Below are 128126 nucleotides of genomic sequence, written 5' to 3'. Positions count from 1 at the left end.
AGAAAAGGAAGCAGTGGAAATGAATCTACCAATGCAAAAATAATAATAAGAATAGAAAGTAATAATTTCCAGTTGCCTTCAGTTATCCAGAGGAAAAGCACGTAGTCGTAAAAAGTTTTTCTAACCTGGCAAGGAGTGCGTGTGGCCGGTGGGGGCAGAGGATGTGTGTGTTGAGAAATAGGAATTAGATGAAAGACAGACTTTTTTAACTATAGAATTATTTAACAAGGAGACTCTGGAGCATGTGGAATTTCCCACCTTAAAGATAACTTTAAGAGGTGGATAAACCATAATCTGCCCATATGGCTGAGATCTGTGTTTTGTTTTGTTTTTTTAAGTAAAGCTTGTAATAGATATGCGCATGAGAGGAAGGGGCAGTTCTAAAGAAAGCACAGGGCTGTGGAGCAACTTACCATTGGCAGATACTCCCCATACTTTTACCGACTTCAATCTATTTTCTCCCCTAGTCCTTGTCAGTAGAAGCCAATTATCATCTGTGAGCAGACAACCCTGTGGACAGACACTGAGCTGGTATCATCACCACTATCACCTTTATCTCCAGGCCCTCCCTGGCTGCGTCTAACTTTCCCTTATCTTCTTGGCCTGGCTAAACCAAGAAAAATGTCTGATTGTGATGCTGTAAACTAAAACCTGAAAAGCTCACTGTTGGGATCAAACTATCATATCTTTCGTGTCTATATTCATCACATTAACTGAAAAGATAAATAATCTATACTTTATTTCTTAGAACAGTGATAAAAGGCTATCATTTTACTAACTCCCTATGTTTATAAATTTCCACCGAAGGGAGAGGAAAGTAACTCTTCTCTAGCTTCCTGAGCAGGACTAAGCTAAGAGCTTTTCCTTCATTACCTCATTTTTTACCTCCTTAACACAATCTTTGAGGTATGCAGTATAATTGCCTTTAATAAAAGAGTAAACTGAGGCACAGATAGGTTAAATAAGTTACCTAAGATCTTACAACCTACAAGTGGTGGAATCAGGTTTCAAAACTCCGGCACGCCTGAGCACTAAGCCTTTGATCTTGACTTCCACACTACTTCACTCCCCATAAATAAACCTCACAAAATTTTGCTGTGAATCATATTTGATGTAAAATAGCTATTCGCAAAGCTCTTCTTCCTAAATAAGGCTTCACTTGAAGATGACATCATATGTGCTAGCACCAGGCTCAGAGCTTAGAAAGATAAATGTTTTAATTAGATGTCTAATTCATCCTTACCAACAATTTACGATTTTTGTATACTTCACTGATTACCCCATGTATATGTTTAAATCTCCACCCTTTTTTTCTGATCCTAATTTTTACTCATTTCTTCTAATTTCCAATGATGTCAAAACATAAGTAATGATTAAGTGCAGAAGCAACAAAAGATAAAATATTTCAGAATAGCCAAAGCCTGATTATTCTGATCTGTTTCAGAGAACATAACTAGTGAATATTTGAGGATTGCTTATTTAGACCTGGAAAAAAGTTGTTTTCTGTTTATTAACTAAATTAACTCTTTGTTGACAAAAAGTGATCAATTTAACTGTCTTCTTTCATTACCGCTCCTTTATTCGTTATAATTTTCTTTGTTTTCTATAATAATTAAATATCAATAACTTGTTTATCTTATCTTTTTTATAGAACACGAGCTGGCTTAGAAAGACCACCTCCTCTGGCAGATCTGCAGATTCTCTCCCAGCCCTTAGGGTAAGGTAATGTCAAAATAGAGAAATATTAACTTTTTATTGTAAAAAAACCTTTTTTTTACATTACACATATAATTCATGAATACATTTTATTTTTTACAAATTTAAAATGTGGAGATGAAATCAAGTCACCTTTGAAAGCCACCTTCAACTTTTGGTCCTGCCATCCCCATTGGTAGCTGTCTATCACAGATTTAACATATTTATTTCCCACCCTTTGTTCGTGCTTTTACATTCATGTCATGTGGATCCAGAGCTACTATATATATTGTTTTTTACATGTCCATGTGTTTTACATGCTATAGATATTCTGGAACTTTCATTTTTTATGTCTTATACAATGTCTTAGAATTCTGTTGCTATTACCAAACATGGGTATGACTCATTCTTTTTAACTCTTGCATAGTATTTCATAGAATAAAAATGTTAAGATTCATTTAACCACTAATACAGAAACATTTAGGTTTTTTCCAGAATTTTATTATTATAAATGTTGCTTGAATAAAACATTTGCTTTTATGAATGCTTATATGCATGTGTTATTCTAGCGTAGATACTGAGAAGTACCATTTCTGGGTTATGGCATACGTCTTACTCTAAGAGATATTGCTGTGCTAGGAAGTTATAGTAGGGTCATAAAGGCTCAGGCACTAAAGTAGGAACCTCCTCAATCCTGGAGTCAAGAGTTATAAAAAGCCTATCATTTTAGCAGCAGCTGTATTTTTCCAAGGGAAACATTGCATTTGGAATCAAAGAAAATGGACATTAACCCTCCTCTGCTGCTAATTAGAAGTTATACAGCCTGTCCAGACTTCCATTTCCTCATCGATAGTATTAGGCAACAGGACTAGATGATTCATTTCTCAGAAATGTTCCAGATCTACACGGCATGTTTCTGGTCTTTATTTATTCATTCATTCGACAAGCATAAACAAGGCATATATAAGAATCTACATTGTTTCCATAAGGACTTAGCAAGAAATAATACCAGGGTACAAAGCAGAGTACAAACAGGTGGATACCATTTAAACAAATTTATCTAGGTCACAAAATGTGTGCTTTCCAAAAAAAAGAAAGAGTATGAAAGATAAACACATCATTTATTTAGTTTGCTTTATTTATCAGAATAAAGCAGCTGCTTGGTACACCTTTATCTGCAAACAATGAAATCTGGAATAAAGTTATTGCCCGCTCCCAGAACACCACTCAGGTGGAGGCGGACAGAGATTTGTCCTAACAGGTGCTTCCGTGTTTCCTGTGGCCCCAAAGCAGTAATTGCCTGGAAGAGCTGTGGCCAATACTGAGACGTGGAGCTCTGGGGGCTGTTTCTTGTGTTCTCCAGATTCACAGCTCCTAAATTCTGTCTCAAGGCAAAATCTGCTGGATTGTTCTCCTAAATACAAGCCCTCTCATCTGCTACAGCATCAACTGTGCATAGTATGCACACACACTGAGTAAAGAAGGCGCCAAGACGGGGGAAGTATGGGGAAAGGACTTCCTCAAGAAAAGACTTTTTGAACTTAATACTTACCAAAGACCAAAAAGAAAAATATAACCAATTTTATCCAGGTTTTTAAGATTCCTCTCTTTTAGCACTGAGCCTGTACATCTCTTCATTTATTTAAGCTTTCTTTGAAGTGCTAGTAGCTACAAAGGCAAAAGGATTATGTGAGGACACAAAAAGATGAATCAAAACACAGACAATGTAAAATAATTCATAACACTGAATTATCAGTCTTCTGAGAGGACAGCCAGAAATAAAGTATATAAAGTATACTTACATTAAACTGAGGAAAACATATGACAGCATCAAGATGCGTTTAACAAACACAAAGCAGATAATGAAAAACCTAACCAGGGCAGAACCAGAAATCAGTTCGTCTTTGGCAATGCCATCCTTGGTTCAATAGATCAGCTCACTTTCAATTTAGACGGTGTCTACTGTAGGGGAGGAAGACATTTCCTCTTCCCAAATGTGGGTTCGTCTGGCTGGAGAACGAATTAAATTCACATGAGACAGAATAGCAAGAGAAAATTAAAAAAAGCTTTATGAGGAACCATGGCCCGGGGCCTTTCTTCCCGAAGGAAGAAAGGACACCGAAGAAGTGGGGTGCACAGAGTGGTTATATACCCCCAAACAGGGTGTTTCACATGTGATTGAAATGTCTCTCCCACAATAGTCACAAGGCTGCTCTGTCAGCACAGCTCTTGATGGAAAGGGCAGATAGGTCTGCTGTCTCGGTGGGCATAGCAGGAGGCAAGTCTATTGTCCAGAGCTGGGCGGTCACAGGTGAGTACAGCAATCAGTTCCTAGCCTAAGGAAAGATGCTTAATCCTTAAAGAAATGCCAACATTGGGAGGGGGAGGGAAGTTAGTTACAGGAGGTTACCAGACAAGCACAATAAAATGCAGATTTAAGTCCTTGTATTGATTAAGAGTTTCTAGAGAGAAGGTCATCGCCTTTCTTCTTCCTGGTACAGAGAGGGAGGCACCTTTTACAGATAGAGATTTACCTTACAAATGTAAATGTATCCTAACGAAGGGCAAGTTCCATTCCTCAGAGCCTCCTTCCCTGTCCCAGTTTATCAAAAGCAATCAGCCTCAAATAATCCTGATGCCAAAGAGATATATCTTGGGGTGGCCAATTTCAGGTCCCTACACTATCCACACAAAGTGGAAAACTGAAATGCTCTCTGAGCAGGTGATTTCGAAGCATGACTTCACTAAGCCTTTGCCAATTATGTCAATTTGGTTAAGCTTAATTCAGTTCAGAAATATTTATTATGCACCAGGCATTCTATGAATTGCTAAGGATGTAAACATGAAACAGCGGGATCTCTACCAAAAAGAGTTTACCTTCCCTTGGGACTATTTCAAAATTCTCAAATCTCAAAACCAAATTACTTTCAGAATGTGTCATCTTTAAACAAAGAAAATAAAAAACAAAGAGAGAGAGAGAAACAGGTTACATATCTCTTTTGCAAGGACTCAGCATGATTAACATTATAAAAAAGTCATAGCTCCAAAAACATTAAGAATCACTGTTTTGGGTAATTCAAAAAATATATATTTTTGCCCAATTTTAACGTTCTGTAACAAACTGCTTAGGGGAAGCAGAATAGTGGCACAGAAGGAACACTGGGCTAGAAGTTAAGAAACTGGGTTTTAGCTATTTCTCTTTCTTTAACACACAGTGTGTGCTTGCATAATTTAATTTCACTTCTGTAGACTTAATTCTCTTTAGATGTGAGAGAGGCAAGGAATTAAATAATCTATGGCCCCTTTCAGCTTTAACCCAACAACTGAGTTAGCTGTTAGGTTTCCAGTTATTTGTGTAGAAAAGTAGCAGATAAAGGTAGCCCAGATAGGTCAGTTCAACGAAAGCCAAGTGAAGTTGAAAGGTGTTCAATTAGTCAGTAGACCATCTGCTGCTCTTTGAATATTTCACTTCCTGGTATTGGGATAAATACTCTTCCATTGATCCTAGTACTTTGCCAATAAGGTATTTAATGAATTTAGTATTTTGGAACACCAGTAACGTTCATCAGACAGCTCATACTTAGTCTCAACCTTCTATTTTAAAGTCCTTAATAGACTGAGGCCACTTTTCTGACCATGAATAAATAATACAGTAAATAAAATTTAACATTTCTTTGGTTCTATTCACTTTCAAAACTATACTGTACGTAAAATCTCCATCATGTAAAAGTTAATAATATCTGAGATAGGAGATATTTTTACTTAATATTTCTGCATCTTTCTTCTAAATGTGGGATGTAGCAACAACAACAAAATCCACTAGATTGTTAATGAGTGTATCACAGGCCTCTAACTTGCTGCTATGCTATTTATTTATTGAATTCATTTATGCAAAGATAAAACACCTGTTTAGAATTCTATTCATGGTTGAGTTAATCTAGGATTTATTAAAATTTCCAAATGATATTTCACTTTTGTACTCATATACTTAACCTCTGGTTTGTAGATGTAAATTTTAATTTAACTTATGCATTTGATCTTCCCATGAGATAAGAAAAAATGAAATTTATTTGGGAAAATATGTAACAATAAAGTGGAGATAACCGCCCTAAAATCTTGTACACACGATCATTCTTTCCATTCCTGATATATTTCCCTTTTGATCGTACTATAAATGTTTTAATTAGATCTTCTTTTATACTTACTGTGAACCTATGCTTTAAATAGCCATTTGCCTCACTCACAATCATTAATGATCTATAATCTCCTATAGGTAAGATTAGGCACCTCCAACCTTAGTTCTGTATATATTTTGTATGGTCAGTGGTCCCTCATACACCAGACTTACAAAGAATTCCACTCAAATCACCCATCTCCATCTCTTCCAAGTCCAGTGGTGGGCCCACCATTGTGTTTTCAAGTGAGTGTTGCATTCATCATCCAAAAGCTCATCTCAGCTAGACAACTAAAGGTAGCACAGATAGTTCAGGGCATAAATTTAATCTCATGCCTGACAGGGGCAGGAGTGGTGTAGTGGTACTTTTAGATCTATTCCAGCAGGATCACCACCTCTGCTCTCATTTCTCAAACTTTCAAAGAATTCTCCAACAAAAGACTTTCCATTGGTTATGGAAAAGCTAAGAAAGGTGTAAACTAGCTGGCACTCTCCCTAGTATCAGATCTGACACATTCATACATTTCAAAAGAGGGGGGCAGGGTAACAAAGCACCAGAAAAATATTCCAGAATGGATTATTGTGATTATTAATATCATTATCATTATGATTAATGGTTTCCATTAGAGCTGGCATTATTGCCTAGAAGAAAACTAAAAAGACTCACCAGGATTATAACTGTAGAATGCATATGTGTGTGTGTATTTTTTTAAGTAAATGGTAGGAAGGAGTATGGTGCTAAGGTAGCATCCTAAAATAACAGCAGCAAAGATTTAATGGAATAATCTGGTAAGCAAAGAAAAATGCTAAAGAAGTACTTCAGAGAATTATTTTTGAATAATTGTATTCTGCAAGGTGAATTATGAGTCTCATCTTTAATATGTGTCATATTGGTTTATTATCCATGTCATTATTAGAATAAAAATTCTCAATTCTAGAAATAATTGAATGTTAGTATTAAGAATGTGTAAGTCCTTCCATGGAAGTGCTTTGGCATGCCTGTCTCACCATCTGCTGTCTCTATAACGTAGAAGATACTATTAGTATTTCTATTTTAAGAGGCTGGCCCAGTGGCATAGTACTTAAGTTTGCGCACTCAGCTTCAGTGGCCCGGGGTTCACTGGTTTGAATCCTGGGTTGAGACCTACACTATACTCATCAAGCCATGCTGAGGCAATTATTCCCGCACAGAAGAACTAGAATTACCTACAACTAGGATATACAACTCTGTGCTGGGGCTTTGGGGAGAAGACAAAGAGGAAGATTGACGACAGATGTTAGCTCAGGGCCAATCTTCCTCACATACAAAAAAATAAAGAAATTTCTGTTTTAAGGTTAATAATGAAATACGTTTCTGAAATATATCTTGAAATAAGATTGTTAAACACTCTATTAATTTGTCCCTAATCTTCACGAAGCTTAGTTTGTTTGATTTCTGTAGTATATTATGCAATGAAATCAAACAGCAACCCACGCAATCAACCTATTTGAGAGAAGTGGCAAAAAGAAAGAGAAATAAAACATTCGTGATGGAAGTGTTTTTCTATCTTGATTGCTAAGACTATTCTGTATTTTGTATCTTTTGATACTACTTGGTATTAATCAAGACTCAGTAGATGATTATGAAGTCAGGTAAACCAAACAACTTGCATAGGCAAAAACAACAAAATGTGAGAATAATGTGTTTATATTCCTAATCTTTCATTCGATAACTATTTCCTTCATGACTACTATGTGTTAAATACTGTCTTAAGTCTTAGAACAAGTAAGAGAACAAAACAGACAAAAAACCCTGACCTTATGGAGCCTATATTACCCCTTCTACTTAAAGATGTTTATATATAACAATGTGTTAATATGGTCATCAGTTTCTCTATCATAGGTAATACAGAGAAATTACACCTTCTACAAATTCCATCCATAGCCACAAAGAAAGCAGCTATCATCTCAAGAACATAGATTAGAGAGGACGACTGTTGGTCACATATGTCTTTCCAGCCCCTCCAGCAGGTAACACCATCCCTAGCTTCAACCTCTTTGAAAGACATACATACAAACATTAGTAAGAGTGGCTTTTGAAAAAAATAGGCTATATATTCAGAATCTGCTTGTTTAATAATAACATATTATGGTATAAAACCATCTTTTGTCCTTTGGAATCATTCCCAGTCATTCTCATCCGGATGAAAGCCACAAGCTCACAACTGGGTGAATTGTTAAACAGTAACCACATCTCCTTATTCCTCTCTTACGTTCTCTTATTCACTTCTCTTTTCCCCTGGCAAATAGGAGAATAAAGAGAAGCCCAGTGCAGTGACTAATAAGTTCTGCTTAGTGCAGAACATCTACTGGATTCTGGGGAGACACATTAAGGCTCAAGGATGACCTAGATGATTCCAGGACTTATAACTTTTTTTTTAATAGGATATTAACTGTTATTGTATCAGTTCCATGGAGATGACAGAAAATAAATAACTACAGAGTCATTTCATCTATCATCTTTTGAGCAACTACCATGTATAAACCATGAACCAAACATTGTATGGTTCACAGTGGTAAAAGACAGCCTCTACATTCAAAGAAAAATCTATACAGACAAGTATATATTTATTCTACCACTATGAACAATGTATGGTTCATGGTTCATACAATGTATGTATATGTACACATACACATGTATGTTCATATATATGTATGGTTTATATATATATGTGTGACTATACATATGTAAAATAAGGGCATAAACATTTAAAAAATGCACAATAATGTCATATTCCACACCTACACCCACTGCCCCCTCCACATTCAGACCACTCTTGCTCATGGAGATAGAAAGCTAGAACAAAAACTTAATTATTGTCATGTATAGAAAGATGGCAATCATGAAAACGTATCCTCATGGCTCAATCAACTAATATTTACTCAGTAGTCAGAGACATCTGGCACAATTAAAGATTTGCAGTGGCCCCTGCCCACAAAGGAGATTACGATATAATAAGGAAGAAAAACCGGAAAAAAATACGATAAATGCAAATACACACAGATAAATCGCAGAGTTGCGAGAAGAAAGCACATTAAAAGGAGGATTAAGTTTCTGTAAGAGAGAAAATGAATTTCTTTTAAACCTTTAATCCTGGTCCTTGCAATTTTAAAGATTTGGTAATTGTTTTTCAACATTTATATGGCAAGTTATTTAAATTTAATGTAGTCTTGCATCTTTCATTCCAAATCTATTTAAGTCCTTTGAGAGGTTTTCTGACCAAGTAATTTGCATTACTTCTTTTCTGTTCAGGTTCTCGTGTTCAACATTGCCTAGTTTTGATAACCACTAGCAATTATGTCAAGATGGAAAGGAAAATCTTACATTGTAAAACAAATGTTATAATAAAAACAACTCTGACATGACTGATAGAGGGGGAGGAAATTCTCTAAACAGAAATTCGCATTTCCCAGGAGATCTTAACTTTCAAAACCAAGAAACTACATCAGATCTGAAAAGTCTATCTTCTGTATAGGAAAATTGTGATAGGACAATAACAGTTCAGTTCTTCCAAATCACAGTGTGATACAGTAGTTAAATTTTTATTTCCACAAAATTACTAGGGTTATTTGAGGAATGAGCTGATATCCCGGCTGTGCAATCTCCAGAAGTCCTTCCCTCTAGTGTGACTAGAGGTGGATCTTGACCCAGTGATTGATGGAGCATCCCGAGCATTTGGCAGGCTAGCGTCTGTTAGAATCAGCGCCATCCACCCAGTGGTAGCCAAGACAACAAGAATTGATGATAATGATTGTTTCTCCATCAGCTGTGATTCACATGTTTTCCAGAGAGAGTAAAAAAAGCAGATTTATCACAGGTGGTGTCAGGCAAGATATTGAGCACAATTCAACAAAAATAAATAAACCTTACTATTCCATTTATCCATTAATTTTTCATTTTGGAGGCTCACTAAAAGAGATTCAATCTAAAAAAAAAAAAAAAAGAAAATGTTGGTGTGCGAACCAAGAAAATACCAGACCAAATAACATTCTCTGTTGCCTATAGCACATGGTGCAGGCCCATACGATACAGGAAAATTCCAGTGCCCATGTTGCAGCAGCGTGAAGAGCCTGCTGCTCAAGGAGGCCTAACATTATGAAGCTGGGCAAACCCTACCCGGGCAAACGATTCACTTCATTAACAGGCTAACGAAGAAGATAATTAATTTCTAAAGAAAGAGGAAAGGGGTGATGTAGGAGAAGTATATTTCTAATTCACTTAATAAATACCATACTAATGATAATAGGCTTAATAATTATCTTTATTTAATAGAAGACATGAAAACAAGCAACATCATTAAATGCCAAAGTCATTTTCCAGAGCTCCCAATTTCCTATCAAAATCCACCAAATTCTAATTTCTTATGCTTTGTTTTCTATAAATCGTAATTTAAGATATTAGGAGCACACGTCTCCATGCTGAGCCTCTACTTGAACCATTTCAGCCCATAGAAGAATCTTCAAGCAAATGATGGTAGTGCTTGGCTTTAACTACATTCACAGACCATCTTCTATTTTAAAAGAGGGAAAAACAATTTTTTTTTTTTGGAGGAAGATTAGCCCTGAGCTAACATCTGCTGCCAATCCTCCTCTTTTTGCTGAGGAAGACTGGCCCTGAGCTAACATCTGTGACCGTCTTCCTCCACTTTATATGTGGGACCCCTACCACAGCATAGCTTTTTCCAAGCAGGGCCATGTCTGGACCCGGGGTCTGAACCGGCGAACCCCTGGCCGCCGAAGCAGAATGTGAGAACTTAACCGCTGCACGACCGGGCCGGCCCCCAGAAAAACAAATTTTAAGATCTTTAATATATTGGACTAGTAAAACTGGTCATAATATATTGGACTAGTAAAACTGGTCAAATATAAAATAGCTATTACATAATTTCAGAATAAATTCTCTGAAAAATATTTTGTACTTTGAAAATTAAAATAAGAAATATGTTAATTTTACTGAATAGAAAGCACTTTAAAACCAATTTTTAATAATTTCAGAACAAGGCTGACTACATTATCTGTCTACTTACAATGTCTTTTCTTTGCACTTGAATCTCTCTAAATGAGAAACACCTGGTTGTGTTTACCATATGTCATTTAATATTTGATGTTGCTAAGTGCGTGAGCACAATGCAGATCTCCTCAAGCTGAACTATGTAGAAGTTGTCACTTTATTTTCAGTAGCAATGTTTATCATTTACAACCTGATCTTGATACATGGGGCTCAGAGAAGATACCAGAAGGTAACTTTTATTTTGTTGTATTGCACTTTTCATTAGGAAATGATACATCTTAAATTGAAAAATTTGAATGAATGAATTATCAAATACATCTACTTTTGTAAAGAGTACTTTGCTTTGTTACTAATTATTGATTAATGCTCATTTAATTCAACAAATATTTACTGAGTGCCTGATCTGATGTGAAGAGACGTGAAGATGAGTAATACACACATCCCTGCTCTGGAAAAGGCTACAAAGAGAAATAAAAATAATTCATATATTCTTGTAAGAGAAGATAAAAGAAGTGGCATAAAAATAATATGAAGAAAATTCAAACAAGAAAAGAGCTCCAAAGAATTTGATGTATGGAGAAGAGCTTCATGGGGGGTTTGAAGATGGATCTTGAAGACTAGGTCGGGGCATGTGGGCTAGGGGGGAAAGGGAGGGTATTCCATGCGGAGAGAACACACATGTGAAGACATGGAGGAGGAAAAGCATGAGCTGTGTCTGTGCATCAGTGAAAAGTCCAACTTGATTAGAATATAGGAAGACTATAAGAAAATAATTGGAAATAAACCTGAGAATGTAGGTAAATTATGGCAGCCTTGAACTCTTGACTTTACTCTGAAGTAATGAGGAGTCATAGAAAGGGTTTGAGCGGGTGGAATGATGTGATCAGATCTGGCCAACAGGAGATTACATCATCAACCACATACATGTGGAAAAGAGCTGGCAGGCTCTGAGAGCCCAGGCAAGAAGTAACAGACCAAGATTAGGGTAGTGACCTTGGAAATGGAAAGGAAGGGAAGATAGATTAGACAGAGGGAACCTGCACACCTAGGCAAATAATCGAATGTAGGAAATGGAAAAGACGAATCAAATGGCATCTAGATAACTAAAAAATTAGTGTTATAATTAATAGTAATAGATAAGTCCAGAGAAAAATGGGTTTTGTGTGGGAAATTGGTTGAGTTTCGTTTTGAACAAATAGAATTCAAGATTCTAGAAGGGTTATCGAGGAGATGTCAAAAAACTGTATCATCTTTTTTCATGTAAGTAGCAACCTTATCAGCTTGAAACATCATATGTGATGCTGACTCATTTGCCAAATCCTCTGAGAATACCTTGGTTGAACCCTGATTTTATTTTTGTCCATAGCTCCTCAGTTTCATTTCACTCACATTTGAAATAGAATCAATCTTCCTGGTTTTTATTGTTTCTATCCACATTTCCTTCTAACTCAAACAAAATTTGTTAATTTCTCATCAATCACATTTCTCCTCTCTTTTAACATCATCCTAAAATAGTTCCTGTCCACTAACTTTTACCCTTTATCCTAAATTTTACGAAGAAAGTATTTTTTTCCCAACTAGGCTCTTTTCTGTTTCTCTCCAGATAATGCATTTTAAATAAATGTATGTCTTCTCCATTAAAAATGAGAAGAAACCATTCCATTTTTCCCCAGTGGTGGTTTCTGTATTTTTTTCACTGATACTTGACAGCAAATGGGTGCTGTTTTTTCTGGGAAGATTTGGTGAACTCACAAACTTGTAAATCTTATCACCTTTGTCCCTCAAATCTGTTTGAAAACCAGTGTAACTATGAACTCCTAGGACAACGTATAAACAAAATAAGCCCAAATTCAAGGTCCATAGTTAGGATCTTGTCAATTTATTGCTGTTTCTTTGACATCTCTCTAACCCTGCCTCCTTCATCCCAGGAAAATTGATTCCACTATAGATTTCTTTACTTAAAGTATCATAGGTCAAATTATAATCTCATTTTACTGGAATTCCTAATTTGAAATATACTTAGGATACTGTTTGGCTAAATGCCCTAATCAAGCCATGAGTGGTCCCTGCCTTTATGCACCCACAGCACTTTTTCCATAACTCCCTATGTAATGTTATAGTGTGATCCTTGTTTGTTTTTCCATCGAATTGTGAGATCTTTGAAGACAGGGACCACCCCGTCTTAATTCTTATATGCCTCATGCCTGGCACAGTGCCTGACACATAATAAGTGGTCTAATGTTTAATGAATAAATACATGAAGAAATGAATGTGCAAATGCTGGAGGTAGACCTAGTGGCCATCCAGGGATCCCTTAGAAGCACTATGCTTAAAATCTTATATCTATTTCCTTGATTCTCTCTCCTTCTGGTAGTTTTCAATTTGTTTAATTACACATAAAGCCAAGCAAGTTAGAATTAATTTTAAAATGCATGAGATAATATATAATATGCTTAACAAAATCAATATATGTTAATATACCCTTTTAAACAAATTAACTTTGTCAGTAATGTTTCTTTACTTATAATCTACTTATATTTACATATAAATTAAATTATGCTCTTTTCCATCATATTATCTTTGTGACGTTTTGTTTTGTTTTGTTTTGTTTTGAGGAAGATTAGCCCTGAGCTAACATCTGCTGCCAATTCCCCTCTTTTCGCTGAGGAATACTGGCCCTGAGCTAACATCCGTGCCCATCTTCCTCTACCTTATATGTGGGATGCCTGCCACAGCACAGCCTGTCCAGCAGTGCCGTGTCTGCACCAGGGATCCGAACCGACAAACCCTGGGCCACAAAAGCAGAATGTGCTGCACCACCAGGCAGGCCCCACCTTTGTGACTTCTTAAGATTGTGAAATTAATGCTGTTCATGATAGAAGACTTGGTAAATACCAAAAAGTATAAAGAAGAAAAAAAGTCATTCATAATTCTACAGCCTAGAAATACCACTAATAATTTGGGGGGCACTTTCTGCATTTGTTCTGATAGATGGAATTTTAATTTGTGTACAGCTTTGTATCCTGGTCTATTTTTTTTTTTTTTCATTTAACATCATATTGTGAGTATATTCTTTGTAATTAAACATTTTTAGAAAACATCTTTAATGGCTATATACTGTTCCCTTTGAAAACAATACCATAATATTTTTGCCTATTCCCCTATTATTAGGCACTTGGATAATGTCTAAATTTTTAAGATTATATATATTACTACAAGAAATGTGGCTATAATAAAATGGCTATCAGGTAAATTACTCTGAATGTTCAACCCTGTACCAAGTCATTAATTACATTATTTAATTTAATCTACATGATTTAAGGTAGATATAACTACCCACATTTTGTAGTTGAAGCAAAAAGTTCAGTGAGAAGGAAAAAGTACTTACCTTAAGTCACATAACCGTAAGAAGTGGAGGAGACATTTGAACTAGATTTGTCTGATGCCCCACCTTGTCTCTGACCGGGTAAACCCCAGGTCTGATTAGATCTTTACAATGAAGTCCAAGATGGCAAATTGTTGAGGCAAAGAAACCAACTTTTTAAAATGCTGTGAGCACATTTGAAAATGTATGTGCCTCCTAATCAGCATTAGGAGTAATTAAGTTTTAAATCTTTGTCATTTTGGGGGATGAAAATTTTAACTCTTATTTATTATGCTTTTATCTGATTACTGGTGAAGTTAACTAAAAACTGGTTAACTAGTTTCTCATGTCTTGTAATCATTTCTATCTCCTATTGGAGAATTGTGTGTTCATATGATTTTGACATTTTTCTATTAGGACCTTTGTGTTTTTCTTATTGATTTGTGTGACCTCTATATACTAAGAATATCATATTTTTCATATTTGTGATAGTTTCCTAGTATAGACAATTTTTTTTCAATTTTTTTGACATAACAAAAATTCACTCTTTTTTTCTTGTACATCTTAGTAAACTTTTTAATTTTTAGAGCAGTTGTAAGTTCACAGCAAAATTGAGCAAATGGTACAGAGATTTCCCATATACCTCCTGCCCCCATGCATGCATAGCATCTCCCATTATCAACATCCTCCACCAGACTGGTACATTTGTTGCAACAAATGAGCCTACACTGATCCATCGTTATCAATCAAAGACCATAGTTCATATCAGAGATCACTCTTGGAGTTGTACATTCTAAGAGTTTGGACAAATGCATAATGACATGTATCCACCATTATAGTATCTTAAAATTTTAAATTTTTAAGAATCAATTCTATCAGACTTTTTAATTTCTGTCTTTTGTGCCTGTAAAGATTTTTTAATTTAAATATTAGGTGACTATATCTTTACAAATATTAGGTGAATTTTCTTTACAAATATCTTGTTTATTTTATATAGTTTAGGTAACCATTTTTATAATAACATGTTTCAGACATACGAAAAGCATCTGGAATGATATAACTACCAGAGCTACAATGCAGCTTAAAAAAGAAAAAGTTACTTACATCATTGAAGCCTCCTGAGTGACCTTTCAGATACCATCCTCCTTCCTTCTCTCTAGAGGTTAATGTAATTCTGATTTTGGCTCTATCATTCTCAAGCATGCTTTATCATGTATTTTGTTATATATTTTAAGTCATTTTGTATTTATGCATTTTTTTGCATATATGGCATTGCTTTGCATGTATAAAACGGTTTTGTGTATGTTATTGTTTCACAAATATTACCCTACTTATGAATTGTCTGAAGGTTGTTTCTTTCATTTAATAATATATTTTGAGATTTATCTATGTTGATGCAAATAATTCATAACTCATCACCTATTAAGTTAGCCAATTTAAAAATTAAGTGAAAATAATTAATCTCGGTATTTTATTTGGGGTTCCCCTAAAAGCGGACTCTGAGATGAGGCTTCAAGTGTAACTAGTTTATCTGTGTAGTACAAGGAACCTTGGCAGAGAAGTGGGGAAACAAGTCAGGGAAGGGAAGACAGCGGATCAAGAGTGTGTAATGTAAATTGGTGTAGCCACTATGGGAAACAGTATGGAGGTTCCTCAATAAATTAAAAATAGAACTACTGTATGATCCAGCAATTTCACTTTGGGATATATATTTGAAGGAAATGAAATCGCTATCTCAAAGAGACATCTGCACTCCCATGTTCATTGCTACATTATTTACAACAGCCATAACATGGATACAACCTAAGTGTCCATCAATGGATGAATGGATAAAGCAAATGTGGTATATATATATAATGGAATATTATTCAGCCACAAAAAAGAAGGAAATCCTGCCATTTGCAAGAATATGGATGAACCTTGAGGGCACTATGCTAAGTGAAGTACATCAGACAGAGAAAGACAAAAATACTCTATGATCTCACTTACGTGGAATCTAAAGACACCAAACTCATAGGAAAAGAGAGTAGACTGGTGGTTACTAGGTACTAGGGGTTGGGGGAAATCGGGAGATGTTGATCAAAGGGTGCACACTTTCAGGTATAAGATGAGTAAGTTCTGGGGATTTAACCTACAGCATGATGACTATAGTTAACAATACTGTATTGTATATTTGAAAATTGCTAAGAAAGTAGATCTTAAAAGTTCTCACCACACACACAAAAAAGAGGTGACGGATGTGTTAACTAATCTTATTGTGTTAATTATTTTGCAATATACACATATATCAAATCATCATGTTGTACACCTTAAACTTACACAATGTTATAGGCCAATTATATCTCAATAAAAATGGTGGGGAAAGACTGTGTTATGAAGCCAGCTACCACTGGTTGTTGGGTGGCTGGAACTTAATCCTGCAGATAATGGTGTAAAACACATGCTTCAAAGGGCATTTATTCATCAACTCCCATCAGCCATTATTTGAAGACTGCTCCTGGGGTATGTCATTCCCTAGCATTTCTGGCCTGCAACACACATTTGGACAGAAATGTCTTTTGCATCCCAGAAAAAGTCTAAGTGCAGAGATACAGATACTAGCTATTGGAAGTCACCTGAGTACACCAAAATGGTACAGTCCCAGGAAGCTTGGGAAGACAACTGGAGCATCTACTACAGCCAGTGAGGGCACAGTAGAACTTATACCTCCATATGTTGTTAGGAACAATGTAATTTGCCACAATTTATTTTAGAAAGATATTTGACTATCTATATATCAAGGGCCTTAGAAAAGTTGCTACTAAGGATAACCTCATAAAAATAATTATATGCATATTCATCACAGTGTTATTTCTAATGTTAAAAAAAATAAGAAATAATCTAAATGTCCAACAATATAAGAATTTTTAGGGGGGGCCAGCCCTGTGGCCGAGTGGTTAAGTTGATGCACTCCTCTTCTGTGGCCCAGGGTTTCACCAGTTCGGATCCTGGGTGTGGACATGGCATGGCTCATCAGGCCATGCTGAGGCAGCGTCCCACGCGGCACAACTAGAGGGACCTGCAACTAGAATATACAACTATGTACTGGGGAGATTTGGGGAGAAAAAGCAGAAAAAAAGAAGATTGGCAACAGTTGTTAGCTCAGGTGCCAATCTTTAAATTTAAAAAGAAAAAGGAATTTTTAGGAAAATTATATATGCCTGATGGATGAAATTTTGCTGTTAAAACTGAGAATTGGCCTGAGTTGTGAAGCAGTTTGTATGGCAGCCTGGGACTAATATAGAGCCTCTCTTCCTCTGGTCCTACTCAAAACTAGTAACCTTTGGAGATACTTGATAAATGGGTTGGAATAGCATGTCCAAAAGAGATATATGTTATCTGTAAAAATCCAAGAAGGCTTACAAGGTGTTTGCCTCTTTTTTAATGTTAAATGGGACCAGAGGCAGTAGCTTGTCCTTCATCTTCAAAGGGATACGTCAACATGCTTCCTACCACTAGACCTCTAGAAATTTCACCAAAGGGGCAAGCCCCTGAAATTTGTGTCGTATTTCTCTATTTACACATCCTTACATTTCCAAGGTAGTGAGTTTTTCTCCTGTATGTTACGATGAGGCTAGCCTCTTCAAAAGTATCATCACTAATAAGAAAGAGCTAAATGATAGTCACCAGGATCTTCAAAGCAGCCATAAGTAATGTTCTGAGAAAAAGCAGAACACTAAGATAAGAAACGGAACCAGAGGCTAAAGTCCTAATGGCAATTTAAAAGGAAAAGAGGGCCTGCAGGGTAGGAAACCATGAAATTAGGATATAAAATTACTCCCCCCCACCCTCATCAAAGAGAGAATGCCACATTTAGGACTAGTTCCGCAGGTCCTTTATCTTCTTTATATTTCTTCCTCACTTTTAGCACTTGGTATCTCTTCTGCTCTCAATTTAAATGCTGGGTTTCATTGATTACCCTTGCCTCAATCTATCAGGTTCCAATGCCTCCTTCCTCCTACAAGATATAAAGCAAACAACTCATATCTGAAAGGCTCCTTCAAATATGACCCCCAACTATCCTTCCAGCCTCAGCTCCAACACTTTACTCAGGCAAACTATTCTCAAGCCACGTTGAATTCCTCACTTTTCCTTGAATACCTTGTATGTTTTCTCAACCTCTAGGCTTTGCACATACTGGTCCCTCTCCTGGGAATGACCTCTCTCCTCTTCTCCTCCTGGATAGCTCAATTCAGCCTCAAAACTCAACTCAAACATAATTTCTTCTGTGATTTTCCTGATTCCCCCAAACAAGTGGATCAGTCTCTCTCATCTCTGGGATCCCCCCAGCACTTGGCACATAATTGTTAGAGTGTGCACCACAAGAGATTGTTATTTTTCCTCTATATATGCCTCTCCTGGTGAATGGAACAAAGGAGAAGCATAATAAACATTTGCTCAGTAAATGAATGGATGGATTTATTACCTTCTGGTCTGCTCATTTCCTCCACTGTAGTACCCCATCTATTCACCTGCAATTTGCTGTTGATTTTATTTAAAATCTTTAAGAGGGAATTTATTCTCCCAAAATAGCTAAGTAATTATCTAAAGTCACTAATAGAATGTTCCTTTGCATTGATTTGTTCCGAGGTCATTTGGAAAAACTCCGATATTTGGTGTTTAATTCACCGGTTTTTTTGGTGACCCAGTTTTGCATGAATCTCTATATAAGAAACAGAAAGAATTGACCAGTTAATTAAAATGTTGATCTTCTTTTTATAGTTTACTCAGTCAAAGTTAAGTACTTATCCCAGAATAGTAGACAGAACCTTTGATTAAAGTTCCTGTTTTCCAACATATGGACTATGTGACCTTTGATGGATAACCTCTCTACTGCCAGTTAGCTTTCCACTGTAAAATGAAGATAATCCTTGCTCATCTTATAGATTTCTTGAAAATGTCAGTTTTTTAAGTGAGGACAAACACTAGTCAGTGCAACTACTATGAGTGTTCTGTCTGCCTAACAAATATATCAGTACATTAAGTGAGGCATTCCAGGGACAACTTGTGTACTCGATGATTTATTTATTTAACATTATATCTCTACCAACTTGCACAATATCTGAACAAAATAGAAATTTAATTAACACATATTTAAATATCTGAATTTCAAAGAAGATCATTGAGACAGTATCTGGAAAATTCAGGAATCTTTGCTTCATAGTTGGAGTGAATAATTTTTTCTGTCATTATTGTAGGCTAATATCTCACTTTGATCTGAAAGAAACAAGTCGTTTGTGGTCATAGTAGTCTAATGCAGTCGTCCTTGTGTCTAGGTCAAATTCCAGCCCAAGTAAATCACAACTCAGTAGTATAGAGTTTTAAATTGGTAAATTTAAGGAATGCTAATTTAATGCTAATGCTAATTTCTGGGTTTCTTTTTTTGAGAACTACAGATCGTCAGTTATACCGATTGACCTATAAATGCAAATATCCGCCAGAATACTGGAATACACTGACAATATGTTTTACCTAAATTAGAAGTGTCACTTTGTGCCAACTAAATTAGGAGCACCTGTGTCACTTTGCTCCGATCTTGCAAGTTGTGAAGAGCTCCGAGTTCAAGCTAGTGTGACAGCTGCTTTGAAATAGCAGGGCAGTGCAGCTGTAATTGTGGTGACAGCTGTGCAGATAGAGCTACATATCAAGGGAGAATTATCCTCCCATTTAATATTTTTTCCTCCCTTGAAATCTCATCTCGATTTTGCTTTCTATTCATAGTTTAATTCTCTATGGAAGGAACTGTAAATTAGATTCCTTAAAAATTAAACACATTCATTCATTTCGCAAAGGTTATTGAGTTCTTATGTGACAAAAGGGCAAGGTGCCGGGGCTGGTAATAAAAAGAAAGATAAGAGTTCACTGTAAACTCAGGGAGACAGACCTGTGAATGGCTTGTGCCCTAAGGGAGCAAAAGGTAAAAGCATCTAATTTCAAGAAAGAGAAGGGGTCAGGGAAGGCTTTTTCAGAAAGGTGGGCTTGAGCAATGCTGGAGAGATGACTATGATGATGAGTTAAGGTATTTCTAAGAAGAGTGAGGGAACTGCATGCATTTAAGGCCCAGGAGTATCGATCTGCTTTGTGAATCCAGAAAACTACAAGTAATTCACACTCTTGAGAAAAAAAAAGAGTGTAGAGATGGGCAGCAGAGTACAGGACAGTCAGGATAACCAGGGGATAAAGGAGAGCCGGTCAAGAGTGGATCAAAAAGGGTGCTGCATAGCATGCTGTTATCCTGGGAGTGACAGACAGCCTCTTGTGGGCTTGAAGTGCAGGCTCCAAGTGACTGTAGCAGGCAGGACCAGATCACAGTAATTTGAAAAGGCGTAGTTTAATATAACAAGGGATTAGAGTAGCCAGGGATTAGAGAACCCAGGGATTAGCCACTAAGAAGTAAAAAGGACTCTAGAGAACATAGGGGTAGCACATACAAGGAGCAGCCACTACTTCTCAGGATGAGATAGAGCCCAGGGACAAACCTACCTCCGCCCCCCAAGGCTAAGACCTGGACCTTGTTGGAGCGGGCACAGAAGTGGCTCACTGGACGGAGAGAAGATGCTGTGATGTTACACTAGTGTCACTTGCTGGAAATAGAGCCTCTAGGATCCCAGCGAAAACTATTCACAGGGAGCTGACTCACTAGAGGCACCGTGTTATAAAACTGCCCGAGGGCAGAGGTGCTCAGGAAGCTGCTGGCTGCTGGGTTCTGCTGCCCGGCAGGGACTGCAAAGCCGGCACTGGAGAAGCTGCCTGCACTGGCAGAGCCCAGTGCTGCAGAAGTCACCCATGCTGCAGGAGTTGGACAAAAGGAACACACCGGAACCAGGAAAAGGCCCTTCCTTCTGCACTGTATCCCCGTCACCTTCCAGTGACAAAACTTAACATCAAGCTAGCTGCAAAGGAAAATATGTAATTGGCTCATGTCCACTTTCGCAGAGCAGGTAAAAAAGGTTAATTTAGAGCTGAGAGGAAGCAGAGAACCAACACGATTTGCATCAAGAATGAACAAAAGGCCAAGCAACTGGCGCCACCTCTAGAACTGACAAGGAAGGAAGAGTCTAGAAATGGAGGCTAGGTGGAACACTGCTTAAGTAGTCAGATATTTTTTTTTTTTCTGCTTTATCTTCCCCAAACCCCCCCTGTACATAGTTGTATATCTTAGTTGCAGGTCCTTCTAGTTGTGGGATGCGGGACGCCGCCTCAACGCAGCCTGACGAGCGGTGCCAGGTCCACGCCCAGGATCTGAACCCTGGGCCGCAGCAGCGGAGCACGCAAACTTAACCACTCAGCCACGGAGCAGCCCCATAAGTAGTCAGATCTTTAGATTCTTTCCATCACTCTCTGCAGCAGGGTGACTGCTCTCCTTCGACCTAGCAAAAAGACTGGAGTTTTATTCTTTCAGGACAACACAGGTCTTTGGACTGGGGCATGCCAGGCACGGTGTGAAAACCAGGCAAATAAGTGAACACAGACGTGCTGAGTGCTGAATACTGAGACCCCTGTGCTCCTCCTTCCTTGCTTCCAGAGGCTGGCTCCATGTTGACAATATTTTAGTTCTCTACTCTTAAAATAAGGAGAAGAAGGATAACGGGACATCTAAGGAAGCCTCTAACAAAAGGTAGAGACAAAAATAGTAATCGAAACAAACATCTTAGAAGGAAAAAAAAGTTCAAATATTCTCAAAGAAATGAGATATTGCAACCATGAAACAAAAACAATATATTAGATAAAAAGGAACATTCAGGAAACAAAAAAAGATGATAAAAAGCATGACGACAGAGACGAAAACGTCAATAGTCATGATGGAAGATAATTTCAAGGAAATCATCCAGAAACTAAAATACAAAGACAAAGAGATGGGAAATAAAAGAGAAGAAAATAAGAAGATGGTCCAAGAGATAGAATGTTTGAATCACAGAAGTTTCAAAAAGAGAAATCAGATAAAACGGTAGCCAGGGAATCATCAATAAAATAATTTAAGAAAATTTCTCAACACTGAGACATGAGTTTCCAGATTAAAAGAGCCATTAAGTGACAGCATAAAAAGATGAAAAACAGATCCAGCTAAGACCTATGAGTGAAATTTCAGGTTAACAGAGATAAGGTTCAAGAGAGAAAAAAAGAAGACAGTAAGTATGCCATGGAAATGAGGAAACAAAATGAGTTATCTCAACAGCAACACTGTTCTCTAGAAGAGAGGGGAGCAGCACTTTCAAAATTATAAAGAAAAACATCGCTCAATGTAGAAGTCGATGACTAGACTGTCAGTGTTACAGTAAAATAAAGATATTCTCAGATATATAAATTCTCAAATATTGTATTTCCCATGCACTCTTTCTCAGAAAATAATTAGAGGATGTGCTCTAAAAAAAAATGAGAGAGTAAACAAGAAAGAATGGGGATCAAGGAAAGAGGACACCCAAATTAGGAGAAAAACAAGGCAATTCTTAGCATGACAAGGAAGGGAAGTTCCTGGAGACGTGCTTTGCAGTATCTGTAAAGAGCAGTCAGTTCAGATAGAAAATGAATGGAGGTCTCCAGATGGATGACTCCATAAAAAAATAATTTGAACTGATAGATTGCCTAAGAAGAATAATCTTGGGGGAAATGCTGCTGAAAGGCTATTGTGAAAAATTAGCAAAAGGCTTAAATGAAATCAATCTAATGAAAAATCAAGGCTATTATTAATGTCAAGAAAAATAAAAGTATAAAAGGAAGTGTAGTTTTTGTAAATTCTTAAAATGCTCAGCTATAAGTATTATTTACACAGTCATAATAATATAAGCAATTAATTAAATCTAAACAAAACTTTTAAGGTAACTCTATTGTGGGAAATGGGGAGGGAAGCAGAGAAAATGAAAGTTTCATGGAGCTAAATCTTTAGGCACCATATTAGAAAGTCAATAGATAACACCTAAAATTGAATAATCAAAATATAGGAGTATATGCATATTATTTAGAAATATGGACATGTATGAAGAAATATCTCTAAAGGAGTCGAAATTGATGCCTTGGGGGAAAGAAATTGGAGAAGAGTTTGACAGAAAATCACTGTATTTTGTTACATATATTTGACTTATAAACCATGCATATATATTATTTTTAAAAAATAAGTTTTAAAAGGAAAAAAAAGAATATATTTATTGAAGGGGCTTAGAAGAGGCCTCCCCAAGGTGTGCCACTTTGGCATGTGGAATGTTGAGCTAAAGGCAATCGAGAGCCTGCGGGTTCAAGAGCAACTTTTACCTCAGCCTGGAAGAATTTAAATTGAGGGCCTTGCCCATAATAAGAGTTATTACCAGAAATAACTTTTTATGACCTATCTGTATGGTAGGGCAAACATCTAATTACTGAACATCTGCTCTTCTTATCATTCTGTGAATTGCCCTCCTCCCCTCTGAAGCCCTAGGCCCCTATCCCGTGGCTCAAGATGGCGTCTATATCTCATTTTACCTTTCTGTCTCTGAACCCCTTATGTATGTGAAGTCTCTGACTCTCTCATATATGTGGAGTTCCCATACATATGAAATTAAATTTGATTTTCTCCTGATAATTTGTCTTGTGTCAGTTTAATACTTAGATCAGCCAGAACCTAGAAGGGTAGAGGAAAATTTCTTCCTACCCCACAGTTGGTGTAGTTGGTAGGATAAGCTTCCCTGGCTAGACTCTGCTCCCTCTGAGGCCACTGCAGAGAGATCCTGGGACATCTGACAAGCGCCAGCAGAAGGTAAGAGTTCTTGCCTTGTCAGTCTCCCAGATCTCTGCCTGCCGCAGGGTCTGTTGGAAGCTAGAGTGGTAAGAGTCTTTTTTTTTTCTCTTTCTAAATTTAGATTAGCAGGAGAAGATATTTGTGAAATTAATTTCTTGGGCAAAAGCAACTCTGGTAAAGATTTGGGACCAGTATTCTGATTTTCTGTTGATCCCATTTCTCCCAGAAATGGTCATTGTTTTGTCTCTGCCAGCCGGAGGATGCATATGTATCCAGTGGGCAGCCAAGTAGGCTGTGGATCCAAACTTAGGGAATCAAAAAAAGGTGGGGTGATAAACTTTTGGCTTGGTAAGTCATGCTATTCTGTTCAAAAGGGGGGAAAACATGTGATTCTTTGTGATTTGGAATGGCTGCTTAAAAACAGGGACCCTCATAGTCACTGACTTTACTTTCTAAGACTGACTCTGGGAGTCAACTTTCTGGATCTTATGAGGACTGCATCCTTTGCAATCTCCTTTTGAGACACCTCTAGCATCTGTGTTTGTCCATGGTTAAGCCAGAAAAAGGTTTATTGGTTTGAGTTGCTATTAAGACTCATTAATGGCTAGATGATGGATATTTTGAATTGAAAAAACTTCTAAACTGGAAAAACAAGTTTTTAGAGAGCTCTTATATTGTTATAATGGCTAGCCATTAACACTCCCTCAATAAGATGGAAGGGTAGAAATTAGAACAAAAATCAAAATCCACTCAGACCCCTTCTTATTTGCAGATAGTATTAAAAAAAATGAGGACACTGGAAGTACAATTATCCAGCACTTAGGAATAAAAGGAAGAAATATATATATACATATATATGTGTATATATGTATATATATATATATATAAATGTATAACAGCTAGACTTAGGGATCCCCTAACAAGAAGAACAAAACAAAAACAAAAATCCCACATAAAACTGCCTTCTTAAATCCTTCTTAAAATCTAGCCCCATCTGCTGTTTCAGCTTCCCTTGTCCTACAAGATCCACAGAGAGCACTCCAGCCTAATCCCTAAGAGTATATGGGTCACTCACATAAATGCTGAAAGCCAGAAAATGAATGTAATAGAATCACCCAGGACAGGCAGTAAGGCTCACTTTGCTGGGCTCTATAATCAAGCTCTCCCAGCTTCAGGCCTTCCTGGGCAATATCCTTTGCAAATATATCCTAGAAGCCCCTCCCAGGCAATTGAAGCCCCCTGCAAAACAGCCCTGTTACCACCACTCAGTGGCCATTCTGTGATGCCCAATCAAGAGAGGAAAATAAAATTTCATGTTCCTTTCTTTCCAAATCCAGACCCATTGGTTATTGACCCTTTCTCTCCCAGGGATAGCTATTGCCTTCTTGCTTGTTTCGTTTTGTGTCCTAAGGGCTTGACTTGGCTTTCTAACTACCTGGGACATGCAGGATGTCATTTCTTCCTGTTAGCTATCTTTAGGAGTGATTCTAGATCTTGGGAAGGTAGTAATCTTTGAGGACATCTGTTGGGTCCATGGAGTTGTTTAATATTGCCAGAAATATTTACTGTTTGTCCCAGTTGCCTTTACTGGCAAGATATTTAAAAGGGTTTTTTTTTCGGTAGCTCCATGGTCAAAGGTTGGTCAGAAATTGGAAGCTGATATTCAGAACCTGATAGCAATTTTTTTAGGACTTCTCCCCTAAACTAAATAAAACTATGTACCCAGAGAAAAAGAAGCAAGTTAGGGATGATGTAGTTGGACTGGTAGATCAACCTATGATATCACTTAAGTTACAGCCCAGTTTTTGAGGAATTGAGAGCAATAGTTCTTGTCACCAACTAGTTGCCCCGAGGAACTCAGGGGTGATTTGGAAGCATTTAATTGTTTTTCCAAATTGTTTTTCTCCTTTTATTATGTTAAGGAGATGCAATCACCAACCAGCCTGAACAAGACCAAGCCTCACCACAAGAGCTACACCTATGATCTTCACCTTATTTTTAATGCTATGATCTCTCCACACCGTAACCTGCAGTGTATGTGGAAGCATGTTTTCCAACTGAGCCTGTGCAAGCGAATACTCACCTCTCCCTTTTGAATATTCATTCTCCATCTGAAATAAATGTCCCTGCTTCCCTTTGTTTGGGGACACATGACTTTGGAGATGATTCCTCTTGGTCCCCTACTTGCTGCAAATATACTTTACTTTGTGAGACAACTACCTCTGGTGGAGAGTCTGATTTAACTCACCAGGGGGGAACCCACTTTGGTTTTAGTAACATTCTTATATTACAAATCTTTGCAAAACTGGAAATGCAGCTTTAGAAGCAGTTCAGATTCCACCCATTCCTTTTCATCAATCCCCAAACCTTCCCTGTTTATCTCAAAAGGCTTGTAACCTCTCCAGGAACTATTATATAGACCATCCCCAATTCCTAAGACTGAAGAAAAAGGAGAAAAAAAAAAAAATTAAGATGATAGCTAACTGCTTTAATGTCTCATAAAATTTTTATGAGTATAATTGTTAAGAACAAATGAATTAAATAGATGTAAGGGAAATAAGAGTTTTTAGGTGAACTTCTTAGCAATGATTGCTTTATGATATGTCTCCTTAAATAGTTTCCCAAATCTTTTTGGTAATCAACACCTGAAACCTTAAAGTTTTGCTAAGTTAAGTTAAATGATGAGGTAAGTTAAATTCATTGAATATTAGGATCATTTCCAAAAAGGATAAAATACTGAAACATTAATCACTGAACATAGGTCTATCTACTTTTTGCTTCCTTTTATAAAGAAACTAAATGTATTTTGGTCCATTAGTAAACATGTCTTGTGCCACACTGAGAAAAAAAAGTATGAGCTATGGAGATGTGTTTTTGTTAAGGGAAATGAAAATAATTTTGCCCTGGTTGTTTCACAATGGGATGAGAGAGAGAGAATTTTACCTTGCATAATTAAGCTGCCTAAAGTTGAATTGTCATTATAAGAGTTTTAAAAATAAGCTTTAATGTCAATAATGTACTTATATAATACTAAAATTTAATATTCTTTCATCTGCTAAAAGGACAAAGATTTGCTTCATGATTGGTATGCTCCTAATAAGAGATTATAAAAGGAAAGCAAAGATTTTATGTTTTATCGCAATGATTTTCTGTGATGTTTTTATCAGGTCTTTGATTACTTAAACTGATTACAAGAGCTAAGTTTTACTTATAACTATTTAACTTTCTGTATTTGCCTTCAAAGTCTTTTCATTGTCACCATGGTCAAATGAATAGCTAAGTATTGTTTCATAGTGACCTACGATCCTATTTGACCAAGTGTTTTAAAACTTTTTGATATTTTTGACAAACTTCCCCAAATCAAATTCTAATGAAGTCTTTTTGACCTCTGGCTAACTTTGGGATTTTTCAGAGGATCCCTGAAACTTCTCAAAAGGAAGATTTGCTCTTTCTCTTTATAGAAAGAGGGACGTTGGGGCTGGCCTGGTGGCACAGCAGTTAAGTTTGCATGTTCCGCTCTGGCAGCCTGGGGTTCACCGTTTCAGATCCTGGGTGCGGACCTACACACCACTTATCAAGCCATGATGTGGCAGGCATCCCACATACAAAGTAGAGGAAGATGGGCATGGATGTTATCTCAGGACCAGTCTTCCTCAGCAAAAAAGAGGAGGATTGGTGGCAGATGTTAGTTCAGGGCTAATCTTCCCAAAATAAAAAAAGGCTGCTATTAAACTAATTAGACTTATTTGCTATGTTAAATTACATGGGAAGCATTGTCAAATAAGAAGCAACATTGAGCCTTTTTTATTTTGTATTTACATAGGTATATGGTATAAGTGTTCCAAAAATTGTGTAAAATTTTTGGAAATCTCATATGTCCTGGCATAAAATGTTGTCTGTCATCAAAATTGAGGCTCAGACTAAAAGGACTGAATCTGAGTATCAGGAAAATGCCCTAGCTGACTTTCATGCAAGGGTAACAACAACAGAATCTTATAAAGATTGTAACACATGTAGATGAAGTCCATTCTGCTTCTGCAAAAGTTGACCCCTCATTGCAAGATTTTTGCCATCCTGATGTCCGTGTAACATGGCAACAGTCTGTTCCATTGGGTAAACGATAGCTATAAGTTAAACAAACAGTTGGGGCTATAGGAAACCCAATATGGCTGCTTTGTTCTTCCTGGCTCCCTGGAAAACTCCATTGTTTGCCTTTTGCATTCCTTCACTCACCACAATACATTTAAGATGACTCAAATTATGAATAGACGTTGGTGGGGAGACGTCTATACATTTGCAAAAACAGTCTATCAGCAATGTCTGATCTGCCAGGTTCATAACCCTAGTAAAACTGGTTTTCCCTGCAGATTTCCTCCTTCTGGACCCTTTGAGCACCTGCAGCTGGACTTCATTCAACTGCCACTCAGTAAGGATTATCAATATGTTCTTGTTATAATATGTATGTTTTCCAGATGGGTTGAAACCTTCCCTTACTGCAAAGCTGATGCCCTCATTATGGCAAGGAACTGTTAGGAAATGTGTTTCCCACTTGGGGTATATCTTCCACAATCTCTAGTAATTGAGGCATCCACTTCATTGGGCAAATCATACTAGCCTTAACAACAACCTTACAAACTTCTTGGAATTATGGCTGTTCCTACCACCCTCAATCATCAGGCTAGATTGAAAGAACTAATGGAAAAGCTGGATTAAAGCAGAACAAGAATTAATTACATCCTGATGAGGATTATTATAATTTTTATAACTTTTTGTCTGAAATATTACTGCTTTTTAAAATATTTTGTTTTTCCAGATTTAAGGAAAATTTTCTTTCTTTTTTCTTAAGCTATCTGTAGTTTGCAGTAATTTGGTGAATTATACCTTTATAAGCAGATTTGAAACAATTACTTTTTCTCCCTACCTGATCCCTCCAGAATTCAGAAACTCTTAGTGCGTATTCTTATTTTCATGGCATTAGATTTATTTGCATAAGTCAATAAGAATTTGTTCTCCTTGTAACAGGATACAATTGGAAACTGCTTACATTGCCAAGGCTTTGATTGGAATGCCACATTTGAGAGAGACATACATAGACTCAGATATAACCAGACAGCTTTAAGGAACTAAGATTGACTTTATGGAGCCAATAAAGACCTTTGGAAAGAACAACCTGGTACCTTGCTTACATGGTCCCTGACAGCCTAACCAGGTGAGTAAGGAGAACACTTTCTGGCAAGCCCAGGAAACCCAGATAATTTAGGGACCTCAAGAAGAGAGGAATTCACCCTAATCTATAGGTACTGCAGGCAAAGTCTGATAACAAGTCCTTGGCTTGGCTTTCCTGGCCTCAAGAGGCCTTTAAAAATTCAATCTGAGATTCCTTATGAAAAATCGCAGTAAAGGAGATTTAAAAGAGCCTATATGGTTAATCACTATTCTTGATGAATTTATGTAAGTAACAATCTGAGTTTAGTGAAACTAGACTTATTTTGCAAACAAATTACTTTTACTGTAATTATCTTTGATAGAAATGGGAGAGATTGTAGAAAGAAAAATTATGTTTCAGTATTACATCTTTATGGATATCAAATTCTAGTGCTATTAATTGTCTTTGAGGTTTTGCTTCCTACCTATAAATTGGACTAGATCCTGAATTCTTCTAGCTCCCTCCAATATCTGGCTATGACTCTTCAAACTAACATTTCCAGCTTTTCTCCCATCCTTTTGACTTGGAATCATTGAAAACTAAAACTGCCCCTTTCTGAAGCGATGCAAGCTAAAGTTGGACAATTTGATAGAAACTTCAGAGAAATCAGCACAACAGCTCATGTATGGACAATCTTTGTGCCTGTTGCTATATGGGCCACTCAAAAAGATCACCGGAGATATTCAAAATGCAACCCAGGAAAATCTGTCAGATTGCCACTGACTGCCCTCACTCCATCTGAAGATGCGTTGAGTCTGACATCTAGAAATCTTCTCGACTAGCTACCTCAGAATTCAAAAACTGGAATTCTAGTCTACTCCAATCATTAACCATTATTTATTTTATTTCCATAGAAATGCCTCTTATTAAATTCCTGGTTGCTGGCACTATAGGCCTAACTTTGGGAGCCCACCTGTATCACCACCTCCTGAAAAGAGAGAAAACTGTTTAAATGAACTGACCTATTCTCAGAACTAAGAGACTGGCTCAACGAGATAGAGCATTCTACCAGCTTAACTTCTGAAATGTGAAACTTCTCAGGAAGTCTCAAAGGGAGCCTGAGGGATTCAGAACAGACAGAACAAGATCTGCCACTTTGGCATATGGAATATATTTTGAGCTACAGGCAATGAAGACCTTGTGGGCTCAAGAGAAAACTCTTACCTCAGCCTTAAAGAATTTAAATTGAGGGCCTTGCCCATAATAAAAATTATTACCAGAAATAACTTTTTATGACCTACATGCATGGTAGGGCAAACATCTAATTACTAAACATCTGCTTTTCTTATTGTCCTGTGAACTCACCTCCTCCCCTTTGAAGCCCCAGGGCTCTATCCCATTCCTCAACTCAGGATGGTATATGTGCTTCATTTGCCTTTCTATCTCTGAATCTCTCATGTATGTGGGGGTCTCTGACTCTCTCATGTATGTGGGGTTCCTGTACATAAAAAATTAAATTTGATTTTATCCTGTTAATCTGTTTCCTGTCAACAAAATTCTTAGACCAGCCAGAAGAACCCAGAAGGCTAGAGAAAAATTTCTTCCTCGCCCACATTAGTTAAAAATGTTTCCATATTCACACTCATTGAACAAATGTGTGTGAAGAATTTTCTGGGTGCCCAGCTCAATGCTCTGAACTTGGGATAAAACTGGAATAAGATAGGTTTCTAACCTCAAGGAGCTCACAAAGTTGGAAGACGACAGAAGGGTGGTGAGAGAAACATGAAACAAATAATGTCTTATAACATTGCTGTAAGTGCTAGATGAGAGTATAAATTGTAGTTTGGGGAATTAAATTGTCTTAAAAGAAATATAAGAGAAAAAGTTTCTTGAAAATAAATGTTTTTACAGTTTAAAAGAGGTTACTGTATCAGCTCATTAATAATAATAGTAGTAATAGCTGCTACTTTTTCTTTTTATTGTCTCATATGTATAAGACACTCTTTTACCTATGTCCTTTGATTTAATCCCAGCTCTGATGAGACAAATCTTAACAGCCTCATTTTACAGATGGACTGAATCATAGTGGCTTTAAGAATAGAAAAGCTTCACATCTGTGCCGATGGCTGACACATGATTCAGCCTCAAAGGGATGAAGTGAACTACATTATCTTCTTGACTTACTTCAAGTATTGTTATTTTACAGTGTATTTCCCTCTGTAGGTTGTAGTTACAAAAGTTGAAAAGTCACTGCCTTTAGGTTACCAGAACCTCGTAATACTATCGAAATGGAGCTATGTGCTAGAACATGGAGATGTCTTTGTCATGCAAAACATTCCGTTAAAAATTTGATATTAACTATTTATCTATACAGATATATATATAGTTACCAAAGAAAGCATTTCTTCTTTCTCTTTAAGTAAACTTCTTAAAATTTCCATATGAATGAATTCAAAGCACAATCAAAATATGCACAATCAAAAAGAGAAGTGTTCTCTTCTTTTGTAATTCCCAAAATGCTAATATTGTTAACTGTACTCAATATATTTTGAATAATGTAATGTAAACTCTAGCTACTTAACTCCATTTTCCTGCCAATTTAGTCATTGTGCACCTGCCATATTTGTCTCTCTTCATAACCTAAAATAAAGGATGAAGGCTGAATAATAAAACAAAATGCTTAACTCTATTTTGTATTCATTCTGCCATCCTTTTATTGAAACACTTTGAATAGTATCTACATATGACTTCAATAACTATCATAATACTGTATTCTCAATTGAAATGAAATGATAGAGACCATAAATATTTGATGTCCTTTCTCCCTATTACTCTCTATGTATGCTTTCCATCTTGATGTCAGGGGACCATTCTGAAGAGAGTAGGATGAGATTTCATATTTGCTAAGAGATTTCTTTTGCATAATGCTTTAGAAATGCTCAGGAAGTCAAGAGTTCAGCTGTTGAAAGTCTATAAACCATTGCATAAATTATAGCAGCTTTTAAAATCCTCACCATAAAAGTCTCATAAAAGGTTATTTTCATATTTAAAATTCACTGTGAATTTATTTTTTGACCAGAAAATGAGATAAGAGTTGTCTTTAAGCTACTGTAATTCCCAGGTGTGTTTCTAATTAATTAAAGTCATGTCAAAACAGGTCTGTTTTGTTGAAATTAAATTACCTTTGTTCTTCCTTTCCAACACATTTCCAAATCTGGGAGGAAAGACATTCAATAAAATACCAGCAACAAGGTTCCTATTCTTTGAAATATGAATGGTAAATAAAATGTTCTAAAGGTAGACACAGATCTATTTTATGGATTTACCTTTGTCATTCACTATCTAAAGCCAAGCTGTATGCATAAAAAGTAAATAAAAATATGACACAAGGCAGTAGTCATAATCCCTTCTTTTCCTTCATCTGTACAGCACTTATTCTGAGCCCTCCCATAACACTAGATACTTCTTACGAGGTATTGTGTTACGTGTGTTTCATTCTCTCTGCTACAATACAGCTCTTTAAGAAAGGCCCCTTCTCAAAGTCAAAAGATACAATCAGTTATAAAATAAATAAATCATGGGGATATAATGTACAGCACAGCAACTATAATAATACTGTATTGCATATTTGAAAGTTGCTAAGAAAGTAAATCTTAAAAGCTCTCATTACAAATGCAAATCAAAATTACAATGATATCGCCTTACACCCATTAGAATGGCTATAATTAAGACAAAAAGTAACTGTTGGAGAGCATGTAGAGGACAGGGAACCCTCATACACTGCTGGTGGGAATGCAAACTGGTGCAGCCACTATGGAAAACAGTATGGAGATTTCTCAAAAAAATAAAAATAGAAATTATCCCACTACTAGGTATCTATCCAAAGAACATGAAATCAACAATTCAAAGAGATTTATGCAGCTCTATGTTCAGTGCAGCATTATTCACAATAGCCAAGACATGGAAGGAACTCAAGTGCCCATCAACTGATGAATGGACAAAGAAGATGTGGTGTATATATACAATGGAATACTCCTCAGCCATAAAAAGGACAAAATCATGCCATTTTCAACAACATGGAGGGACCTTGATGGTGTTACGTTAAGCAAAACAAGCTAATCAGGGAAAGACAAACACTGTATGATTTCACTCATATGTGGAAGATAAACAAACACATGGATAAAGACAACAGATTAGTGGTTACCAGGTGAGACGGGGGTGGGGGAGAGGGCGAAAGGGGTAAAGGGGAAGATATGTATGGTGACAGATGAAAACTAGACTATCGGAGGTGAGCACAATGCAGTCTACACAGAAACTGATATATAGTAATGTACACCTGAACTTACACAGTGTTATAAACCAATATGACCTCAATAAAACAATTAAATTTAAAAAGTTCCTTTAGAGATTCAGGCTTTGGAGATAGTTGATGCTGATCTCCCCCCACAGCCTAAACTCCCTGCAACATGGGGATCTCTGAGGCTCAGCAAAGCTTCCTCACCTGAAACTAAAAAAAAAAAGAAAGAAAACGTTCTCATTACAGGAAAAAACTTTCTGCAACTATGCGTGCTGTCGGATGTTAACTACACTCATTGTGGTGATCGTTACACAATATATACAAAAATTGAATCATTATGTTGTACACTGGAAACTCATATAATCTCGTATGTCAATTATACCTCAATTTTAAAAAGGTCCCTTCTCTTATTTATCTTTTTATCCCTACTATACCTAGCTCTGATTTTGCACAAATATGTCATTCACAACATTATTTTTATTAGTGGTTTAAAAAAAATCTATTGAATATTTGAAGAACACAGTAAAGTAAAAAAAAAAAAGGAAAAAAATCAAATGATCCTCCAGTTTGCTCATCTAAATAAACCAGAGATAATGTTTTAAAATATTTACCCTCCTTTACTTTTTTCCTGTTTGTGGCCATTTTTACATAGATATAAGCTTGATGTGCACATAATTTATATATAAAGTTAGACATTATAACATGAACAGCCTCCCATGTTATTTTAAAATCATAATGGACACATAGCTACATAATATTTCATTTAGAGGATATTAAAATACAAAATTATTCACCATCCTTTTTTTGTGAGGCATAAAGGTTATTGCAAACTCAGCTGAGTCCCTAAACCCTCAGTGTTTCTGAATATTCTGTGTCTCATTGTGAGGTTAGAAGTGTGGCCAGTGATCTGCTGATAAGACCCTATTTCAAGGCGTAGGTTTTAGCATGCGTTGTATTCCAACTAAGAGATCCTTGTATTGTGCACAGCTCTGAAGTGTGAGATACTGGGGTGCATCAGATACTGGCAGTTTTGTCCCCCTACTTTTCTACCTTGATCATCCAAAAGACTGACCTTCTCAAGAAGAGGAAGCAATTGCAGCTTTCAGCAGCTGAAGAGCTACAGCGCCTCAGCCTATTCCTAGCAGACACTAAGTCACGCCATATACACACTGTTAACTAAGATGCTCCATTAAAGAGAAATGAGCCTTTAAAAGAAGACCCCTGTTCCTGGGGCTTCACCACCCATAGACGAGACCCCTTGATTCTACGCATGGGCTCTACCTCTTACCCACACACTTAACCCCAAGAACCACCTTGCTGTCCCAGATGCCAGTCTCTGCTCTGCACTATATATTCACCTCTGCTTGGTCTTTTTGAAGTTAATAGCCCCTTCAGATAATTTTTTATTTAGGGGGAGTGGGAATCTCCACCCAATTCTGCTACAGACTGCATTTTCCGGCGTGCTCCATTCCCTCATCCAGGCCCAAATCTCAAAACTCCCTTCCAGGTTAGCACCTTAGCCCACCTTCCTGTGCAGGGCAAAAGATCAGACAGTGATTATTCGGGAGATAATTTTCACATTTTCAAATGCTGTGGATTTTATTTAATATGTTGTGTTCATACAATCTGGCCTGAATATTTTTAAGGTTTTTAAACATTTATTGATAGTTTCTTTAGAGATAAGTACATGACTTTTCACTAATGTTTCCTTAGACATTTGAGAAGAACATGAGATACATATATTTAGAGCACAGAAGTTTGTATAAATTTATTAATTTTAATACTCTAATATATACTCTAAATTTCAATGCTTAATCTATTTGTGATTATTATTGTCCTGTTAAAAGTTACATTATGATTACATACTTTTAAGGTTTTCTTTGTTTTTTAAAATATTTGCTTTTGTGTCTTATATAGATATCAGTGTATTATTATACTGTCTCCAATATTGATTTGATTATAATATTTATAAAATATTTACCAGAGTTTTCTCATAGAGAAAGTTCTCAATAAATATTATTGCTGTGGTTACTTTAACAGAAATGAAATAGAGGTTTTGGAAAGGAGAAATGAGATGTCATGTGAAATGTATGTATTTTTTCTATATAAAATGATATTCTCTCTCAGTGTGGGATCACTTTTGGAGGCAAGTAACAGATATCCAACTACAGTGGATTAACCATATATGAGTTTATTTTTTTCCACATAAGTTGGAAATTCATCGTCCATGGTACCTTCTCTCTTTCTGCTCTGCCATCTTTAGTTGCAGCTGTCATCTCCATGGTTGCCTCAACCTCTTGCCTCTGAAATGTGATTTTGGCAAGAAGAAGAAAAAAGAAGCAACTAGGAGGAAAAGGCAGCGCCGAGAGAGAGAGAGAGAGAGAGAGAGAGAGAGAGAGAGAGAGAGAGAGAGAGAGAGAGATTCACCAGCATTCCACAGTTGGCTTCTGATTATGTGACACGGGATAGAACTGTCACATGGCTTCCTATATGCAAAAGAGGATGGTAATGTCAATCTTTTAGCAGGCCATTTGGCATCCCAAATAAAATCGATGTCTTGTTAGGAAGCAAGAAGTGCAGAAAGGATATTAGGTAGGAAACAAATGTCTGCTTTGTTTCTTTAGATACCTTTTATTTTCATTTGTTTGATCTTTATTATTTTATTTTATTTGTTTGACTACTTTATCATGACTTGTTGTTGCTGTTATCATTATTATTATTAGTTTTAGTCTTCATGTTTGGCATATAGTTCAAATTATGGAAAATCTCTATTCAAATCAAAACTTTTTCTCAAAAAGAAAATCCACACTGTCCAAAGTGTTTTCAAAGTAGACACAAACAAGAGATTCTTTAGGAACCAATGCATTAAACCAAAGAACCTTGCCTATAAGGTTCAGGAATCTTTAGATTGATCACACTCAATGACGGTCATAAATCCAAATAGGCAAATTTCTTTGAATCTTAGTTTCCTTAGCATTCTGCAACTCAAACTAGGCCAAACGCAGACAAAGATGTCCTTATAAAAAATGTTAGGATGCATTTCTTATAATTCCTATTAATGGTAATATTTTCTAGAACTCATAGTAGAGCTGATTACCAATTGTACCTAATAATTAAGTAGAAATATTTTACATATTTTTTCAAGTAAACCAAGGTCTTAATAACATCATTTTTCCATTGAATTTTATCTATAAAGAAAATTTTTAAGGCAATATAAAGGAAATTGCAGTTGAAGACATTAAGGTGTCATGTTCACAGACCCTCCGAAACCTGTCAACTGGCCAAAAGTGCCATGTTCAGTAGTTGTGCTTTATAGATATCAGTTCATTTCACCCTCAGATTAAAAACTTGACTGACAACATGATTCTTCTTTTGAAGATGAGGAAACTAAGACTTAGACCAGTTAAGAAATGTTCTCAAAGTGACACCACTGATCGGGGTAGAGTGAGGTCTTAACCCTAGCCATGCCTACTTCCCAAGCCTGTGTCCTTCCCTCTTGCCAGTTTGCCCCTCTTATGACCAGACAGTCCAGCTATCTTGAAAAGAACAGTCAGCAGGTACAAGTAGGACTAAGAGAAGGGTCAAAAAAGAGGAACAAGGCTTCATGTTGCAAGGTTTGTGGACTTTTTAACCACAGAAATTGTGGTTGGAATACAGACTCTGCCATTGTTACGTGTATGAACCAGAGAAAGCAGTGTAAGACAATGGGGTCAAAATTTGATATTTCCAATTTTAATAATTAACTCCATAATCAACCCAAACTTTACTATAAAGAATTAGTAAAAAACAAAAGCAAATATTGTTTGAATGAATAGTGATTATATAAAAGGAACTCATAACTGAAAATTTTTTAGAGAAAAAAGAAATAAAGAGTAGCCAATGATTTACAAAGAATATTTAAAAACCTAAATTTTAAGTTGAGTACTTGTAGTCAAAACTACTTGAAGAGTTAGTGCCTGATAAGTGAAACTTCCACCAAGATTATAAAGTCCCTGAAGATAAAAGTTAACTAATTAGCTAGAATTTCATCTTATAAAGAGCAAACTGGTTCTACAGACATAGATTAATTAAAAACAGACCTCCACACCAAGATTTTTTTTTAAAAAAATCTTCCAAACCATTTATTGAGAAAAAAAAGAGAGAAACAGGCCTGATTGAGCCTTTCAAATTTAGAGAGGAAAAGGGAACTTGTCGAGAGTATTCTATAAATTACCCTAAAGCCAAAGATGCATCTACTTTCACCAAGAGAAAAGCTGACCACTTTGAATGCACCACAGCAACTATGAAAGTTCTGAATGAGGGAATGCATGTGTGTTGAAGGGAGAGGATATCACTAATTACAGAGAAAATATGAATGAATGTTCACTGGAACTCTTCTTGGCCTTCCTTTCTCTTATTCCCACATATATAGAAATAATATTAGTATTTTTAATTGACAGTTACACTTTCTGACTCTTTTCCCTCCTTTAAAAATAGCTATAATTATATCCAGCAGGGTTGCTGTGGGTATTAGTTGTGAGGTGTATATATATATATATAACAGAACTTGGGCATAGATTAGAATATCAGTGAATATCATTATTATTGTTGTTATAATTAACAGAAAAGAATTAAATTATTTGAAAAGAAGAAATCAGATCACAGGTGAAACATACATATCGGCAGTTGAAGGAGAAAGGAAGTGAGTAGGCAGAAGGTTGCAAAACACAAAATATAACAAGTACAGAAGGAGGATAGAGAAGATGGTAGACAGAGGAGACAAGAATTGGGAAGCAGAAAAAAGAGGCAGAGAGGATAAGAGGTAAGAACTAGAAGCTCTGAGGGTCATACAATATGATTGAGATAGAATTGTAAGGTATAGTAATTGAACAACAGTAATAGGAAGAGGTGGTAGACATAAGAGAAAGGAAGCAGAGTCAGACATTATCTTAATATGATCGGGTAATGTTTTCCTGAGTTAGTTTCATGGTTGTAAATTGTTCTTGCTACCTGAGTAATCAAATTCAGAATAAACTCTCCTTAAAATATAGTTGTTGTTCTCCTAAGGATTTTAAAACACGGCATGAAAATTCTACAAATTAAAGAGTACATGAAGTCTCTTATGATCTGAAAATTAAAATACATTGTAATGTGAATGAACAGAGAAAACCATTTTTGTTCGTTTACTTATTTTATATATACTATTTAAATCAGAAATCAGTATTGATTGTGGACATTTAAAAATTAAATAAGAATTTCCACTTCTGACTATAAGAGAGAAATTGATACTGGACTTGCCCTCCCACAATAAACAAATAGAAACCTGGATAAACATACGAAACAATGGTCTTCAGATATTGGTCAATAGGCAGTGCAGGATGTGATCCCTTTAAGAAGGAAGACAATTGAGGTCAGCTTTACAATCACCTTGGTATCTCCCTGGAAGCCTTTTCTAGACCACAGGTTGGAAAAGAGGACCCACAGATAGCCTGATGACCTCCTAGCTGTGAAGACACAGATTAGAACTTGGGTTGACTGAGGCAGCTGTGCTGAATGCTTAGTTGTGCATGAATAAGGTAAACGTTATGAGGCAAAGAAGAATTGGTCATCTATAAACTAAACAATTTCCAGAATGCACAGAGGGCTGACAGATTTCAAGTTCCTCATATCCGGAGTAAGGAGACCTCACTGAATACCAAGGCATAGAATATAGCGCCTGGAAGCATAACATCGTAGTAGCAGGACTAATCTAACACTAACCCAGAGGCTACTCAAGACCCAGCTTACCAATGAAAAATAAGTCTCAAAAGTCTCAGTCTGACTCATCAACAACTTTAATACCTACGAAATACAATACCCTCACTGGGAAGAAAAATGTCCAGACTCTCAGTAACATAACTTACGATGTCCAGCATCAAGTCAAAAATATTAACTATGTGAAGAAGCAATAAAATCTAACCCATATCAAGATAAAAAATAAACAAAAAGAAAGAGATTAAAAAATGATGGAGATCAAATTATCAGACAAGGACTGTAAAACAACCACTTTATTAAAAGGCTGTTTGGTAGGAGAGATGTGAAATTGTGCTCAAGAAAGTGGGAAAACTATAAGATTGACAGGTAATTTTGAGATTTGTGGCCATAACTGAAACATGAGAGAAAGTCTGTGCATGTAGGTATGGAATAGGCAAATATTGTATTTAAACAAGATTGAGGCTTTGCCAAAAGAGAATATTTGTTGACTGAAATAATGAACTAACAAATAAATATCCTATAACAAAAAAATTAAAAATAAAACTACCACATCATCCAGCAATCCCACTTCCAAAAGAATTGAAAGCAGTCTCAAAGAGATATGTGCACACCCATGTTCAAAGCAGCACTATTCACAATAGCTTAGAAACAACCCAAATCTCCATCAATGGACGAACGGATTAAAAAAATGTGGTATATACCTACGGAGGAATGTTATATAGCCTACAAAAAGAAAGAAAATCTTGTTATATGGTACAACATGGATGAACCTTGAGGATGTTATGCTAAGTGAAATAAGCTACTCACAAAAAGACAAATACTGCATGATTCCACTTATATGAAATATCTACAGTGCACAAATTCTTAGAAAGAGAAAGTAGAATATTCATCACCAGGGACTAGGATGAAGAGGAGTTGTTTCTTAATAGGTATAAAATTTCATATTTGCAAGATGGAAAAGTTCTGGAGATCTGATTGGCAATGTGAATATACTTAACACTACTGAACTATACACTTAGAAGTGATTAAAATGGAAAATTTATGTTATGTATTTTTTACCACAATAAAAAAATCATTTATTCTTACCCTGGACAGTAATGTGTTGACCTCCAATGCTTCCGTGAAGGTAAAAGATGATGGAAAGAAATTTTGATTTCTATGCTTAGGGACAGAGAGACATTTTACGTCAGATTCAAACAAGGAACGGAGAAGAAACTTGAGAATACAGAGCATCAAGTTTCTAACAAAAAATTAGCTGTTGAAAGATATTTTGAAACTGAAGATGGAAAACTCATGGGAAATAATTCTGATAGGAGAGCTTAAGTTATTACCCACTTGTGAAACTCCAATGCAACAACATTGCTGACTCTTAGTGAAGAAATTCCTAAAGATAAATGCATGACAGTGGATATAGTAGTCACAGGAGGGTGGATCCTGTCTGCTTTCTCCTGTGTAAATACACATGTTCAGTATTTCAGCAGAAAGATTTTGATGGAGACTTTCTTTACAAACTTGAATCAGTCTGAGGAAAAAGGCAAGATCATGCTGAGAAAGCCACCAAACAGGTGGTGTATCTACAGAGAGAGTCTGAGAAGAAGGAACGATCACTTTTACTGGAGAAGGGGAGTCTAGCATCCTCGTAGGAGGATAGACCAGGTGGGAAAACCACATGTGCAGTTAGATATGTGCTAATGACCTCAACTTCAAACTGTCTGTAGAATAGGCCTGTGTTGAATGCAGACATTGATGTTCAGGAGGCCTCTCCTAAGGAGATGCATTAATGATTTACTATGGTAAGTTCCTATATCGAGTCAGATCATCAGAAAGCCACAAAATCATCTTGTGTAACTCAGGTTTGTTATTCAACAGGCTTATCAAACCTGTAAAGCATCAATAAACATTTAGTGGGCCCCTACTACTCTAAGTTTCAGGGACATGATTATTCACAAAAAGACGTAGTCTTTCCTTTGGGAGCTTATAGTCTAGTTGAATGAACTCACCTACACGTCAGTAATTTCAACATCATACAGTAAGTGCCATGATAAAGTCTGATGGAGTGCCAGGAAAGCAGAACAAAAGGCAGTTGGAGTTGCCTGGACACTTAGGGAAGACTTCTTGCAACTGATTCCTGACCTCAGTTTCGATGGATGAGTATGGCATAACTGGGAATATGAGGATGCTTTGGTAATGAATGGCACTACAGAGACAATCTTTGGAAGGTCCAAAACCACCTGATACATGAGGGAAATGCCAACATTTCAGTGCAAGGGTGGAGAGAGAAGAGACTAGAATGTTGCAGCTGGGCCGCGGTGGGCCTCATAAGCTGTGCTAATGCAATGTCCTTTGCTTCCATCTGTTGTCAGTATAAGAAATGTCTCCAAGACACTGATAAAATGTCTTTGAGGACATATTAATTATGTTGTCACCAATCTTGAATCAATAATGATTCAAGAATACACAGCACAAGAAAAATTTGGTGTCTCTTCTTTGTTCACAGAGTTAGCAAAAAGGCACCTCTCCTGATAAAATCGTATTTTGTCTTTTATTAGTCAGTGAGGGGCTATATTTTAGCCCATCACATTTTCCTCTTGGCCTTGGATTAAAAAAAGGTTAAAACTCAGTTTTTCATTTACTCATTTCAGCTTGTTTTAGTTTAGGCCGTATGGCCTAAAACACCTTCTCTCTCTTCGCCCCAACGCTTCCAACTTAATTACTTTCCTTTTGTGCTCAAATTTGTTTATAGTATTTTCTTCTTCACTAGGAGGTAAGTTCCCCAAAGCCAGGCCTCTTTCCATTTCAGCTTAGTGTGTCCATCATAGAGTAAATTGGTTGGCATAGAGTACAGTGGTGTTCAAGATGTGTTTGAATGAATGATTGATTTTTTTAATTTCATTCATTGCATTTGAGCCTATTTTAACTGGTGATTTTTAAATAAAGTGGATTGCACGTGATGTATGAATAAAATATATTTTTGTTAATTAAGTGAGCCTTATACACTTAAGTCTTCATCCCTCAGTTCTTTAATCTAAAAGAGGTCATGGCAATTGGTACATTGATTGAATGCCTGACACACACTAGGCACGCCTCCTTTTCAGCAGATGTGCCAAAGGCCCTCTCAGCACCTTCTCCTGTGCTCTTCCTTCTGCTTGGAAGGTACTACCTCCCACTCTCCCGCTGCCTCTCTCTCTCACCCTTCAGTTCTCAGCTCAAGTGGTTCCTCCCCATCGAGGTCCTGATAACCTCCAGCTAAAGCAGTGCCTTGCTCCCTCCTTTTCTTCCCTCAACTCTCTCCTTACACACTTGAGCAGTTAGTCCCTCTAACAGAACTGTGTATATGCCACTCTAAAAGGATTTAAAGTATTGTATTAAAATTACAGTATCTGCTTATTTTCCTCTACCTACTTCTAGATTGTGAACTCTCAAAGCAGGATTGGCCACCTAGGCCACAGGCCAAATCCAGCGCCCCTCCTGTTTTTGTACAGCAACATGCTAAGAATGGCTTTTACATTTTTAAATGGTCAGGAAAAAACTCAAAAGAGAATAATTCATGACGTGCAAATTATATAAAATTCAAATTTCAGGGGCTGGCCCTATGGCCGAGTGGTTAAGTTCGCGCGCTCTGCTGCAGGCAGCCCAGTGTTTCGTTGGTTCGAATCCTGGGCAAGGACATGGCACTGCTCATCAAACCATGCTGAGGCAGCGTCCCACATGCCACAACTAGAAGGACCCACAACAAAGATTATACAACTATGTACCGGGGGGCTTTGGGGAGAAAAAGGAAAAACTAAAAATCTAAAAAAAATTCAAATTTCAGTACCCATAAATAAAGTTTTATTGGAACACAACCATGCTCACTCATTTCTGTGGTTGCTTTTGCACAACAACTGCAAAGTCGAGTAGTTTCAACATAGGCCTTGTTGTCCCACAAAGTCTAAAATATTTACTCCTTGGCCCTTGAAGCAAAAAGTTTGCCAATTCCTTTTAGAGGGCAAAAATGAGATTTTATTCTTTTTTAAATCCCCATTGCTTAGTGCATAGTAAATGTTTCGTGAATATTTGTTTAATATTTAGACATTTCCTAGATGTCTTAGAAAAGAAAACTATTTTTTAAATTCTCTTTAATGGAAGTCATAATAGTAGCTACTTTCAGGGTTAAATAATGTCTAAGAGTAAGCAAAAGGGAAGCTTTTGGGATCCTGGAAATATTATATGACTTTATTTGCATAGTCATTAGGCTGTGCTCACTCTGTAAAAATTCCAAGATTTGTACATCTATTTGTGCACTTTTCTAAATGTATGTTATGTTTTAATAAAGTCAACTAAAAAAACCAAAAAGCTGTAGAGGAGGAAGAGAATTCCTCTACCCATTCTAGGTCCTTCTGGCTGGTCTACAAATTAAATTGACATGAGACATGTCGACGAAAATAATCCATAACCAATCTGTAAATGAAAACTTGGGTGAGTTTATTCTGAGCTGAAATCTGAGGACCATGGCCCGAGGACTTTCTTCCCAAAGGAAGAAAGGGCACCAAAGAAATGAAGTGTACAGAATGGTTATATACCCCCAAAGAGGGTGCTTTACATATGATTGAAATGTCCCTCCCACAATAGTCACAAGATTGCCCTGTCTGCACAGCGCTTGATGGACACAGCAGGTAGTGGGTCTGCTATCTTCGTGGGTGTAGCAGGAGGCAAGTCTATTGTCTGGAGCTGGGCGGTTACAGATGAGCGCAGCAATCAGTTTCTAGCCTAAGGAAAGATGCTTAATCCTTAAGGAGATGCCAACGTTGAGAGGGGGAGGGAAGTTGCACCTTTATCTCAAGGGCCTTTTGCTCTTGCCATAGGGAATCTCTAAAGTAGATATACAATGCATGCTCAACGGCCTCGGTCAGGCCCTTTTGGAAAGAAAAGGTCAGGCGGAATTAGGTTTACACCAAAATGGCTTCCTCATATATTCCAATATATCCTATTACTTGCCATTTTTATTTGACAGACAGAATAACAGGATAAAATCAAACAAAGCTTCATGGCATGTATACTCGGGGAAAACCCAGGAAAACTGAGCAACTCACCAAAATGGCCAAAGCTGTCAGCTTTAATACCATCTTCAGATAAGTCTGTTATGGGAGATTACCAGAAAAGCACAGTAAACAAGAGTAAGGTTATTATGTAGATTTAAGTCCTTGCCTTCTGCATTGATAAGAGTTTCTAGAGATACCTCCTACCTAGTACAGAGAGGGAGATACCTTTACAGTTGGAGATTTCCCTTACAAATGTAAATGTCTCTTACAAAGGGTAATTTCTACTTGGTTTCCAGAGCTTCTTGCTAGTCTGCAGTTTCTTAAAAGTAATCAGCCCAGAATAATTCTCTTGTCAAAGAGACACATCTTGAGGTGGCTAATTCTGATGCTCCACAAAGCAAAACCCTTGAGTGATTAGAATATTTTTAAAGACCTTTTTACCTCTAAAAATTCTGAGGTTCTAAGACAGAATCTACTAAATAAACATTCCGATGATCCATATATGGCCAGAGTACCTGAATTCTGGTCCATGGGTGGGAGGAGATTATCAGCACAGGGTAAGCCAGGATAGAAATTAGAATGAGGTATCTGCTGACTCCAGCTCTTTAAATGGCATGTCTTTCAGATGTCCCTGGAAGAACTTAAGGGACAGACCAGGAAAAAGCCTCCCCTACTCCAACGTTCAACTGGGGTGTCTCACCCTTCCACTATTCCCTGTCTCTTCTCCATAACTTCATTCCTTGGCTACTCCCATTCTCAATATGTGTTTCAGTATTGCCTTATTTGATGGAACCTCTTCTTCCGCTTTCTGATATTGTTCCATCCTACTTGATTCTAAATTTTCCAGATCCACTCAGTTTCAGTCAACCTGACTTTTGCTACACGCCAGGTCTGAGTGAGAAATGACACAACTGCAAATTAGGACACAGAAGCTGGATAAGCCTCTGGCCTCTCCACTAATGGAGGACTCTGGGACACAGCAAAACTGGATGTGAAATACATGCATGGAAGCAGGTCAGGCCTGAGGTCTGCAGCAGAGTAATAAAAATTGGGAATTCAGGCAAGGTTTATAGGATCAGTCACGTATAAAATATTTAAAAGGAAAGAACATATTCATAATCCAAGAGTTTATCTTAGCAGAAAGCACAAAGAGACGTGGAAGTTGAAGGCAAGAGCTTGGGCAAGTGACTTGAGTGTTAGTGATCAGAATCACGAAAGATGAACGTACAAGAGGTAGAGAGAACTGAAAGTCAACTCTTTGATTCATCTTGATATCTCTCAAGGGGTTATGTTAAACAAAAACCAGTCCCCAAAAAGGCTGGGCTGAATCTTGAAGGTGAGGATGAATGGAATTGCATGGAGGATGTGAAGAGCAAATGATCAGAAAAGAAGATGGCTCTATGTTTACACTGTGTCCTCCAGGAAGCCAGATACAAGTTTGCTCTTCAGCTGATACCAGCCCTGATATCAGTTTCCCTACATTAGACCCAGCATATATGAGGTTAAAACAAAAGCACTCATTCCTTTTCCCTGCTTACTCCCCAGCTTCCTGGCAACAGAATCCACATCCACCACCGAGGCAGACAACCATGAACATCCCTTATCTCACCATCCTCCTTCCTGAAAGCAGTCTCACAAGGCCAAAGGCAGGCTGGTGGGAAAGCACCAACTAGCAAGGCCATAGGCTCCCCCTACCTACAAGCAACCGCATTCTTCGCAACCTTTAAAACCCCTTGCCTCTCATCTTTCGGGGAGAGGAGACAAATTTGAGGGCTCATTCTCATCCCCCAGCTGACATCACCCAAAATAAAAATACTTTCCTTGCCATAAGGCTGGCATTCCAGTTTTTATTTGGCCCCTCTTGTGTGGCAGGTAATGAACTGTGGCCGGTAACATGACCATAAGCAGCTATGTTTGTGCTCTTTGAGATTTATACTTACTATCATCAGACATTAAAATTTATTATATTAGATTCTAAAGGGAACCCATTAGTCATTACAGCTCCTTTCATTAACAGTGATTTCAAATATCAATCAGGAATTATAAAAAACTTATGAGGAAACAGATCACTAAAATTTTAACTAATAAACAAGATCTCAAGAGGGGATTTTTGACTTATTTAAACGAACAAACGACTTATTTAAAATAAACAAATGAGCAAACACGTAAGTGGCACTCATTTATATGTGGTGATTGATAATCTGTCTAATATGTTCTTAATGCAAGTTCCCAAGAGCATCTATTAAGAAATACTTTGTTCTTCAAGTTTCTGTGTTGTATCTGAAAGTGCGAAAAGACCTTGTCTTTGTTCTCAAGCATTTTTTAATTACAACTTTATCTTATTTAGACTAACTTGATTTTTCCATGAACCTGGATAAAATTTTTCTAATGAAAATGAGCTTTTGTCCTAGGAGTTAAAAAGTATTTAAACAATTAAGCTGGTCATTTAAAAATCTTTTATTCTCTGGAAATGACAACTGTTGATGCTTAATGTTTACTGAGCTCACAGAAGTCAAAAATAGAAAAGTAAATTTAAAAGATATTTCTTGTATTTTTTTTGTTTGGTTTTCAAAATATGCCATTATGCCTAGAAGAAATGGCTCAAATCCAGAGTTTTAAAGTGAAATAACAGTTCTGGGAATAGAAAACTATTTAGCACTGTGCATTAGGGTTGAATTTTTGATGATTTAGTTAAGCTCCATTTAAATGTTTTACTCTTCCTTCACAAAGAAGAATGTAAATTTATAAGAAATTCCACTAATACTAATTATAAGACTAAAATACTTTTACTGTTGGATTATCCCTACAAACATACCATGAGAGGTGTAATTGTTCCAAAAACTTCACCATTTACTTTTGCAAGGACCTCAATCACAGGAGCATTGAATGCGATACAAAACCTCAATAAAACTACTCTCTAAAGCAAGATTTCTTATCTTGGTATCCACAGAAAGGAGACTGGCGAAGGCCCTGAAACTGTCCTCCTTAATTCCATTAAGGATATTAAACATTTATTTTACATTGTGTCTTTAAACATTCAAATATATGCCAGCTTTGTGAACCTGATTCTTCATTTTACTGTTCTGCTGAATTTTACAGAAGGTAGCTTGTTTTTCCAAGTGCTTTTGAATATTTTTATGAGCTTAAGCTCCTTGGGACTTTATTAGTGGGACTTCTTTGAAGCCTCAGTTTAAAGTGTGTACCTCGACAGAGGATCTGAGTTTCCTAAAATGCCAGGAACCTGTGTGTACTACCAGTCCAGGACCATGTTCACATGAATTTGTGACTTAGGCTTTTCTCAAGCATATGGGGCATATGGATTCTTGTCTCAAACCAGAGGGAATGTTGCTAAGAATTCTCAAGGGAAGAATATTCTTCCCCCCACCCCCTCTTCTCAGAGCGAAGGCCAAGAATGACAAGCATCCTTATTGTCTCCATCTCAAGGACAGGATAATTCAATCCCTTCACATGTTCCCTTTGGGATTCCTGGATTTGCCGCTGTGTCTCACTCCAATCTCTCACTTTGCATGTAAGTCAAAGTATTCTTGACTCTGATAATCTGCCCACTGAAATGAAACTTTAAACTGCCAGGGATCAACAGAGGCCCTCAATGCAAATGCTGACCTTAGCACCAACCTAGAGAGAGATTTATAATTTCTTATTGTTTCTGGTCTTTGAGGAGTTCCCTCACATTCCCTATAGTTACACATTTTTAAAAATATTTTTTCCAGCAATGTAGTTGTTCTGTATTTTTGCTCCAGGATCCAGTTGGAAGAAGAACACCTCATCTGTGATTTGCTCTTCTCAATGTAGAAAATAAAAGCAAGAGAGCTGGTGGAACCACAAGATGTAAAAGCTTCTGCTCTAATGGGTGTACTGTCACTTCTGCTCACGTTCCTTTGGCTAAAACATGTCATATGACTGAGCCTGATCTCAATGATGTGAGAAAGCGTGCTCCTCCCAAGGGAAGCACTGCAAGCACACTGCAGAGGATGGAAGTATGTAATCTTCTTACAGGGAAGGGAGAAGGAATAATTGGAAACAAATGCTACAATCTGCCACAATAGAGGACAGTGGTGGAAGAGTAAATTAGGTAAGTAAGACAATGTGTTCACTTCAGACATGTTATGCTTAAAATCTCAGTGAGACATCCAAGTGCAGATGCTGAGCAATAAATTGGATATATGGGTCAGAAGTTGAAAAAAACTGGAAAGGAGATATTCAGAATCATTAATATTAAAAATAGTAGCTGAAGGGGGCCACCCAGTGGTGTAGTGGTTAAGTTCATGCACTTGGCTTCAGCGGCTCAGAGTTTGCAGGTTTGGATCCTGTGCATGGACCTAGCACCGCTCATCATGCCACGCTGTGGCATCATCTCACATTAAAAAAGATTGGCACAGATGTTAGCTCAGTGACAATCTTCCTCGAGGAAAAAGAGGGACACTGTCAACAGATGTTAGCTCAGGGCCAATCTTCCTCACCAAATATATATATATATATATATATATATATATATATATAACAGCTGAAATCTTACAGAAGTAAAGGAAATCTTTCATGGACATGAGGGTATACTTGCCATTTGGACATTAACATTTGCATTCTTCCAATTTTCCTTAAAAAAAGAGTTCTCTTGGTCTTTCATTTTGCCTTTTTTTTATAGATATTAAAGAAATATTTCTCTATTATGAGAAAAAGAACAGTCCAAGTGTGATAAGTGATAACTGAGGTTTAGACTCAATGTGTGAGGGATGCCAAAGAAAATGGTAGATGGGAGAGAGAGTGCATGTCCTGACCAAATGGGCAGCTGGCACACAGCTCCAGCTACTGTCAGGTGGAAATACTAGTTCAGGTTGTTCAGGCAGTCCAGTTTTTCAGGAAAAGCTTAGATTCAATGTGTAATCCCCCAATTTTTAGATATTGAATCAATTTATTTTAACTATTGCAGGGGCCAAAAATTATTATTATTATCATCATACACTATCTGTAGGCCAGATTTAGTCTATGGAGTTACCAGTTTCTAATGATTAAAGGAGAGTGGCTGGAGAAACATGAGGGGACACATCCCAAAGGAAAAGAATATTTCAAGAAGAACCTAATCTGGTTATTTTAAAGCATTGATACTTTCCTGTTTCTCAAAAATGCACAAAATAAAATGCACTTTATATTACTGGAAGTAAAAATATAATCCTGAGGTGCTGGTATGTTGGGATAGCACCCCAATTTCAAAGAGGGTAGGACATGCTCTAAAAAGTGTCTGTAATTTAAAACTTTACATATTTCTAAACCAATACATTTCATTTACTACCATACGTAAAATGTTTGTCCTTCAGTGGATAAAATATATAATCATGTCTACACCAAAATACAAGAGAAATGTGAAAAATGTTACATAACACGGCAAAATTTTATATTTTTAAATAATGGTTTAAAGCCAGAAAATATAGCACACTTTGTGGAAACGTGCTAAATGACTTTTCAAAGTATGGGCAATAATTATCTTTGAGCATCCAGGTGTCTCTAACAAACATGCTAAAATTAGACAGAAAATGCATTGAGAGAGACTGACATCAACTTTCAAGGAATCTTAAATGAGGGTAGCACTATCTGGGCAACTGCACTCAGCCACTGGACTGATCACTTAAGGGCATGGATGCTATTTGAACTACAGTAAATAGAGCAGTGCTTCATTAAATTCTTACTTATTCCAGGTTATCAAGGCCCATACTCCCTGAGACAAAGAGAACTTTATAGTTAAGTGAATTATCTTATCAAGAGGCAAATGCATTTAATTGATGGTAAAGATTGTAAAATAAAGTAGAACCCAGATTAATAGAGATCCTTAAAGCCATGACCCCCAAGATCAAAAGACTTGACATCCATTGACTTCAGAAAGGAAACTCATTACTCATTACTGCAAAGCCTACCACAAAAGATAATAAATGTAGGACCAGCCCACTGAACCAGGAATTGAAAAAAATGCTTATGAATATATCCCTCATTGGCATCTTTTCAAAGAATATGAATATTTATCTATTTTAACTTCTAGAAAATATTTGGGGAACTGCCATTAAAGGCATTGGAATCAATTCATTATCATTACCAGAAACTATACAGTAGTTGAATATATTTGGCTAAACCATGGTCATCCACTGCCCTGGCCACAGGAAACAGCAGGGGAACGGGGAGGACTACAGCTAGGTACTCACTCCGCCTTGAAATATCCCCAAACAAGAAGTCTTCTCTTTCTTTTGGGGGTACTAACTGGACTGACATGTACTCTTCCTGAAGGAAGCCTGTGGTCATGGAAGAGAATGAAGCTACAATCATAAAAGAAAAGAGGTAAGTGATGGAAAAAGAGAAAATCCTGAAGATCTTATTCAAACCCCTGGATCCAGTCACCCTGAAATACAAAATAAATTCCTTTATTTCTTTAAGACTGTTTAAATTGGGTTTTAAGAAACAGAAATATTTATATAAATTATTAACATCAGACAGCAACTATTTAAACTAATGGTAGCATTTGGATAAATTTACAAGTAATCCATAAGCCTCTTATGAGCCATAATTTTTACCTTCTCTGTGACTTTTAAATCTCTGCAACAGTTGCTACACGAAATTTCAGAGACTCACTACCCTTTCCTGACTCTCTCAGGGAACATATGTAATTAGCTATGAAAAATTAGTGAAAAGTCATTTCTAGAGAAAAGGAACCAGGATCTACATAATTCATGAGCTGCAGGATTCAGCTCCATAAAATATGGAATTTACTATATTTAATATATAAAGAAAATACATTTGGCACATCTCTCACAGCAAAATTAATTTCCCCACATCCAGGAAAATGCAATACTTACTTATTTTGTAGAAATCAACCATATCTAGATTTCCATGAATGTGAGAAGGGATAAATTCTTAATTCTTTGTAGCAATCAGAACAATTCTAGACATAATCCCAGATGGCATTTTTTGTGTGAACCCCCAGCTACATGGTGTAAAGGTTTACAACTAGCAACGTGGGAAAAGATTCAAAGAAAATTATTTCTTGTACTAACTGTGTAAATGTACTGCAAACAAAAATTTAAGAGTTGAAATAGAGAAGCAATCTTCTGTTTGCTTTCTCAGTATTACAATTCAGTTTTATTAATATTTATTGAGTATCTAGTACATGTTGGATACTTAACATAAAAAAGACATGACATAGTCTCTGCTTCCTAGGAATTCAAAGCCTGTTGAGCAATTTTCTTCCATTATTCCTAATCTCATTGGGCAGTCAATGACTTCAATATTAAATAGGTTATTAAGGAAAGAGCTTTCCCTACCATGGGGCAACCTGGGCATGGTCTCAATAAAAATATCATAAAACTGATTTAATTTATAGAAGCATAGTTGAAAGGATTGATTGTGTATAGTCTTGTTGCTGTGGTGCAAGGCTAAGTCCCATTTCTTTAGTTGTGTTATTGCATCCTACTTTCCCACTATCACCACCACTGCCCTGACTAAAAGTATTCAAAAACTTTGGAATCTGGGTGCAGGGTATACATGAACCTCCTGTACTATCTTTGCAACTGTCTGGTAAATCTAAAACTATTCTAAAATTTTTTAAGTTTTTTTAAAAAACTAAATACGTGGATAATGAGATTTTTACGTAAGCATTTTCAATATATTTTGCCAGCAATTATCAACTAATAGTCCAAGAATGCTAGGGCATTGAAAAACAACATAAAATGCTAGCACTATTATCTTCTATATTAAGTATTTTCCTGAAATGAAAACAGAAACAAGATTTCTTTTAGAGCATTTTTTTTTTTTTTTTTTTTTTTTTTTTTTTTTTTTTACCGTTCAACACATGTTCTGGAACCACAGGAAGCAAAACATATTAAAGAAGCTCAATGAAGCTTAGTGATCATCTGCAAATGTTTCCCAAGGGAGGCATCATTGACATTTTGGTTGGGACAGTTCTCTGTAGTACAAGAGTGTGCCATGAATTAAAGGATAACTAACATTCTAGCCCCTGCTCTGTATCACTCTTCAGTTCTTGTGACAACTAACACAAATCCAAATATTTCCAAATACCTGCTATGAGGAGGCACCATCTGGCATCACTAGTCTAATCCCCAGTTTTAGAAAGGAGTAAATAAAAGTCCAGAGAAGTTATATGTCTTGATTAGAGTCACAAAGTTAGCAAAGTCCAAACTAGCAGGAAGCCTTTTCTTAATCAATATCCCTAAGATACACAAATTTTTTTAAAGCTATACCATTCTTTCAAGTTTCCTGAATTTTTGGCATTTGGACTTAGCATAAATTAATACACCAAATTCTCAAACAAGAAAACTCAAGGCTTGTGTGGAATCAACTTGGCCAAATACAAAGTTAGACTGAGCAATTGATTTTGAATTACAGTAGATTTTTTTCTAATTCATTCTCTATGAACATGAGCATACCCTTCATGACTCAAGGGCAACTTAAGGAAATAGTTAAAGACTCAAAGCAAGCAATAAAGCAAACAGTGGGAATGGGGAAAGATCTTATTCTTTTCAGAAGATCCACAGCAGATAAATGACCACAAGAACAGGAGCAACCTGCACTCCCCTGGCTATGGATCCAAGAGGAGAATTCTATATACCTAGAGGGAAGGGTACAGAGGGGAAGGCCAAAGTCAAGTCTGCAAATATTGGACTGGCTAGACCACCCCTTATGTAAACGTGGTTAGGGAAATTTAGGCCGAGGGAAAGATTCTGAAAGGAAAGATAAACTTGAAGACTCGGGAAAAGGATGAGCCTGTGAATTTTGTATACTACCAAAGTGGAAAACATTTTAGAAAACTCCTTGGAGTTCTCAATCTCATGGAAAAAGACAAAGTAGACTCTCAGGCAAAAGGTTCTATTTATGAGATACTACCTACATCACAGTTATAGAACACAAACATTTATGTGCTGAGAGGCATGGCATCAAAATACATATAATAAAATCTATGAGAAACATGAAGAAACTGAGGGAAAAAAAATCTCACAATTTTCCATAGAAGATTTCAATACTTCTCATGCTTTGATAGTTCAAAAGAATGTTTTTTTAATTCAGAAAATTTTGGAAAACCTAGTTATAAAGTTGAGTTTAGACAGACAGCTAATTTATGATACGAAAGTATCCTTTTCAAGAATACGTGAAACAAAAACTAATCAACTACTGGGGCACAGAACTTCAATAATGCCAGGGTAGAGAGGCTGGCCCAGTGGTGTAGTGGTTAAGTTCATGCCCTCCACTTCCGTGGCCTGGAGTTTGTGGGTTCTGATCCTGGGCATGAACTTAGCACCACTAGTCAAGCCACACTGTGGTGGCACCCCATAAAAAACAGAGGAAGATTGGCACAGATGTTAGCTCAGTGACAATTTTCCTCACCAAATAAAAACAAAAATAATTTAAAAATAAATAATGCCAGCATAGAACTGATAAAAGCCATATTCTCTGACTACCATGTAAGAAAGCTGTAACTTAATGACAATTGCTTAAACAAAAAGGCTCAGCCTTGTGGAAAATGGAAAATACGTCCTAAATAATTGTTGGGTTAAAAGAAAACCAAAGCTACCAATAAAGAATATTGAGAAAATTTTTTTTAAAAGAAATCTTTCTATTAAAATATATAAGATATGGCAAAGCTATACACAGGCAAACTCATAACCTCTTATACTTAAATTATTTGATAGAAAAAAATGAATAAAAGATACAAACACCTTAACAAAACAAAACATAAGATGTTAGAGAAACAAAAATCATAAAAGTCAAACTAAAAAAAGAAAGGAAAAGATCATTCAGTTAACAAAAGCAAAAACTGGTTCTTTGAGGGGAAAATTCATTTGAAAGGATAATACCTCAAATCCTTTATTCTTGTCTAGGAATTATTAGGAAAGAAATATAAATATATTTCTGGAAGAGGCACTGAGGCTATCTTGGTCTCATACTGTTTCCTGGGTATTCAATGCCAATGCTGATTCGCAGTCCAGAAGTGACCCCAGGTCATAGATCCCAAAGAAGTGCACACTCCCTGGCAAGCTCAGGGCTTCCCTATAACCTGGGTTCTATTTGCTTTTCCTCTCTTCAGAGTTTTTGTCCCTGAAGCATGACAAATGAACAACTGGGGATTCTCTCAGTGTGCTTCTACCTGATTCTTCTTAAGCCCAAGCACCACCTTCTGTATTCATCATAAATAGATAAAGCTATTTATCCTTCTGAATCTCTTCCCCCACCAAGCTACAATCAGTCCCCTCACTGATGTGCCTACACCTCTAGTGAACTGCTCTGGTGGCCCTCTGCTGCCCCCTCTTGGTTCTGGGCAGTACTCTCTCAGGCCCTGAGACAAATGACTTAAAGTCTCTGAATAGAACCTCCAGGTGTTTCAGAAATACCTGTGTAACCAATGCACACTTGGTGAGTCTTTGCTTTCAGTAACGTAATAAAATCACAAAGGGTTTTCAGTACTCATAATGCTCATATATAACTAAAGGATATTTGCCAACTGTAAAAATAGAATATTTATTTTTACCAAGTAGTTTCAAAAATTAACTTCAGTTTAAAGCTTTCTAGATTAACTTTGGATTTCTAGATAAAACCAGTAAAGGTACAGATATAATGAATTTTGTCAATAATTTCTCAAGTGATTCTTTACATTTCTGAGTCATGAAGAGCTTTGAAATCAGATGAAGACTACAGCCCAGCAGACTGCATATTCAGAGGCCATCCACCAGGGCACTATGATGCGTTTCCACGATCCATTTTCAAGGAAAGAGTTGTTGTACCAGCTGTGGGAGGTGCTATCTGCAGCCAGCCTTCAGCTGTCAGCCCCTTTAGGAAGCCTTGGTTTGCCCATCACCATGCCCCTTCTGGAGGCCTCCTCAACAATTGATTGCTGCCAGGGTATAAAGGTGTGGCCATCTTAGCCCCACTCAGGCAACTCTAAAGGGTCATTCTAGCTCCAGAGCTTCCCCATGAAGTCAGCTGAAGCTGCAGTGGGGCCTGCATCACAGCACAACCTCTCCCTCAGCCCATTCCTGTTTCCTTCTCTCCCCTGCTGCAGGTATTGATTCCAAAGACACTACTTAGTAAACATCCTCCTGCTAAACTTCATCTAAGAGTCTCCTTCCTGGGGAACCCAACATGTGACAGCTATGACCATTACTGCATAAAGCATTTTCCCCTTCTCATGGGAATTATTTAAAAGCTATAAGAAGTTTTTATAAGTTTGCAAACCATTTTTTAAGAACTTGGAGACATGTATAACTCCCAGACTCCATTTTATATCAAACACTGCCCAAAACAGATGATATTCATGGAGAGCACAAAGGAGGCAGTGTAAACAAGAATTCCTACAGAGAAATCTCAAGAGCAGGAGCCCAGTAAAAGTACAGCACCAGCAAAAATATACTTCCTGAAAATGGGGGTACATCCTGAAGTCAAAAGGTAATATTCCTAGTTTATGATCCTTGGTGCAAGGACTAGATAGGTTGAGTTGGCACATCTTTCTTCCTAAGAACAGGCGGGGCTATAAAAAGAGTTATACAGAAAAGTCATATTTTCAGGAAGCAGCATGACTTTGTAACAGAAGAAGAGAAAGTTTTTGCCCTATGAAAACTAGCCAGGCTGAAACCCTTCCTTGTCTTCTCCCTCCAAAAGGAACGTCTTACGCATGACCTGTCCAAGAAAACCTAACTCATCAATGATGAGTAATATTTAAAAAGAACAGAATTTATTTTTTAAATATCATTTTTCTGAAGCTTCTTCCTCTTCCCCACTCCATTCTTTAAAAATATTTATTAATTTCTTCCACTTCTTTTCCCTTGAAGTAGCCAAGGCCAGTGAAACGTGAAATGCCAAGGAGACTGTTGGGCTGTTGAAGTGGGCAGGGCATAGAAAGCAACTAGCTGGGTCATTAGTTTGATTATAAACAGGAGGAATGAGCAAATAATTAAATAAATTGAGAAAAATGAGAACCAGATTTCTCATTATTAGAAAAAGGAACTACAAATATGGAAAAGCCAAAGACCAGAATCAACTCTGTAGTATTGAATTATAATTGGAGTTATCATTGTGAACGCATGGTATTTAATATAGAGAGATACATATAGAAATAGATATAAATGTTTGTGTGTGAGTGTAGATGGATGGGTGGATGGGTGGGTGGGTGGATGGATGGATGGATGGATAGATAGATAGATAAACAGATGTATATTTCCTCTGCCTGGTGGGAAAGCCTAGAAGCAATTCTATCCAAGAAGCAGTGAGGTGGCCTAGTGCTCAGATCTTGGTTCCTAAATATGGAATGAGAACTCTTTGGAGAAATGAAAGAACAAAATGAACCTGGAAGATCTTGTGCCAGAAAGCAAGGACAGGCTGAAAAGAAAATGATGGGGAAATGTCAAAAGACATAGGATCGTGCTACAGAGGAGGGAGATCGCATTTGCCAAATATGTAGCAAATTGAGCATCAAAATAATTAATCATAGCAATGGATTATTGACCCATTAAATAAATAGGGTTCTAGAAGTGTGTGCATGTCTATATAGATATCTATCTATATATCCACATACATTTATATGAATAAATAAATGAGTGAAGAGAAAACTATTACTTCAGCAGAATGCAAATGAAATGTAGAAGAATGATCAAATTAGAAAATCACAATTTAGCAATGTAGGGGAGCAGAATTTGCTACCTCAAAATATGTCTCTTTGGCTTGATTATTTTTAAGAATAAAAGACTCAGGAAGAAACTGTGACCTTCTGCCTAACTGCCTGAAAGAATTTAAAATAGAAGGCCTGACCCAGAAAGGAGCTATCACCATAGATAACTATAGCATAACCTGAACTAGGTGTCATAGACAGGGAGGAGCCTAGCAAGGCCCATTTGATCAAAGTCCTCTCCATGTCCTATTGTCTTTGCAAGGCATTGCAAACATTTGTTTACCAAACATTTGCTTTTCCTCCATGTGAATTCCCTTCAAAGTTCCAAACCACTATCCCCAACATCCTCTTTTGTCTTTAGCTGAAGAAGATATTTAAGGTGGTGGTTTTGGCCATTTTGGTGAGTTACTCAGTTTTTCTGGGTTTCTCCCATGTATACATGTTATAAAACTTGTTTGATTTTCTCCTGTTATTCTGTCTCATGTCAGTTTAATTCTTAGATATGCCAGAAGAACCTAGAAGGGTAGAGGAAAATTTCTTCCTCCCCCACAGCAACCACCATAGTAAGAATATATTGAGGTAAGAATCTTCAATGGATGCTGAAATGAGTGGGTAAACAATTATTGAGGAAAAGGATATTTACATAATCTCAAAATATCTCTTTTCAAAATACTAATTACAAAGAGAAAAAGAGATACTTTACAATGAAGAAACTAGGCAGGAACCATTTTAACTAAGTGATAAAAGTTGTTATCACCAGTAATGGGACAAATTGACATGACATGTTTACTGATATGGTTCAATGAGAAGAACATAGCATCACTTCTATAATATCTTCACCCTAAATGAATAAGCTGAATCTAATCGTAAGGAAACATCAGACAAATCTAAACATGAAAGGTATTCTACAGATTAACAGGCCTTCATTCTTGAAAAAATAACAGTCATGAAAGCAGAAGAAAGACTGAGGATGGGTTTCAGACTGCAGGATAACAAAGAGACATGACAACAAACGCAATATGAAATCCTTCACTGGATCCCAGACCCGACAAAAAAATTCTCTATTTATCTATCATGTCTTCTATAAAAGATAACATAAGGACAACTGGCAAAACTTGAATGTGCTCTATAGATAGATAGTAGTATCATACCAAGTAATATTCTGATTTGGTAGTTGTAACATGATTATGTAGTGAATTGTCTTTATAGTTTAGGAAATATATATTGATGTAGCTATGTGAAAGGGGACATCATGTCTGCAACTTATTCTCAATTGATTCATAAAAAACAGTAATTAGGTAGGTAGAAAGGAAGGAAGGAAAAGTGGTGAAATGTTAACATTTGGGGCACCTGGATAAAGGATTCTTTATACTATTCTTAAAACTCTTCTGTAAATTTGAAATTATTTCAACTAAGAAGTTTTAAAATGTTGCACTTTTCAAAAGCAAAATATACAAGAAAAATATTGTCATGGTACAGATTAAAACTGTAATCAAACATTCTGTCAAACAACTAAAAGCTCATTAAAACAAATCCCTCTAACTAGAAGACCACAAAGCAGAAAAGCCAGAACTCAATGAGGAAGTGGTAAGATAATAGAAGGAGATAAAACAAAGGGGAAAATCTAAAAGGAAAGAAAAAGTAGAAAAAAACCCAAAAAAATAAATATAAGAAATAAAATTGGAAACAACATAATGGAAGTTAGACACTACTGAAGCATAGAAGATAAAACCAAAAAATGAACCAGTGAAATAGAAATAAGGTTAAAATTGATAAGGACAAAACTGCAGATATAGAAGATGGAGAAGGTGGGATCAAGCAACTATGATGGGAATCTTTAAAGAAAAACCCAAAATAATGAAATAGAATAAGTAATTACATCATTTTTGAAAATATTATACTTATTACTCTGGAATGACCACAATAATTAGTTAATTAAGACTGGGTTTGGGGGACTAAGATGACTGGAGGACTTTATTTTCTGAAATACAACCCAAAATGATGAAACCAGAGTCAAGATTTCCTCCATTTCCACAGGAAGAAGTAGCCTCATGAGTTTAAAAGGACAGTGGTAGACAAAAATGAAGGTGCTTTGTTTTTAACTTTGCTTGTTCAAATTTTCAGTTACATTTTTATGCATGTCTATGAATATGTTATCTCTAGTAAGAAATAAACTGTCACCAGAGGTTGCGTCTGGGGAAATGAACTTGTTGGGGATTTGGAGGACAAAAGAGGAAGAGAGGTTTAATTTTCATGACCAACAATTACTGCCATATAAAAAAGACAAAATACAAGATGTAGGACAATATCTAAATGTTACATTGAATCAAACGATCCTACTCATTATTAACTCATGATAAAGAAGACATGAACAGAGGCAGTTAAGTATTCAATCCTCAGGCACTCTTCAGTCTGCTAAGGATTCCTATCATCACCCTTCAGGTCATAAACCTGTACTTCATCTTCTGCTATAACACTGCCTTTGATGTTTCTCCTGTTAAATTCTTATTTAGAACTCTTACTTATAGCCCTCGTAACAGATTAATACAGTTATCCCACTTTGTCTTATTTTCTTCTCAATGTAAATGTAGACTACCTAGTTACCGTGTTCTGAAAAAGAGTCTATTTTAACAGTGTTTCCCCAAGCATGAGCCATGAGATGTGATATATGTTAATTGTTTTCTTTTGTTTCAAGAGATGGAAAGTCCTGAAGTCATATAAATTTGAAAAACACTGGCTTAATAGGTTTATCTCAGGATTTCTCAAAGCCTTTAAAAAGGATAAGGTGTGCTGTGAATCTCTAATAGGGAAAGTACCAAACCTATTTGAAAAAGATCTCTACTTTGGCCTTCCTTTTATTTCAGGATTCTCCTTCTTTTCGCAGAGCTAAAGAATCCCTCTTCCTGTAACAATTCCTCACAGAATTTATTTTCCAAAAGTTAAATCCTATTTATTCTTGGCGGTTGTCCATATTCCAAGAGTTGATGGGGATGATTCTCAGTTAAGATGGAAAATGGGCTCTAATTTCTAAGACCCCATCCCACACCTTTTAACAATTACATAAACTGAGCACATGGAATTATTTCTATATGATTTAGTGTGTGTTTGCATTGATTTCTCTAGATGAGCTTTTAGATATTTGATAAAGCCATTTTTAACTTCAGAAAATTATTTAAAAGTGTATTAATATGTTTGCTGCAGGAACATCGTGTGGAAAACATGCAAGGTATCAACAAATGCATTAATTCACTCAATAATTTTTCACTGAGCCCCTCCTCAGTGTAGGGCACTAGGCTAGATGATAGTAGTAAAACTGTACAAGGAGGATGAGGTGTATTTTGGAGAGAAGAACAAGCATGAGGTAAGGCCCTAGAGAAGAAAGAGTTCAATGTCTCAAAACAACTGAAAAAACATGAATGAAAGGGAGAGCACCATGATTCTGGGTGGCAGTGCACAGCGGCTGTTAAAGAGAAGTTGTGAGTCATGGTACCTCCCATTTTAATTATCATTTGTTTAAATCTTAAATATTTAGAATTCGGCTAGGCCTAGAAACATCCTAGATCTTTTTACCTTTAGATCCTAAAGGTCTGTATAAGACTGGAAACTCCTTGAAGGTAGGGACGATCTCTTAATCCTTTTAAATTCCTTCAAGTATCTGGCACATTTCAATCATAGCCTATGAAGATTCACAACATTGTCTCAATCATATCCTCAACAGTCTAAGCACCCACTCTCCCCGGCATATTAATGTATATCTGTGAGTAGAGGTCACCTACAATTATGAATTTCAATGATGATAATAAACATAATAAGCTTGACACAAGTACAGTCATTGAGTAGTACTGAATGACAGCAGAGTAAAATATATAAGATCAAATTCTCAAAATAATAACACAGGGTTTACTAACAGGCAACAGTTATCAGTGGCTGCCTGAAGTTCTGCCACTTACTGGCTGGGCAGCCTTCAGCAAATCACTGGATTTCTCCAGGCTTCCGATTCCTATGTAAAATAGGAATACTAATAATATTTCACTTGTAGAGTTGCGATGAGGATGATACATGTAAATACTTGTAATAACGGCTTGCATACAATACAGGTTTTGGATTAATTTATTATTATTGATGATGATGATGATGTTAAGAGTCATGTACAGGAAAAGCAGCTAGGTGATTATGTTCCCTACCCTGAAACAAATGTCTGTCTCCAAATTAAATATAAAACCAAGGGACTAACTTGGAAAATGGATAAACAGTCAACTAAAATATTCTGTTCATTTTTCCTTTTGAAATGGAATATCATTCAGGAGCATCAGCTCTCTTAATTTGACAATCATGTTTTGAAAGTAAATATATATTACAAAAATATCAGTCATTAATGGACAAAAATATTACCTCTAATAATTCAAGCACTGCCTAGATAGAGTATTAAGAAGAAAACAAATCTAGTTATAATTTAAAACTATGATTCATGTCAAAATTTCACAATTTTAAAAGGGCCTCTATTGTGGAACACTCCATTATCATGCTTTGGGCAGGACTAAACCTTACTAGGCAGAGAAACGATATACACATTTCTTTTAAATTGTAGGCTGTTTTGTACTCCATATATTTCTCCCCTACTTCAGGAAGTAATCAATAACCTTATAAAATGTCAGGATTCTTAATCTTAAACATTCAGACTCAAGTTTCAAGTGTTTTAATGTGTAATTTCAAGATAAAATTTGAACATCTATATAGAATAAAACTTCCATTTTGAACTGACATACTAATTCGTAGATAAATATATAAAGTATCAACAACCATTTTTAGAAGAGATAGTCAGCTATTCTACTTGCTCAGACACAACACTGGTTTTATCTATATAAAAGCTACCATATTTATGATTGGCATAATTATGGATGGCATAAATAATGCCTACACAAATCTCTTGAGCATTATAATATCTGCTTTTTATGAAGCCTACATTCTGACTTTAAATATAAAACGACTTTCACAAGCTGTGAAAGTCAAAAGAATTTACTACATGGTTCCACTCCCAGGGCCTACAGAAGAGAGTATTCTCGAAGAAGCACCAAAGAGCTTTTAAAGAATCAAAAATCAATCCGTTTGCAACTAATATTGGCTGCAGGCATTTTTGGAAGAGGGAGTAAATGCACCAGAAAAATCTTATTTTTACTTGTAAGTAAATGCAAAATTAAAAAATCCTCTGGGAATTTGGGGAACAACAAATGACAAGATGTGCCTATAATGATGGAATTATTTGCAATCACATTATGGGTGAGGTGTTTTATTTTTTATTCACTTACATAATATTCACAATCAAGCTTTATCCTCTTAGTTCAGTTTATTTTTCTGCTTCCTTCCCCAGTGACTGAGAGCACCTCATGGGTTTTGTTGTTAAAAGCAATCAACTTTCTGCAAGACTTGCTTGCTTCTCCACATCTCTCTAATCCCAACTTTCTAAGTCAAGACTGATAACTTCTGGAATAGGGGATGATGTGAATGCCATGAACCTTTAAATTGGTTTGATACTTCTAAAAGCTAAGAGGAAAAGTTTTTAAATTCTTCAAGGATGCAAGGTATTTCTTAGTTAAAATTCATAGCAACTCGTATTTCTGGCCTTCTAAATTAAATTCTGAGACAAGCCATAGATTCGAGTTTTGTTTCCAGGACACTCACCTGTTCTACTCGCTCATGTGTAAAAGGGGTCAAATGTTTTCAGGTTCCATTCATCCAACGAGTGAAGTTTTATTGAGATATTACATTGTAATGTACCACATTTATTTCCCTTTCTATGACTGAGGAACAACAAAATAGAACATAAAATTTTGCTTTGTGAGCTAGAGTTTAACTTAATACTGTTTTGTACTAAAGCCCTTCTATTTTACCAGAGTTTGGGGGATGGGATAGGAGGTAGAAAGGAAACCCTAAGAGAGTCTCTCAATAGAAATGTCATAGATTGCTTTTCACTAGACTTGTTAATGTCACAAGGTTTAGTAGCAGCGATTCACTTAGGACTGTCAACATACTTGCTCGATTTTTTTTTTTCATAGAAAATCATAATCTATCCAGGAAAAAATAAACACAATTTCCAGATTTTGATATCTTAGACTATTTCCAGGAAAATAATTTTGAAAGACATTAGAAATTTTGAGTATCCTAGAGAAATATTTTTATCACAGGATCAAGAAAAGGCAAAAAGGGACACTAAATAACTAACTACTCAGTGGCATCCAGATCTTCCTTCACTTACTTCCGCCTGCCCTCAATTTCACTCAAATTCATTCATTTATAAATATTTATTGAATGTCTATTACGTGCAAAGGCATTCCCAGTACTATCAGAGCATATAAAATAATCTATGACCTGATGGAATTTATACCATAATGGGGTATTCAAGCAGGGACAATTCATGGAAACAAAACTAAAAGGAATTGTCAAGTTCATGTCACACCAGCTCTATAATTCCTTAATTAATTTAACAAATATTTATTTAAAAACACCTACTGTGTAAAGGGCATGCTTTCACTTTGCAAATACAGTAAATTGCATAGGTATCACGCGTTTAAATGCTCCGTATAGTGTTTTGGGCATGATGAAGACCACACATTACTTAAACGTGATAGCAGTATGCTTCTCCAGAGAAGATCTTAAGGAAAGAAATCAGAAACTTCATTAAAATATTCATGTAAATACTCTGCAAATGTGTTATATATTTTTGAATATTGAAATATTTTCTTAAAAGATGAAGTTATTTTCCATAGACAAAAATTATAAAAAGATTAAGGAGAATAAAAACCTCATTAACCAAGCAATGACAAATGACAAACTCTGCAGTTACTGACAAAATCATAGCACCTGTGGTAGGCTGAATAATGGTCCCTCCAAAGAAGGCCACATCCTAAGTTCCAGAACCAGTGAATATGTTAGTTTACAAGGCAAAGGGGACTTGGTGGGTATGATTAATTTAAGGGTCTGGAGATGGGAAATTAGCCTGGATTATCCAGCTGGGCCCAATGTAATCACAAGGGTCCTTAAAAGATAAAGAGGGAGGCAGAAGAGTCGAGAAAGAGATACAACAGCACAAGCAGAGGTAGGAGTGATGACGGGCTACAACCCAAGGCATGTGGGCAACCTCTAGAAGCTGGAAAGGCAAGGAAATGGATTCTCCCCAAAGTTTGCAGAGAGAATGCAGTCCTACCAACACCTTGATTTCAGCCCAAGAGATCTAGTTTGGACTTCTGACTTTCAAAACTGTAAGATAATAAATTTGTGTTGCTCTATGCCACTAAGTTTGTGGTGATTTGTAACAGCAGCAATAGGAAAATAATAGAACACCTTTCTGAGTATTTACTGTGTGCCACTACACACTTTAACTGTATTATATCATTTAATCATCACAAGAGCCCCATAAAGTAGATACTATAATTATTCCTGTTTCCCAAGTGAGGGAATTAATGCAAACTGTTTGAGCAATTTGCTCAAGAGACTGAACTCCTAATCTTATCATTAGATTTCCTCCTGACCAAGCAAGGTAACGTATACACACGGAGCAGGATACCAGCTTAGTAGCAATTTTATTACTGAAGAGTTCCACCAGAGTGCTCAACATTTCCTTGCTTTTATTTTGTACCTGATGAAAATTCAAGTTTACGCTAATATAGATTTGAGTGATTGTTTGAGATTCATGGTAAATGTAGTTGCTTTTGTTTATTCTTGATGGCTACATTCCATTTCTAACATTTCCCATTTGTTTCACTTCTGGGAATTTGGTGAGATATCTGCCACTGTCTCCTCCCCGCTCAGAATTGTACCAAGACCACCAACCACCACCATACACAAACAACATTTGAGCAGCTTAAAGTGGTTGATTTACCCAGGGCTACTTGAGGGATGGGAGAGCTCGTACCCTTTAAAACTCACATGGAAATGTTGGAGCAGTTTAATAAAGATAGCAATTTTATGTCACAGTCGAAGCCTTCACTGATTTCTTTGTTGAAAACTCGATCTTTTTTTTTTTTTTTTGAGGAAGATTAGCCCTGAGCTAACATCTGCCACCAATCCTCCTCTTTTCACTGAGGAAGACTGGCCCTGAGCTAACATCCATGCCCATCTTCCTCTACTTTATATGTGGGATGCCTGCCACAGCATGGCTTGACAAGCAGTGCCTAGGTCCACACCCGGGATGCGAACTGCAAACTCCAGGCCGCCAAAGCGTAACATGTGAACCTAACTACTGGACCGGCCCCAAATCAACCTTTTTCTAGGAGTGAAATATAGGAAAACATTCTCTAGTATACATATTGATAAGATCCTTTTTAGGCACCATATATACTTAGTCAAACATTATATAAAACATCATGTTTACATTCTATTTGTCCAAACACAAACGAAGACAAAGAAGGCACCTGTAAGCATATTAGAAGTTCTTATCATTTATAACTAATTATCATGCAAAATGGTTTTGATTATTCCTATCAATAAAAATGTATTTAAGTAGCTTTATTATATCTTTTATTTGGTTGAACAATACAATGTGCTCTGTTATATTTGCTTTTTATAGTATGCAGTCCATTTATTACTACCTTCTCCTCAAAACAAAGCAAAAAAAAAAGAAAAAATAAATATTACATGATGCTCTTTTTCATGTGCCTGTCTTTATTTCCTAAAAGTTTATGGAATAATTAACCAACCAAGTCCAGTGCAGTTTTGCTCATGCACAACTGAGGAAGATATATATCAGATTCATATTTCTAAATGTCAGAGATATATTTCCCAAGAGATTAAAAGCGAAACACTGTACTCTTAAACTTGACATTAAGATATCTGATTCTAGATTATACGAAAGTAATACTTACTTTTTCATTTTACTAAAAAGCTAACTTCTCCAGTTGTTTATTACAGAAAGAATAATAGAATGTTTCTCTCATAGCGCAGAATGAGAATTGTCAGCTAAGATCTAATTGCAATAATTATTACTGATGAGGATGCAAAAGACAGAAATAGCACTCTTGCTGACAGATCACAGGTGGAGCATGGGTTACTGGAAGCAACAAAAATCACATTTCTACTTGAACAGCAAACAAACTGGCTATGGAAATCTCTGAGAAACAAATAGATGCACTCATTGTAATTATATTCACACAAACCTATATTTTCTGAGCTGAATTGCTAATTTTTCTAGTTATACCCATACAATTATTTATCAAACTTTCTAAAAACCTTAAATTTTAAATGAATAATTCTTTTCTGTTCAGAAATATGATGTTACAGATCACCTACCAGTCATCAATATTTTTAGTCTTTTCTTTCTAAACAATGCATTTATTTATTCATTTGATGAGCTTTATTGATTGCCTATCACAGGCCTAACATTTTTCTAGCCTGAGGTTACAAAAATGCCTAAGACACAGTCACTGTCCTCAAGAAGCATAGTACAGTTTGCGGGATTAATAAAATACAACAGAATGACAATACAATGAGGTAAACGCAGTCATGCAAAACTACACAGGTCACAGAGAGAGTAGATAAGTCATCACACTTAATTTCAGAGATTGGCCAAGAAACCAAGGGGAGGCTGCCAGGGAAATTTTGCAAAGGAGATGCACCTAAGCTGGGTTTTAGTGGATGAATCAGTATCAGCTAGATAAAAGCATTTTTGGGGAATAATGCTGGGAATATTTCAGGTAGAAATACATGCGTGAGCTACAACAGGAAGATAAGAAGGTTCATGGTGTGTTAGATAAAATCCAAGCAGTGTGGAATGATTGAAGCATAAATGAAATGCAAGTCACAATTCTAGGCTTCCAGCTCCAAGATGGAAGTGGAAGTTGGCATTTTCCCCATTCTACTCCTGGAAGTCATCCAAACAGAATGAGGAGAAAGAAAAACAAAGCTACACAATCTCATTTTCAGCAAAATCAGGGGACAGCTAAATCTTAGATGAAATTGGAGAAGAGGCTGACAAAAATTACTGGAGATGAAATAAGAGTACAGTCAGGAGGGAGCAAAGAGGGGATGCCTTGGCTGTAAATCCCCAAAAGAACCAGCAAAATCCAATTTTCAATGAGAGAGGACACACTTTGATATGAAAACCTAAATTCCTTACTTGCAATGGTGAAAACCATTAGTAGATAATGACTAAAAATGCTTCTCTGGACCTAGTTTGGATATGAAAAGCAGAGGTAGGGTTAACTGAAGTATCATGAAAATAAGTTCATATGTGACAGAAGGAAGCTGCAGTACCAGAAGAAAAGAGAAAAGAAAACAGAAGAAAAAGAAGGGAGAAACTTTGGTGGAGTGGTGGAGGATGAGAATAATTCCACTGGCTAAGGAGAAATAAAATATAAATGACACCCTTCCCATCCTGCAAAAAAAATCCTCAGTCAAAAGGAAAGTTTCCAATAGGGTGGAATATGGTGCTGGTCATTTCTCCACATCAATCTCCTTTAACTACCAACCCAGGACAAAACTCACCATTTAAAGATGAGAAATTAAAATAGTATGAGCACAGGATGTATATAAGGATACTATAAGGAATAACAAGAAAAGGAATAAGAAAAACAAGTGGAAGATGATGATCATGGACTGAAAAGACAATGCCCTGGAACAAATAAAAATAGTTAACCCTGACCTTAAAAAAGCAAATGAACTTCTAGGAAGCAAGAGCACAAAGCAAAGATAGATATAAAAACTTAGTGGAGAGATGAGGAAATGACAGTGAGAGAGGAAATGTGAATTAGCAGAGGTCAGGCACTAAGTGGAAGAAACTGAGCAAAATGAAATAGAAATAAAGAGTTTAAAAAGATTGCAAAGGGGGCCAGCCTTATGGCATAGAGGTTAAGTTCACACGCTCTGCTTCGGCAGCCCAGGGTTCACTGGTTCAGATTCTGGGCACAGACCTAGTACCACTTATCAAGCCATGCTGTGGCAGATGTCCCACATATAAAATAGAGGAAGATGGGCATAGATGTTAGCTAAGCCTCATCTTCCTCAGCAAAAAAGAGGAGGATTGGCAGCAGATTTTAGCTCAGGGCCAACCTTCCTCAAAAAAAAAGATTACAAGGAAGATAATATGTATGAAAGGTAGGCAAAGAGATGTCACATATAAATAATTGATGTTTCTGTAAAAGAAAAATAAAATAAGCAAATAATTAAATATATAATTCAAGACAACTTTCTTGAAAAAAGTAAACTAAAATAAGCAAATAATTAAAGATATAATTCAAGACAACTTTCTTGAAAAAAGTAAACTTGAATTTACCCACAAAAGGGTTCCCCATACTTCAGGGAAACTTGACTCAGAATGTTCAATACCAAGGTATATTCTAGTAAAGTTGTTGAATTTGAAATTAATAAAATAATCCTTTGCAGATGCAGGTTAAAAAAAATTAGTTTACTTACAAAGGGAGGAAAATCAGACTGACCGCAGACTTCTCCACAGAAATATTTAATTTAAAAAAAAAGACAGGGGGCCAGCCCTGTGGTTGTGTGGTTAAGTTTGCACACTCTGCTTCGGAGGCCCAGGGTTTTGCCAGCTCGGATCCTGGATGTGGACCTACGACCGCTCATCAGGCCATGCTGAGGCGGCGTCCCACATAGCAGAAGTAGAAGGACCAGCAACTAGAATACACAACTGTGTACTGGGGGGCTGAGGGGATATGAAGAAAAAAGACTGACAACAGATGTTAGCTCACGGCCAATCTTAAAAAAAAAAAGGAGTGAAAAAATAAAATTAAAAAATGACAACTGTTAATCACCTAAAAAAAATTCGTGAGAACGTGATCCAATAATTTTATTTCCAGCCAAACTACTACTCAAATAGGAAGGCAAAACAACACTTTTAAACAAGCAAGAACTCAAGGAATCTTGTTTTCGTAAGTCCTCTTTGGAGAATCCACAGAGAAGAACCTCACTAACCCAAAGCTGACTCAAGAAACTACAGCAAAATACTGGATGTGAACATTGACCATATTTTACTGTAGAACTGATATTAAAATACATTCAGGGCTGAGAGGATCAGAAGAGAGTGTACATGTTATATGCCCCATGCCTTAGAAATGGAAAAATAAAAACTGGGGCAGGAGGATGAGAAAAGAAGTGTAAGTGCTGATGGCTTCAACTGAAATAGCAGAAGGTCAAATAATATTATTTAAAGCAAATCAAAAGAAAGCAGGAATAGTAATATAAATATTGGAGAAGGTGAATATTAATGGTAAAATACAGCAGAATAAAGGAGGATTCGGAGTAATTAAAAAAGTCATAATTGAAGAAGTTAATATAACCATAAACCTGAACATAATCAAGAAATAGCCACTAAATACAAAGTAAATACTATAAGAAACGCAAGAAGAATGTAATTTAATGGGGCTGGCCCCGTGGCCGAGTGGTTAAGTTCGCGTGCTCCGCTGCAGGCGGCCCAGTGTTTCTTTCGTTGGTTCGAATCCTGGGCGCGGACATGGCACTGCTCATCAGACCACGCTGAGGCAGCGTCCCACATGCCACAACTGGAAGGATCCACAACGAAGAATATACAACTATGTACCGGGGGCTTTGGGGAGAAAAAGGAAAAAAAAATAAAATCTTAAAAAAAAAAAAATGTAATTTAAAAACTTAATTATGATGCCATATTCAAAAGAGCCCGCTTACAACTGGATTTATCTAATAAGCAAAAAATAAGTAAGGACAGAGTAATTGAATAATAGAAGTAATAAACCTAAATTAATAGATTTATGGATCTTTACATTCCTCTAATAGGTAACACACTTTTTTTTTTTTTTTTTAAAGTGCCACATTTTTTTTTTTAAAAGATTTTATTTTTTTCCCCTTTTTCTCCCCAAAGCCCCCTGGTCCATAGTTGTATATTCTTTGTTGTGGGTCCTTCTAGTTGTGGCATGTGGGACGCTGCCTCAGCGTGGTTTGATGAGCAGTGCCATGTCCGCGCCCAGGATTCGAACCAACGAAACACCGGGCCACCTGCAGCGGAGCTCGCGAACTTAACCACTCAGCCACGGGGCCAGCCCCGGTAACACACTTTTTGTTTTTTATGTCAGTGTAACATTTAGAAAAACCAATTAGATGCTTGGTCACAAACTGATAAAATAAGACATTTTATAGCATTTTTCTAGTCATAAGCCAATAACATTAGAAAAGTCTTTTCTATTTGGAAATTAAGAAATATCAGTATTGCTGATAACATATCAAAAAGAGAATTTTAAAGGAAACCATAAGCTTTATAGACAACAATGAAAGGCAGAATGTTTCACACTAATATCTACAAGAAATGGAAAAAGTTACTCTGGGGAAAATCTATTGCTTTAAATGTCTTAATTATTAAAACAGAATTATGAAAAATAAAAGGCCTGTGTATTCATATTAAGAAATTTAAAATCTTTGTGGAAAGTGGAGCCGGCCTAGTGGTGTAGTGGTTAAGTTCACATATTCTGCTTCGGTGGCCCGGGGTTCACAGGTTCAGATCCTGGAGGCAGGCCTAGCACCCCTCACCAAGCCACGCTGTGGAGTCATCCCACAAAAAATAGAGGAAGATTGGCACAGATGTTAGCTCAGGCCCAATCTTCCTTACCAAAAAAATAAAATAAAAATAAAAAATTGTGGAAAGGATAAATAATTTAAAAATGAAGAAACGAAATATAAATCTATAGATGATTGAAGCAACTGCAACACAACAAGACATTGTGAAGCCCGTGGAGCAGGGGAGACGCAGTGCCTCAGCTCTTAACCCCTCTGTGGGCTGCCAGCTTGCAGTTGCTAAGTATTAGGCATCGTCGGCTATCTATTCAAAAACCATTATCTCCATTTTTCCAGACTGCAGAGTAGATCTGTCAGATCTGACTGTTCAGGAAGGTACTATACAGTCGTTACTCATCTAAGGAGGCATGATTCACATTTATTAATGGGAACATTTTTAATTGCATTATAAATATTATTAACAGATGGGCAATTTGTATAATTATTTTATACTATACTGTAGTGAAATATCTTATTCTATTAACTTTGTTATAGCTAATTTCAAATTGATGAAAGTAAATCTTTTTTAACAGGGTTGATATACATTGTATTTCAATTTATGCAAGAGAAATGTTTCAAATAACTGAATTCCTTGGTATGACTCTTCTTGAATATTACATTATATTTAGTACTAGTTTAAATACTTTTACAGCTTTCGGAATATATGTAACTTTACATATATATAAAATAATATTTATGCAATCTTATTTGCCAGTGGAGAAATTAGCTTCCCCAAATTAAAAATTATTAGCAACTAGTTAAGGTGTACCATGTCACAAGGAAGACCATCAAATCTAGAAATCATTTCTATAGAAAATGAGAAATTGGAGCAAGTAAGCTTTGAAACAGTCAAAAGAATTTTATTTCCTAGAAAAGAAGATGGGTAGTTATTTTATAACAATTTAGTAAATCTTACTGACTTAAGTTCCCAATTATTGTGAATAAAAAAATAGTATTTTCTATTTATTTTTTAGTGTTTTTTGGTTTGTATAATTTATATAGAATGACATTTTTATTGTAACTTTTATTAATGAAAGATAAGTAATACACCAAATTTTAGAAATTTGCTTGAGGAAGAAGCAGCTTCTAGACTGGAGGTGAACAGAACTGGAATTTGGTCCAGGGAGGATCCAAGGCTGCTATGTCCTTCAGGGCCCAAGGGAGAATGCTGCTGAGGAAGCCTGTCATCGTCTCTCCTCTCTCTTTCCCCGGGATTTGTTTTGTGTTTTTTGGGTTCTTTTAGGCACCAAAATTTTTATTTACCCACCTTCTTACTCTCTTTTAACATTACAAACATTATGTAAACATTATAGTACAAATTAATCTCTTTTTGATCCAGGGTTGAGACAGGAACCATCACATTACATTGTGGAGGCAGATCTATGCATGTATTTATGTTTCTCTGAGCCCTCTCAACCTCTGGCTGTCATTTTTCTTGTCCTTTCTTGGTTATCCCTTAAGAGTATATTCTAAACCCCGTAAAATGGGGACCGAAGGTACCAACTCCATTGTGCTGAGGTTTAAGAGAACGCCCAGCACTAAGCCAAGCTCTTAGGAACATTCAAACCCCAACAGCTCCTCCCTGCCCTTTGAAATAGCTCCTTCTCATCTGTCATGGGCTGAGGAACCAGTGAAGCTGTAAACCGAGAATATGAGTATAAAGTCCATAGGCCAGGTGAGGGCCTAGATGGCAAAGTGGATGGGCTTTGTGACCACCACTGCTGACTTCCAGCCTAAGGAAGGACTGATGGAGTGAGCAGTTCCAAAACCCCTGAGCTAATGGTTCCCTGTGTGTATCTCCCGTGTACCTCCATCATGACAGGGTTTGAGGAAGGGCTTCTCAATTCCCCCTGTCAAACTTAGAAGAGTATGAGGGATGCAGGGAGGCCAAAAACTGAGTGACTGGCCCCATGGAGTTGATGGGGGACATTAACAAACAATCTCAAAGTTGGTGCCATTTGCTCTTGGGGAGGAGAGGTGGGATCCAGGCAAGGGCAGCAGCTGAAAGGCAAGGAACAGGCCTCATTCTCAGTAGCAGTAGTGATCAGGTTTGAAGGGGCCATCACGGGACACGTTCAGGTACTGGGCCTGCTTCTCAGTCAGCTTGGTCAGCTTCACATTCAACTAGCCCAGGTGGGCTTCAGCCACTGCTTCATCCAGCTTCTTGGGCAGGAAGTGGACCCCAACACGGTACTTGTCTGGGTAGGTCCACAGCTTAATCTGTGTCAACACCTGGTTGGTGAAAGAGTCGCACATAACAAAGCTGGGGCGGCCCATGGCACAGCCCAGGTTGACCAGCCAGCCCTCTGCCAGAAAGATGCTATGGCATCCAGTCTTCAGCCAGTAGCGGTCCACCTGAGGCTTGAGTTCACCTTCTCCACAGCATTCTCATTCAGCGACTTGACATCAATCTCCACATCACTGTCCGATGTTACACACAATGGCATCACACTTCATCTGCTCCAAGTGCCGGCAGAGGATGATGTCAATACAGCCTTTGGTGGTGACAAAGATGCTGCCCTCCTGACAGGCCTCATCCATAGTGGTCACCTCATTGCCCGCCATGGCAGCCTACAGTGTGTTGATGGGGTCATTCTCTGTGAAGATGACATGGGCTCCAAAACCCCTCAGGGCCTGGGCACAGCCCTTGCCCATGTTGCCATAGCCCGCTACCACTGCCACCTTGCCCGCAATATCACGTCTGTGGCCCACTTGATGCCATCTATGAGGGACTCTTGGCAGCCACAGAGGTTGTCAAACCTGCTCTTGGCGACAGTTGTTTACATTAATGGCAGGCACCTTCAGGATCCCACTGGCCATCATGTTATATAGGTTGTGGGCCCCCGTGTGGTCTACTCAGAGATGCCTCGGATGCCCCACAGGAGCTGCAGGTACTTGGTGTGGATGAGGTTGGAGAGGTCACCCCCATCGTCCAGAATCATGGTGAGGGGCCCATCCTTGAAGTACAGCGTCTCCACAGGAGCACCACAGGTATGCCTCATCTGTTCCACCCTTCCAGGTATACACTGGAATGCCCGCTTTGGCAATGACAGCTGCTGCATGGTCCCGGGTAGAGATGTTGCAGCTGGACCACCACACCTCAGCACCCAGGGCGATGAGGGTCTCAATGAGGACAGCTATCTCCACTGTCATGTGCAGGCAGCCTGTGACGCGGGCGCCGTTCAGTGGCCTGGAGGCTGAGTACATCTCCCGCCTGTGCATCAGGCCTGGCATCTTATACTTTGCGATATCCAGGGCCTTACATCCCAGGAGGCCAGGTGATGTCAGCGACTTTGCAGGGCAGTTTGTCCAACATGCTGGCAGTGCTTCCGCACGGAGTGATGGACATGGTCGAAGGGGGCTGGCCTGACTGAGGATGTACAATGGGCGAGTGAATGGTGCCAGACAGGGCCCAGGGGTGTTCTTTTTGTTTTGTTTTGTTTTTGAGGAAGGTTAGCCCTGAGCTAACATCTGCTGCCAATCCACCTCCTTTTGCTGAGGAAGGCTGGCCCTGAGCTAACATCCGTGCCCATCTTCCTCTACTTTATATGTGGGACGCCTACCACAGCATGGCTTGCCAAGTGATGCCATGTCCGCACCCGGGATCTGAACTGGCGAACCCCAGCCACCAAAGCAGTCCCAGCGAACTTAACTACTGCACCAGGGGTTGTTTTAAGCAAAGACAATAATGCAATTCTGGCTGTGAGGCCATGATGGCTGGAGGTGAGGTGGGGATGGGAACAGCCCCAGTTCTTTCTCTCTTTCTTTCTTAGCATGCTTAAATGCTTATGTCAGCCAATCCCAGACTGCCCTCCCTCCAGGATAAGTTCTATATACTTCCAACCTCTCCTCCTGCTGAGATGGGGGTCTCTGGTAAGAGGGAAAGGAAGAGGGAGGAGGATGGGGAGGAGGAGGGGGAAAGGGAGAGAAGAAAGAAAGGAACATTCTCTTTACAAAACAGTGCAAGGGAGTTGTGCTTTAATAAGTTAATATAAGTAAGAAAAGGGCTTGTTTTGTCCTGTAGTTGTTTATTTAGAGGTGCTTGAAGCCCCTACCCTATTCCACTTTCAGTTTTATTGAGAAAAGTAGATGGAAATATCTGAGAGCTAGACATAGGGTTTAAAAGATTAAGAAAGTAATCGTGGCAGGGGCATGGCAGGGGTGGGGTAGAGGTCTTTGGAGAATAAGAAGACTAAAGAGAAGAAAGTCCCTGATATCCAGAAGTAGTAGTTAATATTTATTGCGCACTTACCTCGGGCCAGACACTATTCTATGCACTTTACTTATTTTCATTTAATCCTCACAGCAATATTATGAAGAAGGTACTGTCAACTCTCCTTCTTTTAAAATTGAGGAACCTGAAGAACAGAAAATGGAATTTGCCCAAGATTACACAGCTAATCTGAAGGGGAGCTAGCATTCAAGCACTGGCAGCCCTGCTCTGGTCTTAAGCATTTCTCTGAAACACTTCCCTCCACTGCCATTTAGTCCAAGGTTGTTTCTATATGGAGATCCAATGGGAAAAGTCCATCTTCTGGACTTCATTTATAAGTGAGAGCTACTTCATAAAGCATAATTCCCATATATTATTAACAGACTCTGGTTATGTTTTTTCTCTCTTACTAATGACTACCATTTAAGATTGCTCAACTGTGGTGTAACGTCCAACCATGCCTGGATCAAAGCATACCATAGAACTGAACCAAGGGGTACCCTGTTATAGCACCTAAACTGCTGGATGAGTGTCGCTGAGAAGGGGAAATGTGCATAGCAATGATAGTAACGGTGCTGAATATGTTCTCTCCATGGCAGAGAAACTAGGTGGAGAGAGCTCTCCTTTCAGCCCTACAGCTTTGGAGAAGATTTCAAAAACTAGGTGATTCCCAGGGAGACTGAACTCTACTATATAATATAAATAAGTTGGGCCAATTGAGGCAGAAAATTCCCTTTAGGAGATGTCAGCGGAAGATGACTTGTGATTGGCTCATACACGAACTTCCTGTGACACTAACTCTTTAAAGAAGATAGGACTGTTCCTGAAAGAGGAAAGACTAATGAGCAATATGGTGGAACTAGTGGAAGCTAGGCCAAGCTCTTCCAGGACTCTGAATGAACATTTGGGAGAAATAATAGAACAAAGGACAGACCTAGATGCTGCCAAGCAGCTAAACCTGGGATTTCTGAAGATGATGCAGAATGGGTTCTACATACAAAGACCTTAATACTAGGAAATATTAGGATGTTTGATGAAACAATTAAGTCCTTACCAGTTAGTTATTGAATTGGGTAAAACTTTGCAGGAAAAGTGTGGAAGTATCCATACTTTTGTTCTAATCATTTTTGAAGTTAAAGTAAATTGTCAACAGAGTAAAAACCGTGAAAAAAGAGTATCCAAAGCTTTTGATCATTCAGTGGAAGAGAATAAAAAGGGATGAGCTTTGCGTGAGAATTTGCAGAAGTGTTATATGGGGTAATGGAGAATACCGGCAGTGGAGTGAGGTGTAGAGAATTGGGTGAGAATCAACAAGAACTGTCTGAAGTTACTTGAGATGAGGGTACTTAAAATGTCAAGAGCCTCTGGGGACCATCCTGATGTTACAGCTAATTCTGGAGGGGAGAAAGCTAAGGCCATAGAAACTCAAATGAAGAAGTTGGTTAAAATAGGATTGTGGAATATTTGAAACACTTGAAAATCAAATCTGGCAGATTTTGTACATATAAAATAGCAGTATGATAGTGAAAATAATTATAAGAACTTAACATTTACCCTGCTTACAAGTCTCTCAGATTTTATTTGTATACAAAAAATCAATTAGATGAAGCAGATTCAATACCAGAAGTAAACGCACAGGCTTAAAACCACTTTGTCCTGAAATATCTAAATAATTTATACAAAGAAAAGTATGTTTGTTTGTTTAGCTTGTACTGGATCATCTGAATAATTGCTTCAGTTTTCTCTCTCAGCTTTTAGATATGCATTGTCCAACATGGGGCTATTGGGCTCTTGTATTGTGCTGGTCTGAATTGAGATGTGTTATAACTCTATATAATGCAAACCAGATTTAGAAGACTTAAAATAATGTAGACTATCTCATTAATAGTTTTCTTATTAATGTCATGTTGAAATGATAACATTTTGGAAATATTGGTTTAAATTAAACGTATTGTTAAAAATTAATTTCTTCTGCAGCCACTAGATTTTAAATTACAAATGTGGCTCACATTGCATTTCTATTGGAAAGCACTGATTTAGACATCATCTTAATAACATATTTAATCAGAATTCAAAAATCTGATGAATGCCAAAATAGAAACAGTTGTCTCTTTTCAGTAGCATAAGTAACATTTTTGGTGAATAAATGCTTGTACTTAATAAAAGTTCTTTAATATATGATAATATTATCTTTTATCAACTCCTATGTGAGGTCAATAAATCCTAAACATACTTTAGCTAATTTTCTTCTTCGATTTTTTTTTTTTTTGGTAAGGAAGATTGCCCCTGAGCTAACATCCATGCCAATATTCCTCTATTTTGTTTGTGGTAAACTTCCACAGCATGCTTGATGAGCAGTGTGTAGGTCCATGCCTGGGATCCGAACCTGCAAACTCCAGGCTGCCAAAGCAGAGTGCGCAAATTTAACCACTATGCCACGGGTCAGCCCCTACCTAACACTTCTCGAGATGTAAAATGTTTCAGAAATACCATTAGCATTTCTTCAAGTAGACACTCTCAAAGATTATAAAACAGTAATTAAACATTAGAAACATTTGAATTCTCTACCAACTTCATTATTTACATGGTGAATGTTTGCTTTTTTTCGCTAAATTTATACATGTTCTGCCTGAAATAAATATATTTTTGTAGCCATCTACTTCACTGGTATAAACACATCTGGTTGTCATGGGAATTACTGGCTTAGATTTGGGCAAAAAGGAAAATCTGTGTGGAAAGAAAATTGCTCACTTGCTATTTTAATATTACGGTAACAACTTAGGAGAGTTTTTGTACCTCTAATATTTTACCTTTTTAAATTTATTTTTCAAAAATATAAAAGTCTGTCTTCACCGACAAAAGTACGTCTTTACTCAGGATATGGTCTCTTCCAACTCTAAGTTTATACTGACCCCTATGGGCTATTATGTCCTAACCTATTTCTGGCTTATTCTTACAGAAAATACAGTAAAATATTTAAACATGCTTACATGTAGGATTAAATTATTTTAGGATTAACGCCATAAAATGCACTTCGTAGGCCCTTTCTCTCCTTGTATTGTACAACGTAAACTATGCACAGATTTCATCCTTCCTTTAAGACAACTTATTTTGGGGGCCAAAATGTTTTAGCTCTCACTAGTTTCAGTGTTGGTCTACCGAGGACAGGGGAACTGAGCAGCGTATTTCTAATATCCAGAAAAATGTGACCTGATTTTTTCCCTAGAAGTGTGTTAGAGTCTCACAATGTTTCATAGCTATAGTCCATTAAGAAATTAATTTTAGGGGTTGGCCCAGTGGTGTAGTGGTTAAGTTCATGCACTCTACTTCAGTGGCCCAGGGTTTGTGGGTTTGGATCCCAGGTGCAGACCTACACACTGCTCATCAAGCCATGCTTTGGGAAGATTGTGGAGGAAGACTGGCACAGATGTTAGCTCAGGGACAATCTTCCTCAAACCAAAAAAAAAAATTAATTAATTTAAAGTTTATACAGAGATGTGTATAAAGGCAGGGAGGACTCCTGACCAAAGTAAGTCCGACTTCAGCTACCTTTGGTGGAGGGACACTGACTCTAGGTTAAACTGGGAACTTTTAATGTGATGTGCAAGATTCTAAACCATTTCCTCATGGATATAATTGAGGAATTACAGGAGAGGGTGTAAGGCTACAGACTACTCACTTCTGCGCACTGGCATCTCCAGCAACAAGTAGTGGGGAAGGACTTGTCTATGGATGACCATTAGACAATAAAGAAAGGAGCATGGCAGCAGCAACCAGCCAAGGAACCAGTGAAAACTGACATCTGGGTCATCATTGACAATCTGCAACAGGAACTCTATACATTCTATATGCCTCCTAAAATTGCCAGCCCTTGCATAAGATACTGAACTAATTTCTTCCTAGTCTATGCTTTGCAAAGATAGTAAGAAAGGAAAAATCTTAACCTTCTAAGAGAAGAGAAAAGTTTCAACAGTGCTAATTTTCAGGAGCAGGAACTGGAGCAGCTCAGGAGTAAGTGGTGGGGTAGCCCCAAAAGGTACAATGCCATGAAATCCAGAATGTTGGTTTCATATTATTCTATAATAATAAACCCTTAATAAAGAGTAGAGCGGTATTACGAGGCATTTGCAACCAATGTTTTAAAAAGATATTTAATTATTCACACTTATTCTGGAGAAAAAAATCAGTCATGGACTACAGTACTCTCTCCTTATCCAAAGAGGATACATTCTAAGGCCCCCAGTGGATGCCTGAAAGAGTGGATAGTACCAAACCCTACAAATACTGTTTTTTCCTATACACACATACCTAGATAAAGTTTAATTTATAAATTAGGCACAGTAAGATATTAACAACAATAACAAATAATGAAATAGAACAGTTACAACAATATACTATAGTAAAAGTTACCATAGATCTTAGCAACCTCAGCATACAATTTTGTTTCCTCATTAAATTGAGAACTTCCATCTTCTCACTTAAAGAAAGTACTTTATGACTTCTCTTTGGTATATACAAATTGCCAGCCTCACTACTCTTGCACTTTGGGGCCACTAAAAAGTCAAATAAGGGTGACTTGAACACAAGCAGTGTGATACCACGGCAGTCGATCTGATAACTGAGATGGCTACTGAGTGCCTAATGGGTGGGTAGCATATACAGTGTGGATAGTTGGACAAATGGATGATTCATGTCCTGGGTGGGATGGACTGGGACAGCACAAGATGTCACTAAGCTACTCAGAACAGATGCGAAACTTAAAACTTACGAATTGTTTATTTCTGGAATTTTCCATTTAATATTTTGGGAGCGTGGTTGACCACAGGTAACTGAAACCATTGAAAGCAAAACTGCAGTTAAGGGGAGACTACTGTATTCTATATGAATTCAATATGAAGCCTGGGCTACTTGTTTTTCTTAAACTTGTACTTTAACATAATCTGAGAACTAGGGATAATAGTAATGACCTCTTTACAGATCAGATAGTAATTTCCAGAATATTATAAAGCAGAGAGGTGTTTTGACCCTTCTTGATTTAAAGCCAGGCATGGATTGCCAAAGAAAATATAAAGTTAAGTATTTTCCTTTACACTGAAGATATGGTTTTATTGCCATACAGGTAAGTTCTGAAACCAAAATTATTATTTTGGGTAGATATTCTCATAATAATTAATGACCGATAGTCAAGTCTTTATTTCAGAGTAACTTATTTAGTTACACAAGGGTAAATTTTGTGCCTAAATCATCATGGGGATTATGTTGGTTTAAATTGATTTTTATGAATGCATTATTGAAATTTTTGCTATTACCAGGATAAGCTTGGTAAGTGTGCTTTACAGTTTTCTCAGCCTAAAATCACAACCATGCTCTACTTGGAGCTTTAACTCTTTGTTTATCCACGTGTGAGAATGAATCTACTCTGTCTTCTGAGGAAGATGATCAGCAGACATTTGGTTCTGTCTCAAATATCCATAAGACATTTGGTCCATAAGATGTTTAGTCCATGCCAGAAGGCCACTGATATTTGATCCTGTACAAAACATTCACGAGCATATTTGGTCCATGCCAAATGGTTTTGGACAGAACCAAATATCAAGGACCTTTTGGCATGGACACAATGTCTCCATAGACGTTCTGGACAGGACTAAATATGACCAAATATCAAGGAACTTTCAGTGTGGACCAAATGTCTTACGGACGTTTTGGACGGGACAAATGTCCTGCAAAGCAGGAAAACTTTAAGCCTGCCTATAGTATTGCAGAATTCTCTCAGTCCACTGCTGTGTATGTCTATTCTGACTTGCATCTTGGTCTTACTCCTGAATTCCCCTAAGATACTATTAATTTTACATCCCATTTATTTGAATGTTAAATTTTATATCTTGTCCTTAACTGGCAACATAGAGCACTCACGCTCAGATTCTTGCCAAAAGAATATAACCTTGAGCTCTTTGATGCTATACTCTGACCAAAAGCTCACTTATGAAAAATGATATTCCAGGAGGATTGCCAGAAGGCTATGCAGTCCATCCTTTCCTCCATCAGTATTTTTTAAATTATATTCCATAAAATATTAATTGTTACAGGTATTAATCCATGTTTCATGGAAAAGAACAAAGGTTTTTCAAAGTCAAATAAGTTTAGAAAACAAGAGAGCAGGAATTCTTAGATACTTCAAAATGTTAATGTGCAACATCAATCACAAGAATATAATATGCAGTACTCCCCAAACTTATTTGAAATCTTTTTTGGGGTGGCTCCCTATTAACATAAAAAAATTAATATTCTAATATCTTAGAAATTGCCCACTCGAGATATTCTAAAGTTGATTCCTGAATCAGGTCACACTATAAGAGAGGTGAGTAACTAAATAGTTGGTTTCTTTTTTTAGCAGGATTTTTTAAACTACTAATTTACTTACTTGTACTAATTTATACTTTGACATTTTGACTTTGACTTGTGCTATAAGAAGTAGCCTGGAAAAACTGTGTTCCTCATAAATAGCTGGTATGTATGGAAAAAAACTAGGTTTTGTGTTGTGTTTGGTTTCAAATCTGAAAAAGCCATCATTTTAATTTTTCACAGCTAGCAAGGAGACACTATTAATTATAATTAAAAATTAATTCCTTCTTTATTTACCATTGGTTTATAACCAATGGTTACAGTGTCCCTTAGAGGGTTATCTCAATAATTAGGAGTAGGGAATAATTCTGACATTTAGTGAGTGGAGGTCAAGAATGCTAACAAACCTGCTTTGTAAAGCATAATCTCACATAATAAAGTATTGTCTGACCTAAAATTCAGACACTGTTTTGTTGAGAAACTCTCTAGCCACTAAGAAGCTGATAGTCAAATTTATCACACACCTCTAAAACATGATCAGTGTCCTATGATTACTGGGACCATACAACTTATCATGCTAATTTGACAACTTGACTCTAAAATATATAGAGAAAAGCAAAGGACCAAAAATAGCCAAAACAAGTTTGGAGAAAAGAATAGCGTATAGAAATTCACACTTCCAGACATCAAGACTTACTTTAAAGCAACTATAATTAAAACTATGTGTTAGAGACGCAAGGATAGACAATTCAGTCCATAAAGTAGAACAGAGTTCAGAAACAGACACGCATGATATATGTGATATATGACAGCAATGGTATTATAGAGGAGAAAAAAAGAATGTATTATTCTCTAATTCATATTAGGACAATTGGTTATCCATAAGAAAACCTAAAATATAATTGACCCTAGTGGCATGCTGGAGCTAGATCAAACCGACCAGTTGCTCAATAGTCAACAATTTCACAAATGCATTGTTAAACTATTACTAGATGGGAATCAGCCATGGTGAGGATATTTATACCATGGAAATCAGCAAATGCTACATATAAGGGCCATTTTTCCCCCTGGAGAGCCAGTTTACCAGCACATCACTGATTGGATTTCTTCCTCACACCAGACACAAAAAAATCAGTTCTAAGTGGATTAAAAACCTAAGTGTGAAGAGCAAAACTTTAAAAACTTAGAAGAAAATACACAGAGGAAAACATCTTTAAAATCTTGGTACTAGGAAGAAGTTCTGAACAACAAAATCATGTAACTTAAGGATCAAGTTTGCTAAATTTGACTTCATTAAAATAAATTTTAAACCTACACTAAGGTGTCATCAAAGTACGCCATAAAAACAGGAAAGAGTAAGTCCAGATGCAGGGATGGTAACTGTTACACACATAGCAATGAATTTGTATCCGGAAAGATATTAAAACCATTTACAAATCAATAAAGAATAGATGTATAACCCAACTGATAAATGGGCAAAAGACTTGAAAAAGCACTTTATACAGAAGAGGATATCCTGATAGTCAATAAACAAAAGTTCTCAACCTTACTAGTTATCAGGAAAACGCAAACTGATAGCATAGTGAGACATTTCACTTCTCTCATGTTAGTTAAATTAACAGTCACAAACCCCGTGCTGACAAAGATGTGGAGCAACTCTCATACACTGATGGAGAGAGTACGTATTGATAAAACCACTTTGAAGAGCAATTTGCAACAGTCAGCAAAGTGAAGACATTGTAGCACAGATAGTGACTGGTCCTGAACATTCATTCAATATGATCATCTCTTGGGGAAGTGGGAGAAGCAATGCAATCAGAAGCAATTCTATTTGTAATGTTTTATTTTTCAAGGATAGTGGAAAGTTCACGGTTATGATATTATTCTCCGTACCTTTATGTAGGTCAAAATATTTCAAATTTTAAAGATGTTCATAGTTTATTGTGTGATATCACTTTCTGATATATTGCATTTAAGTGCCCTTTAAGCATCCAGATAAAGCTCCTTAGGGAGACAAAAATGTGGCTCTGGCTCTCTTTCTTGAAACTCTCTCCTACAAGCTCTCCACTCCTTCTTAACTGGATTTGGTAGATCGTCTTCTGATCTCCCATAATTGCAGATTCCCCAAAATGTCTTCCCAAGGCTTTTGATGAAACAAACTTGTTGTACAGAAGCTATGATCCCTATAGTGAAAATACTATTCTATTATTGGATCTGTAAGTTGATCTCAGATAAATAACTCCAGGCCTGCCTGAGGAAAAGACACAGCTCCCAGATCAGAAATTGCAAGTGAGTAGATCTTTAGATGATCAGTTAAGAGTAAACGCTATCTGGGCTTCATCCACAAAAGTATCAAGGAGTCTGGGAAGTAAGCTTCCATGCTAGGGTCACAATAGCTTATCCTTCCCAAGAATACAGACCAGGAAATGTTAGATAACCTGGGGAAATTACCTGAGAAATTGAAGTATCCCTTTGGGTATACACTGTGTGTATTCTAGGTTGGAAAGTCACAGAAGCTAGTTAGTCTTGGTAGAAAAAAATGGAAAGAAACTAGCTTGTATTGATTGTCTACAATATGCTACACATGGTCCTATCATTTATAAGACCATGTGATATTATTTAACCCTCACAACTCTTTTTGGGTTGATATAGTACTAATGAGGATACTGAGATTCTGAGGAGTCAAGTAGCTTACCAAAGGTATTTTCACCTACCTTTATACTGAAAGCAGAATTTAAAATGCACAACTTGGAAGGAGGGGTGTGTGGAGATGACATTAACAAACAAAGTGAAAAGGTGAAAACTAAGTCAACAGTTTCTCCCCACCTGATAATTCTTCCAGGGTTAATTTTTTTTTGGTTCCATATTAAGGCCTCTTGTAACACCAAAACGTTTCTCTCTGGTTATCTTCCTCAATCCTCTATCTTCAACTATAGCTGCAAGGTTAATTACTTTAAATTTTGTTTCTCATTAACTCTTGGTTTTTAAGCTTACATTTTCAAGTGCTGAGGGATGGCACTTGAGTTCAACATGTCCAAACTAAACTCATTATCTTTCATCCAGTTCAATTCCTTCCTTTTTACTACCTATCAATTTATGGCCACAGCTCTCCCAGATTCCTAGGTGTTACCTCTCCTTCACCCATCCAATTGTTGCAGACTTCATAACACTTTCTTATTATTATTACAAGGAGTATTTCAAGTTTTAGTTATTTCTGTGTGCCAAACTCTTCTCCAAGAATATCTTCAGGGACCAATCAATATAAAAGCAAAAAACAGAACTTTTGCGTGAATACATTTCCTGGAGACGTCCATTATCACCTAACAAACAAGGGTTCCAAATCTGTCAACAGCTCGTGACATTCAATAAAAACCAATAATGTTTGAGTTTTTATAATCAGTATGTCTTTTAATCTAACTAAAAATTTTTGAATATGCCACCTTCTTGTAGCATCTTAATAGGACAAGAAATTAAGTGAATGTCAACAGCAAACTGAAGTGATAAAAAGAACTGGAAGCACCCAAACGAATAGAAATAGCCCAATAAAACCTGTCCCAGTTAGTGGGCTGCAGGAATAAACTGAGAATTTAGGCGAGAAAAAAAGAAGCAAAAGTGGGAAAACGAATAGAGACAGAGAAAGCAATTCCCCAAGAGCAGTAAGAGAGGTTCCTCTGACAGAGGACAAAACACCAACTACCACCTCAGCTCTATCCTCTACTAATACTCAAATTCAAGTAAATAGTAAGCAAAGGTGGGTTTTTCTCACACCGTTTTCTTAATTTGGCAAACTCTGGCAAGCACTGCATCAGCCAGCTGGTTTCCGCGCGCGATATTGAAATACGCTGCTCGGAACAAACCAACTTCGGGTTCCAGGGATGCGCATGCGCAATTTCAGCGCGACGCCCTCTCCATCCCAGCCCACCCAGGCCTTGAAGGAAGTGACGCAAAGCTGAGGGGCGGGGTGGGCTCTGCGCCGGAAGTGGCTCGCAGATAGTAAATAAGCCCCGAAAGGCAAGAGAGGAGCTGTCTCCATCTTGTTGGCGTCCGCAGCTTCTGCGACGTTGTGGAGATGGGGAGCGTCCTGGGGCTGTGCTCCATGGCGAGCTGGGTAAGGTGGTTCTTTGGCGGCATTAGGGGTGCTAGCGTGGGAGCAGAAGGGAAAGGGACGCGAGTGGGGCTGGGTGAGACCCCCGGGAACGTGGTACTCCACCCAACGGGGAGTGTCTTCCTTCCCCATTTTCTCCCTGTCTCTTGTGGTCACTCTGACTCAGCTTCGGAGCCCTGGGTTTTGTAAACAGCTGACCGGGGTGGCCGTGAGGAGCAGTGGAAATGGGAAGATGACCTGGCTCGGAGAAGTGAAGAAGAGAGCTGGTCTGCCTCCCCACCCGTCTTTCGTGAAAGCTGCTCCCCATTCTGCCAGGCCCTTTTTTGTTGTTTTTTTCTTGTATCTGCCTAGGCCATCTCTACAGAGGTCTTAGTCCCCTTTCTTCTGTGGAGGACCCCTTCTCCTCGCAGCGACCTCAGACTGCAGCACTCTCATCCCTGGAGGCATGTCGGCCTCTTTGTTCTGTCGCGCAGACTACAATCGAGAAGTGCCCGCTATTTGGGACAGCCTGGCAGTAATATGGATGTAAAAGTACCGTTTTGAAATAAATAGTCCTAGCTCTGCGACTGGGTCCTCGACCTTAATGGTATGAGGAAATTACTCTACTTCCCAAGTAATAATTTATGTATCTGGAAAAGCTGGTCAGTTCCGTGGTATGAAATATCTTGTCTTTTGATAGAAAGCATGCTTGTGTAATTTGAAATTTCATGTTTAGGTGTCCGTTGCATTTTGATTAGATAGCGTTAGAGTGAAGCCATTTTTCATCGTAGTGTCAAGTTTTCTTGGTTTAAGTGGTACAAATAAACTTCATTTTAAGAAAATCACTCTCCCCCCCCCCAAAAGAGATTGACATCAAGATTAACGTAGATATTTGTAATTTAGGGCGAGAATTTTGTGTTCAAATCGTATTTCTTTGATCCATGTTTTCTGAATTCCCCCTCTAACAATTGCTTGTCTGACTCCATTATATACATTAGCCAGCATTTTCATTACTTTACATACCTGGCCTCTTTTCAAAAAGTTCTTCCGGCTGGCCTGGTGGCGCAGCGGTTTAAGTTCTCAGTTGGGCTTCAGTGGCCGGGGTTCACTGGTTCAGATCCCGGATGCAGACCTACACACCACTTATCAAGCCATGCTGTGGCAGGCATCCCACGTATAAAGTAGAGGAAGATAGGCACGTATATTAGCTCAGAGCCAATCTTCCTCAGCGAAAAAGAGGAGGCTTGGTGACAGATGTTAGCTCAGGGCTAATCTTCCTAAAAAAAATAAATAAAAGTTCTAGATGTGGCTTGAATGGTAAAGGTTAATTTTTAATAAAGTGGAGGTTGTTACTCCAATCCAGGTAATTTTCTTGATTATCCTTCTTGTTGTTGGGCTTGGAAACCTGGTATATTTTTTATCTCAATTAGAAATTAGAAAATCTATTTGAGAGTCTTGACTGTTTTATATATAAAGGAGGCATATTTAACATAAGTAAAATATATTACAAAATAATAAATGATTATTTTGAGATTGTTTTCATTCTTTTTTGGGGAAGATGTGGTGTAATTCGATTTGTAAAGTCAGATTTTCTCCGCTTTGCGAGTGGTCATGTTCTTTGTACATAGTAAAGATTTAAAAGGAGGAATACGTGTTTTCCATTTTGGTCTCATTTTCAGATCAGTGATGAGCAACTTTTTTTGCTTCAAGGACAATTATAGTAAAAAAGAAAAGTTTTAAGGATTTTTTTCTTTATCTGTTTTAAGTCAGAAAGAAAATAGCTTTAGTGAGCAATGTAGGGAAAATTATATTCCTATTAGTGCTTTTCCTTACTTAGTTCTTCACCTTCATTGACTAGAAAACTGTAATAAAATTGACTGCCTTTCAGTCATTGTTAATATCCAGGTATATTGGAAAGATAGTAACAAGGAGGCAGTTTCCTTTCTTCCAATGATTAGATCTCTTGGCCAGGTAGAGAAGCTGATTGGCCTAAGTTGTTCTTCACAATTCTAGATTATTGTAGCCAGTCTAGGAATTCATTCTATGGGATGCAGTTCTGGTCATCTTTTTCCTTTTCCTTCCTGGTGCCTCTGTCTCTCTGTTCCTGAATTGTTCAGTTTTAGTGTAGTTCTATAGCACTTGAAAGGGAATTTGCCTTGAGATACACAAATCCATTTGTTCCACAGTCTTAACAGTCAATATGCTCATTTACTTAGAGGTTTTGACAAATTAAAATTTATTCAAAGTTTCAGAAGTATTCAAGTTATTGAATTAGATCAGTTAAGCCAGAATTAAAACAAACCACATTTTTTGCTTAAGTTTGTTCAGGCTTCGTCAATTTTTGTAGAAGTTTTTTCTAATTTGTAAAACAACTGTAGAAAATTTCTGAACTATGGAAAAAGTATAAAAGAAAAATTGCATATACTGCTACTGTGTAGAGATTGGAGTGTTAAATGTTTTATTTCATTTTGAATTATCTTTTGCTAAGTAGCCTAGAATTAGATTGATCCTAATCTTTGGTTCACGAATGGCTGTCTCTTTGATTTGCAATTGCTTTAAACACTATCATAAACATCTGTGGACCTCCCACTTAATCCCATAACTACCACAGTACCAGGAATTTATGCTTACTTAAGTGCTTTTCTTCACCCCAGCCTCAACAATGGTGTTAGTGACTAGAACTGATTTTTAAATGATTGGACCTTGTATACAATAGCTATCATTTTTTGCCCCCGAGATATTTAATATAGTTAAGTAGTTAAAAAGAAAGAGCTAGTAATTACTGTCTATTTTGTGTCAGCCTCTGCTAGATTTTTTATTTTTTAGTACAATGACTTGTTTTTGTACGCGATTCGTAGTTGCTGTGAGTAGTCGAGCATTCAGAGTACAAAGTTAAAATGTCACAAAAAAATTCCACCACCGCTAACATTCCTTTTCTCTGAGTGCATACATAGAAATGGGTAAATGAATAGACAAAAATACTTTTTTTAGGAATGATATCATGCTAATCATGTATTTTTAAACCATTAAATCTAAATTTTTCTGAATTTAACAAAAAAAGTAAAGGAATTATTGAATGTTGAGTGAAGATTTTTTTTCATCAGGAGTTACCTAAAACGATTCCTCTAAGGAGACGTTTCTACAGCAGTGGTTCTCACTGTTTTTGCCCTTGAAGGGGTGTTTGACAATGTCTGCAGACATTTTTAATTGTCACCACTTGAGGAAAGGGGTGCTAATAGCATCTAGTGGGTAGAGTCCAGGGATACTGCTAAACATTCTACAATGCACAGGACAGCCCCCGACAGCAGAGGATTATTCAGCCCAAATTACAGTAGCGCCAGGGTTTATCCAGAAGTGGAATGAAATCTGGGAGTCTTAACTGCCCTTTAAAGAGACATTCGGCCAATCCTGTTTTCACATCTACCTTCAGCCTTACTTATGGAGGCACCTGGTGCCACCAATTCCTGATCCATTTGGGGATTCTGCTGTAAATTTTATTACTTCTTGAGTTTTTCCTTTGATGGTTTGTAATTCAATTTTCTAGGCCTGTTGAGTGAGTTATTATATTTTTTCCGGATTTATTCTCCTGGTTTTTATTGACTTTCTAAATTAGTTGCTTCTTTAAAAAATGCCGTTCTTTTTCACTTTATTGGTATTTCTAAGGGGAGCATGGGTAAATTCATATAGTTTGTTCAGTCCGCCATCTTAAACTAGAATCGCTTTGTATTATTTTTTAATATGTGGCCATTATGTTTTATACCATAATTCCCACAGTTGTTTAGTCTTAGAACTAAACTAATCATTCTTAAAGTGTGTTCCCCTGGACCCAGTAGCATCAGCATACCAGAGACCACTGACTAGGGCCCAGCATTGTGTGTGAATAAACTCTTCAGGTGATTCTGATGCAGGCTACAGTTTGAGAACCACTGCTCTGCGCTTGAGTGGATTCAAACCTCTAAGCATTCCTTTTTATCATGGCTTCTCCAGGATTTTTATCTTAATGTCATCTCCTAATTGACCAAATTTTGTCATCTAATAGATTTTTCAAAAAGGACTGATGGATGCTGAAATCCCTGAATTCTTTCACATTTAAAAACGTCTGTTGTATTCTTGAGAGACTTTGTGGACTGCTGTAATAGTATACCCATTTCCTTCAGAACTTTGTGTTTCTGTGGATTGTATTCTGTCTTCCACCTAACCCCTCCCAGCACATCTCCTCACATGTGCAATTGACTTTTTTCTTCTGCCTGGGTATCTGAAGAGTTTTTACATATCTTTGAAGTTAACTGACCAAATATGTCTGACTAAATCTTTTGTCACTTTTTCTTTCTTCTGAAAAATAGTGTTCTTTTGAAAATACAAATTCATTTCTTCATCTAAGGAAGCTTTTCTTATATTATGTCTTTGAATGTCCTGTTTTGTGTGTTTTATTTAGAGGATTCTGTATTTTAAGGACACCAGTTACCTTCATCTTATGTTGTCTTTGTTTTCTTTCCATATTATTTTTTCTATATTCATTTTTGTCATTTGTTGAGTTGATATAATTTACATAGAATTCATGCTTTGTAGTATACAGTTCTGTGAGTTTTGACAAATCATGTAGTTGTGTAACTGCTACAGAACAGTTACCACCTTAAAAAATTCTGCTGTCCTAATCCTTGGCAACCTCTGTTTTTTCTGTCTTCAGAGTTCTGCCTTTCCAGAATGTCGTATAAAGTGAATCATACAGCGTATAGCCTTTTGAGTCTGGATTCTTTTACATCGTATAATTCATTTGAGATTCATTCATATTGTTGTGTGTATTAGTAGCTTCTCTCTCTCTATTGCATAGTAGTCCATTGCTTGGATGTACCACAGTTTATCGATTCACCGGTTGAGGGTCATTTACAGATTTTGTTGATAAAGTAGCTGTAAGCATTCTATTAAGGTTTTTTGTGTGACTATAAGTTCTTATTTGCTTATGTAAATATCTAGCAGTGGAGTTGCTGAGTCATATGGTAAGCGTACGTTTGACTTAGAAGTTGCCAAGCTGATTTCCAAGATGGCTGTACCATTTTTCATTCTCACCAGCAAAGAAAGTAAGTTCTAATTGTTCTGCATTCTTGTCAGTACTTGGTGTTACCAGTTTTTTTATTTTAGCCATACTAATATGTGTGTAGTGGTTTATCATTATGGTTTTAGTTTGCATTCCCTAATAACAAATGACGTTAAAGACTGTTTCATGTGCTTATTTGCCATTTGTGTATTTTCTTCCTTAAAGTGTCTGTTCAAATGTTTTGCGCATTTTTAATTTTGGTGGTTTTCTTATTAAGTTTTGAAAATTCCTTACGTATTCTGGATACGAATGATTTATCTGATACCTGATTAGCAGATATTTTCTTCAAGTCTGTGGTCTGTCTTTTCATTGTTTTCATGGTGTCTTTCAAAGAGCAGAAATTCTTAATTTTGGTGAGGCTCAATTTATCAATTTCCTTTTTTCTGTGCACTTTTTAAGTTAATTTTGATATATAGTTCAATTCTGGTTTAAAGTTTATTTTTTGTAAATATGGATATCTAGTTATTTCAGAGCTGTTTGTTAAAAAGATTATCTATTCTATATTGATTTGCTTTGGCAATTTTATCAAAAATCCCTTTACCATATTTGTGTAAGTCTTTCTGAATTCTGTTTTGTTCCATTTATATGTTCATACTTTTGCCTAAAGCACCATTTTTTTTTTTTTTCCTTTTGAGGAAGATTAGCCCTGAGCTCACTACTGCCAGTCTTCTCTTTTTGCTGAGGAAGCCTGGCCCTGAGCTAACATCCATGCCCATCTTCCTCTACTTTATATGTGGGATGCCTACCGCAGCATGGCGTGCCAAGCGATGCCATGTCCTCACCCGGGATCCGAACAGGTGAACCCTGGGCCGCCGAGAAGCGGAACGTACGAACTTAACTGCTGTGCCACTGGCTCCGCCCCTAAACCACTGTATTTTGATTACTGTCTCTTTAAAAGTTAGTCTTGACATCAGGTAGTATGAGTCTTCTGACTTTGTTCTTTTTCAGAATTCTTTGGACTATTCTAGTTCCTTTGCCTTTCCATATAAATTAAAGAAGCAGTTGGTCTTTCTCCCCACATTCCCAATGGGATTGTGATTGGAATTTCGTTGAATCTATAGATCAGTTTGGAAAGCACTGAGATCTTAACAATATTGAGTCTTCTAATCTGAGCCCAGTTTATCTTACCATTTATTTAGGTCTTTGAGTTTTTTCATCAGTGTTTTCTAATTTTCATCATTTGGGATCTAATATATATATTTGTTAGATTTATACCTAAGTATTTCTTTTTTGTTTGTTTAATTTCAGTTTCCAATTATTTATTTCTAGTATGCAGGAGTATGATTGATACATGTATATTCACCTTGCATCCTCTGACCTTATTAAACTCACTTATAGTTCTAGGAGCATTTTGTAAGTTCTTTGGGATTTTTAATGTAGAAAATTATGTGTGAATGGAGGCAGTTTTATTTTTTCCTTTCCAATGTATATACCTTTTCTTTTTTTTCTTGCCTTGTTATATTGGCTACGACCTCCAGTGTGAAGTTGAATACAAGTGGCAAGGGCAAATGTTCTTCCTTGTTTTGGATCATAGAGGAAATCATTTAGACTTTGAAGATGAAGTATGTTGGCAGCTATAGATGTTTTGTAAATGCCCCTTGTCAAATTGAGGGTATTCTATTCCTTGTTTGCAGAAAGTGTGTTTGTTTTTTATCATGAATGGCTAATGAATTTTGTCAGGTGATTTTTCTGCTTCTGTTGAGATGACCATAGTGATTTTTCTTTAGTCTGTTAATATGGTGACTTGTACTGGTTGATTTTCAAAAGGTTAACCGGCCTTGCTTTCCCTGATTAAACCCCACCTCATCACAATGTGTTATTGGTTTTATATAGTTTTTTTAAAGACGTTTTTTAGAGTAGTTTTCAGTTCAGAGAAAAATTGAAAGGAAGATACAGAGATTTCCTATATACCTCCTGCCCCTAAACATGCATAGTCTCCCCCATTATCAGTATCCCCCATGAGAGTGGTACATTTGTTAAAATTAATGAACCTGCATTCACACATCATAATCACCCAAAGTCTGTAGTTTACATTGGAGTTCACTCTTGGTGTTGGACAGTCTGTGCGTTTGGACAAATGTATAATGACAAGTATCCACCATTATAGTAGCATGCAGAATAGTTTACATGCCGTAAAAATCCTCTCTGCCTTGCCTATTCACCCTTCCACCCACTCCCCAACCCTGGTCTTTTTACCGTCTCCATAGTTTTGCCTTTTCCAGAATGTCATACAGTTGGAATCATACAGCGTGTAGCCTTTTCAGATTGGCTTCTTTCATTTAGTAGTATTCATTTAAGGTTCCTCCATGTCTTTTCATGGCTCCTTCCTTTTTAGCGCTGAAAAATATTCCATTGTCTGGATGAACCACTGTTTATTTGTCCATTAACCTACTGAAAGACATCTTGGTTGCTTCCAAGTTTGGGCAGTTATGAGTAAAGCTGCTCTAAACATCCATATGCAGATTTTTGTGTAGACATAAGTTTTCAACCTTTGGGTAAATACTGAGCAGTGCAGTTGCTGGATCATATGGTAAGAGTACGTTTAGTTTTGTAAGAAACTGCCAAACTGTCTTCCAAAGTGCTTGTACTATTTTGAATCCCACCAGCAATCAGTGAGAGTTACTGTTCCACATACTAATCAGCATTTGTCATTGTCAGTGTTCCAGATTTGTCCGCTCTAATTGGTGTGTAGTAGTATCTCATTGTTGCTCTCATATTCATTTCTCATATGCACATGATGTGATGTGGAGCATCTTTTCATATGCTCATTTGCCATCTGTGTATCTAATTTGGTGAGATGTCAAGGTCTTTGGCCCATTTTTTAATCAGGTTTTCTTATTGTTGAGTTTTAAGAGTTCTTTGTATGGTTGAGATAACAGTCCTTTATCACATGTGTCTTTTGCAAATATTTTCACATGATCTGTGACCTGTCTTCTCATTCTCTTGACATTGGCCTTTGCCTAGCAGAATTTCTTAATTTTTTATTATTATTTTTTTGGCTCCAGAGCCCATGCTTTGTGTGTGTGTGTGTGTGTGTGTGTGTAAGATTGGGGGGGTGTGTGTGTGTGTGAGTGTGTGAGGAAGATTGGCCCTGAGCTCATATCTGTTGCCAATCTTCTTCTTTTTTTTTCCCTCCCCAAAGCCCCAGTACCTAGTTGTATATCCTAGTTGTAAGTCATTCTGGTTCTGTGTGGGATGCTGCCACAGCATGGCCTGATGAGGGGCGCTATGTCCATGCCCCGAGCTGGCGAACCCGGGGCTGCTGAAGTGGAGCACATGAACTTAACTACTTAGCCGTGGGGCTGGCCCTGAATTCTTTAATTTTAATGAAGGCTAGCTTATTGATTATATCTTTCATGAATCATGCCTTTGATGTTGTATCTAATAAGCCATTGCCACAACCCAAGGTCATTTAGATTTTCTCCTATGTTATCTTCTAGGAGTTTTATGGTTTTGTGATTTACATTTAGGTCTAAGATATGTTTTGAGTTACTTTTTGGGAAGGGTATGAGATCTATGTCTAGATTCATGTTTTTGCCTGTAGATGTTCAGTTGTTCCAGCACTATTTGTTGAAAAGACTTATCTTTGCTCCATTGAATTGCCTTTGCACCTTTGTCACAGATCAGTTGACTGTATTTTTGCAGGTCTATTTCTGGGTGCTCTATTCTGTTCCATTGATCTATTTGTCTGTTCTTTTGCCAGTTCCACACTGTCTTGATTACTGCTGTAGTCTTATGTTAAGTCTTGAAGTCAGATAGTGTCAATCCTCCAACTTTGTTCTCCTTCAATATTGTGTTGGCTATTCTGGATCTTTTGTTTCTCCATGCAAACTTTAGGATCACTTTGCCAATATCCACACCGTAACTTGCTAGGATTTTGACTGGGATTGTGTTGAACCTATAGATCAGGTTTAGGAACTGACATCTTGACAGTATTGAGTCTTCCTAACCCAGGAGCATGCGCTGTCTGTCCATCTATTTAGTTCTTTGATTTTGCTCATCAGAATTTTGTAGTGTTCCTCATATCAACCTTGTATGAACTTTGTTAGATTTATACTTAAGTATTTTTTTGGATGCTAACGTAAATGATAATGTGATTTTAATTTCAAATTCTGCTTTTTCATTGCTGGTATGTAGGAAAGCAATTGACTTTAATATATTAATCTTGTGTCCTGCAAGCTTGCTATAATCACTTATGCCAGTTTTTTTGGTCTGTTCTTTTGGATTTTCTACATAGATGATAATGTCATCTGCAAACAAAGACAGGTTTATTTTTTACTTTTCAGTCTGTATGCTTTTTATTCCTTTTCTTGTCTAATTGCGTTAGGCAGAACTTCCAGTACAGTGTTGAAAAGGAATAGTGAGAGGGAACATCCTTGCCTTGTACCTGGTTTTAGTGGGAAAGCTTCAAGTTTCTCACCATTAAGTATGATGTTAATTGTAGGTATTTTGTTGATATTCTTTATCAAGTTGAGGAAGTTTCCTTCCATTCCTAGGTTAGTGAGAGTTTTTATCATGAATGAGTGTTGGATTTTATCAGCTGCATTTTCTGCATCTACTGATGTGATTGTGTAGTTTTTCTGTTTTAGCCTGTTGATTTGAGGGATCACATTAATTGATTTTCAAATGTTGAACCAACCATGCATACCTGGGGTAAATCCCACTTGATCATGGTATATAGTTGTTTTTATGCATTGTTGAGTTTGATTTGCTAATTTTTTTTGAGGATTTATGCATCTGTGTTAATGAGAGATGATGTGTAGTTTTCATTTCTTGTAATGTCTTTATCTGGGTTTGTATTTAGAGTAATACTGGTCTCAAAGAATGAGTTAGGAAGTATTCCCTCTGCTTTTGTCCTCTGAAAGAGATTGTAGAGATTGTGGAGAATATAATTTTTCCTTAAATGTTTAGTAGAATTTACCAGTGAGCCCATCTGGGCCTGGTGCTTTCTGTTTTGGAAGGTTATTAATTATTGATTCACTTTCTTTGGCCTGCTCATATTGTTGAAATGTGTGATTTTGGGCAGCTTGTGTCTTCCAAGGAATTGGTCCATTTCTTCTAGGTTATTACATTTGTGGGCATAGAGTTGTTCATAGTATTCCTTTATTATTTTTTTAATGTCTGTAGGACTTGTGATATCAGCTCTTTTATTTCTGATATTAGTAATTTCTGTCCTGTCTCTTTTTTATTAATTAGCCTGGCTAGAGGCTTGTCAATTTTATTGTTCTTTTCAAATAACCAGCTTTTTGTTTCACTGATTTTTCTCTAGTTCCTGTTTTCAATTTCTTTGATTTCTGCTCTAGTTTTTATTTCTTCTGTTTACTTTGGATTTAATTTGCTTTTGTTTTTCTAGTTTCCTAATGTGGAAACTTACATAATTGGTTTTAGATCTTCTTTTCTGGTAAATGCATTCAATGCTATAAATTTCCCTTGAAGCACTGCTTTCATTGCATTGCACAAATTTTGATAAGTTGTGTATTCATTTTCATTTAGTTCAAAATATTTTAAAATTTCTCTTGAGATTTCTTCTTTGACCCGTGTGTTTATTTAGAAGTGTGTTGTTTAATCTCCAAGTATTTGGGGATTTTCCTGTTATCTTTTTGTTATTGATTTCTAGTTTAATTCCATTGTGGCCTGAGAGCAGACTGTGTGTGATTTCTACTTTTTAAAATTTTTTAAGATGTAGTTTATGGTCCACAGTGTGGTCTGTATTAGTGAATGTTCCATGTGAACTTGAGAAGAATGTATATTCTGTAGTTGTTGGACAAAGTGGTCTATAGATATCTATTATACCCATTTAATTGATGGTATTGTTGAGTTCAGTTATGTCCTTACTGATTTTCTGCCTGCTCAATCTGTCATTTCTGATAGAGGGGTGTTGAAGTCTCCAGCTGTGATAGTGGATTCATCTCTTTCTCCTTGGAGTTCTATCAGTTTTTGCTTTACATAGTTTGACACTCCGTTGTTAGTTGCATGTGTGTTAAGGATTGTTATGTCTTTTTGGATAGTTGACCCTTTTATCATTATGCGATGTCATTCTTTATCCCTGATAACTTTTGTTGCTTGGAAGTCTGCTCTGTCTGGAATTGATACAGCTACTCTTGCTTCCTTTCGATTATTGTTAGCATGGTATATTTTTCTCCATCCATTTACTTTTATTCTGTATGTATCTTATATTTAAAGTGGATTTCTTGTAGACACCAACTAATTGGGTTGTCTTTTTTGATCCACTCTGGTGATCTCTTTTAATTGGTGTATTAAGACTATTAATATTCAAAGTGATTATTGATAGAGTGGGATTAATATTTACCGTATTTGTTACTGTTTTCTATTTGTTGCCCTTGTTCTTTGTTCCTATTTTTGTCTTCCACTATTTTTTGCCTTTTGTGATTTTAGTTGAGCATTTTATATGATTCCATTTTCTTTCCTTTCTTAGCAAATCAGTTATCCTTCTTTAATGGTCCCCCTATGTATTTGTCCATTTGGACTGCTCTAATGAAATACCACAGACTGGGTGGCATATAAACAACAGACATTTATTTCTCCCAGTTCTGGAGGCTGGCAGTCTGAAATGAAGGTGCCCACATGGTCGTCTTCTGTGTCTAGTCAAGGCCCTCTTTCAGGTTGCAGACTGCTAACTTGTTGCTGTGTCCTTACCTGGTAGAAGGGGTGAGGGATCTTTCTAGGGCCTCTTTTATAAAGGCACTAATCCCATTCATGAGGGCTCTGTCCTCTTGACCTAATCACCTCCCAAAGGCCCCACCTCCTAATATCACCTTGTGCATTAGATTTTCAATGTGTGATCTTTGGAATGACACAGACGTTCAATCTACAGCACCTTAGAATTTGCAGGATACGTTTAGAACTAAACCATTTTCAGATAACACTAGTACTTCTCTGTACACTTCACTATAAGACTATATACTTCACTATAACAGTAAACCACTTCATGGGTAGTGTGAGTACCTTATAATAACAAAATAATCTTAATTCTTCCCTCCTGTCCCTTGTGTCATTACTGTCATTCATTTCATTTACATATCTATATAAGCATGTATATACTCATAAGATACATGTGTATGCATACATAATAGAATACCATTTTGCTCTTATGATTTTGAACAAGCTGTGATCTGTTAGATCATTTAAGAATAAAACATTTTTAATTTTACCTTCGCTTATTCCTTCTCCATTGCTGTTTCTTTTTATATGCAGATCTGAGTTTCTGATCTATATTGTTTTCCTTGTCTCTAAAGAACTTCCTTTAACATTTCTTTCCAAGGCAGATCTACAATTTGGCAACAAATTCCCTCAATTTTTATTTGAGAAAGTCTTTATTTCTCCCTTTTTTTTTGAGGACGATTAGCCCTGAGCTAACCGCTGCCAATCCTTCTCATTTTGCTGGGGAAGACTGGCCCTGAGCTGACATCCATGCCCATCTTCCTCTACTTTATATGTGAGATGCCTACCACACAGCATGGTGTGCCAAGCGGTGCCATGTCCGCACCCGGGATCCAAACCAGTGAACCCCGGGCTGCTGAATCGGAACGTGCAAACTTAACCACTGTGCCACTGGGCCAGCCCCTCTCCTTACTTTGAGGGATAATTTGCAGAGTAGGGAACTCTAGGTTGGTGGGGGTTTTTTTAATCTCAACACTTTACATATTTTACTACCTTCTCTTCTTGCGTGGTTTTTGAGGAGAAGTTGGATATAATTCTTATCTTTGTTCTCTGTAGGAATATACCTTTTCTTCTTGCTTCTTTCAGGACTTTTTGTTTATCTTTGATTTTCTGTAGTTTGAAAATAATATGACTAGGTGTAGGAGATATATATACACATGGCGGGGTATATATCTCTGACATTAATTTGGGAAAATTCTATTATTTTTTCTGTTACCTTTTCTTCTCCTTCTGGTATTCCCATTATATTACGCCTTTTGTGGTTGTTCCACAGTCTTTAGGTGTTCTCTTCTATTTTTTTTTTCGGTCTTTGCTCTCTTTGCTTTTCAGTTTGGGAGATTTCTATTGAGATCCTCAGGCTCAGAGATATTTTTCCTCAGCCATATCCTGTCTGTTAATAAGCCCATCAAAGACATTCTTCATTTCTGTTAGTGTTTTTGATCTCTAGCATTTCTTTTTGGTTCTTTCTTAGGATTTCCATCTCTGTGTTTACATTGCCCATGTGTTCTTGCATGCCGTCTGCTTTGTCAGTTAGAGTCCTTAGCATATTAATCATAGTTGTTTTAAATACTCAGTTTGAGAAGTCCAGCATCCCTGCCATGCCTGGTTTTGATGCTTGCTCTCTCTCTTCAAATTGTGTTTTTTGCCTTTTGGCATACCTTGTAAGTTTTTCTTGGTAGTTGGACATGATTTACCCAGTAAAAGAAACTGCCCTCAGTTAGCTTTTGATCATGTGGTGAGGTATGGAGGAAGTAAAAGTGTTCCGTAGTCCTGTGATTAGGTCTTAGTATTTTAGCGATCCTATGCTTCTGGGCTCTGGATTTTACCACTTTTCTCTGTCTTTTTCTCCCCCCTTAGGTGGGAGAGGATGGCTAGAGTGGGCTGGAGTTGAGTATTTTCCTTCCCCTAAGTTATTTAGGCTCTGATAATAGCCCAGCAGATTAGGTTCTGGTTAACTACTTTCTTCTGAGAGCAGACTTGGTTAAGAACAGAATGCTCTGGTGTATTTTATTTTTGATTTTTGCTGAGGAAGATTCACCCTGAGCTAACATCTGCTGCCAGTCTTCCTTTTTTTGTATGTGAGCTGCCACCACAGCATGGCCACTGACAGACAAGTGGTGTAGGTCTGCGCTCAGGAGCCAAAACCTAGGCCACCAAAGTGGAGTGTACTGAACTTAACCAGTAGGTCACTGGGCCTGGCCCTTGTATGTTTTAAAGTGGTTCCTTTTCCCCACAGCTTCAGGAAGCATGAGGGAATTTTTCTCTTAGGTTTGCTGTGAGAAACTGGTTGAACTCCTAGAGGTAGAGTTTACAAAATTTGGGGGGCCTCTTTATGACTGGGTTTCACTGGAATTTTTCAATCTCAGACTTGTCCACAGTGAACCTCCAGCAATTCTTCAATTACAGTTCAGGTTATCCTACCTGGGCACTGGTTCCACTTGTGATTCTTTTCTTTGGAAACCTGGACTCCCTGTGGTTGCTTTTCTGTCTCTCCAATCTTTGGGGCAGATTTACCCTGTGTCCTCATCTTTCTTATAGATCCTAGAAGAGTTGTTGAATTTTTAGTCTTTTTGACTTTTTACTTGTTGTTAGGATGGAGTTCTAAGCTCCTTACATGGGGAAACAGAAACTAGAAGTCTTTGTATACTTTTAATGTTGTTGATTTTGACTTGACAAGATATTAAGAATTTTTTTGTTTATATTTATGAAGGATATTGGTCTGTTGTTTCTTATAATGTGTTTGGATTTAGTATCAGTGATTCTGGCCAACCAGAAAGATTTCTGCAGTGGTTTGAGTTGTCTAGAAGAGTTCGTATAGAAGTGGTGTGATTTATTCCTTAAACTTGTAATAGAATTCACCAGTGAAGCTATCTGTGCCTTGGAAGGTTTTTAATTGCAAATTCAATTTCTTTAATAGATATCAGGCTATCCATCTTATATATTTCTTATTGAATGACTTCCAGTAGTTTGAGTTTGTCATGGAGTTTGTTTTATCTAAGCTATTGAATAAAATTGCTCTTACTTTCCCCATATAATTCTTTAATGCTTGTAGGATCTGTAGTAATATCTTCTCTCTCATTTCTGATATTGATGATTTGTGTATTCACTCTTGCTCTCCTGCTCATTTTTATCCTGATCAGGCTGACTCTAGGTTTTTCAGTTGTAATCGTCTTCTAAGACTGCTTTCACTGATTTTCTTGTTTTTCTGTTTCATTGATTTCTTCACTTTATTATTTTCTTTATTCTGCCTATTTTGGTTTAATTTGTTCATATAATTTTTAAGGTGTAAGCTTAGGTCATGAATTTGAAACCTTTATTCTTGTCTAATATAGCCATTTAATACTGTAAAATTTCCTTTAAATACTACTTTATGTGCATTTCACACATGTGGTGTTTTATTTTCATTCTGTTTGATTTCTTTTTTGATATCTTCTGCCTGTGGGTTAATTAGAAGTATGTTATTTAGTTCTGAGATGTCTTTCTGTTACTGATTTCTAATTGAATTCCATTGTGGGCCAAGAATACATGTTGTATGATTTGAGTCATTTTTTACCTATTGATATTTGAGATTTGTTTTATGGCCAAGAATATTGTCTGTTTTGGTTGTGTTCTGTGTACTCTTGAAAATAATTTGTACTCTGCTCTGGTTAAATGACATGTTCCCTAAATTTCAATTAGGCACAGCTTTTGAAAGTCTTTGTTTTCTTTATCCTTACTGATTTTTGTTCTCATATTTCAGCTAACAAGAGAACATAAATGTGGATTTGTTTGTTCTCTTTTCAGTTTTATTAATTTATCCTTCATGTATTTTGAAGTCCTCTTACTAGATGCAGAAACATTTAGGATTGTTTAGCTCCTCCATGAATATCCCGTATCTCCTTGTATGTACACTTTCCGTTATGAAATGACCGTCCTTAATTATGTTAAGATTCTTTGCTTTGAAATGCGTTTTGTCTGATACTGCTGTAGCATGGTATATATTTTTTCATTCTTTTGCTTTTAATCTATTTGTTTATATTTAAGTGGGTTTCTTTTAGAAAAGAGAGTTGAATCTTATTTTTTTATCCAGTGTGACAATCTCTGCCTTTTATTTGGGAGTGTTTAGACCATTTACATTTATTGTGATTATTAATTATGTTTAGTCTTAAATCTACCATTTTCATTTTGTTTTCTGTTTGCCCTATCTGTTCATTGTCCCTTTCCCTAGTTTTTTGCCATATTTTGGATTAATTGGCCATTTCTTAGTATTCTGTTTTATCTCCTTTGGCTTACTAGCTATACTTCTTTGTTTCACTTTTTTATGTCACTTCAATTTATAGTATGCATCTTTAACTTATTACAATTTACCTTCATGTTGTATCATACCACTTTATTTTTAGTTTAAGAACCTTACAGTGTTATAATTGAATGTTTGCTCTTGTAGCCTGTTTGCAATTGTCATACATTTTACTTCTACCTTTGTTATAAACCTCAACAATACATTGCTATTATTTTTGCTTTAAAAGGATAATTATTTTTTAAAGTAACTTTTATATAAGAAAAAGCATATACATTTACCATTTTTGTTCTTCATTCCTTTTGTGTAGATCCAGATTTGTGTCTGGCATAACTTCTGCTTGATGGATTTCCTTCAACATTTCTCATAGTTTACATCTGCTAGTTTAGGATTCTTTTGTCTTTTCTGTGTCTGAAAATGTCTTTATTTTGCCTGGACTTTTAAAAGATACTTTTGCTGAGTATATAGTTCTATGTTTACAGTTTCTTTGTTCAGTACTGACTTTTGACTTGGAATATTTCTTACTAGAAGTCTGATGTCTGTCTTTGTTCCTCTGTATATAATGTGCCTTTATTTTACTGCCTGCTTTTAAGATTTTTCTGTTTATCATTGTTTTTAAGGAATTTGATTATGATGTGAGTTGGTGTAGTCTTCATCATGTTTATTCCACTAGGGTTTCGTTGAGCTTCTTGGATCTGGGAGTTTATGGTTCTCTTTAAGTTTGGGAACATTGGGAACAGTATTTCCCCAGAAAGACTCTCCTGTCTGTCCTCTCCTTTAGGAGTTACAATTTCACTTTATTAGGCTGCTTGAAGTTGACTCACACCACTGATCCTCTGTTCATTTTTACACTAGTCTTTCACTCATTTCTTTTGCTATGTCTTCAGATTCATTATTCTTTCCTGCAGTGTCTTCTCAGTATTTTTTTAGTTCATATATTTATTTTTTATCTCAACAAGTTTGATATGTATCTTTTAAGTGATTTCCATGTCTCTCCTTAACATGCTCATGTTTTCCTCTACCTCTTTCAGCATATGAAGTGTAGTTACAATAATATTTCAGTGCCATAATTTATCATTGAATTTAGTCATCTGTGTTATTTCCAGGTTGGTTTTGATTCATTTTTTTTCTCCTCATTATATATTGTTTTTTCCTGCTTTGCATGCCTACACTTTTTTGGTTTTTTTCCTGAGGAAGATTTGCCCTGACCTAACATCTGTTGCCAATCTTCCTCTTTTTGCTTGAGGAAGATTGTCCCTGAGCTAACATCTGTGCCAGTCTTCCTCTATTTTGTATGTGGGTCACTGCCACAGCATGGCCATCACCGAATGGTTTAGGTCCTCACCCGGGAACTGAACCTGGCCTGCGGAAGTGGAGCAGGCCAAATTAATCACCAGGCCACAGGGCTGGCCCCCAGATTTTTTATTAAATGTCAGCCCATGTAAATTTTATCTTGATTTGTGCTGAATATACTTGGCATTTTAAAGAAATGTTCTTGGGCTTTCTCATTGGATATAGGTGAGTAACTTGAAGAGAATTTGATCTGCTTTGATGTTTGCTTTTAGGCTTTGTTAAGGGAGACTGGAGTGGCCTTTAGTCTTATGGCTGATTTTTTTTCCCCCAGTACTGAGTAATAGCTTTATAACTCTATTCAATGCCTCATATATTTACAAGATTTTTCTACTCTGGTTGGTGGGAATCCCAACTCCTCCCCACCCCTTGGGTAATTTATTCAGATACATGCACTGATCACTGCTCTGCTAAAGACTCAAATTGAAGCCTCTGCAGATCTCCAGAGCTTACTCCGTTCAGCTTTCTTTTCTCCAGGATCCTGCCCTGTGAATTCTAGCTGCCTTCACTTCCCTGAACTCCCTACTCTGTCTCCTTAACCCAGGTAGACTACTGACCTCTGCCTGGATTCCCCTGCCTGCACCGAGACTCTCCCCAAGGAGAAAGATGGGCCAATCATTGAGCTCACATTGTTTCCTTCTCCCAGAAATGACTGTCCTGCATTGCCTGTTCTTAATTGTCTGTAAAACTGTTGTTTCATTTTTTTTTTCCCCCATTGACTAAGGCAGTAAGGTAAGTCTGGTCACTGTTTATCCACCTTGGCCTGAATTTGTGGTAATTTTCCCAAGTTTTTTTCCATCAATGATTTTGTTTTCAGCTCTGTCTCTTTTGTTTCTTGATAGTTAATTATTAGTTCTTTAACATTTTTTTGCTTCTCAGTTCTTTCCTTATTTAGTCTTGCAGTCTCCTTTCCATCTTGGTCTGTTCTTTCCCATTTCATTTTTGATCTCCTTTTTATTTGCTTTTTGTCATTTTTCTATAACCAGAATGAAGCACTTGTAGGGAATTTCCTTTTGTAACTGAGTTGTTTTATTTCAGAATGTATTCTTCAAATTTCTTTTTTTTTTCTGAGGGGTATGCTTATTTCTTTTTATTTTTTGTTAGAATATGTTTGTGTAGTTGCCATGACGTTTATTTTTATCTTACTGAAGCTTAAAATATGCACCTCTGTCCCTACCTTATGTTAATTGCTGTAGTGTGTCTGGCCTTTACAATATTCTCTTCCCATGGTATCTGAGACTCCTTTCCCCTAGAGCTGTGGTTAGAGGGCCAGAATGTCCTAATCTGTCCCCCTTCCTGCAGTCTGATGGTGTGGTGGAGCCCAGCTCAGGTTCTGGTCAGTCTTCATGAGAATACTTACACTGTCTTTCTGAGATATCGTGAAATGCCCTTACCAGGGTTCACCTCTTCTGATCAGGGAAGTGTCCTGTCCCCCTTGGGTAAACTGTAGTTTAATGGGGAGTTCCACTGGAGAAAGTTAGCTAGCCCTGGTTGTTTACTTATCCTGTTTTGCCTAATTTTAGTAGTAATTTTCACTTTATCGCTACCATCGAGTCAGAAGAGGGAAAAGATAAGGATTCCAGTTCCCTTCTCTTCCTCCTTTGGAGTGTTTGAGAATTCTCAGAATTTTGTGAATTCACCACTCTGATTTCTGGGGGCTAAAGGGCAGGAGCTGGAGATGGGCCTGTAATTACGAATATTTTATTGCTTTTTTTAGCTAAACTTTGGTTGCTGCTGCTGCTTTTTTTCCCCTTTGTTGTTTTAACTGATTTTATTCATTTTGCTTGATAGAGAGGGCAAGTACTTTATGTTTGACTTTGTTCCATCTTTACTCAGAAATTAAGTTTTATAGTTTATAGATGATATATGTGAACCAAATAACCTTTAGTCTCTTGGTAATTAATTTCAGTCCTTTTTCTTTTTTGAGTGGATAGAACATAAATTTTCATTGTATCATTTTAAACCATACTGCTTTTTAATATTTTTTTTCCCAGATACCATGTTTGTGTGGCAGTGCCCCGTGTCTGCTGTGCCGATGCTGTCCTAGTGGAAACAACTCCACTGTAACTAGGTTGATCTATGCACTTTTCTTGCTTGTTGGAGTGTGTGTTGCTTGTGTTATGTTGATACCAGGAATGGAAGAACAACTGAATAAGGTTAGTCTTTTTTTTAATTGATTAACTGAAATATATACAGTATGTGTATGCATAAAACTTATTTTTGTGTATTGGAAACAGAATAAAGTACAAAGTAAGGTAATCCTAATTTTAGTAGTTTATAGTCTTTTAGGAAAGACAGGCAGTATAAGGCAGTTTGTTAACTTCTCTGATGGTGGTACAGAAAATGTGCTATGGTAATAAGAGGAAATAAGTAAGTCTAGCCAGGTGAATGTCAGAATCTCAGTGGCTTCTCCAGGGCAAGATGAATGACAATAGGAAATATGAGGGTGAGAGAATATTTATGTTAGATAACGTCCCTTTTAAAAGTTATCTGCTTGGGGTCAGCTGTGGGGTAAGGAAAAATAATGAAAGTTTGGGAAATGAGATTATTATGATTGTGAAAGTCACTAGCATTGTACCTGACACATATAGATGCTCAGTCAGTGTTATTCATGTCCTGACTATAAGGAAAATACCTTCCAACAGATGTTTATATGGTTTTGTCATGGGTCCAGTTGACTGTGGTTATGAGTAGTTTAGTTGGTGGGTGTTAGTTCTTATCACCAAATATTTCTGCTTCTCTGCTTTCTGAGGGTCATCAAAGATTTGCATTTCCTTGAGTGCTTGTGATGTGCAGGGCTGTGTCCATAGTACTGGTCGAGGAGTTGTGAGTGGAAGTGATACCTATCAGCCTCTACTTGCTGAGGCAAGATCTTTCTTTTCTGTCAAAACCTGTACATCATTTGAGATGGTGGCTTCTCCCACAGCCTGGATTCCTGAGTTGACGACTCAGGACCAATTATGTACATGTACATGAGCAAGAAATATACCTTTGGTCTTTTAAGCCACTGATATTTGGGGGTTGTTAATGTAGTAGCTTAACCTGACTAATGCAGATGATTGAATTAGCTTAATGATGGGAATTGGCCAGGTGGTGTGCTGCTCTTACATAAGGAAGTGGGGTAATTAAGGGTCTACTGAGTACACGTTGCAAAGGAGTATGGGTAGGTATTTATTGCCATAAGGTTTAAACTGGGTCAGGAAGGTAGGATTTAAGTGAGCTTGAGACTGTAGGAACCAGCAAAAGGAAGTAGCACCTTCATTAGCTTAAAAGTAATTTTTAAGTTCTTAGTTTTAAAGGCACAAATTAACAGTTACATGTTGGCATGCTGGTTTGCTTTAATGTTTTCTAGAGGAAATAATTCATTCTCATGCATATGAATAGTGTATATAGTTCTGATGACTACTCCTATTTATTTCACTTAAAAATATTTTTTTGTATTCTAATTCCAGTGTGGCTTTCTGAAATGGTTATCACTTTTTTTCAAGATTCTAAGTTAAAAAATAAAATCACTGCCAGCTATTATGCTGTTAATCCAAATCCATTCATTATCAGAAACAACACTTGCAGAATAAAAGGACGAAAACTGAAAATGAATTTAAGTAGCATTGGCTCTGAAAAGCCATTATTGTTCTCTTTAGTATTTAGAAACTGACTTAATTACCTTATAATTCTTCAAACATTTATTGATTGTATTTTTCTCTTATACAGATAATTCAATATTTCTCAGTAAAATGCAAGTTTTAAAAAATGTGGAATAAAGGGCTGGCCCCGTGGCCAAGTGGTTAAGTTCGCGTGCTCCGCTGCAGGCGGCCCAGGGTTTTGTTGGTTCGAATCCTGGGCGTGGACATGGCACTGTTCATCAAACCACGCTGAGGCAGCATCCCACATGCCACAACTAGAAGGACCCACAGCGAAGAATATACAACTGCCTACCGGGGGGCTCTGGGGAGAAAAAGGAAAAAAATAAAATAAATAAATAAATGTAGACTAAGTCTCCAAGTCAATCAGAAGCATCCAGTTTAGGACTGGCATTTGTAGTTTATCATGGGCTCACATAAAGTAAAAAAAGAGTGAACTCTATCTGATGGAAATGTTCCAGACTTACCTTGATTATGTATTTAGCATTTATAAATTGTAAAGCAAACTTCAATTTTCTAAACCTTTACTTGAACTGTTTCATTACACAGAATTTTCACATTTTTACTCGAAAGAATTCTAGATCACAAACTCTTGTGTTGTTTTTCTAGATTCCTGGATTTTGTGAGAATGAGAAGGGTGTCGTCCCATGTAATATTCTGGTTGGCTATAAAGCTGTGTACCGTTTGTGCTTTGGCTTGGCTATGTTCTATCTTCTCCTCTCTCTCCTCATGATCAAAGTGAAGAGCAGCAGTGATCCCAGAGCTGCAGTGCACAATGGGTAAGGTTTTGAATAAACGGCAATCTCAAAGTCGGGGTAGCTTCTTCTCAGGAATATTGAGTCTATCTGAAGAAACGTTAAAGTAGAATAAATTTACACAATTTACAGAATTATTTTGTTACTCATGAATGACGAGATAAGAAAATCCATCCCTACTAGAGAATGTCAGATTTCAGAAATGCCTCGGGTCATTTATTGGTATAATCTCTGATGCATAGTGTTTTATATTTTCATCCTAAAAAAAGGATCTACCACATCTGTAACTAATAATGAGGAGCTTTTTCCTCCCTTCTTCTCCTAGCTTTTGGTACACCAGTCTCACTACATAAAACTGAACTCAGTTCCTTAGACCTACAGGACAAGCAAAATGAAAAACTTGATTCATAAACAGGGTGATGGATTGATTTCCCAAATGGCTGGTTGTACTGGACAACCTAAAAAGAAACTTCAGGGTCCCTTTTATTAATATAGACCACCACTTCTGGTACTCATTTTGAATGTTTTAAATTATATCTCCGTGAGGATTTTTTCCCCCCGTAAATTAAAGGAATTTTTTTTTAGTATCTATTATTGCCTTATTTATTAGCACGTGCTCCCAAAGAAAGGAAGAATGAGCAAGTGAAATATAAATATTAAGGAAGAAATGTGCTGTGACAGATTGATTCTATTTTATTTTGTTCCCTTAGTCATTTTTGTAGCACTCTTATAACCATCTTTATTAAATGTGTTTTGAAACACTTCTCAAAATGCATTGAAAAATGGCTGTCACGGCCATTCTCTAAGATAAAACTCTTCTCAAAGTAGCATGCACATAGCACTCTTACAAGCATCTTGATGTGTTTTTTTTAATTGAGACATAATTGACATATAACATTGTGTAGGTTTGTGGTGTACAAAGCGTTGATTTCTTATGTTTATATATTGCAATATGATTATCATCACAGTGTTGCTAATACCTCTACCATGTCATATAATTATTATTTCTTTTTTGTGGTGAGAACAATTAAGATCCGGTCTCTAGCAACTTTAAAGTCTATAATACAGTATTGATGCTGATACTCACTATGCTGTACATGATCTCCAGGACATATTTATTTACTGATCTCAAATCTGTACCCTTAAGTAACATCTCCCAATTCCCCCTCGCCCCAGACCCTGGTAACCACCATTCTATTCTCTGTTTTTATGAGTTTAACTTTTTCAGATTGCACATATAAGTGATATCATACAGCATTTGTCTTTCTCTTTCTGGCTTATCTCACTTAGCATAATGTCCTCAAGGTCCATCCGTGTTGTTGCAAATGGTAGGGTTTCCTTTTTCATGGCTGTATAATATGCCATTGTGTTTGTATACTACAATTTCTTTATCCGTTGGTCTGTTGATAGACACTTAGGTTGTTTTCCTATCTTGCTTATTGTGAATAATGCTGCAATGAGCATGAGAGTGCAGATATCTTTCCAGTATCATTTCCTTTGGATAGATACCTAGAACTGGAGTTGGCAGGATCATATGGTAGTTCTATTTTTAATTTTTTGAGGAAGCTTCTTACTGTTTTCCATAATGGTTGAACTAGTTTACATTCCCACCAGCAGTGCACAAGCGTTCCCTTTTCTCCACATCCTCGCCATCACTTAGTATTTCTTCTTGATAATAGCCATTCTAATAGGTGTGAGGTGATATCTCATAATGGTTTTGATTTACATTTCCCTGATGATTAGTGATACTGAGTATCTTTTCATATACTTCTTGGCCATTTCTAAGTCTTTTTTTGGAAAAATATCTATTTAGTTCCTCTGCCTGTTTTTTAATAGGATGGTTTGTTTTTTTGTTATTGAGTATATGAGTTCTTTATATATATTGTCTATTAACCCTTTACCCAATATTTGTCTTGCAGATATTTTCTCCTATTTGGTAGGCTGCCTTTTTAGTTTGTTAATGGTTCCCATTGCTGTGCAGAACCTTTCTCAGTTTGATGTAACCTCACTTGTTTGATTTTACTTCTGTTGCTGTGCTTTTCGTGTCTCATCTAAAACTCTTTGCCAAGACCAGGGGCAAGGAGCTTCATCTCTGTTTTTTTCTTCCTAATATCAGTAAGTTCCTAATATCTTTTACAGCATCAGGTCTTAAATTTAAGTCTTTAATCCATTTGGAGTTAATTTTTGTGAGTAATGTAAAGTAAGATAGGAGTCCAGTTTCATTTTTCTGCATATGGTTGTTTAGTTTACTGAGCATTGTTTGTTAAAGAGGCTGTCCTTTTCCCATTGAGTGTTCTTGACTTCTTTGTCAAATCTTAGTTCATTGTATGTGCAAAGATTTATTTCTAGGCACTTTATTCTGTTCCATTGGTCTATGTATTTTTTTTTATGCCAGTACCATACTGTTTTAATTGTTATAGCTTTGTACTATAGTTTGAAATCAGTAAGTGTGATGCTTCCAGCTTTTTCTGCTTTCTCATTATTCCTTTGGCTATTTGGGGTCTTTTGTGATTTCATAACACACTTTAGGGTGTTTTTTTCTATTTCTGTGAATTCAGAGGGATTGCTTTGAATTTATAGATAACTTTGGGTAGTATGTACATTTTAACAATATTAATTCTTCAGATCCCTGAACAGAGGATATCTTTCCATTTGTCTGTTATCTTTTTCAATTTCTTTTATCAAAGTCTTGTAGTTTTCATTGTGCAGATTTTTCACTTCCTTGGCTAAATTTATTCCTAAGTGTTTTATTGTTTTTGATGCTATTGTGAAGGGAATAGTTTTCTTTCTTTCTTTTTTGGATATTTCGTTGTTAGTGTATAGAAATGCAACTGATTTCTGTATGTTGATTTTATATCCTGCAGCTTTAGTCAATTTATTAATTTGTTCCAACAGTTTTTTTGGTTGTCTTTAGGATTTTCTATATATAACATCATATTATCTGCAAATGATGACAGTTAGACTTTTTCCTTTCTGGTTTGGATGCTTTTAATTTCTCGGTCTTACTTCTAATTGCTCTAGCTAGGATTTCTAGTACTAGGTTGAGTGAGAGTGGCAAGAGTGGGCACCCTTGTCTTCTTCCTGATTGTAGAGGAAAAGCTTTTACTCTTTCACCGTTGAGTGTATTAGCTGTGGGTTTATTATATATGGCCTTTATTTTGTTAAGGTGTGTTTCTTTTATACCCAATTTGTTGAGGGTTTTTATCATGAAAGGATGTTGTATTCTTTGAAATGCTTTTTCTACATCTGTTGAGATGGTCATATGATTTTTATCTTTCATTCAATTATCACATTTATTGGTTTGTGTATATTGAACCATCCTTGCATCCCAAGAATAGATTGCATTTGGTCATGTTTCTATAATCCTTGTAATGTGTTGTTGAATTTGGTTTGCTAATATTTTGTTAAGAATTTTTACGTCTTTATTCATCAGAGAAATTAGTCCATAATTTTCTTTTCTTTTAGTGTCCTTACCTGGCTTTGACATCAGGGTTAATGCTGGCCTGTTAAAATGAATTGGGAAGTGTCCTCTCTTCTTCAATTTTTCTAAGAGTCTGAGAAGGACTGGCATTAACTCTTCTTTAAATGTTTGGTAGAATTCACCAGTGAAACCATCTGATCCTGGGCTTTTCTGTGTTGGGAGGTTTTTAATTACTGATTCAATCTCCTTGTTATTGGTCTGTTCAGATTTTCTCTTTGTTCCTAATTCAGTCTTGATGGGTTCTATGTTTCCAAGAATTTATGTGTTTCGTCTAGATTTATTCAGTTTGTTTGCATATAATTCTTCATAGCAGTCTCTTATAATCTTGGGTATTTCTGTAGTATCAGTTGTAATGTCTCCTTTTTCATTTCTGATTTTGAGTTTTCTCTCTTTTTTTTAACTCTAAAGGTTTGTCAATTTTGTTTGTCTTTTTGAAATACCAGCTCTTAGTTTCATCGATTTTTCTGTTGTTTTTCTGGTCTGTATTCTGTTGTGTTTCCATTTTCATTTGTTTTGAGATTTTTTTTTTATTTCTTCTTTGACCTCTTCGTTTTTCAGGAGTGTGTTATTTAGTTTCCACATGCTTATAAATTTTCCAGCTTTCCCCTTGTTAATTTCCAGTTTCATTCTGTTGTGGTCAGAAAAGATACTTAATGTGATTTGTCGTCTTAAAATTGCTAAGACTTGTTTTGTGTTCTATCACATGATCTGTCCTGGAGAATGTTCCATGTGCACTTGAGAAGAATGTGTGTTCTGTTGCTGTTGGATGAAATGTTCTAGAAATGTTTTAACTTAGGTCGATTTGGTCTAGTGTATGGTTCAAGTCAAACATTTCCTTGTTAATTTTGTCTGGATGATTTATCCATTGCTGAAAGTGGAGTATTGAAGTCCACTGCTATTATGGTATTGTCCGTTCCTCCCCGCAGATCTATTAGTATTTGCTTAATATATTTGGGTGCTGCAGTGTTGGGTATCTATATGTTTACAGTTGTTATATATTCTTGTTGAATAGAATTCACCCTTTTGTCATTTTATTATGACCTTTGTTTCTTATTAGCATTTTTGTCTAATATAAGTATGCTACCTCTGCTTTCTTTTGCTCTCCTTTGGCGTTGAATATCTTTTACCAGCCCTTCACCTTGAGTCTTTGTGTGTCCTTAAATCTGAAGTGAGTCTTGTATGCAGCATATAGTTGGTTCTTGTTTTTTTATCCATCCAGCTGCTCTGTGCCTTTTGATTGATTAATTCGGTACATATCAATTCAGGATAATTATTGATATGTAAGGACCTACTAATACCAACTTATTCATTGCTCTCTGGTTGTTTTGTCTTTCCATTGTTTCTATTTCCCCTTTTTTCTGCCTACCTTTGTAAATTGGTGATTTTCTGTGGTAGTATGCTCTGTTTCCCTTTATCTTTATCTTTTGCGAGTCTACTCTAGGTTTTTGCTTTGTGGTTACCATGAGGGTTACATATGACAGTCCATTTTAAGCTGATAGCAACTTAACTTCTATTGCATACAAAAGCTCTACTTATTTACTCCTCCCCTTTTATATTTTTGATGTTACAATTTACCTCTTTTTATATTGTGTATTTATTAACATTATATTAGCTGTAATTTTTTAATACTCTTTTCCTTTAAGCTTTAGAATTAAGGGGTTAACACACCATCCTATTATAGTGTTAGAGTTAGCTAAATCTGACTGTGTATTTACCTTTACCAGTGTGTTGTATAATTTTATGTTTTCATGTCACTAATTGGCATCTTTTTATTTCAGCTTGAAGAATTCCTTTCACCATTTTTTGCAAGGCAGGGTCTAGTGGTGTTAAACTCCTCAGCTTTTTTCCATCTAGGAAAGTCTTTCTCTTTCATATCTGAAGGATAGCTTTGCTGAGTAGAGTATTCTTGGCTGGCAGTTTTTTTCCTTCCACTCTTTGAATATGTCATTCCACTTTCTCCTGGCCTGTAGTGTTTCTGCTGAGAAATCTGTTGATAGTGTAATGGGAGTTTCTTTGTAGATTACAATCTTTTTTTCTCTGGCTGCTTTTAGCATTCTTTCATCGTCTTTGATTTTTTGCAGTTTCATTATTTTAGTCCTTTTTTTTTTTTTATTAAGATTATGATAGATTACAACCTCGTGAGATTTCAGTTCTGCATTATTGTTAGTAATGTTGTGGGTACATACTTTGGTTTATTGGACTTTGCAGGTATTGGTTTGTTTTTCTTTTTACAAATTAAAGGTTTGTGGCAGCCCTGCATCAAGCAAGTCTATGAATGCCATTTTCTAATAGCATTTGCTTAACTTGTGCCTCTCTGTCACATTTTGGCAATTCTTGGGAATATTTCAAACCACCACCCTGATCTGTTAGCAGCCATCAACATCAAGGCAAGACTCTACGAGCAAAAAGATGATGATTTGCTGAAGGCTCAGATGATGGTTAGCATTTTTTAGCAATAAATTGTTTTTTAATTAAAGTATATATATATATATTTTAAGACATAATTCTGTTGCACACTTAATAGACTATATAGTGTAATCATAACTTTTTTATGCACTTGGAAACCAAAAAATTCATGTGACTCAGTTTATTGCAATATTGGCTTTATTGTGGTGGTTGGAACCCACAGTCTCCCTGAGGTGTGCCTGTAATCTGTCTTGGAGAAAGTCCTTTTTTTTTTTTTAATTTTTTTTATTAAGATTATGATAGATTACAACCTCGTGAGATTTCAGTTCTACATTATTGTTAGTAATGTTGTGGGTACACCACTTCACCCTTTGTGCCCTGCCCCCAACCCCCCTTTTCCCGGGTAAGCACCGATTGGTTCTCCTTGTCTATATGTTAACTTCCACCTATGAGTGGAGTCATACAGAGTTCGTCTTTCTCTGTCTGGCTTATTTCGCTTAACATAATACCCTCAAGGTCCATGTTGATGTGAATGGAACAATTTGGTCCTTTCTTATGGCTGAGTAGTATTCCATTGTGTATATATACCGTATCTTCTTTATCCAGTTATCAGTTTCTGGGCATTTAGATTGGTTCCACATCTTGGCTATTGTAAATAATGCTGCGATGAACATAGGGGTGCATGGGACTCTTGGGATTTCTGATTTCAGGTTCTTAGGATAGATACCCAGTAGTGGGATGGTTGGGTCATAGGGTATTTCTATTTTTAAGTTTTTGAGAGATCTCCATACTGTTTTCCATAGTGGTTGTACCAGTTTGCATTCCCACCAACAGTGTATGAGGGTTCCTTTTCCCCACAACCTCTTGGAGAACGTCCTTTTGCATTGAGATAATAATCTAATCTATTAGCTTTATGAGTTGGATGTCTAAGATTCTCCCAGGTTTGGGAAGTTCTCAACTACTATTTCTTTAAATAAACTTTCTTCCTCCTCCCCCTCTCCTCTTGTCTGGAACTCTGATTATTTGAATATTAGAATCCTGTAGATCATGTAGGCTTTGTTCAGTCTTTTTCATTCTTTTTTCTCTGTTCATCCTTGAATGAGTTGTTTCAGAATTCCTGTCCTCTGGATCACTTATTCTGTCTTCCATTTGAGCTCCCCTGCTGTCCATGTTCTCTAGTGCGTTTTTCATTTTTTCATTGAATTCTTCAGCTCCAGAATTTGTTTGGTTCTTTTTTATGATTTCTGACTCTTTGCTAAATCTCTTGTTTTGTTCATGTACTTTTTCCTAAATTGCCTCTGTGTTTTCTTGTAGCTCTTTGAGTTTCCTCCAAACAGCTATTTTGAATTTTTTTGTCCACCAGATCATAAGATTTCATGCCTTTGAGCTCAGTTATTGAATGATTATTATCTTTTGATGATTAAATGGCTTCTTGATTCTTCATGTTCCTTGTAGTTTTCTGTTGCTGCTTTCATGTTTGAAGTAGCAGACACCTGAAATCTTTACTATTTGCCTTCCTATGGCGTATATTGTTCATTGATCTTATTGTATCTCGGGTTCTCTCTGACCTTATATTTTTTTTTTATTTTTTTTATTTTTTTTTTAAAGATTTTATTTTTTCCTTTTTCTCCCCAAAGCCCCCCGGTACATAGTTGTGTATTCTTCGTTGTGGGTTCTTCTAGTTGTGGCATGTGGGACGCTGCCTCAGCGTGGTCTGATGAGCAGTGCCATGTCCGCACCCAGGATTCGAACTAACGAAACACTGGGCCGCCTGCAGCGGAGCGCGCGAACTTAACCACTCGGCCACGGGGCCAGCCCCCTCTCTGACCTTATATTTATATACCTGCTATACACTTCTTGCTCCCTTTCATGGAAGAATTCTTAAGCTTATATGTCTTTGGTTCTTACAACTCACCTGGCTTGCTATTGGAAATCTCTTGTTTTCTAGAAGTTGGCATTACAGCTCAAGTTTGTGGTTTTTCCTTTGCCCACATATTGTGGTCTCTTTTTCTCAGAGAACTCCCATTACCAGATCTGCTCTTGCTGCTGCATTCAGGGGAACACATACAAGGAGCTAGCCTCAGAGTGGAGGGAGGTGTGGGTTTAGCACTCGGTTGTTTGGGGTCCCACACAGTCACTGGAGAGATCTACATCTGAGGTTCCCTCAGAGGCTTGTGAGCAGACTTGTTGCTTAAGTCCTGAGTGCAGTCAGCAGGAACCGTGTTCCTTTAGTGCTCTTTAATATTCGTATCTGCCTCTTTCCCCATCTCCTCCCTCCCCTTAGTAGTGAAGGTTCTGCCTCAGTACTCTAGGTGCTGCTGGAGAGAAACTGGTTTCTCCAGCTCTCCTTTTCCCGTTGGAGAGTTAGCTGCCAGATAATGTTGGTGCTGTGTTGCCTTGCTGGAGGTGCGGCATTGGGCAAAGTTCCTCTTCCCCTCTCTGTTGCATTGAAACTCATTTTTTTCTTCTCCCACATGGCATGCTGGAATGTCCCCTCAGGGGAGCTGAACTATTACAAATTTTCTGTCATCCATGGGTAGTTGCAAAAGTCAGCTCTCTCTAGATTTTCCCCAACCTCGGTCAGAGGGGGTGGGGCAGGTTTGCTGATCCTGCAGCCCACACTGATATCTGTCTGCCTGTTAGCGGATTCGCACTCAGGTGCGTGAGACTCTTCTCAGGTGTTGGCATTTGTTGCTGGATCCTACAACTTCCACAGAGGTACTTTTGTTCTTGGATGGATGCCTAATTGTTAAAAACTGGTGGACAATGAAGTAGGGACATGTTATGCCATGATGCTGATGTCTGAAAAGCTGCTTGTTTTAAATTTCTATCAAAGTTTTCAGTGGAGCATTATCATTTTTAAAACCTAGTCATTTTTACAGTGCACCTTAACACTTTCACGTATTATCCCACTCATTATGTAAAATCAACCTGTGAATTGGAACTAATATTCTCATCAGAATGAATTAGTAACAAATATACAGTAGTCCCCCCATATCTGTGGAGGATATGTTCCATGACCCCCAGTGGTTGCCTGAAACCATGATAGTACTGAACCCTATGTATACCATGTTTTTTTCTATACATACATACCTGTAATAAAGTTTAATTTATAAATTAGGTACAGTAAGAGATTAACAATAACTAATAAAATAGAACAATTATACTGTAATAAAAGTTATGTGAATGTGGTCTCTCTCTCAAATATCTTATTGTACTGTACTCACCCGTTTTCTTGTGACGATGTGAGATGATGCCATGCCTGTGTGATGACGTGAAGTGAGATGAATGACGTAGCAGTATTTTGGGGCTGAAGTTGACTCTGGGTATCTGAAACTGGAAAGTGAAACTGAGGATAAAGGGGGACAACTGTATCTGTCTAAAAACTCTCCTATAATAGTCCTCACTTCTCATTTTCAGGATATCCTCAGAAAGAATAGAACAGTCACATAAAGTGTAGCTATTCTTTAAGATGCTCCTCAAAGATTTCATATATGAAACTGTTGAATGAATGTTTATTAATAAAAAATCATTTCTTTTTTAGATTCTGGTTCTTTAAATTTGCTGCAGCAATTGCAATTATTATTGGGGCTTTCTTCATTCCAGAAGGAACTTTTACAACTGGTAAGAAAATCCTTTTTTTTTTTTTAAAGTCCTGTTGATATTTTATAACGAAACTTAACTAATTATTGTCTGGAACTGTACCTCCATTTGTTTTTATTTCCCTTTTTGTGTTTTGTGATTGTGATAATGAAGTAATTGAAACCAGCCACTCATTTGTTGTGTGTTTTTTCTTTCAGTGTGGTTTTATGTAGGCATGGCAGGTGCCTTTTGCTTCATCCTCATACAGCTAGTCTTACTTATTGATTTTGCCCATTCATGGAATGAATCATGGGTTGAAAAAATGGAAGAAGGGAACTCGAGGTGTTGGTACGCAGGTAAGCTTTTGTCTCACAGCATCTTGAAGACAGTTGAACTTTGAAGGTGAGAGCAGATATGGAGACTATAAGGAAGCCACGATTTTTATGCTGTAATTTTCTGTGAAGAGGTTTTTTAGTGGCATTCTGTCACATTGTGTCAGCAACTTGCTCAGAGAGCTTCTGGTAAATCAACTTGGAACATACCAAAGAATCAGGAAATAATCCAAAAGACCCTGACTGGCTAAAGTAGATGTTTCACAGCCTACTGCTAAAAGTGTGTACATTGTACACCCTAATTTCCCAGCCTTCAGCAGGTTAAAAGTAAAATGTTAAAGGGACCAGGACTCCTAGAAATAGATAAACAGTGGTATAATTTCTAAACGTCAGCAAGCAGGGAAAAATACAAAAAGCAACTCTAACATTTTATGTAACTTTACAGGATGCCTTTTATGTGTATCCGTAATACCTAGGGGAATTCTCAAGTACTGTAATTAATTAATGTATGTTTATTTAAAATAAGCTTGAGTCCTATGGTTGTAGTGTAAAACAAGGATCAAAATTTGGATGCTTCCAACAGATGAACACAAATTGGGGAAGAGAAGCAGGTTTAGGTGCATGTTCAATTCTTGTGCTAATAGTGGGGTCTGGGACGTACAGGAGAGTGTGAAGGCCCCGTCTAAAGTGCATAGCTGCTGCTCAGTTCCAGCCAGTAATTGCCTTGTGAAAACGTGAACCCAACGTGGCTTAATTTTTCTGATTTTTTTCAAAATAAGCCATAAATCCAGATTTTTATGTAAAATGATCTGAGTTTCAGCTCAAGAAAATTTTAAATCAGAGTGAGAGCTAAGTCTAGTGTAACTGTTAGCCTAGTATTTCTCTCACACAAGTATTTTGTTGTACTTGATCTCACTGGCCAAAATAAAGAAAGTTTGGGGCCTGGTTAAGTTTGATGCTCTCTGCTTTGGTGGCCTGGGTTTGGTTCCTGGGCACAGACTTATACCACTCATCAGTGGCCGTGCTGTGGCGGTGGCAACCCATGTACAAAACAGAGGAAGATTGGCACAGATGTTAGCTCAGGGCCAATCTTCCTCAACAAAAACAACAACAACAACAACAACAACAAAAACTTTAAAAAAAAGTTTGGTATTCAAGGAAGTAAGCATTAGTCATTTGGAAAATACACTTATAAAGAAAACCTCATCCTTTAATGCAAAGTCTAATGCAAGAGGTTGTGCTTTGTTCCCTACTGTATCCCCAGGACCTGGAACCTTGTGGGCATTCAATAAATATTTTGGGGATGGATGCCCTGTTATAGAGGCACATCTGCATAAATACATGTATTTTGAGCACACATTAGTACAAAAACTAAAACATGTATGTTGAAAGTCACATAGAAGAAACTTAGTTGTCTTATTAAATAATAATGACTTACTCTTCCATAATAAAATTCTTTTTAAGATTTTGGTTGCTGAGGAAAAGCATCATTGTTTTGTGGGCTTAGCATTAACAATGAAAATATTGTTTTTGAATGCCCTTATTTATAACTGAATGATTACAGTCTTTAAAAACCTTAAGTAGGGGCTGGCCCAGTGGCGTAGTGGTTGAGTTCACATGCTCTGTTTCTGCAGCCAGGGGTTTGCAGGTTCAGATCCTGGGCACAGACTTACACACCACTCATCTGTGAGTGGCATGCTGTGGCAGGTGTCCCACTTATAAAATAGAGGAAGATTGGCACAGATGTTAGCTCAGGGCCAATCTTTGTCACCAAAAAAAAACAAAAATAAAAACTTAAGTAATACAGTCATGTGCTGTGTAACAGTATTTTGGTCAGCGATGGACTGCGTATCTGATGGTGGTCCCCTAAGATTAGTACCATACAGCCTAGGTGTGTAGTAGACTATACTATCTAGGTTTGTGTAAGTACACTCTGATGTTTACACAACAATGAAATCACCTAACAACACATTTTTCAGAACATATCCCTGTTGTTAAGTGATACATGACTATATTCCTTTTCTAGTTGTTTTCCATATTTTGAAAAGAATGGCTAACGTGAATGTTTTGTGAACTCTATAATATAGACACTATTATTAATAAAAATTATATTAGCTGTGTTACTAACTTCTTGTCCTTGAAAATATACTAGTGACCATGTGTAAAGACTATAAAATTCTGTGATAAAGTTCAGAATTAATTTTGTTCCCTGCTTTTATAGCCTGCATAATGCTGACAGTATTAGTTGCTTAAAATACATTTTTGAATAAAATGATTGTTTTAAAAATGAGCCCTATGCTTAATTCCTGATATTTGTGATAAAATCTAACTGTCCAATTATATTTCTTTCACAGCTTTGTTATCAGCTACAGCTATGAACTATCTGCTGTCTTTAGTTGCTGTCGTCCTATTCTTTGTTTATTATACTCATCCAGCCAGTTGTGCAGAAAATAAAGCGTTCATCAGTGTCAACATGCTCCTTTGCCTTGGGGCCTCTGTAATGTCTATACTGCCAAAGATCCAAGTACGCTCTTTCTATCATTAGTTTTTATGAAGCTTCTCTTTTTGTAAGTTTTCCTGAATCTTGAATGATGTCAGAATATTTATCTGTTGCCTAATGTTTTTTTGTAGGAGTCACAACCCAGATCTGGCTTGTTACAGTCTTCAGTGATTACCGTCTACACGATGTATTTGACATGGTCTGCTATGACCAATGAGCCAGGTAGCTTTTGTTTGCTTGGGTTTCTTTCTTTCTAATGAATCCTGCAACTGTACTTTTCTTCAAAGATGGTAATTTTGTGAAATTAAGCTGTTTAAAAATTAAGCTCCTGTAGGAATAAAGAGTATGGACATACTACTATTTTCATCTTTGATGTATTGCTATATTTTTTTATCACTTAGTTTCTTTACTAACAAAATAATCAGAAATATGAAAATTATAATATACGTAATTTGCTCAGTGTATATGATAGTGTATATAGAAAGAAAGAAAAAGCTGTTCAAATCCTTCTTGATGCATTTGTAAACAGTATAGTTTTTTTCACTCGTTTTTGTCTGTGACTGCCTTGCAAGTGAATATAATTGGGCTTTCTAATGAATCTCTTTATAGGCCAGTTGCATTGAATTCCATGGAAATAGAAGCTAATATGTGTCAGTTGGGGTAAAACAAATTAGTGAGAAATTATTGTTTTTTGAAAAGGAAAAAAATGATTTCTTTAAAAAAAATGATAAAATATATTCTCTGAATCTCACTTCATTGAGTTTACAAGCTCTGTAGCTCCTTTACCACTAGTAGGAGAAAGGAATTTTTTTTAGTATATTAGGAGAAAGATTCCTTATTATTTTTGTCTAGGTAAGTGGTTAGAAAAAAATTACAAATAATTTGCTTTAGAAATTATCCTTATCTTCATGGCTTTAAGAAGAAAATTATTTGCATTGGTAAGATGGTGATTGACATGTCTGGCTTTGTGGGAGGAAAATACATATTATGGACACTTGAGTAAATAATTTACCAGCCCCACTTTAATTCTTTCTTACAAGAGTTAAACTGAGGAAGCATTAGGTCATTATGACTTATTTGGTCATTTCCACAAAGCATTTGCTAAAATTCTAATTATGTGTAAGCTGTCTTGCCTATATAACAGTGTACTTTGACCAACTGATAAACATCATAAAGTCACTGTTGTTATTTAACAATATACAGTAGAAAAGCCAGTGCATTTTGGTTTAGAACATCTGAATGTTACTCTTAATTCTGCTAGAGTTTTATTATACTTTAGAGAGGTCATCTAAATTTCACCTATTTCCTGATCTATAAAAAGCTTAGTAATATCTCTCAGCTCCTGCATGAGGTTGAAAATGAAATTATTTTCATTTTCAAGCACTTCTATAAAATTAGCACTATAAAAGTTCTCATTATTCATAAATACAAGTTGTCTTAAAGTGTTTTTTTGTTATATCTGTGCCCTTTTCCTGCAAGACTTTTTGAATTTGCAAGGGTATAAAGAGTTCAAAAGAACTAGAATTATGCCCTGAAAAATAAATTATTTTTTATAGTAGGTTCACATTATAATTTGACCTTGATTTACATTACAGAAACAAATTGCAACCCAAGCCTGCTCAGCATAATTGGGTACAACACAACAAGCACTATCCCAAAGGAGGGGCAGTCTGTCCAGTGGTGGCATGCTCAAGGAATTATAGGACTAATCCTCTTTTTATTGTGTGTGTTTTACTCAAGGTAAGAAAAATGATGAATCTTTTTTAAATAAGAAGTCTAGCCATCTATGAAACACTTTTTTTAAGTGCCCTTTTTCCTTCTCTCTTCCTAAACTGTCTTTCATGTAGCATCCGTACTTCAAACAATAGTCAGGTTAATAAACTGACTCTAACAAGTGATGAATCAACATTAATAGAAGATGGTGGAGCCAGAAGTGATGGATCAATGGAGGATGGAGATGATGTTCACCGAGCTGTAGATAATGAAAGGGATGGTGTTACTTACAGTTATTCCTTCTTTCACTTCATGCTTTTCCTGGCGTCACTGTATATCATGATGACCCTCACCAACTGGTACAGGTACTTATATTTCCTGAAAACCTGGCATGAAGAAATTCTGATGGCTTTTTCATGATTCCATTGCAAAACATGTGGTATGAAATACTTTTCATCCTGAGATGTATTATAAAATTTACAGCTAATGAATAGTGAGATCAGTGTGAGAAATGCAGACTTGACTTCCTTGCTTTAGCAGTAATAAACATTGAAATATTTCTAAATCTTGAAGAGATTAAAATAGAAAGTTTCATGAAACTAACACATTTCTTACAGAAATAGATGTTGATAGTTGATCCAACGCAATGTTTATTTTTATTTCTTTTAATACTGTAACTGGTTCCTGACATAGTACAGTAAAAGACCTTTGCTGTTTTCTTCAAACTTTGTTGTTAAAAGCTCTGAAGTTTTCATAATTGAAATGTGCATATATTAATATAGATAGATCCTTAGAACTCTTTAAAACTGTAATTTTTATTTTTATCACTTCAAAACTAACCCATAAATCTTTTTCTGGTAAGAGGAAGGTAATGATTAATATTACTTTATTTTTAAAAACTCTAATTTGTTCAAATGATTAATGAAAAATTCAGTTTAAGATTCAACTGTATGTTTTGGGCAGTTTTGTTTTTAATAATTTTTAATGCATAATACCCTTAACAACTTGTAAGAAGCCTTTGAATACCAGTGAAAGATGTAGAAAAAAGATTATTCTTTATCTCATTTGAGGACAGCTTTATTGACATTTATTGTTGAAAAATATATATTTTTTAAAATTCCTATACTGCAGCATATTAAGCTGTAAGAATCCAAATAGTTCTCACTTCACAGCTTTGGCTGTCAAGTAATGTAGTAGTACACATTAAGACTTCAGATCAAAAATATTTTCAGTGTGTTCCATTAACACAAAAATCAGTTAAATTTGGGAGGTATTTCCTTCCCAGTCTCTTAAATCTGAGAAGGTGAAGGGTGGGTGAGGGGCTCCCAAATGCACTTTGAACAGATTATATTCTTTATTCAGGATAGGATTGATAAATCTTTTGTTATCCAGAGGTCATACGCCATTTCTCTGCTGTCTCATAACTACTTAAGCCAGAAATACCTAAAGAGCCTGAGTATTCTGTAAAAAGAGCTACCGTAGAGGCCTATGTCCTTTACTCCTTTAAAGAGAATCACTAATTTTTACCTTCACATTAACTAGTAAAGCGGTATGGACAGCAAGGCAACAGATTGGTCCATCAGCTATAAATCTGTTACCACAAATTGTATACAAAGCAGACTTAAGTACTGAAGCCTCTTGCTAGCTTGATGGCTGATAATCCAACCGTTCCCCTTTTTGTTTTCCTTAAATTTTAGGTATGAGCCTTCTCGTGAGATGAAAAGTCAGTGGACAGCTGTCTGGGTGAAAATCTCTTCTAGTTGGATTGGCATCGTGCTGTATGTTTGGACACTGGTGGCGCCACTTGTTCTTACAAATCGTGATTTTGACTGAACAGGACTTGTGGCATGAAAGTCCCACTTTGATCATTGCTTATTTGAAATTAACAGTATTCCCAACTTTTGTAAAGTTGTGTTTGTGTGGCTTCCCACGTAACTTCTCCAGTGTTCTGGCATGAATTAGATTTTACCGCTTGCCACTTTATTCATTATATTCTTGCCAAGTGTTGATATGTGTGTTAGAATGAATTCCAGAGAGTTTTATGAGTATGATGGTGAGTAGGAAAAGTGGGCATTGTTAAGTATCCTTTGCTCTATGTCTGAAAATAAGAGTCAAACAAAATTGCCTAACAGTTTGATTTTTAAATTATGTTAGAGCTTAAGCTATTTTAGAAAGTATATATGGAAATGTATGGCTGCCTTTTGAAATATTTGATGCCTTGTCCTACAGGAGACTGCAAAGAATGTGGCTATTGTAAAATTAAACAAGTGACTTACATGCCAGTTGTCTGAAAAATCTTCTTAGGTTTTTTCCCTTGATATAAAGATAAGGAGCTTAGACAGGTAAGGAGTGTTTGTTGGACAACAGTGTGGGCTCTGATGGAGACTGAGATACAGAGCCCTCACAGAAAGATGGGTGTGGGTACTAAACTGAATACCCAGCTAGGCTGTCATCTTCCCTGGTAGGGGTGGCCTTCCATACCAACATAGTGAACTTTGGTCATTATAAACACATGCAAAAGTACGGGTTCAATGGAGAAGTTAGGAACTCTAAAAGATTTAGACAAAGGTTATGAAAAGGATAATCATGCGTTAGAAGGAAGTTGTTGAAAATCACTTTGCAATTCGTTTGAAAATCAAAGGTGGTAAATTTTTAACAGGACAGGAAGAAACTTGGCTTCAGTGGATACTTAGAATCTAGTCCAATCCTCTTGTTTTAAAAATGAAAAAACTGAAGCACAGACTTAAAGAGCTCAGATAGCTAATTAGTGGCTAAGTTGGGAAATCCCAAGTCTGCCAAAAATAGCTGGCATTCTTTCTCGCATTCAAAAATAATTTCTGTTCGGAATACATGTCTAATAGAGTTTATACCTCATTAATGGTGGACAGTTTATGTGATGTGGATTGCTGGTGTCCAGGATGCCTCCACCCATAAACAGAGGCCAGGAGAATGATGGAATGCTGTAGAATAAACTCCTGCTTACAATACACTATATAGTTCAAATGCTTTTGTATTTGCTGCCATCTAATTGAAATATATAGGTTATTATAATCTTCCCACCTGAACATCAAGCAGTATGATAGTTAGCTTAGATAGAAGTTGTGCCATTGGTGTCCTAATGAATGGTAACATCTGCATTTGCTTCTTTTAAGATATTTATTAATGTAAGTGAAATATAACAATTCAACTTAATTCCCTACCTTTATTCTGTATGTTGATACTGTGTTTCATGATTTTGAATGGCTGTGTTCTATCTCTAAATAAATGAATTCAGAGAAAGTGTATGGTGTATTCCTTAGCAACTCAAATTCAGGTGGCTTTAATAATCAGACCTACTTTCCTCCTGTGTATGAAAGAACCGAGCACTAGAGGGGTTAACTGGCATTTTGTGTCCTGAAAATTTGAATTGTTTTCAGGTGGCGTTTACCCTGTTGGTCCTCTGTAGGTAACTGGAGGTTGGACCTCAAAGGTGGTGTTCTTTTCCGAAAGAACCTTCAGTGGGTGGACCAGTTTAGTTGGAAGAATATTTTTAATTTATTTTATAGATATTCTACACCTGCTGTGTCCTCCAGGTACTTTTTTCTAAGTTGCCAATTGATGCTTCTTTCTCTGACACTTTAGATAGTATTAAAGAAAGTCCCTTACTAAAAAAAAAAGGAATACAATTGTTTTAACAAAATGCTCTATCCCATATGAATTATCACATTGCAATTATATTTTATTCAATAATTCACTTGAAATGGTCTTAGTTTCTCCAATGTTATAGGCAAGGCAATTTCCCTAAAATTCCTGGGCATTTACCCAGAGAAATCAATCTTATATTCACACAAAAACCTGTACATTAATGTTCACAGCAGCTGTATTTATAATAGCCCAAACTGGAAACAATCCAGATGTTCTTCAGTGGGTGAGTATTTAAACACTGTTATGTCCATATCATGGACTACTACATAATAAAAAGGAGTGAACTACTGATAGAATTTGAGTGGATCTCCAGGGAAGTAGGCTGGGTTAAAACATCCAATTCCAAAAGGTCACAGAGTATCATTCCATTTATATAACATACTGGCAATGATAAAATTAATGGAGAATGGATTAGTGGTTGCCCAGAATCAGGGATGAAGAGACAGATCCTTGTGGATAGGCTGAATGTTTAGTTTTACAAGAAACTGCCACACTTTTCCAAAGTGACTGTACTATTTCATATTCACACCGATATATGAGCAATTCAGTTTCTTTGCGTTCTCGTTAGCATTTGATGTCACTTTTTTTTATTTTAGCCATTCTGATAGGAATGGTGTGATATCTCAACTGTGGCTTTAATTTGCCTTTCCCAATTGGCTAATGATATTATAGAATATCTTTTCATGTGCTTATTTGCCATCCGTATGTCCTCTTCAGTGAAGAGAAGCCTGATTCCTTCATGTCTTTTGGGCATTTTCTAAATGAATTGTTTATTACTACTGTTGAGTTTTGAGAGTTCTTCATATATTCTAGATACTTGTCCTTTTGGGATACGTGGTTTGCAAATATCTTCTCCCAGTCTGAAGCTTTGTCTTTTCACACTCTTAACAGAGTCTTTTGCAGAGCGAAAGTATTTAATTTTGATTAACTTCAATTTATCAACTTTTAAAAGACTTCACATCTTTCAGTTATCTGTCTTGCTGTCCTCCTATGTTCAGCTTGTCACTATTTGGCCAGTTTCACACCCTTTTTAAAATACTACCCTGCGACAGCTCTGAAAGCATCCCCACTGGGCAAAAGGTGTTCCATTCCTCCACTCCTGATTTTCTATGCCCTAAGCTAGAGGATAAAGAGAACTTCTGTCCCTTTGTAGTGAGTGTATTAGGCTTCCCCAGGGAAACAGAACCAACAGGACATTTATATAGAGAGAAAGGCATTTATTATAAGGAATTGGCTCACCAGTTATGGAAGCTGACCAGTCCAAAATCTGCAGTGTGGGCCGGATGCATGTAGGTAGTGATGCCATGAGACGTGGGTTCTTCTTGAGGCAGCGTGGGAGGTATAGAACATTTGGGCTCACAGAAATGTTCTTTTGACAGTCCAATCTACTAAGTCCAAGTTAACATCAACAGTGGAAAATCAGGTTGATAAACATGCACCTTTGATCTACGCTGAAAATGGTATTTTATCTCTAGTCTTCCTTCCCCCAAACCCATAACCCCAGTCTATTCATGGGAAAAACATCAGGTACCCCCCCAGTTGAGGGACGGTACAAAATACCAGGCCGGTATTCCTCAAAGCTGTCAAGGTCTAGCTTATTTGTATTGTTGTTAGCCTGTTAGATACCAATTCCTTGAAATTTGTTGATTTACTTTATGGCCTAATATGTAACCAAATCTCAAAAAATAGTTCATAGGTACTTGAAACAAAGGTCTAGGCTCTGATTCTTAAATGTAGCATTCTGTATACGTTCATCATAATGAGTGTCATTTGGACATTTTCCCGGTCTGCAGATCTTTTGTTCTCACACTCAGTGTGTAAACTGAGTACACCATCCCTATGAAACACAGTGACACCACAAAGGCACATATAGCTCTAAGTCACAAGCTATCTCCTCTGGCCCTACATGTATCTCCCTGAGGCAAAAGAAAGTTGGAGGTGGGATGAATATGGGGGGTACTCTCTAAATTGTCTTCATACTGTGGTACTTGTTTTCCAGACAGTACACAGACCTCCTCAGGTAAACCCAAGCTAGATTATTTTTAAAAGAATTGGTTTCCAGATCTTCAATTTCCATGTATACTCTTTCTTAAAACTGATCTGCCTGAAAAGATGCTTGAGGACAAGGCATCATCCCTCTTAACAATTATTCTTTTCACATTTGACAAAACAGATACACCTCTTAGCCATTCTGAATCATAACAAGAGGTTTTGGATAAAATCTCTAGACACCCAATAAAGACACAATTTCAAATAACGGTGAGAGAGACTAACACCGGGTTAAAAAAACAAAAGTCCTTTTGCAATTCAAGTGATTTCTATTGTTTTACTTTCAACAAAACTGAAGGATGATCTAATTAAGTCACCAGCTGATAAATCATAAAAAAATAATAGTGAATTCTGGTACATAACTCTGAAGGAGTTGAAAGAATTGAGTGACACTGCTATAACAGAATTTCTTCCATTCTTATCTACTTATTTTTTTGTATTACAAAGTTTCTTAGGAATTTTCATCTATAAAAACAAAAAATAAAATTGATGCTAACTCATTTATTATACTGATAACATTCACCCTCACATACAAAAAATATTGGGAGGAAAAAACCTCTGAGACCTGTTCTTCCCACCAAAAGAAGTACTTCTGATGTAATTTTACTTCTTATGTTTAGTAACAATTCATCAAAATTTGTACTATATTGTATGAGTGTACACCAAAAACTTGTATAACCAATCAACCCGCAAAATCAGAGGCAGAACATAATAAGAGTTTGTTCCTCCCTCACCTGAAGTCTAAAATGGGTGTCCAGGATTGACAGGTGGCTCTCCTCTAAGCAGGGATTCAGGAAGATTACATGGGGCTTTCACAGGCAGACCTGGAAGTTCTGTACCTCACTTCTGGGTTTATTTTTTGGACCTCGGTTACATAGATTATTTCCACCTTTGTATACAGGGAGCTAACTGCATGATGGGAAGATGAAATGGTTTGGCAATCAGTTAACAGTCTCTGCCACATATATTTATACTGTTGATCAACTGTGTATTTCTGACTGGAGACAAACTTAATGCTTAGAATCTTAAGGTTACAGGAAACAATTGCAAATTTGGTCGCAGAGAAGTGTGACAGTGTCCTCAGTGTATGACTATCACACATAATAAAAACAGGATAAAATTCTTTGGGGGAAGTGGAATGGATGATGATGGGCATCAAACCACTACAGTATTTAGATTCTTTTAGATACATTTAAAAGAAGCATGTAACAATTTTATTTTAAAACGGAACATTAACAATATCCTAAATTCTTTCCAACTATTTAAACTCAAGATGAAAAACTTTAAATGTCAACTTAAAAAGTACTAGGAGGTATAAAGTTTTGAAAATTACTTTTAGAATACTTCTAAAGCTCTAAAATGTCCCCCAGGAGAAAAAAACTTGATCATATCCCACCGTGAGGAAGGGAAGGGAAAGAAAAAGACTCTCAAGTTCTCTGCTCTCAGTCTCTAAACTCTTCATCTCATCTTAGCAGCAAAGTTACCTCTACAATTTACGCAGAAAACTGTTCTGG

The 128126-nt window shown here is 36.8% G+C and overlaps 1 protein-coding gene, 1 long non-coding RNA gene and 1 pseudogene across 4 annotated transcripts; 1 reads left to right on the top strand and 2 right to left on the bottom strand.

Moving 5' to 3' along the window:
* Positions 1-9430: 9430 nt before the first annotated feature.
* On the bottom strand, positions 9431-84898 carry LOC138915835 (uncharacterized). The gene is made up of 3 exons (XR_011422169.1): positions 84752-84898; positions 74681-74786; positions 9431-9834 (listed from the first exon to the last, which is right to left on the bottom strand). It is a non-coding gene; the product is annotated as an uncharacterized lncRNA (long non-coding RNA).
* LOC100072944 (adenosylhomocysteinase pseudogene) lies at positions 72386-73744 on the bottom strand (annotated as a pseudogene).
* On the top strand, positions 84894-124158 carry SERINC1 (serine incorporator 1). 3 transcript variants are annotated; one of them, XM_070223697.1, is made up of 11 exons: positions 84937-85091; positions 90042-90145; positions 104464-104625; positions 106720-106889; positions 116297-116376; positions 116553-116690; positions 119021-119190; positions 119298-119388; positions 120762-120906; positions 121014-121244; positions 122577-124158. In XM_070223697.1, the coding sequence occupies exons 3-11, from the start codon at positions 104590-104592 to the stop codon at positions 122710-122712; spliced, it is 1197 nt and encodes a 398-aa protein (XP_070079798.1). In that variant the 5' UTR covers positions 84937-85091; positions 90042-90145; positions 104464-104589; the 3' UTR covers positions 122713-124158. The 3 variants fall into 3 exon arrangements, with proteins under 3 accessions (XP_001504255.2, XP_070079798.1, XP_070079800.1); XM_070223699.1 differs by lacking the exon at positions 90042-90145 and adding an exon at positions 103014-103201 and having other exon boundaries at positions 84956-85091; XM_001504205.6 differs by lacking the exon at positions 90042-90145 and having other exon boundaries at positions 84894-85091.
* Positions 124159-128126: the final 3968 nt, after the last annotated feature.

This window comes from Equus caballus, chromosome 10 (genome assembly GCF_041296265.1).
Source record: "Equus caballus isolate H_3958 breed thoroughbred chromosome 10, TB-T2T, whole genome shotgun sequence".
NCBI lineage: Eukaryota > Metazoa > Chordata > Mammalia > Perissodactyla > Equidae > Equus > Equus caballus.
The sequence above is the reverse complement of the archived record's forward strand: the minus strand, read 5'-3'. Positions and strand labels throughout refer to the sequence as shown.

Coding starts and splice junctions, on each gene's coding strand:
- SERINC1 (XM_001504205.6), top strand. CDS start 85,053: ATGGGGAGCGTCCTGGGGCTGTGCTCCATGGCGAGCTGG. Junction 85,092..104,463: donor TGTGCTCCATGGCGAGCTGG/GTAAGGTGGTTC, acceptor TTTTTTTCCCAG/ATACCATGTTTGTGTGGCAG. Junction 106,890..116,296: donor AGAGCTGCAGTGCACAATGG/GTAAGGTTTTGA, acceptor TTTCTTTTTTAG/ATTCTGGTTCTTTAAATTTG.